This window comes from Leuciscus leuciscus (assembly GCF_965113295.1).
Source record: "Leuciscus leuciscus genome assembly, chromosome: 6".
NCBI classification, from domain to species: Eukaryota; Metazoa; Chordata; class Actinopteri; order Cypriniformes; family Leuciscidae; genus Leuciscus; species Leuciscus leuciscus.
In genome coordinates, this window is record NC_138730.1 from 38694669 (window position 1) to 38819430 (window position 124762).

The following is a 124762-nucleotide window of genomic DNA, read 5'->3' on the forward strand; positions in this document are numbered from 1 at the left end:
GAGGCAGCAGACTGTCTCCTGGCAATCTGTGTTTCTTTCTGAGCTCCCCTAAAGGGAGAAAGGGAAGGTCAGTTTGCAGACAGCATCACAAACATGTCATTACCTCACAGTGCTGACGGTCATTTCAGCTTGGGCGCTGAACAAACTCATTCGCTTGGACAGATCAGTTCACTGGTTCATCAGCATATCGGTGGAACATAATAAACGGTTATATAATTATCATCTTTGAATCATATATGTTATAGCACAATCAATATTTTTAGTTTACTTGATTTTCTTGTGATTCTCATGTTTCTTTGCAATGGTGTTTATTTATCAGCTACTTTATCATTGCAGCAACAGAAAATGGCTCATCTTTTAAGCAATTGGTTATTAGACTCAGACCCTGTTTACGCCATGGTATTAAGATGCGTTTTGGTCGATCGGATCACAAGTAGTCGAGGGAGACACATTCCCGTTTAACCTGGTATTTCTTTTATCCACTTTTAACCACTTCTCTCCTGATTTCTTCGAGGGGAGGGTCTATGGGCGGGTGTATATTTTTTTCAGATCTTTCAATCTAATGGACTAAATAAGCTCAAGTAATTTACATACGGATAGCAGCAGCTTTCGTTTCTGCTCTGACAGCCGCAAGTCCACTTTTGTGTCTGTTTGAATGCATCCATTCGACCACATGAGCGTCTTTTACACTACAAAAGCAATCCGGTCGAATGTGTTTTCGACTGCCTCTGGAAGTGGTTGAAAGTGATCAAGCTCAAAGCATTTAAGACCCCGTTTACACCTGTATTTACAGTAGTGTCGTCCACTTGTGATCCGACCAAAATGCATCTGAATACCAGATGTAAACAGGTCCTCAGTGTAGCATTGTGTATTAACCAGGTGCAATGTCATAAAGCAACAAGTGAGACTGTAAATTCTGTCTCCTCCATGTTAGTTTCTATCCAATCCTGCCGCAACTGAAAAAATTACAAGCAACATGGATTTGTCTTTCCATTTAGTTGACATCTCAGTGCAACAGAAGCATGCTCAGCATCACTGTATAAAAACATCACATATGTTCTGATTGGCTATGACTTCTATGACAAGTCGTGCAGCATTTTTGCTTTCACTTTGGGCTTTATTGGTCGTCGGAAACTTGCACCTAGTTAGAACATAGTGCAATGAGTAGCATATCTCTGCTGCATCCATGCTTCGCTTCTGTGATTTTCCAGCCTTCAATAAGGGCCCATCTGTTAAATTATTACTCAGCCTTTATTAAAGAGATGTTTTCAGTGTTTATGTTTGTTTATTCTCAGGCCGGAGTCTGCAGAGGGCTTTTTGTCACCGTGTCCATCAGTAAGTGGAAACGGGGAGAACTGGGAGCTCGAATCAACATCATCTGCAGCATCTAACACAGAATACACAGGTGGGCCGGTGACATGACAGTCCTGCAGTGTCACAATCTATATTCCAAAACTATTTCAACTTTTTTCATTATTATGCATGCATGCACTTTGTATGACTTGCTCATTCAGATACTACACCACTGCTGAAAACTTTGCCGTCAGTAAGATTTTGTCATTTTTTTCAATGCATTTATTTGATAAAAAAAACTGTAATATTGTGAAATTTTATTAATATTAAATATTATTACACTTTAAATGAACTTTTTTCTATTTTAAAACATTTTTAAATGTAATTTATTCCTGTAATGGGAAAGCCTCAGTTCAAGAAACATTTGGTGCTCAAGAAACATTTCTGCATTACTGACCCTAAAGTTTTGAACAGTAATATACAGTATATGTAGTGTTTGTACATTTTTAAATTCATTTGTTTTTGTTTTTAATGAACTGCAAAAACAAACGATTTACCGATTTAAAATGTTTGAATAATAACATTTAAACAAACATTTTGATGCAGAAGAAAGAACGTGTTTACTGTATTTTATCAGCTACAAATTTTATGCAGTAATATACCATTTACTCCAACATTAAACTGAATATACTGAACTTTGGTATTTAAAATGGATGGAATTACATATATACATATACTGACCCTTATAAATGGCATAACTTTGACCCTCAACAGTAGTCTGCTCACAAATGTTGATCGCTTCCTCTAATTCTGATTTCTCTTCCTCTCTAGGGCCAAAGTTGTACAAGGAGCCCAGTGCTAAATCAAACAAATACATCATCCAGAACGCACTGGCTCACTGCTGCCTCGCGGGCCGCGTCAATGAAGGACAGAAGAACAAAATCCTGGAGGTGAGGGGAAAAATGTTACAAAAAAAATGCAGTAGAAAACATTTTATTTCTATCTGTGTTTTGATCTGCGTGCAGTTTAATGCTAAAATAAAAACTGTAATCTTTTGAGGAGCTCAATTGTATTTTAGATTAATTGATGTAGTGAATTTTTATTTATTTATTATTTTTTACATGAAATTTAATTATATTTATTTAGTTATTTATTTTATTTTATTATAATATTTATTTATTTTATATTTTTTAATTATTTTATTTTTTTTTACCCTGGAACTGTGGAATATATAGAAATCACATCAGTCCGTTTTAATTAATTCTTGATTTACTTGGTATTGAGGTCTAGATTATCATTTTAAACCATATTTGTAAATATTTGTTTTATTTTTTCCCAGGAAATGGAGAAAACCGAAGCCAACAGCTTTCTAATTCTGTTCCGAGACTCTGGCTGCCAGTTTCGCTCTCTGTACTCGTATTATCCAGAAGCGGAGGAGATCAACAAGCTAGCTGGCATCGGGCCCAAGACCATCACGCCCAAAATGATCGAGAACCTTTACAAATACAGCTCGGATAAGAAACAGTTCAGCAAAATCCCCGCCAAGACCATGTCGGCTAGTGTGGATGCCATCACCATCTACAGCCACCTCTGGCAGAACAAGAAACAAATCACACCCAAAAAACTCCTCAAATAAGTTCACGGCTCACTGAGTGTTCCTGCCCGTCGGACATTATAATGCACATCCTGAATGTAACGAAAACTCTTTTGCAGGCTTTGTTGGATGGTCATTTGTGGCGAGTTTGAGACCCTCTGTTCTACAGTGTTTGCAGCACTGACGGATGCGCTTTTACCCAATTTTTATTTCAAACATGTTAAATTTTGTGGCCTTATGCTTGTCTTGTCGTGTCTTTTATGCAATGCTTAACGCACAGTGACTGAGTTTATGAACAAGTCATTTCATCGTACACAATCTGCTTCTTTTGTGTTTGTGGAAATGCAGGTGTAAACGAATATTAGGGACATACTACACTTGAAGCCTAACTTTTCAGAAGGTCATGCAGTTGAAGCATTTAATGTACTGGAACCTCAGAAACTGACATTTTTTGCTTTATTTAATGTCTGTGTTTTTATATTTTGGGTAGGATTCGTAATTCTTGTTGCACATCTGCTACTCCTGAAGAACTTGTGTAAAATTAGCTACAGTAAGAGTGGTTCGCTCAAGACTCTTCCTACAAAATGAACACACTCGTGTTGCTCTATATCTATCATGTAAAAGTAACGATGGGGTCTTTAACTGATCAAGTTAAGGACCAAAACTAAACATTGTAGCTTTAGAATTATACGTCCCTAGACATGTTGCTATCACTTGTGTCACGGCCCAGAGTATCTGTGTGCCATGTATGTTTAAAACATACATTTTAGAGAGACAGATCAGTTAACTGACTGAGTAGTGTAAAAATCCATATAAATAATACAGAGGAAAAACTGAAATATTGAATATCATATAATGAAGCTTTCAAAGAGATGGTGAGTATTAATGCTAAATGATGTTGTTACTCATTTTTAATTATGAAGTGCATTTTAAAGAGCTGGGATATTTGGTCAGGCTGTTGTCTAGTAAGACATTTTGTCTTCTGGTGCAAAAGAATCGAAAGATATTTGTTATTTTTACTAAGTGAAGTAAATCATCGTTTGAATTTATTGATGCTGTACAGATATAGTTTTACATACTAAGCATATTTTTTAAGCCATTGAATATTACTGATATTTTTCATATGAAAAAGATTATGTTTAACAGGTGCAAGTATGGGTCAGTGATAAAAAGTTGTTCTGAGAGATGTTCATTTCCACACACGCTGTCTAATCTTTTTTCAGGTCATGTCCGCTGTGTTTGTTCATCATATGCTTTGTCTGTTTGTATTTGAATGTTAACCTTAACATAAATACAGATTTACATCCAAAATATTGACCTATTTGACCCCTTTTTCCCTTGTGTTATGAATATTGTTGTCAACTGATTATAACATCATTCATGACTTTGTGAGTAAGTATGGGTATAGAAGTGAATCCAGAAAGTTATTTAGGCTATAAAAATTACTGAAAAGCATATTGTGTTTATTTAAGGTATGGAAATTCGATAATAACAGTTATATACAGGTACGTCTCGAATTTATTTGAAAGCGTTTGACTCGTGTTTGATTCACTAAAAAGAACCGGTTCATAAGAGTCATACGTTCAAGAGTCAGATTACAGTGACCGTGCTGTGTGCATTCAGGTTTTCTAAGAAATAAAGACTCACAAGAATGATTCATTAGGGAGTCGGACTACTTTAGATTCACTAAAAAGAAAGAAAGAAGTAAAACAATTATGGAACACATTTAAACATAACAAAATATCAAACTATGGTTTTGGAATCGTCATTGAACTTGGAATTAATTGTATAACATTACCACATAAAAAATGACAATGTTTAAACCCATGAACAATGCTTTTTTTAATTTATTTTTTTATAAAATATCGGTATTTTATATTGTGTTGTGTAACTTGTATTTTATTACTTTTTTATTTTTTGCGTGTTATTTCAGAGAGTTGTTCGTAATAATTTACAATTCTTTAGAAGAACAAAATAATCCTGACATCATACAAAGCCCAAACAGTCTCTAAAAACCGCTACTTTCTCGGCTTAGTATAGGTTTACACACATAGTATAATGCGTATATAATGCTGCTAATCACAAATCCGCATTAAGCCTCAGTTTGTTGAATAACACGCAGGCCGGTGCGGGCCGGGGCGGGTTTTGCGGGGGTTTGTGTGCGTGAGCGCGGATTGGTAGAGCGCGCAGAGGAAGCTTGTGCTTGACAACCAGCGAGCGCCAGAGACAACAAGAGCCTCTCTCTCCCCGAAATACGGAGGAAAAAACACCAGACAGCGCGTGTCGACACACCCTCGGTGGACCCACAGAGGATTTCTGCACTTCGCGTATATGTAGAGTTTATCAGGTGAGATTTAAATCGCTCTTCGCGACGCTTATAGCTGTTGTTTTGAGGATAGGCGAGGCCGGAGAGGCTGCTGCTCCTGCTCCTGCTCCGCCTGGATGACACACTCTCCCCCCGCAGCTTCAGAATAATGTATATATGGGTGGATGTCCCCTCTCACTGGGACTTGATAGGATGTAATGTGGCTTATCTAAGAAACAATTAATGTAAGCGGTCAGATAACGTTAAATACATTGCAATGATTGCATCCTGATCCAGCGGTGGGAAAGCATGAGAAAGCAAATCTGCGTTTCCCATAGTGCAAGGTTGGGGCCCGGTGGTGTGGCTTAGTGGTTCAAACTAAAGGGTTTAAAGTTCCCCAAAAAAGGGCAATTCGTGAGCTACTACCATTGTGCTTGTTGCAGAACTGTATTTTTCTTCTTCACATTTCCCTCATGTTTCTTATGTGTGTATTAGAGCATCCTCAAATTAATAATATTGTTGTTTAATATTATTATTGATTAATATTAATATAGTTTACTCATTTTTATGGTTGTCATTCCTTTAGCTTTCAGCAATAATGTGTCATTTTAAAGCATAAGTCTACGTGCTGTTTTTATTACAGTTATTTGAAATGATATAAAACAGGTTTGGATGTGGAAACATCTGCTGTGAAGAGAATAGTATTGAGGAACAGGCTGTTTTGTTTTGGGTGGAATGTCACTGTCACCTCCCATGCTTGTGTGTTTACATCTGCAATTTCTGGCATGATGACTCTTTGTCACAACATGGTTTGGTATTTTAATTAGAAGGTTGTTGTCACTTTTTCTTTCTTTTCTTTTTTTATACAGTTGCTACATCAAATGACTTTATATACTGAAATAATAAATAATTAGACTATATTGGTAACACTTTACAATATTTTTCAATTAGTCAGTGTTTATTAATGCAATGACTGACATTTACTAACAATAAGCAATACATTTGTTACAGTATTTATTAATCTTTGTTAACATTAGGTAATACAAATAGTTGTTAGCTCAGGTCCATTAAATAATATTAACATATACAAGTTTTGATATTAAATCATGCAATAGGCTAATAAATGTTCAAATTGACATAAGATAAATAAATGCTTTAGAAGTATTTTTTTTATTGTTCATGTTACAACAATAAAAAACAAAACAAAATATAATTATAAATAATTTAGTAATTAATTATTAATAATAGTATCCATGCCAAATGTTTTTTTTTTTCAATCAAAATGATTGCAAATGTATTTCCTTTGTTCATTTAATGTTCATTTGCATGTTATATATTATTATGAATAATTCATCCATGTGTTTAATGTTGTTGTTTTTTTGTAATATTTAATCATATATTCTCCAATCATTTAACCCATTGAAACTCCGCCCCTTTTTTAACAATTAACCACAAGCTTGCATTTAGATCTGCCTCCATCCAATCAACAACTGATGGATAGAACCAAGACCACACCCTACAGCTCTGATGTTGTCACAATACTGTATGTCACAATAAAGTTACAGTACTACTTCCGTTACATTGCGATTGCCATAAAAAGTGTTTCACGTCCCTTAGTAGTGGGTCCTGGTTTAAGCCCTACGAGGCCTGAGCACCTCTGGTCGCTTGAGCAAATGTGAACTATAACTGTTTTTGGATAAAACCATATTCTAAACGAAGTGTTCATTCTCTCATTCTTTCTGTGAAAGCTTGCCACCATGACGGCTGAGGAGATCATAAATGTAAAGGAAGTGGAGATCATCAAGGTGATGCTGGACTTCCTAAACTCACGCAAGCTGCACATTAGCATGTTGGCCCTGGAGAAGGAGAGCGGGATCATCAATGGCCTCTACTCAGATGACATGCTCTTCCTCAGGTATGATCTATACAGAATTCAAATCAAAAAGACCACTGGCATATATGGGACACCTAATGTGGCGTTAACATGAGCCAATAATATAATGCTTATATTTTTGCCAATTTACAGCAGTTTTACTCTGCATTGAAGCTAGAAAATCAAGCATTTGTTTTACTAGAGTGCTGTAGTGATGACACATGTTTGTAGGCCAACCCAGAAGTTAGCATCACACTGGTTTCATCGACACAAACCAATTTGGATTTTTCCATTGGCTTTTGGATTATTGCAGAAAATAAGCTCTGTGACCAGCAAAAGTTTATGATACTTACACGGTTTGTTCATCATGATTATATTCGCAAATTAACAAAAACTTTGTGGATTTGGTCCGATCGACCAAAACGCATCTTAATTCCAGGTCTAAACAGGGCCACAGTCTGACTGATAAGACAACTCCAGAGTTTTACCACCAAGAATTTGCATGTAGTTTGTCTCTAGTGATTATCACTATTTGAGACAGTGTAAAACAACATCAATTCAGATGGTAAAATTTTTTCCTTTAAATATAGTCTAAACTTGTTTATGTTCTTAGATTGAATGGTTGGTACTATTATTGTGCTAATATGAGTCAAATTGTCTAGGCTAGACGCACTCTTTTTCTCACTTTCTCATTCATTCTCCCCCCTGCAGGCAGCTCATTCTGGATGGACAGTGGGATGAAGTGTTACAGTTTATTCAGCCTCTTGAGTGTCTGGATAAATTTGACAGGAAAAGGTGAGAGATCAGCTCAGAATCTTTCCAGAATTGCAACCCAAATAATAGGAGCACATCTTTTACTCTTTAGAATTGTATCATTTTGTACATACAGTAAACACTGATTAGGGGTTCACTGAATATTACATTTAATGTAAATTATGTATATGAATATTTTAATCAAATCAGACACTGCTGGTGTAACTTCACATATATGTGCAATTTTCCATGGCCTCTCAGGTTCCGCTACATTGTTTTGAAACAGAAGTTTCTGGAAGCTTTGTGTGTGAACAACGCCATGTCTGCTGAGGATGAGCCACAGCATGTGAGTAACATCTATTCAGCAAAGAATCCTGTAAAAAAAAGTATCACAGTTTCCACTAAAATATGAAGCAGCACAACTGTTTTCATTATTGGTAATAAGAATAAATGTTTGTTTTTTTGTGTGTGTGTGTGCACCAAATCAGCATATTAGAATGATTTCTGAAGGATCATGTGACGCTGAAAATTCAGCTTTACTATCACAGGAAGAAATTACATTTTAACATATATTCAAACAGAAGACAGTTATTTTAAATTGTAGTAATATTTTACAATATTACTGTCTTTACAGTATTTTTCATTAAAGTTTTGAACTGACCTTAAAGTTTTGAACTGTAGTTTATGCATAATAATAATTTGTATAATAATCAACAGTAATGTGAACCAAACAATATTATATTATATTATATTATATTATATTATATTATATTATATTATATTATATTATATTATATTATATTATATTATATTATATTATATTATATTATATTATATTATATTATATAAATATATATCATATAATATATTATATAGAAGATAAAGGAACATGCATGTAAAGTCATTTTAGTTTTTGTTTCTGCTTTTACTGGCATGTAAATCTTGAGAGATTATCATGTCCAAAAAACTATGGTAACACCATGTGAGAAACTGCTTAGGGCTTGTTTTCAAATGGCTCTGACCAGCTTTCTTAAGCTTCTCTCTCTCATTCTATCTGTCTATGTTCAGTTGGAGCTAACCATGCAAGAGGCTGTGAAGTGTCTGCATGCTCTGGAAGAGTTTTGTCCAACTAAAGATGACTACAGCAAGCTTTGCCTTCTCCTGACGCTGCCCCGCCTCACCAACCATGCCGAGTTCAAGGACTGGAATCCGAGTACGGCGCGCGTGCAGTGTTTTGAGGAGGCCTGTGTCATGGTGGCGGAGTTTATTCCCGCTGACCGAAAGCTGAGCGAGGCGGGGTTCCGCGCAAGCGCCAACCGTCTATTCCAGCTTCTGATTAAAGGCGTGCTGTACGAATGCTGCGTGGAGTTCTGCCAGAGCAAAGCCACCGGAGAGGAGATCACAGAGAGTGAGGTTCTTCTGGGAATAGACATGCTGTGCGGGAACGGCTGCGATGATCTCGACCTGAGCTTGCTTTCTTGGCTCCAGAACCTGTCGCCCAACGTCTTCTCTTGCGCCTTTGAGCAGAAGATGCTCAATATCCACGTGGATCGGCTTGTTAAACCTGCCAAGGCCACCTACGCCGACCTCCTCACCCCGCTCATCAGCAAGCTCTCCCCGTATCCCGCTTCCCCTCTCCGGCGCCCGCAGTCTGCAGACACCTACATGACCCGCTCTCTGAACCCAGCACTGGACGGCCTGTCCTACGGTCTCTCTGGCCAAGAGAAGAGAGGTACGGGAACAGACGGAGGGAAAACCTCTCCCATGTCACACTCGTTTGCTAATTTTCAACACCTGAACCGCAGTGTGATGATGGAGAATTCAGGATGTCACAGCATCTTTGAGGAGTCACCAGAGAGGTAAACATCATCTGATATACACCTGTATATCTGCATTCGAGCTTGAGAAGCGTAACCCGTTTAAAACAAACTCCAGAACACTATAAACCGTACATATTTACCATGTGGTGAGCACTATCACAGATTGAATTAGCTGATTATTAGCAAATTACCTGTAATTATTAAAATGACAATGACTTAAATAAATAAAGATAAACATTTCTGATATATTTTAAAATATCAGATAGTTATAATAGAAAAGAGTTATTTTAAATTGTAATAATATTTCACAACATTACTGGTTTTACTGTATTTTTTATCAAATAAATGCAGCCTTGGTGAGCATAAGAGCATTATATGATCTTGATTATTCCAAATTGTTGTTATTGTTTAAAACACCCTGTGAAAAAAATGGCAATGTTTGTTGCATATTCAAGGCTTTTTCAATTCAGAGAAATTTTGATGGGTGTGGTAGAGAAGAATGACTTGAAAGCAGAATCTTTTCAGAACATAGTCATTACAAAGGTGTGTAAGGTGTGTGTCTGAAACAGTAATGTGGACTCTCTGGTCTTGCAGCTCCAGAACTGAAACTCCATCTGATAAAATGTTGAGCTCACCTGGTCCTCAAAACTCTCGCCCGGCCTCTGCCCCGGGTCAAGATGCTCCAGCACCTGGTTCTGCAGAGAAGAATGAGGTATTTTGTCAGTCAATATATCCATTGATATCTCCTGAAAATTAGATAAAACGATACTTGGCTACTTAACTAATAACTGGAAAAGCAACATGCCTAATAATTCAGTTATGTGAGTATAACTCCCACACACAAAAAAAATCTCATCTTCTCTAGCTTGCTTCCTAATCTAGTTTTCAAATAAACCTGGCATTGTATTTTACAAATATTGTTGGCTTGGCTCCTTGACAAATTGCTTTGTTCATCTAATTTAAGTCTCTTTGGATAAAGAATCTGCTAAATGCATAGATGTAAATGTTATAAGACTTTAATTTAGCATTCAAATTCAAGTTAATCTTTATTGACTTTCTGATCTATTAGCTCCAGCTGTTGTTATTAACATGCCTTGTAATTGTCTGTGAGCAGTAGAAGTTTGCATGTGCACCCTCTTCTCTCTCATAAACAGCCTGTAGCCCTGTGCAGGCAAGCTTAGTTACTGCTTGCAATTTATCACTGCATAGTTGCAGAGGGCTTGGATTGGCTGTTTCCAAGCTACAGTGGCTAGGCATGTGTTTGTGAGGGGACTGTATGAGCAAAAATTCTAGAATGTTCTAGAATGTTGACCTTTATAGATCTCTCTTTTGTGAAGGGTTCTAGATTGTTGACTGTCGGAGGTTGTGATGAAAAGAGTTCTAGATTGTTCACCATTAGTGGCTGTTGTCTGGAATGCTAAAATAAAAAACTGAACTGGAATGTCGTGCTATAGAACAGTGTTGTTTTAGTACCATTAATGGCTCGTTTCCACTGAGCAGTACGGTACGGTACAGTACGGTACGGTTCGGGTCTGTTAACCATGATCTGGCTAGCGTTTCCACTGCCAACAGTACCCTTACTTAATGGGCGTGGTGTTTCGATCGACGTCATTTTCGCGCGAAGAAGAACATAGTAAACTACAATGGATGACATATACAGCAGATCTTGTTCTTGCTCCTCGACATGTTTGTCACAAGAAGACAAGCGCCGACATTAGGCTTTTCTCAATATTAAGTACGCAAAGTTTGTACTTGCCATGTGCGACTCCTACATGCAAATGGTACAGCGCGTTCTTAAAAGGTCACTCAGCTCGCTCTGCTACTCCGGTTATCTCTGTTACTCTGTATGTACATTTTAAGCAACAATAAAACGAAATATGTTATAAAACACTACTCTGCCTCTTTTCGTTTTCATTTAAATAAATTAAACATTATAGGGACACAAATGTGGTTCATGCACAACGCATATTGATTATTCACTGCACGTTATAGGCCTACGTTATTCTATTTAACGTTATAACAAAACGAAATTTAAAACACAACCCTAACGTTACCTCTTTTCGTTTAAATAATAAAAAAAATTACACATATTACAGGCAATATATGCATTTGTACAAATGTTGCAATAAACATCAGTGATAATCTTGTAATAAGAAAATGACAAGAAACCATATTTCTTTTTGTAAAATTTCAGTTTTATCAATAATAGCCAATATAAAAGTTTAAGTAAAAGGTACAAGAAGCTATACAATAAGAAATAAAGCAAACAATTCAGTCAAATGTCCAAATGCTGCGCTCTAGTCTAACATTACAACAGTAAAGTTAAATACAAATAGCCTATAATATGAAACTAAACTTAGCCCTCGGCCAAAACGATTGACAGGGAACGAATTATATATTCACGAGACCAAAGATCGCCCGTTAGGTCTACACAAGACGAATTATATCTCATGTTTAACCACTACCGTCGGAGTCATCGGCGAACGTCAGAAGAACTAACTTAGCCGAGGAAAGGCTCATCCAGCCGGGAAACATGAGCGCCGAGCGCCCGCTGATCGCATGGATCTCACAACCGGGGAAAAACAAATCATCTTTATAAATAAACCACAGATTTGAGCTTTAAACAACTACATTCTCGCCTGAAAAACTCTTAAAATTACATTTCGTGACACAGTAACAGTAGTATTATATTAAACTGTATATTAAAAAATGGCGCTTCTTATGTTGTCATTCCCCTCGTAGCACGCGCAAGTGACGATTCTCTGTCAACCAATCAACGTCCTGCAGTGAGTCTAGCTCCACCTTTTAGTACCGTACCACTGTGCTAGGTACCCCAACGGAAGGGTACCCAAAAAGTGGTACGGTACGGTTCGGCTTTTTGGTACCATTCTCAACTTTTGGCAGTGGAAACGCAAATAAAAGGGTACCGACCCGTACCGTACCGTACTGTACCGCTCGGTGGAAACGCGCCATAAGAGACTGTTACACCGTGTCTACACAGGACCCGACCGTTGTCACATCGCACCGTGCCGTAACAGCTAGGAGATTTATTATCTAAAATAGTGCCGAAATACTGCTCAACACTCTCAACATCCATTCCATTTATAGCTGTTTGTTTATACTGAATCGATTGCTTCCAAGAGCTAAAGTCAATAATCATCTCTTTGGTTTAAAGAACATTAAGTTCTTTCCAAAAAAAAAAGCATCCTGACACCAGGTAAAGAAACCCTCAAACTCAGGTCCATGTGTTGTGTCCTCCTCACTGAATAAACTAAACCATTACAGAGTTGTCTGCAAACTTTATAATATGTCTATTTCTAAAATTCTTTACAATCATTTGTATACAAAATAAATAATAAAGGAGAGAGGACACATTCAGAAAGACAGCCATTTACTTTAACCTACTGTGTTCTCTGCACAAGGAAATCTGGGTGGTAGTGGCGCAATGGATAAGACACATGCCTTTGGTGTGAGAGACCCGGGTTCGAATCCACTGTGAGACACCAATGTGTCCCTGAGCAAGACACTTAACCCCTAGTTGCTCCAGAGGCGTGCGACCTCTGACATATATAGCAATTGTAAGTCGCTTTGAATAAAAGCGTCAGCTAAATGAATAAATGTAAATGTAAATGTAAATCTAAAACAAGATCAGAGCACATCTCCTCATGTCCTTCCAAGTTCCAAGTCCTTCGGCAAGACCGGTCTTTAGGAGAACGCAAGTCCGTTATTTTGCATTCTTAGAATTGAGAAACAGCCAATGTATTGATAGCTCTGATTGCAGAGGCTCTGAGCTCTGTGACAACAAACACAGTTTATTTCCTGTCTGGGTTTTTAATCTGTGCCTAGTAATCACTGGAGAGCTGTGATGTATTAAATCTGTTCACCAGACCAGAAAGTGTCTGTCTGCTCATAAGCTTTGAGGTTGAAATGGGAGTAACTTTTCAGCATTAGGCTTTAAAGTCAGAAATAGAAAATTGTGACAGTCTTTTCTCCCCTATTGTGATGTACTGTATATCCGAGTGAATGGGCTTCTTGAAAAAGAAAAAAATTTAGGGTGAGATATGATTGTCTCAAAAGACAAAATTGCTTTGCTATTGCTGAGATGTCATGTGAGTGACAGGTTTGTCCCGCCCTCTTGTCAGTAAACATGTCATCAGAGAAGAGATGTCGCTGCGAGAGGGAGGAGAAGTTATTTTGGTTAAAGATTACTATAGGGCATACAAATTAAACAAAAATAATGATGTCCACGAATAAATCATTTATAATAAACACTGTTATATTCCATAAAAAAAATAAGAATTGTCCATTTTGATTTCATGGTGACTTTAAGATTCTCTCTCTCATCTCATCTCATCTTTGTCCCCTCTGTTTCTGTGTAGTTGTGGGACTCCACGGAGCAGTTTCAGGAGTACTACCGCCAGCGTATGCGTGTCCAGCAACATCTGGAACAGAAGCAGCAGCAGCGTGAACTCTACCAGCAGATGCTGCGAGAGGGCGGAGTCCAGCAGCACGAGGCTCCGCCCACCGCCAAGCACAACCTCACAGAAGCCTTCCTTACCAGGTCAGCCAAGCTCCACATCTCCGCTAACATCACAACCAAAGGTCAGCGTTTGTGTCGAGAGCTGCACTGGTGTACAGCAAACCAGCTGAAGTTTACAAACTCAAAGACGCAAGGTGAAATCTAATGCTGCTAGAAGCAAGAGGGTGGGATGCAGAGAAAAAAGGCATGGCAGGTTCAATATGAAATGAAAGACTAATGAGATGTAGATGAGAATGACCTCAGGGTTTTACAGATGGTGCAGCGAGCAGCCACAGAACTCGAAGTGGGTGGAGAATTCCCTAAGGAATACAAACACATAAACACACACATGACCTGTTTTACATTTGTGTGCCTTCAACTCACATTTACATAGTGTTTTATTTAGTACCAGACAGGGTAGTAGCTTGTATTCATGGTTCCCAGGGCAAATTTAATAGGTGGCCCTGCTCCTCCAGTCTGACAAGTAGGCAATGCCATCCATGACACAACCTTTGTTTTTAGTTTTTTTCTTCTAATACCTGATAGTCAATATCTTCATTACAAATTTTATTGTCAGCATAAAAATCTGTTAAAAAATATAAAATATTTGAATTTTATATTTGGTTTGACTTCTTTTGCTTCATTGAAATTGTGACATTGAAGCTTTTTTTTTTTTTTTTTTATATTTTCTAGTTCCAGCTTTTAAGTGTTAGTTCTTCCCAAAATTGTTAATTCTGTTATTAATTACTCACCTTCATGTCGCTCCAAACATCTTTGAAACACAAATGAAAATATTTTTATGAAAACTGAAAGTCTTTTCACCCAAAATGTTCATAAAGAGATTGTAAAAGAAATCCATAGGAATTGAGCAGTTTAATCCAACTTTTCAAGTCTTGTTGTTGTTGCACATCAAACAAGTAGGCCTACAGTTGAGCTTCCATTTACCGTTTTTGATGTGCTCTATGTATGTTCGCTGATAAATGTTTATATGTGTAAAAAGGCCATCATATAAAGCGATCGTGTTTCTTCAGAACACTTGGATTAAACTGCGTGATTAATATGGCTTTATTTTACGATCTCTTTATAAATGGTTTGAAGCATCAGATTTTTGAATGAATATACTTTCAATGGAGGGACAGAAATCTCTCAGATTTCATTAAAAAGATCTTCATTTGTGTTTCAAAGATGAATGAAAGTCTTATGGGTTTGGAATGACATGAGGGTGAGTGAATGATGAAAGAATTTTCATTTATGGGTGAACTATCCTTTTAAGTTATATTTTGAATCCTCATTCCCCCCCCCCCCCCCCCCCCCCCCCATCAAGAGATGTGAGATTCATAAAGATTAAGAAGAGATGATAGACTAAACAGAATGATTTTAGATACATTTTTAAATAGATTTGAATAAATCACTCCCATTTTACAAAACCGACTCCAAATGTGTCAGTTATCCTCTCTCAGAGTCTGTAAATATGTTGAAGGATTTTTTTAGGAATTGTATTAATTATTTACTGCTGTTGCATGAGTCACTCAAATGACAGACCCCTCAAGAAACCCTACAGGAAAACTAGTTAAATGTAACGATTCAATCAGAGAGGGATCTGAGAAACACTGAAGTCATTTTAGAACCCTGTTCTCTTGTTTGGCTTTGATACCTCTTCTAGTTCTGTTGCTGTGGTTACGGCACAATTGTAACACAGAAACATAACAAAGGGAGGTTTTGGAACCGTGCCGTACCGTTCCACTGGTGATGTCATCATTAAAGGCCACAACCATAAATAATGCAGTGTGTCAGAGGGGAGGGCAGGGCAGAAGAAACATTCATTGTTCTGTCTACAGAAGCCGTGCTGGTCGCGAGTTATTAAAGAAATTTAGGATATTAATTGGAATATAAGTATAGCTATAAGTATACTAGCTATAACCATACTATAAGTATAGTATAGCTATATTAGGACGAATAAAAACCTATTCTGTTCACACTGGCCTCATGCCATCTGCTTCAGGGGATTTTGAGGGGGAAACCCCCCTTGACCACAGGGAAATGACCAACTGTGTTAATCGTGGTTTGTGTTTGGCAGAGATTAAGATGAATATCAAATGAAAGGCTAATGAGATGAACCTCAAGCTTCTACAGATGGTGGAACTTGAAGTGGGTGGAGAAATCCCCAAAGAAAACACTAATACATTTTATAAGCTATATGCACTTTGATGTGTGTGTTATTAAAAAAAGCAACTGTGATCATCAGTAATGTGAACTTAAAAATAAAAGTATTTTGAGCAAGCTCAAAGTTAGTCCCATTTAGCCAGGCATTTAACTATTAGTATTAGTTAATTCTGGTCACTTTGACAGGAAGCAACTGTATGAGCGACATGTAAAATGACCAGTGGTCATATTCACATACAGTTAACATATATCTCTACAGTGTAATTGTTAATGCAACCAGGGTTCACAGCACGTAAAAATAGTGCAAATACAGTTTAATAGCTTGTAAGACATATTTATGCATGGCAAATGTTCTCAGTGTACTCGCTAATTATGGTATAAAGTTCATTTTAAAATTCAGCAGACAAAATTATTTTGTTTGTTACTGACTTGCACAAACTCCATAAAGCCAAATTGGATTTTTGATTTAAATTTAAATAGGATCTTATGATTTTGATAAAGTCAGCGGGCAGTCTGTGGGCACCAAGTTGGCTCTAAAGCTTCATGTTTTTATGTATATATCAGGGTTCCCGCGGGGTCTTAAAAAGTCTTAAAAAGTCTAAAATTCTGAACTTTAAATTTAAGGCCTTAAAATGTCTTAAAAACAGCCAGATTTTGATCCGTGGTCTTAAATTTCATTTAGTCAGGTCTAAAAAAGGTCTCGCCAACAGGCCGTTCACATATCACATCTTTTGCGCGCTCAAGTTCGTTCAAATGTAGGCGCGCGCGTGCTCATAACTGAAGCGACGCACTCGTTTTTTTCCAGGCGCAGCGAGATCAAAAAAAATCTCAACTCTTCAGAATGCCGCAAACGCACCGCAGGTCATGTGACAAGAACCAACCAATCAGCTTCGCCCCTTTCCGTAACAACATTGAAAGCTCACTCAACTGGAAGGATGCGGGTGCACCCAAACACTACGGGTGTTTTTCTCTTCTCCGTAAATGAACCTTGTAGCAGAGCTACAGCAAGCGTGGCCGTGCATGGACGTGGTCGTGGCCAGCATTTACCCGGTATATCTCTATAGTTACCATAAACTTAGCAGCTTTAAAAAACCAATCATCATTCCTAATGCCGAAACCTGACAGCCAATCCGAGTCAGAGTAGGGCAGAATTGTTTTCAAAGTCTTTAACACCGCGAGTCTGATGACACACTGCCGAACAAAGAACCGCACGTCGGAAAGCAAGCCTGAGGTAAGTTAGCTTACAATGTTAACTGTCCTGTCAGATACAGACAGCGATGTTGCCAATGTCATTATTTTTAATTTTGACATAGAAGAGGGCGGGAAAATATCGCGAGCGGGCGCGGGCGCCGTGAGCGCTGAGCGAGCAGGAACGAGTAGTGAGTTGTCGTCGAAAAAGATGGATAATGCAAAAAAGCTGTCGGGGCTAAACCTAGAAAAAGAAAGAGGGGAAAGGAGATGGCATGTCAATTGATGCGACAGCAGCTAAATAAGTGGATGGTGAAAGGCTACAGGTAGGATTTTGTTTTGTGTGACGTCCAGGCATGTAGGCTAATGCCATCGGGACTACCGGGAGATTCCCGGTGGGCCGACGTGCTTTTTGGGCCGATACATCTCATACTTTTTTGTTTCGTTTTTTGTCTTAACGGCCCATAAAACTCGTGCATCGGCGGCCCATTCGTTTTGTTTTGCTTAATTGGCGGCGCTGGGTTAGTGCGTAATTAGTGTGTAATGCATTGGTCAATAAAAAGTCAGCGTTAGTTTTTTTTTTTTCTGACACCCCATGAAACGCGTAGATCAGCGGCCCATTTGGTTCTTTTCTTGATTGACATTGGGCTAGCCCAATCACACCTTTAATGTGAAGTATAGAAATATACTCTTTCAAGTATAGAAATTAGTACAAAACTAATTATGAAAGTTTCCTTTATTTTTCAGTGCATTTGTTTTACAATATATGGCTATTACTATCATGGGATTAATATTGTAACTATTATTATGTAGTAGTAATGTAGACAGACACTGTAACTAAAATAATTTTTCTTTGTTTAATTTGCACCAGATTGATGAATTTAACATTTAAAAAGCACTATATATATATATATATATATATAAGTTGATTGGATTGGATTTTTTGCTGCCGCATCCTTCTCACCTTTTTTACCCCTGACCTGTTTTCATGCATTGTGGAGAGCGCAGTGCATGGTTGCATTGCAACGACAGACGCCACGGGAAAATCCGACCGAATTTTAAGTGCATTGTAAATGTCAGTAATTTATCTTTTTATAAAAATGTATTTAAAGTCTGAAATATGTGAGGTTTATCTTTTTATAAAAACAACTTTTTTGTCTAAACTTTATTTGAACTTGTATGTTAGTATATAACATGTTGCAAGACACTTTTAAAATCTGGCTATCATTTTTAATGGTATTATTTTAATGTTTATGTAAACAAAAAGTGCATATTGATGCTAATTTTATTTGTTATTTGCTGGTTTTCGACATTGTGTAGTATTAGTACTTTTTGAACAGGATTCTGTGATAACCGTGGTCATTTTTGTCACTATAATCATTGAAATGAAATGTTCATGCCATTTCATCTCTAGTTATGATCAACTATGATCAACTAAAATCAACTAATTATGTGTTTTTTACAGTATAATATGCATAGTACAATTTGACACACGTTGTTGGGTGTGGAAGGTTACTAATCGTTTTATCTGTAAATTAAATTAATGTTTTTTCAATTACTTAATTCATTGAAATAAAATTAATTCTTTGATTTGAATTTTTTTTTTGGTAGGTCTTAAATTTCAAACTTTATGGTCGTAAAATGTCTTAAAAAGGTCTTAAATTTGACTTGCTGAAACCTGCAAGAACCCTGATATATGTATGCAGGTCTATTCAAAGACTGGAGGAGCTGAATGTGGGAATGGATGATTTGGGAGAAGAGGTGCAGGCTCTCTCTCAGCAGTGTAATGGAGGCAGTAACAACAACAGCGAGGCGATAGATGCCTCAGCCACGCCACAGACACAGGAAGGGGTTGAAGGAGCCAGCGATGTGGTCACCAGCACTCCTCAGAGGTCAGCAGGTCAAGCAGCCTTCCCTCCGCCCAGCCAGTCTCCTGTACTGCCCCAGAGGTGAGAAGACACCAGTTCTTTAACTCTTTCAAGTCACACTTAATCGATTCATCAAAATCATTCAAAGAGTTTCAAAAATAAATTATCCTAGTGAATCCTGAACGTAAGATTGTTTTTGAGAAAAATATGAGCTTTTTGTCATAGCAAACTTGTGTAATTTGCTTGGTAATGTTTTTAGTGATTTATCAATGTTTAGGGTTCTAAAAAGGTTTTGTTTTCACCTGCAGTGCCCAAACTGAAGACAAAACTGGACTGAATGACAGCAGTTTGACCCGCTCTAAAGGCCCAGAGGTACAGCGTCCCCTACAGCTCAACATAGTTAACCATATAAAGCCTACTGTGGCATATTTACAAATTTATAACCTTCTTCAAAAATATCAACATGATCAAAACATTGCTGAAAAACCTGTTTACATGCCTTCTCTCGTCTGATTGATAGTTCTTACTTTATAGCAAGTAAAAGGCCTTTTAATGTAATTCTAAAAATGTCCCCTTTCAGGTCGTGGTCCACGTTTGCTTTGAAAAATGATTTTTATAAAGTAAACTTAAATATTACTTTTATATTGTTAATAATATTTCAAGAACACTTATTCGACTGATGCAACTTTTTAGAAAAATCATGTTAAAATGTGAGCATCAAATATGGCATGTTAAGGAACTTTTACTTGTACATCTTTCAATCATCATTCTATTGCATTATATGATTTGCCCCAAAACAATTAAAACTAAAACTAATTGATCATAAAACTAATCATTTAAATATCATCTTACTAGAACCTATTATTGGGAGTTGTGGAGTGGCAACTGATATTTATAGGCATTTTATGTAAAGTAATTTGCTACACTGTTATAAAGAGCTCATTATTTACAAGCTATCAGAATGTCATTCTAATTTTTGGCCATATAAATAACAGCTGCACCAAATTGCATATTTTGAATTAAATTTGTTTCTCTCTTTGAGTATGAGCTCAAAAGTCTGATTTATCAAATTAGATACTCAACAAAAAACAAATATGCAAACAAATATGCCAAACAAATTCGTTTTTTTGGACTATTGTTTCTTATATCAGGCTTTACAGGGTTAACATTCACTGAATAAAACATTCTCCCTCTGAAGGCTTTAGTGTTGGTTTAATTACAGCTCTAAAACTTCTCAGATCAAAAACAGATTAGGGATTGTTCAGGGATTATTTGAGATTAAATGAACATAATCTTCAAATAACCCTTCTCACATGCAAAATGTGTGTTTATATGCGTGTATTGCAGAAAGAGACCACTAAAGCCAAGTTTGTGATGGTCAACACCCTGGAGGATACGCAGGCGGTCCGCGCCGTGGCCTTCCACCCCACAGGAACATTATATGCGGTCGGGTCCAACTCTAAAACTCTGCGTGTGTGTGCCTACCCCGACACACTGGACACGAGGTCAGCCGCCCACACACTGCATTAAAACCTGCTTAAAAGATCTGAATCAGATACATTATAGATGATGGGATACAAGCAAGGGCCTGAAATCCTCATTTCAGCCACCAAACTATAATAAAAAAAACTAGAAAATGAAAAACACTATTAGTTGTCTGAGAAACGAGCAAGAGTGCTGTTTTTGCCAAATGATTGAACGATTCAATGATCCATTCATAAAGACAGTCACTTGCTTTGTCCCTGAATTAATAAGCCGTTTGAATGAATGACTCAGTGACTCACAGTTACTTGCCGCCACCTACTGGCTGTTTTAGTTTCATGTGTAAAGTATTGCTTGTAAAGTATCAGAGTTGAACACTTAAAATATAACTTTTTAAACATTAATGCTTTATTAATGCAATCATAATTGCAGTGTAAATACATTTAATGCCGCTTTAGATGCAGCTTCTATGCCACTTCTGCAGTGCAAACATGGATTTTGTTGATACTGATTTCATTTGATTGGTAACAGCCTAAAGTGTCTTATTATTCTAACTTAATAATATCGTCTCGTTATCAACAAAACCCCAGAAAATAGAGACATTTTTTGTCAATATCGATCACCCAATTCAAGTCTTATTGTGAACGATTCATCAGTGCATGCTATTCCAAAGAAAAAAAAAAATTCATACAAATGTAACTTGTTCTGGCCGAATCAACAAAGTGCGACAGTTAATTTGTAGGGAACCAGAACCTTTATAAAGTTGTATTGTTGTTTCTCTCAGTGGCTCGGGCACGAGTAAACCTCCTGCAATCCGCTTCAAGAGGAACAAGCATCACAAAGGCTCCATATATTGTGTGGCCTGGAGCCCCTGCGGACAGTTACTGGCCACCGGCTCCAACGACAAATACGTCAAAGTGCTGCCCTTCAACCCTGAAACCTGCAATGCTACAGGTGAGGGGAGACCGGTTGCAAACCAACATTCATGAATCTTCATAGAGTAATTTAATGTAGTTTGGTTGAATGACTTGTACTTTATATAAATTCAGGTCCTGATCTGGAGTTCAGTATGCATGATGGGACTATCAGAGATCTGGCGTTTATGGAGGGTCCTGAGAGCGGAGGGGCCATTTTAATCAGTGCTGGAGCTGGAGACTGTAACATCTACACCACCGACTGCCAGAGAGGACAGGGACTGCATGCACTGAGCGGACACACAGGTACAACCCCCCCTTTATATTATATATACACGCAGATCCTCATAAATATTTTCGTTCTTATGTGATGTGTGTGTTTTCTCTCCGCAGGTCATATTCTGTCTCTGTACACATGGGGGGGCTGGATGATCGCGTCTGGCTCTCAGGATAAGACTGTGCGTTTCTGGGACCTGCGTGTTCCCAGCTGTGTGAGAGTGGTGGGGACGTCCTTCCAAGGCTCAGGTGGGCTTCACCTCCTTTACTACAGAAGCGCACTACAGTCGTTACATCCAGCTAACGTTAGCTAGCATTCCTCAGCGATATCAAAGTCGCGGCAGGTAAATACACTTGCGTCATGTGTGTACCGGCTCACTCGGTTGCCTAGGTAATCAATATCACTCCGCTGCTGCTGTAGACAAGGCTTATGATTACAGGGAACAAATTATAACTAATGCAATGTGATGAAAAGGTAAGTTTGATTTCTAACATTATTCTCTCAACGGACATTTGCATCAATAGTCTAGTGTTATAATTGATTTGCGTTTGGTGCACTGTGGAGTGGGTAAAACGTTTTTTAATGGCTGGCTAACATATACCATTGACTCGCGCTAGCCTAGCATCGGCTAACTATCCAAATATAAGGACTGGATAATTATTTTTTTTAAATGTCTCCACTGATGAATAACAACCAGGCTGACTTAAAAATGAGGTCCGATGTCAAAAATCCCGAACCACCCCTTTAAGCAATCATTGTTGCATTAGATGCCCATGTTGACTGTTCAAAACTGGGAAAAAGCACTTCTTGTGTTGAGTAAAATTCGACAATTTGAACACAATAGCGCCCCCTACCTTATTACAGTGAAAACACAGAAAGCCGGGAAATTCTGTCAATGGCGGGAAAAGAGATAATATTTTGGTTTAAAATTTAGGTCACGGAAGTTTCCAAAATGTTGTTGATTTGACACGAAATGACCCAGTAGTTTCTGATGGTCTTTAGTTTTACATGGTTTCTAGCTGGTCTACACTGGTAATTAGCTACTTCAAACTGGTCTAGATGGTTCATTAGATGCTGGTGGAGCTGAAATCTTCTTGGTAGACCATTTTGGTCAAGCTATTTAGAAATGGTAACAAAACAGCTACAGTATCACATAAAGAACAAAACACTTGAGCTGGTATGACCTGGTTTTTCCAGCACTGAAACTGTATATCTGACCTGATTCACTGGGAACATCGTGCCATATTACATACTAATGTGCTTCACAATTTTGGATATTATGTTACAAGATTTAATAAGTCACTTTCAGACCAGTGTTATTTTAGCATCATTGAGATTATATAGTTTTTATCAATATTTTGAATCAGTTTTTATTTTTATAATTTCTGTTTTTATTTAAGTTGAAGTGTTGGTAATTTTGTTGTGTGTTTTTTTTTTATTATTATTTTTTTTATTATTATTATTTTCTGAAATATGTTTCTATAGTTTTTATTACTTTTTATTTCTGGTTTGGTTATTGTAGTACATGAGGTTAAATTAAATGAAAATGAAATAAAATCAAATAAAAATGTTATTACAGTTAAAGGTTATTTTATTTTGAGTAATAAAGTTAGTTTTATTTAACTATAATAAACCCTCTATAAAAACCCTGTTTCAAAATTGTGTGTTGGACAATTAAAGCACACTACAGTGAAAATAATTACAACAGTGTATGACATTATATTGCCTCTCGAAATATTGTGAGAAGTTTTTGACTAAATAAAATGAATATAAATCTTGTCTCCACTCTAGGTTACAATCAGTTTTGGTCAGTGTTGTTGAATTGTAATGTTAAGTTTGTGATTGTTGATGTGGTGTATATCTGTTGTGTCTCAGGCAGTCCTGTGGCGTCGGTGGCGGTGGACCCGAGCGGGCGTCTGCTGGCAACAGGGCAGGAGGACAGTTCCTGTATGCTGTATGACATCAGAGGCGGGCGCATGGTTCAGACGTACCAACCGCACTCCAGCGATGTCCGATCGGTGCGCTTCTCCCCCGGGGCTCATTACCTGCTCACGGGATCCTACGACACCAAGGTCATCGTCACTGACCTACAAGGTGAGATCGCATATGCCCCTCAGTTTAGTGTCATTGAACTGAATACATCAAACATGATACGTTATTTTAGTATCATTGACATACTGTTATTAATATTTTGAATCAGTTTTAATTTTTTATGTCTGTATAGATTTATTTTATTTTAATTTCAATTTTATTTTAGTACATCAAGTTAAATGAAATGAAAATGAGAAATTCAAAATAAAAAGTTTATATTTTATATAAAATAATATTTTATTTTATTTCAGTTAAAAGTTCATTTTATTTCAAGTAACACATTTTTTATGGTTTTAGATTTAGTTAACTATAATAACCCTGCATTAAACTTACTTTTATATTCATTTTTTTACATTTTTATTTATTTTACTACATTTTTTCACATCCATAGACTGCAAGCCAGTTATCTACTACAGTATAGAAATTAATTTGAATGATTTAAATGATCAGTGTATTTAAATCCAGATTACATGTTGAGAGAGTGATTACTGTTGAGTGTTAAGAGTGCATAATGGAAAATATATATAGTGAATATATATTTTCCCAGTTATGCTGTTCTGTACAATATTTACAGTCAGTTTGTTCTTTGTGAGTTAAATCTCAATCAAATATATATATCTTTTTTTTTATCTGTAAAATATCCGATATCCGATAACTCAAAAACTAAAGAAGTTCATTGGTCAAAAGGTGTGGGAACCTGTTTTATAGGTTGTGGAAGTGTCAGCTACACTCCGGATGATGCAGTGTAAATATGTATTTTAACGTTTCTGAAACATTTAAAGCAATGAAGTGAGTTTTTGATCATTGTACTGTATGTGTGCACAGGTGACCTGACGAAGCCGCTGCCGTTGACTGTAGCGGGAGAGCATGCGGATAAGGTGATCCAGTGCAGGTGGCACACACACCACCTCTCCTTCTTGTCCTCCTCCGCTGACCGCACTGTCACACTCTGGACACAGGCCACGTAGAGCCAGCTCTGGCCACTAGAGGGAAACAACACATGCATTTATATATGTGTGGCGCTGTGCTGTCCCTTCTGTTTTATTGGTATGATTGTGTATTTATTTTGTTTCTGGACCTTGAGTTCTGATTCATAGTGTATGACTGAGATAAATGCAAACCCTTTTTATGTACATAGTAACTGTTTGACTGCCAGTGCCATGTGTCTGTGTGTCTCATGATCCTGAGCCATATTGGGATGTGATGCTTTGCTGTAGTGTGCTTGGCTACATATGCGCTTCCATTCAGTAACCTTTATCAAACACTGAACCACACCACACATAATTGGAAAAACGTGTCATTTGATCTATTCTGTGGCCTTCCTGAGATTTTATAGCATCTCTGTGTGTCCGCTTTCCACAATCACAGTGCGTCTGTACTTGCCTGTTTGAATCTAGCCTCTGGAAATAGATGCAGTTTTCTTTAAGTTATTTCTGATGTATCATTGCAAACTGCTGAGTGAAAACTGTAAGAGTGGAACATGTTCGAGTGAGATGTACATGCAGTCCAATGCTTGGCTGAAATATGGATATTTTTATGGCCTGCTGCAAATACTGTATCGAAATTCAGCTGCTCGTGCAAATATCAAAACCAAGTCAATGTAAACTGCCTTTGTAAAAGCTGTCAAGTAAGTCCGTCATTTAAAGTGGTTAATGTTTGAATTTCACTGTTTTTGCTTGAACGAGTTTGCAGCCCTTTTGAGTGCCTCTGAATTGATGGCATGGATCAAAGTATTGAGTTTTTAAATGTAGATTTATGAAGGGAATCTAAACTTCAGTCTAAATGTAGTGCTGAAAGAAACATTGGCATTGGCACATAGGCTTGTTAAACTTCAATTAACAAGTGAAATAGTTTGATACTATGATCTTGCACTTTTTTTTGTTTGGGTTGTTTATGTTGTATATTTTCTAATGATATAGATTTTATTATTTAATCTTATTAGATTTTTGTTATTAATGTTATTAATTTTAAATCGAAGCCAAACTAACCTTTTGACACGGTTATGCTAATAAGCAGCCCTCACTTGAAGTCATGTAGTGTAATATTGTGTTGTTCCTGTGTTCCTTTCTTAAATGATATTTGGACATCAGTGACTACATAAAGGCTCATGGGACAAGTCTGCTGCTGTTGTGTCTGAATAAATAACCCTATTCTCAGCTATGGCTCCGTTCATTTGCATTAAGCACTAGTGGGTCAAACACTTTTTCAGTTTCTTGATCTTGATTGATTCACTTTAACAGTGAAAATATTAGATTGTTTTGTCACACCACTGAGATCATTCATTTTAGAACCATCATTGGTCAACAGACCATATGGGATCAGAAGTCATAATGAGAGAATGCAGTTATAATAATAATGCAGTGATGTAAAGTGATGGAAGAAAAACAGTGGTAACAAGTGGAGGAAGACGGACGAAATGATTTTGGATGTCGTAATCGGAATGCAAAAAAGATGGTCTTCATTTATATAGAATACCGTCATCGAAGACGCCCTTGAAGCTAAACGAAGACTTTTATGGATGCAAGCTATTAAAGCAGGGCTCAGTAGTTTCGGGATTTCTTCGCTGTATTCTCGCTTTTTGCTCGCAGGTTTCTCTCTAGAGCTCCCCCCCACAGCTTCGGAATAGATATTTGACAACACTGTTGTAAAAACTCGTTGGTGATTCTCAGACACCAGAGGCTAGTAGATCAACGGCATCAAAGCAGATGGGACATTCTTTAAAACGTATTCTTCATTCGGGTTCGGACAGCGTGAGGGAGCGCAATAATGACAGCATTTTAGCAGATTTCTTTTGGCCGTAAAGCAATTGTTTACATCGCGAGACCTGATATCACGCGATACTTCCTGACGCGGCGGCCGGCGGCCCGCCGGCTCAAAGTTGCAAGTGCGGATTTTCCGCTCACGGGCACCAGGGGGGTGCGAAACGACCACCATTCAACCCGAAATAAGTAATATAACCATTCCAATGACTCCGAAGCTGTTCAGTTAAGGTAAAAAAAAGTTACTTAGAGCACCTTTAAACAGACTGACTAGACGATTACCCTACTATTAAAGCATGAATTTGATGAAAAAAGTTAGGTCTACATAATATTCACATATGCAGTTATACGGGACATACTCTATTAGCCCTACAGTTACAACATAAAATAATATTTCAACCAGTAACATTTTACATGTAACAGGAGTAAGGGGAGGCTGCAGACCTGGAGCCGGTAGATATACGCCCCAAGCAGTTTTACGCCCCTGCTGTTCCTGATGCGTCCAGTAGGGGGAGGCTGTACATTGACACGAATTGATTGAGGTATAATAAATAATCCGCTAAAGTTATTGTTGTTTAGCAATGATGCAACATTTATTATTTATAAACGAATAGCTTGATAGAGCTAGGTAGATATCAATTCATTTCTTTATATCAATGGATAGGTCTATCATTTATTTCGAGAGACAAAAAGTTCTGGACGGTCAGGTTGATGTTCTGTCTGGCTTAAATTTATAAGTTATAGCTTACCACGTGTAAGTTTAGCTGCCCCTAGTCTTCTCTACTCACTTTCAAAATTAATTTTCTTTTGAATTTTCTTTTGTTGCCCGTCTTTATCTTGCCTCTTCTGGTAAGACTCCTTTACTCCTTTCTGGTTTGAGTTGTTTCTTATAAAATGAGATCTAACTATCTCATTTATATCTAAATATAAATTTTTCTTAAAATAGCGTACTGATCTGGATTAAAATGTAGGCTGTGTGCACTTAAAGTGGGATTTTTCTATGCCAAGTAACTTGCATGATGCATCCCAGTGTGTTTGCTTTAGCTATGGAAATCTCTCTCTCTCTCTCTCTCTCTCTCTCTCTCTCTCTCTCTCTCTCGAAACTTTTATAAACTATAAACACCCATCTCTTTTTTAACTGCATTCCAAACCAATAGCTTCTCTAGTAAATAAATGACTTACAGAGACATACAAGGACATGTTTTTAATGTCATTTTTTTAATTTTCTCTGCACAGTCCATCATCAGTGGCCAAAAGAAATCAAAGTGTCTTGACACTTTTTCCAAAAGTGTTCCACCAACAAGTACCTGTGCCATTGTACTTTGAAGATCAGGAGCAAATTGATGCAATCCACACTCATCTGACATAAATTCTGGGCAACACACACACACACTGTGACTAGATCAAATTCACCATGGATGTCCTTTTTATATTTTTTTAAAGTTTAGCTTTTTTTAATGAAATACACACATGAAATGCAAATTAAAAAGGCAGTTTGTGTTCTCGTAACACTTTCTTTTATGTGGTCTGTGACTCATGGGGTCAGTGATTCTGCAGGGTCTCCAATAAGTATTATAGTTTATCTCAGTTGCTTTGGTGCATTTCTCAGATCACACCTGAAATCACATCATCTTTCACTTGTGCACATCATAAAAGCAATTTCTCATTTTATACAAATTGCAAATGCTTTGGTACATTCATGCAATTCATAATGTACAACTGTCTGCTGTTTCCTATTATCAACTCTTTATGTCATGTTGATCAAAATATAGGGCTATTATACTATTTCTCTGTTGAATTGTCATACTCCTCAAAACATCTAGGCATTAGTTCCTTGCATAAGTCATTAAATGCAAAATGGCTGACTAGTTGTCATAAACTGTTAAGCATGTTTTCAATACATTTCTATTACACTTTATTTTGTAAATGTGTCCTGAATTGATGAATTGCGGAGGTGTATTTAGAATTTCACTAATGAAGGAAAAAATGAATTGATATAATGAATAATGATGAAATGTACAAAAGCAACTGTGATAAAAAATTAAGGATTCAGGAATTTTATACAAAATTTAACAGTGAGTCCTGCTGCTTTTGAATTTGACAAAATAAAATTCACCATGGATGTCCTTTTTACATTTGTTTGTTTAATTTTATTTTAATTTTTTATCAGTGAGCAGAAGCACTTTGACAGGAGGATAGAAAAACAGTTAAAGCAGAGTGGCAAGCCATAGGGGAGTCATCATAATTCATAAATGGTGTTGATAAATAATGTTTTTGTGAACAAAAATATTGTCTCTTTCTTATAAATGGCCCTTGGAATTTTAGAAAAGGGATAAATTGTGTTTGTCTTCATAAAATGCCATGAAGGACACTGTTTTGTAGCTGTATGATGACTAAGTGAATAGTACAGCAGATATTTAATCCAGGATCCATATGATTACACGGTGCTGTATGTCTAATGGGCTAAATATGTTTAATATCTAATTGTAACTTTATATAAATTCACAACAACATATTTCACTCAGTCTCCTGTATAAAAACATACAGTGAATATTCTATTATTATTAATTAGTATTATTATTATTACTATTTATTCAATATTAATGTATTCAATATTCAATGAACTATTCTATAGTAGGTCATATATCATTACTTGTCATCTGATCCAACTATGTGTGTTATTTTTTAATTCATGAAAACAAATAGTCTTCTGTATAGGCTGAGTGAAGCCCAACCTAATATCTAGAGATATTTTAATCCATAGTGCAGTGCAGATTTATACTAAAACGTTTAATATTTAAATTAACAAAAACCACAAATTCGGGCAAAATCTATGAACTGGACGGTTATTATTGTGTAAGTTTTGAGCATCGATTTAATGTTGTTATTTCGCAGCATATCCCCCTACTGGACGCATCAGGAACAGCAGGGGCGTAAAACTGCCAGGGGCGTAAAACTGCTAGGGGCGTAGATCTACCGGCTCCAGGTCTGCAGCCTCCCCAGGGTAACAGAGGCAAGCAAGTAAGAGCTGTACGTGTAAACCTCACTCGCATGCCCTCAAGAGGCACACTAGCGACTTCACACTAGAGACTGCGCTCGATCTTTAGCACCCGCCATCCATGCCGGAGACACTGGTTCGAATCCCGCACGGAGCGGGTCGAGTAGGGCAGCTGTTACACATAGACTTATGGACGAGGTTGACAGAATCCACTTTTGTTCCAACAGAGGATGAAATGTGCCCTTTCAAGTGGACGCGTGGAAAAGACGTGAGACTGAAAGCACATTCACAAATGTGTACGCATTCTGCTTCACAGGAATGAGTTTGGACTGTCAGGTTGGCAGAGACCAAACCATATCCGGAATAGTTTTGTTGCTCGACTATCTGCTGCACGAGAACAATCAACAAGTTAAATTACAACTAGGCTACTCTTGTGATAGACAACAATTATACCGCGTCGAACACGTATGATAGCCTACGCTTTAATTAAGTATCCGTATCGGTCCAAAATTAACACTCTCCACGTCAAATGAGATAGGCTAGGCCTATTTTTTTGTTAAATTATTTTTTATTGCCTGTAGAAACGAAATAGGCCTATATAGCCTATGTTAATGAACATGTAATTTAAGGGCTGGTGAGTAGCCTAATAGTTTTTTATAAATGCAGACAGATGTTGCTACACAATACAGAAACTGCATATAGGCTATGGATGGAAATTATTAGTATAAAAAACGTTGTATTTAGACCAAACGCAAATCACCCAGTCTCTTATTTTATCGAATTGCATAGCTATACAGTGTAGCCTAAGCCTAACAGACGGGCTCTGCTACTAATAAGGGTGATTGACGTAATGTCATATAGGCTACGCCCAGCCCATGTTACGTATACTGTACATTGAAGTGCTTTCGTTTTTAAACACCGGAACTGCAACCCTTTCTTTACATCAAGTTCATTTGAAATAGACTTCATTTTGCCAACGCGTGTATAAGGCAAAGTATTTTTTATTTTTTTTAAGAGTTATAACCTAAGTAGCAGCCTACGGCATATTTTAATTCGCGGAAGGTTTGTTATTCAACAGGATGAGCAGCGGTAAGGGAGAGAAACGGCGCGATCTGATTAGTTGCCAAACTCAAAATAGTTTGAAACTAATCTAAATCTCTATTTTGTACAATTAGACGATTAACTGGTTTATTTTTTTATAACAATGAGTTACGAAAACTTTGAAATAATAGCCTTGTTTCAATGAGCCTAATTCATTATTTTATCCACAGAGACCCAGTTTGTGAATAGGAACCGTGCAGCTCTTATTCAAAGGGTTACATCAGTGATGCCAATAGCAGATGAGCTAATAAATAAAGGCATGATACATCCTGAAACATATGCAGAGATCAGAGCAGAAAAAATCAATCCAGAAAAAATGAGAAAGCTCTTTGAAGCACTAGAAGCCGGAGGAGACACAGTGAAACATCATTTTTATCATGCGCTGAAAACTCATGAAAAATTCCTCTTCAAAGACCTGGGTAAGAGAATCTACAGTTGCTATTATTTGAGATCAACTCAAACCTGTAGATAGTCTAATATGACCTGTCCTGTGGACACCCACAGGTGGTGTTACTGAAAACACATGTGAGCCGGACAACAGTGAGCGGAACCTGCCGGAGAGAATGCAGCTACAGTGAACTGAACAGTGAGTATATCAGTTGCATGTTATGTAGGCTACTGTATTAATATACATGTCAAACACTTATGCTCTGAAATCAAACAATAACCACCTTTGTTAGGAAAATTCTCACTGGAGAGCAAAGCAAACTTTAAATGTTATTTTTTCAGATTGCTGATATTCTTGATGCTCAACAGACAGCTGTGCAAGACTTTACAGACCTAATGTGAAAAAAAGAGAGAAGATGAAGCCACGTGAACATGAAAGAATGTTAAAAATGAAAGGAACAGTTCAACTTTGTCATGTAAAAAAAAAAATCGAATTGCCTTCATTTGATATACCAGAATTTGTAGGCTGTGTTTTACACATTTGAAATGTATGAAAGTAAAGTTTGACTTTTTTGGAAAATTTGACCTTGTGTTACATGGAAGAAAAGCTTTATTTTTTTAGGTGAACATTTTTAAGCCATTAATATTTTTATGCTGCTCTTTTAATACTATAAAGTCAACATTTTATACATCATCATCTATAGTTATTAGACTTGAATATATTCAGATTAAAGCCTTTATATTAATAAGAAAAAAAAAAGAAAAAAAAAGAAATAAGGAATGATTTTACAGGGCTTGCAAAGTAAATGAATTTGAGATTAATTTTTGAAAATCCTCCACTGATTTACCACAGTGATGATGTCACAATTTATTGTCATGTACTCGCCTTCATGTCATTAGAGCTGCCTTTATGTTTTTGATTGCCTTTACTGTTCATTTCCTTTCACAACACATTGAAATAATTATTGTGCATCCGTTTTTACATTCCAGAAGGATTCTCTTCTCCTTGATTAAGTGATAACTTTGTGAATTTGTTTACATTGTTCTTTTTATTTCTTCATTTTGTAAATGGCATTATTCTTACCTGACAAATAAATGACTAAATTTGATTATTCTAGACTCTGATTTATCTCTAGAAGGTTAAAAGGTGTCTGGTGTGTTATGGCTGATCGATGCCCAAGGTAAGAACATACATCTGAATGAAGCAGCGGGCTCTTCGTCTGGTATCTTTAGATTTCTGTCTTTCTCCTCACTTGCATGAATGTGCACAGCTAAGCAGAACGATCTTTTACTCATGGGCGAGTTTAACCTCAAGCTATGTGTGTAAATGTGTCTGAATGGTTGTAATCTTTTGCAGACGTGAATAAAACAAAAATACTGATGGCTTTAATATTGCTTCCTCTAGCTGGGACATTTAGTGATTCTATATTCCATTTAGCTTATCGGATAAATGTTGAAGTAAAAATAAGGGGTATTATTTTATTCTGAATTCTGACTAAATTCTTACTTTGAAATGTCTTTTTTGTACTTTTTAATGACTTTTTATAATTTTTTAAGAATAGTAAATAGTTTTGTCCAGCAGCACATGAGTAGTTGCCTAAATTTTACAGAATCTGTTAGTTATTTCTTAATACAATGTGTACAATGTACAGTGTTTAGCAAGACCTAAATAAATAAGTCATAATGACTTATGGTTACACTTGAAATTATTACAGAATAGATGTCTGAAATGATGAAACATGTACAGTTAATTGAACCCAGAATGTTACCTGAGAGATGTAGGAGACGGGGAAATAAAAAGAGGGGATTTGGAACAGAAAAACAAATGTCTTTGTTGATTTATAACCCTACAGCATGCCAATCTCTAAATTTTTTAGAGAAAAGAGGGAACGCTTTACAAAAAATTATTTAGACATTTTTTCCACATTGTTTTTACTAAATTAACTTAAGGAAGATTCTTTTTAGTGGAGACAGACAGCCTTCAGTGTTTCTCATAAAGTCTAATTCTTTTGCAGATAAATACTGATATTTGACTTTGTGATTTATATATTTTATCCATTTTTCTGTTTTGCCAGCATTGAGGAAGACAGCAACCATCGTCTCTCCTCAACTCTTAGTGTATTAGTTTACAATGATGAAACATGTACCGTACTTTATTTTGCCCTACACACAAATATTCTTAATGAGCCAATGAAATTCCAGATTTCCAGTAAAAAAAAATAAAAAAAAACATACTCAAGCACTACATCCAGTGTTTGGAATGCATTCTAAATGTTCTTCGAAAGAACTCATCGCTCAAATAACTATTTGCATTAACATTCATGTGTAAACTTTGTTTAGATATGAGGCATATGAGGGAAGTCTGAATTTCTCTCGAAAATCTCTCCCTTGTCCACGCTCAGCGTCAAGCAGCTCTGACTGGAAAATCCATCATTTTACATCATCTGTTTTCTTTCCTGCACTCTGTGTGTGGTTTGAAGAGTGTGGAGCTGATGATATTGAGTCTGAATCAGAGCTGGGCTCTCAGGATTCTCTCTCTCATCCAGACCTGCAGCAGTCTGCAAGAAATCCAGTAAGACTGAGACGTCAAACAAACCAGTCAATGTTGGATCACTCAGATTTGAGTGATTGGCTTGCCAGACTTGTTTCATAATTTCTACTTAATGTTTTGACAGTCTGTCTTTGGACAACACACTTTGATAATATGCTATGGTCAGGGCCGGGCTGTGACATGATAGTTGCCACACAAAAGGATTTTTATTTCATATCTAAAGCCTCTAACCTCCTTTATTACTGACATGTTTAAGTTTCGCAGTGCTTATGTGTTATGCTCTTGTCAATATGAAAACAATATTACTGTCCCCCAATATTTTGCATAGTATTGCATATATTCTTCTCTTTTTTTTTTTTTTGACTGGTTAACTGGGAGTTAACAATATATCGTGGTCTTACTTCCTCCTTTCTCTTCTCTAATTTGTCCAAAGCTCTGTACTCTTTCATCAAGATAGACACAAAAATATATAATTTATTCTTCGTTTAGATTTTGATGGAGGATGGTCATAAGAAGAATGATGTCAGATAACAGTAAGTGTTTATTTCAATTGCCCTTTATTGCTGAATATTCAACATGGTCAAATTTGTGTTTAGTTTGTTTATGGTTTCCATCAGGGCCGGCCCGAGGCATAAGCGAACTAAGCGGCTGCTTGGGGCCCCCTCGCCACCAGGGGGCCCCCAATCGAGTTTTTTTTTTTTTTTTACATATTAATTACCGGTAACTTAAACAAGTGACATAAATGAATGAAAGGATTAATAATTCAAGACAAGAAAATTCTGATTTCATGATCAATATACCTGCCTACAACTGCTGCTGTGTCTGCCAGTGTTTGAGTCATGCGCATAACCTCGCGTGCATAGACAATTTGTGCGCAAAGTCACAGTAATGTTAAGCCATGTCACAAAAATTTGATTTGATCAATGATTTATCCTTTAAATGTAATGATATTCAGAACAGAACAAGAATAAAGAAATAACTATAAACAAGCCAAAACGAAATAATTTAAAGAGAAAGTGAAAGTAAGCGGCGTTGGGCTCACGTATCTCTCTCATTAGAATCAAAATGTTTCAACATTCGCGATGGATTTGGATGGTAAACTATTCTTTATCATAGGCTTTGTACTTCACTCACGTTCCAATATCGACGGAAAAAATCATCCTCTTCACACGCGCAAAAATGTGCTAGGAAACATCACAGTGGAAGATTACAAAACTGGAATATGTTGTGTGTGTGTGTGTGTGTGTGTGTGTGTGTGTGTGTGTGTGTGTGTGAGAGAGAGAGAGTCGCGGGCGCGATCGAACAGTGGAAACATAAAAACATACTCCGTCATGTTCATACAAGACATCATTCAAACTGCAAAGTGTTGCAAAACGTTGGAAGATATTTTGCAAATATATATATATATTTTTTATATGTTTTGTGACAGTTTGTTTTCAGAAGTTTCCAAGAGTTAGTAAAAGAGTAAAGAAAAAGTTACAACTTTTTTAAGTATCTATTTTTTATTAAGTATTTATTTTGTATTAATACATGACCTCATTGTATTAATTTATAATGTAACATTATAGCGTGACATTGTGTCAATAATCGTCAAGCACAGGTGACTCTGCGTGGTGGGAGGGGGCCCCCAAATCAAATTCTGCTTAGGGCCCCCAAAAGGCTCGGGCCGGCACTGGTTTCCATTATATTTTGCCTTGTGGTTTAACATAAATGGCTGGTCAAATGTACCATATCAAAATAACCTAAAACCAAAGCAGAAAAAGAAATTTAGATTTCTCAGAAGAAAGATGATTTAGATTTACAAAGCTCATTATGCAAGGTCATATTGTCTGTTTGATGTATATAATTAGAAAATATTATGATTGAGAATAGTAATAAAAAACTAGCTTTGCACAATGTGTTTGAATAACAGTAAAACTTTCTTGGTTGCCTTTTTTGTTCATAACTTTTGATTACACATTGGATACTGCAGATATGTAGATTTTAGGTCTTTAGTATAAGAAGTTGGTTTGTAAGGAACAGGGATGTTGGACTGGGGGTAAAACCAGTACTGATTACCAGGGTGTTGTGCCTGTGTCATGTTTGAAATGATTAGCTATTGATTTGCCAGAGGCAGGGCCATAGCACAAGATCCCGGGCCCAATACATAGGCAGTCCTGATGGGCCCCCATGTTCCTCAACTTTCTTTGAGAAATACATTTCTACAGCAGAAGTAAGCGCTCCATCAGATGCTCAACAAACTAACATTTTACAAAATGCGTGCAGATGGACTAAACCATTTGGCGCATTAGCAAGGGGTGGGACCGTCAGACCTTAGTCTTTACTTTTTTGTATACAAAATGTAGTCAGTCAATCAACCAAGTTATTCAGCCAATACACTAACTTTACATTTCATCTGACATTCATTGGGAAATTTAATTAGGAAATGAAAATATCCAAGTAAAACTAAATATATTCCAGACTTTTCAAGGACCCTCTCTCCCCTTGGGGCCCATGTTGTGCCGAATTTCGACTCCCTGCCAGAATCTGACTCCCTGTCAGGAACTCTGGATGAAGTGTTTTTTAGTTCTCGTTATTAATGGTTGTTTTGCCCTGCTTTATTTTGTACTTTTCGTTCTTTTAAGTAGCCTATGTTATTTTTTTATTTTTTTACTTCTACGTTTGGGTTCACTAATCTCCATGTCAGTCTCTCTGTTCCCTCCACACATTTAAATGTAGGCTATGGATAGCTACAGTAGTTCGTTTGTGTGTGTATGTGAATTAAATAATATTAATATGAATTAATAAATAATAATTTCTTAATCAGTAAACATACTTCCATATAGTGCACCTGTCAAAAAAACAAAACAAACCTGTTTAGTCTCATGGCTGAGGAAGAAAAAAAGGTTTGAAAAACGTTGGGGGAAAAAACTCCCAACACCTTTTATGGAGATAACTTTTATGAGCTAGTGCAGCAGATCTCTTCTCTTGACTGCTTTCTCTTAAGGACAACTCCAAATGGTAGGCATACTGTTCAAAAAGAAAAAGCAAATATATATGAAAACCTTTGTCCCTTTTACGGATTAACAACAACATATTATAACATATGCATATAGCCTATGCAGTGACACACACATACAACCATTATAATGTTTAAACCCAGCACCTGCCGAAATTGTACTCTGTCAGCTTTGCAAGGTCTGAGACACATACAACTCATTCTGATGACAGCTTTCTCCATGAGGATCTCTGCAGAAAAGCACAGGCCTCTAGCTTCAGCGGGAAGCCTGTAATGTTGGGGAGTGTGATTTCAGCAGTGTGTATTCAGTCTTAATTCTAGGTGTCACTCGAGTGTTCAATCTGTGCTATTATAATTTACTCACAAATGATTTACTATGCCTTTATTTCTGTTCTGTTTTGGGTCAATTCAGCCACAGCAAAAACAGTTTAGAGAAATAAAACAATAAAAGCAATAATAAAATAAATTGCATAAATTCCACACAAAAAATTGAATATATGTAACCTTTTTATGTAACATTGTTGAATAATGTTATACAATTTTGTTTATAATCATTTAAAATTAGATATAATAAGACAGAGTCATATTGTATCAGCCTGAATGTTAAGTATTGTTTTGTCTTTTCCTGTCAGGACCATATCATGATGTATGGGGATCAGGAAACTAAAACACAAAGTAAATTACAATTCTATAGAACTCTGAAATCAAATTATGAATTGGAAGAATATCTCCAGAGTGTGAGAGACACAAAGCAGATCCTGAGCAAGTATGCTGTGTGTGTTTGTGTGTGTGTGTGTGTGTGTGTGTGTGTGTGTGTGTGTGTGTGTGTGTGTGTGTGTGTGTGTGTGTGTGTGTGTGTGTGTGTGTGTGTGTGTGTGTGTGTGTGTGTGTGTGTGCGTGTGTGTGTGTGTGTGTGTGACGTGAGTGAGTGATCCTGAGCAAGTACAGGCTGAGTGTTCTGTTCTGGGCTAGATCTCCCTGCACATCCAATTCAATCAATTTATGAACACATAATTTGAGAAATTAGTCTGATTCAAATGGGAATCAGAAACCAAACGCTGACTGGACAAGAGGAGGAGCTGGGGATGGAGGTTATTAGCTCCTGAGAAACACAATAACTTCTGATAATACTGAAGGACCTTATGGATTCTGTGATAGGTGTCGTATCCCTGAAGAGATCAGCTGATGCGAGCTTGAGATTACAGCTGATACACTGGCATTGAGAAACAATGTGCAGTTCATGATAGATCATTAGTTCTTAATAGAAATAAACATCATACGTAAATCATATGTCATATGTAAATCTAACAAGTGCATAGTGTTTACTGTGTAACTGACTTCCATCAGTGAGTGGTGAATGTGGTCAGCACATTAATGGTGAAGTAAAAATCTTTTAATCAGTACTCTTGGCCAATTCCCTAATACTTAGGCCTACTTTTAGGATAAAGGCCCCAGCATGTGCTGTCCTTTTCGTTTTGATGTGGCAGTGTGTCACTCGCCCATCTTGATAGGCTACATGAATGCATATTTGCATCATTCTTGAGTCTTCTTTTTGAACACTTTTTTTTTTTTTTTTACAAAATTTTTTACTAAATCCAGAGTTCCTGACATTACAAGTGTGGAAACTACCGGCGAAGAACATAAAAAAAAGACCGCCACGTCTACTGAAGTGACGCAATGCGCGTGCACGCGAAGGGAGTCAGATTCTGGCAGGGATGCAAGGGGGAACGAACTTGGAGAATGTACATATTTACATATTGATCTAATCGTCTCTCCGTCGCTCTCAGCAGTGTGTGCGGTGTCGGGATATTTGCTAACGCTGTCTGCTCTGGTATTTCGAACTTCGTTTCACTCCCAAGCGAAGAAAGAAAAAGAACTTCTCCGTGATTAAGCTATATTGGGGCATTCATTCCCGGATCAAGGTCTGTTGTCCGACACGATGAGCAGCTTTGGTAAGTGAGATGTGCGATCTGATTAACCTACTTGACAAACTCAGATAGGTTGAAACAAATACAAATCTCTGTTTTGTACAATTAAACAAACAATGCATTTGTTTAATTGTAAGATCAGTAGTTTAATTGTAGTTTGTTTAATTGTAAGATTGTTTGTAAGATCAGTAGTACATGTGTGGGTATAATTTATGATCTGTCGACATGTGGTTGATTTTAACAGGTCTTTACAGCAGGAAACAGAAGCCTCCTGATCCTGGTACCCAAGTAGCCAGACATAAAAGTGAGTTTACCCTGTTGTCTTGTCATCATTATCAATGTTCACTTCGTACACTTGAGCAAGCTTAAAGTAGCAACCAGCCAGTAAAGGAGTAACGGAATAGGCAAAAAAGAGCAAAAGTATCAGGGGTTATTCTTGGATTTTTGAAATTAAGATACAATTAATAAAAAAACGAAATTCACTTTAAAGAAAGGCTTTGTGCTTTCTGTTTGAGGTCTCTGTGAAAGTTTTAAAGTCGCTTTCAGAGCGGTCATGTCCGTAACGGAGAACTGTCACGTCCGTAACATTGTTTCTCTTACGAGAGGTCTCTCGTACTTGCGTAAGTATCTTACGCTAGGGGAAAACCTCTTTTCCTCGAGATATTGAAGCCAAAAATTATCCTTAATTTTGCAATAATGTAAAACGCATTGCAGCAGCATGCAGACATGGGCGAGACAGCTCTCGCGCCCATTGGCTGCTCTGCGGCAACTGCACCAGCCTATCGATAGAGGCCCCTCATGACGTCAGAACCAATGAGGGTGCTTCGCGCCCATTACGTCATGTCCCGCCGAAAGCGGGCTATACGGCCCAGAGGGGCTGGTTTGGTCAGTTTTTCATCTCTTCAGCGGGCCTACGAGGATCCTGAGAGGAAGCCGCGCCGTCTGATTCAAGCACCCAGCGGGATTAGTCTGCATCTGAAGCTGCCGGTCGACAACTTGCCGCCTTCAGTCGCCGTTCCTGCTCACGCTTTCCGGCGTACATATCCTTTTCTCTGCTACTGTGTTTTGTGTATGTGTGTGTTCGCCGCCGCGACACACACTCTCATTGCACTAAAATTGCACTTTCCTGAGGATGCGCAGCTCTCGCGCTCGCTGACGGCGACTGCCCTCACTGCGAGCTAGTTACTGCCTATGGTGACTCTGTGGACTCACCTGTGGACTCACCCCCCCCCCCCCCCCCCGCAAAGCTCGCCGGTGCGCCCGCTTGCCTTGCCTGCTTGGAGGATGATACCTGCTCTCCCTCTGTTCGAGCCGCGCAAACCGCGCCGTTCACAGGGGATGTCAGGAGCGGACGGTCACGGGGCTAGCTTTCTCTCTCCCTCTGTTCAAGCTGCGCAAACTGCGCCGTTCACAGGGGAGGCTGGAAGCGGACGGTCGGGGTTAGTTTTTCTTTACGTACAAGAAAGCTATACCCTGCCCCTGCGCCCCATTCACGCGTCACTCACCGGCGAAAGGAGAAAAGAGTGTTTATAGTCCCGCCGAAGCCGGACTGACCTGAATTTTCTCACACATTTCTCAGTTCCCTGATCAGTCGACTGGAAATATAAATATTGCAGCGCCTGCAAGCAAACGCCGAAGAAAACATGTTGACGCTCTTATATGCTCGTGCATCTGAAAGCCTTTGTGTTCCCCCCTGTGGCTCAGTGGCGGAATCTTTGGTTTTTCGCATGAGAGACTGGTGTTTGAATCCCGGTCTAACGGCAGATAAATTATGCCTCCAATGCTTCGCTCTGTCAGTTCCCTGAAAGGCGACTGCAGATGTGCATTTTGCAGCCAACGAGCGCGTTGTACAACCCGCTCGCCTGCACCCAAACACCGTTTCTATGGTTCCCGTGCGTCACTGGCGAAAGGAGAAAAGAGTGTTTATGTCCCGCTGCGGCCGGGCCGAATTCTATTTCTCATACATTTCTCATTCCCCTCTGAAGTTCAGGCGACTGGAAATGTCAATACTTCAGTGAGCGAGCCTGTTGTAATGCACGCACGCCTGCAAACAAACGTCAGCATGTTGACGCTCTCTGATAATACTCGCGCTAACTAAATGCCTATGTGTCTTCCCCTGTGGCCCAGTGGCAGATTCTCAGGATTTCGCGTGAGAGACCCGTGTTCGATCCCGGGTCTACCGGCAGATAAAATTATGCCGTCAATGCTCCCTCTGTCAGTTCCCTGAAAAGGCGACTGCAGATGTGTATTTTTGCAGCCAACGAGCGCGTTGTACAACCCGCTCGCCTGCACCCAAGCACCGTTTCTATGGTTTCCGTGCGTCACTGGCGAAAGGAGAAAAGAGAGTGTTCCTAGTCCAGCTGCGGCTGGATCTACCTCCATTCTCACACATTTCTCTGGAAATGTCAATATTGCAGTGGACGAGCCTATTGTACTACACGCACGCCTGCAAACAAACGCCAGCATGTTGACGCTCTCTGTTTCTATGGCAACTTCTTGCTCGTTCAGTTCCAGTAAATGCGACTGTTCCAGTGTATTCTGCAGTAAACAAGTCGGCGACACAGCCCGCTTGCCTGCACACAAACGCCGCTTTTACGGCTACCCAGATAAATCCCATAAGAGTGTATTTTCTGGTGTTCCGGCCACGGCCGATGATGTTATGAGTGTAGACAAAATGCCCACTGCCCAGTGTTCATTCCTACACAGAAACACAGCCCGTCACACAGGGCTCGCGCACATGAAATCGACCCAGATCGATTGCGCATTAAATGTGGTAAATGTGCCCACTGCCCAGTGCCCACAAACACTACGTTCTGCATGTCTCAAGGTTTCTGTAAAACGAAACCAACATGCATTCGCTCTGCTCAGGCGGACAATGCTCTCAGTGTCGTAAATGTGCCCGCTATCCCACGCCCACATTCACACATAGACATGACAGGTCTTACGGGACTCGCCCAGCCCTCCCCATCTCGGTTGACCACCGCAGAGGAGTCGAGCGCGGGCAATCTGCCCGCTGTTATCAGCGCGCCCCCTGCCTCAAATGTCATAAGCGCGACGCTTATGTTGCAGCACACTGAAGCCCCTCTGTCGCTGAGCGACCAGAGCGCGCTTCGCATTCAACCCCTAGCCATTCGTGCAAACGCATGGGCAAGGCTACCCAGGGTTTCGAAGTGGGTGCTAGACATTATAGAAAGAGGCTATTCGCTACAGTTCGGTCGACGCCCGCAACGCAAAGCGGCGCGAATCGATACTACGGTGAAAAAGGAAGTAGCACACCTACTTCGAGACGAAATAGCGAAGTTACTGAGCAAAGGGGCTATAGAACCCTTATCACAAGCTCAGAGCGAAGGGGGCATGTACAGCAGATATTTTCTGGGACCCAAAAAAAGACGGGGGTCTCAGACCCATTCTAGATCTAAGACGACTAAACAAAGCACTTCTGAAACGACGGTTCAGAATGCTCACGACCAAGAAAATCCTCTCGCAAATTTGCCAAGGGGACTGGTTTATGTCGATAGATCTGAAAGACGCGTATTTTCAAATACAAATAGCGTCACGTCACAGGCGATTTTTGAGATTCGCCTTTCGAGGGTCAGGCATATCAGTACACAGTCCTGCCATTTGGCCTATCCCTGGCACCTCGCGCATTCACGATGTGCATGGATGCAGCGCTCGTACCCCTTAGGCTCCGAGGCGTACGAGTGCTGAATTATTTGGATGATTGGCTGGTTCTAGCTCGATCACAGTCGGAGCTCATAGAACACAGGACCATATTACTCGATCACCTCGAGAATTTAGGTCTCACAGTCAATTGGGCGAAGAGTTCGCTGTCTCCCAGTCAGAAAATATCTTTTCTGGGCACAGATCTGGACTCGCTGTCTATGACAGCACAACTGTCGCCGCAACACAGACTAAGTATTCAGCGAATGAGATTTTTCGCCACAGCGCTTTAGTCCCGCTCAAAAAGTTTCAAAGGATGCTGGGTCTCATGGCTTCAGCATCCTCAGTGCTTCAGCTGGGTCTGCTTCAGCTGGGTCTGCTTCGCATGCGCCCGCTGCAGTATTGGTTGAAAGCGTGCGCCGCGCAGAGCTTGGACCTCCGGTCTCGCGTGCCTCAAGGTCGATCAGAAATGCGTCGCAGCTCTGAAACCTTGGACAGTGACCGACTGGTACCGGTCAGGAGTAAGCCTGGGGACTTCCTCGAGTGTGAAGGTGGTGTCTACGGACGCCTCAACCTCGGGATGGGGAGCGCTGCTCGAGGGCAGACCGTTATTCGGCCAGACCGTTATTTGGCCAGTGGTCGGAACGGGAGAAGCTTCTGCATATAAACTGTCGACAACGCGCTGAGGCGTTTTTTGTCCCCAGATAAAAGACACCACGTCTTGGTCCGTTCGGACAACATGTCAGTGGTGGCTTATATAAATCACCAAGGAGGTATCAGATCCAGAATCCTTCACAGGCTGACGGAACACCTCCTGGTCTGGGCTCAGCACAATCTGCACTCGCTCAGGGCAGCGTATGTGCCCGGCCATCTGAATGTGGGACCAGACAGACTGTCCAGAAACTATCTTCCGGCAGGAGAATGGTCTTTACACCCACAGACAGTCAAACTGCTATGGAGGACATTTGGCAGAGCGAAAATAGACCTATTTGCGTCTCAAGAGAACGCTCATTGTCAGGAATTTTTCTCCAAGAGCAGGGATGTGCTGGCTCATGTGGCCCCGCTGCCCGCTCTATGCGTTTCCCCCTGTCACGCTCCTACCCCAGGTGTTAGAGCGAATCAGGGAGAGCGGATGCCCGGTGCTACTCGTCGCCTCATTTTTGGACAAACCAAGTCTGGTTTCCAGTCCTGATGCAGCTGACGAGTACCGCCCCGTGGCCGATACCGGTAAGGAGGGATCTCCTCTCGCAGGCAAACGGCTCGATCTGGCATCCTTACCCAGAGCTTTGGTCCCTACATGTGTGGGCCATCAACGGGTACCCGTTAACCTCCCAGCGGGAGTGTTAAACACGATCACACAGGCTAGAGCTCCATCTACGAGGCGGCTCTATTCCTCAAAATGGTCTGTGTTCACTAGCTGGTGTACAGCGAGTGGCACTTCACCCTCACGCTGTGGGGTGCCGGAGGTTCTCTCCTTTATACAAGAGCTTCGTGTAAACGTGTATGGAGTTTGGGCCTAATGACTCGAGAGTCATACTCAAACCAAAGCACGGATATGTTCCTAAATCCCTCAATACACCGTTTAGGGCACAGGTTATCTCCCTGTAGGCCCTGCCGGTATCTGAAGAGGAAGGGGACGCAGGCTTCCTTTGCCCGGTCAGGGCGTTAAGAGCCTATGTGTCTCGCTCATCTGTTTTCAGACAGACGGAGCAGCTCTTTGTTTTGTTCAGCGGACGTTCTAAGGGACTAGCTGCATCAAAACAGAGTCTATCCAGATGGATAGTTGATGCTAAAGCGCTAGCTTACACATCCAAGGGCCTGCAATGCCCGATAGGTGTCAAAGCGCACTCCACAAGAGGCATGGCCTCGTCGTGGGCTTGGTCCAGTGGGATTGCCTCGCAAGATATCTGTATGGCGGCAGGCTGGGCCTCCCCGTCTACATTTATAAGGGTTTATAACCTCGAGGTTCCCGCTTTACAAGCTAGGTTGCTCTCGGTTTAATTTTTCAGTATTGCCCGCCCGATGCTATGGGCTCAGGATGCTGAAACTGCTAGAGCGTCGATCACTGATCGTCTGTATACTTCTGTGGGCAGTGCGTAAGTCCCCCATATTTACCGGTCCAGGCCAAGTTCGCCCTGGCTGTGTGGAACACTTGATATAACATGCTCTTATCAGAGCTCCATATTACTGGAATGATGCTATTCTAGCCCCTCTTCCCGGATTCTCTGTGAGTCCCTTGTGATTAGGCACTGTATGAGCCCCGGGCACCTGCCCTTGGGACTTTAGTGTTATGTCTCAAGCACGCACGGCGTTTTACATTGTGTTCCCCTAGCGTAAGATACTTACGCAAGTACGAGAGACCTCTCGTAAGAGAACGTACTCGGTTATTAACGTAACCTCGGTTCGAGTACTTGCGTATCTTGCCGTGCATGCGTCATGTTCTGATTCGCTTCAGCGATGAAAAACTGACCAAACCAGCCTCTCTGGGCCGTATTTATAGCCCTAGCCCCACCCGCTTTCGGCGGGACATGACGTAATGGGCGCGAAGCACCCTCATTGGTTCTGACGTCATGAGGGGCCTCTATCGATAGGCTGGTGCAGTTGCCGCAGAGCAGCCAATGGGCGCGCGAGCTGTCTCGCCCATGTCTGCATGCTGCTGCAATGCGTTTTACATTATTGCAAAATTAAGGATAATTTTTGGCTTCAATATCTCGAGGAAAAGAGGTTTTCCCCTAGCGTAAGATACTTACGCAAGTACTCGTTCCCTCTTCTAGAGAGAACCGAGGTTACGTTAGTAACCGAGTACGTTTTTTCCTCATAAATGTGAACACGAAAAATAAAATAAAAATAATATTTTATGCTCTGTGGAGGCCGACCCTTCTTCATCCAGTGGGTAGTATTACTTTTGTTTTGTGCAGTGTAATTCATAGAATTACTAAAAAATATTTTGCCACCTAAAAGTTAAAGATTTTTTTGTGTCATGTCACATGTGCATTTCCCTCATATTAAATATAAAACACATGTGTAGACACACAGATTTAGCTCTATTTCAAGTTGGTCACGTGAATTACCCGCTCTGAAGAATGGAAAGATGTTTGACTTCCGTGTGAGCTTAGCTTACATCACTACACTATTGACAATACACAATATACCTTTTTTCTCCACAAAACCATGCTAATGTGACAGCAGCTTAATACTGACTGTTTTGTGAGAATGTTATTTTAACCATTAATAACCATTGATAAGTCAATCATTTGTGTTTTTCTGTAGATTGGAGGGACATGATTCTTCAGTACAAGTCTTCAGTCATTGATAAATGTAGCTTTGTTCCTGAGTATAACCATCCATCTGATGAACGTGTGGAACTGGCCGCCCGTTACACTGAACCAGTGATCATTCAGAGAAGCAAAGAGCAGAATGAGAAATACTATCGTGAACATGTGAGGTCTGCTCACACTTCTGGTACAAAAACATCATCTCAACTGTTATCAAATGACAAGAATCACAGCATCAGAATAGACCAGCTGTTCAGTCCCGACAGTGATGGAAACACACCAAAAACTGTGATTCTCAGTGGTGATTCTGGAAGAGGTAAATCCTTCACGTTACAGAAGATCATGTTGGACTGGGCATCTGGAGAACTTTACTCTGAAAACTTTGATGTAGTTTTTTTGTTCAAGTGTGAAGAGCTGAAGTGTATTTATGAGGAGATGAGCTTGATTGAGCTCTTGAGCTGGAGTTGCAGTTTAAAATCAGATCAGATCTCACAGATACTAGAGTTAACACCAGAGAAGGTCCTCTTCCTCATTGATGGAATGGATGAGTATGCATTTCATCCACCCATTCATTTCATGTTACTTCACACTAATACATCCAATACAGTCCGACCTATGGACACTCTTAGGAACCTGTTGAGGGGAGTCTTGCTGCCTGAATCATTTGTGCTTGTAACTACGAGATCTATAGCTGATGATGCAGTGATGAATCTCCTCAAAGGACCTCAGCGTTTCACTGAGATTGTGGGCTTCTCTGAGAGAGGGGTGCAGGAGTACTTCCGCAAGTTCTTTCAGGATGAGCAACTCTTCAAGAAAACATATGAGAGTGTGAAAGCAAATGAAGGCCTCTTGACTACTTGCTCTGTGCCTTTGCTGTGTTGGATGGTCTGTTTTTGTCTGAAGAAGCACATTACAGATGGTGATCATGTGATGGCAGAACTAAAGACAACCACCTCCATATATGTTCACTTTGTGTCCACTCTACTGGAGCATCATGGCCAGAGTCAGTCTGTCCTCACCATGCTGAGGAGTCTGGGTCAGCGGGCAGAGGAAGGGACGAAAAAGCGAGAAGGAATTTTTTTAAAGAAGACTGTGACTGGCATAGATCCTGCTACTAGTCTTTTCTTATATAAAGATCATTTGAAAAGAAAAAACAGACGGGTGCCAGTGTTCAGGTTTATGCATCCAAGCTTTCAGGAGTTCTTCACTGCTCTTTATTTTGTTTTACTGGATGGAAAAGAGTCCTGGGGAAAAGTCAGGGCGCTGTTGAACTTAATGAAATCGAAGTCTATAATTGACAAGCCATCTCCCGAAAGAAGATCAAATCTTATTCCTTCAGTCATGATGTTTCTCTGTGGTCTCTTTAATGAGAAGGTGTGCAGCTCACTCTTTAAAAAAATCAAGTGGACTGTTCCTCACAACATGACACTGAAGAAAAGCCTGCAGGGAAGTATTCTTACAATGAGAAGACAGCATGGATTTGAACTTTTTGCTCTTCACTGTCTGTATGAGCTCCATGATGAGGTGTTCGTGAGAAGAGCTTTGGCAGATTGGGAATCCATGGACCTGTCAAACATTTCTCTGAGGAGCACAGACTGTTGGGCGCTGCTGTACTGTCTTCAGTTCTGTTCATACATCAGAAAACTGAACCTCATGTACTGTGATTTAACAGCTGATAAACTCAAGATTCTTCAGCCAGCACTCTGTATGTGTGAGACTCTGAGGTCAGTGTATTTGCATGGAGAAACACTTGTAGATTGAAACAAAGTGCCCCTATTATGCTATTTTAGAGGCTTCTGATTTTGTTTGGAGGTCTTCAACAGGTTTACATGCATCAAGGTCAAAAAACACTTTAATTTTCTCATAATATACATTGTACATCACATTTTTCAATGATTCTCAAATGACTGGATGAATCAGTCTCTCTAAATACCTCCTTTCCGCGAACCTACACTGCTCTGATTGGCCAGATGACTCAGCCTGTTGTGATTGGTCTACCACTTACAGCGCGTGTCGGAAGCTAAACGTCCATTACCATAAACTTGAGCTCCGGAGGCTTTAAGCTCAGCGATTGTACACACAGTAAAAGTGTAACGATGGCGTCGATTTTACCATATTAATCAGAGCGCAAGTCCGATGATGAAACATTGGAAGTACTATTCAACCCGAACCTCCATTGCAAGGACGACTCGAGCAGAATGTTTCTCAGTGATACACTACTCAGTTTGAGGTACATTATGAGTTGCAACTGTAACTCCTCACCATCAGTATTAACAAGTGTATGTCCATCAACAAACTGATGTGTATATTTCTAATTTATTGCAGTGCACATGCGGGAACTGGATTAATGACAAATTACTGATGTAACATAAATGTTTTAAAACAAATCTTGCTCCATCCTTTATCTTTACTCAAAGTAGTAAGAATGACAGACAATCTGCATTAATGGACACAGCAGCAGCAGGTAATAGTGAGCCTGCAGCTGATTTGCAGAACTATTTTAGGAAGACAGTAGTAATAACGTGAGTTAACCGGTTAGCCAGGAAACTTACACAATATAAAACACAAAACGACGTATTTAGAACACCTGGTAGAAAATATATACATAAATAATTAATCATACTTACAAGTTGTGATACTGAGGAGCAAGTTGGTCCTAATAAACTGAGTACTGACCCATCTTTCAAGAGCAACGAGATTTGAGAAGCAGTCGTCAGTAAAATGACGTGTTTGAGGGCGGAACAAGTTGTTCGCAGGTGGACAACGTACAACATAGGTGGGCATTATGCAAATGTCTTTTCTAGTGACGTAGAACCGTAAAGGAGGATTCAAATGAAAAACGGCTTGTATACTGTATGTGGTTCAGAGTCGATTCTTTCTTTTGGGAGACAGTAACTTTATTTATCGTGCACTTTGAAGAACATTTACATTCCGAAACAGCTATATTACGCACTGCACGAAAGGGAATATTCGAAAAACCATAATAGGGGCACTTTAATTTTTGATTGACACTTTAAAATACTATTACTAAATATTTCTACTTAAATTACTTGTACTTGCGAGTGTTTCTGTGGTATATAGGACAGTAATGTGACACATATACACATAATAAAAATAATAACATTTGAAAAATGTTCACCAAAAGTTTGCAAAGTCAAGTGGTGCAAACAACATGAAGAAAGTCATGTATTAACATGCAAAAAAATTATACGGGATATTTTATCACATAGAGAACCTCTACAGTACAGACCCTCTTGTCTGTGTGTCAAAAATAATAAGTCTCTTATTATATTAGAAAGATTTTTAACCCTGATGAAATGGAAAGGTTAGTTTGGATTGTAATTGTTTAAAAACTTTATGCTTATGAATTATATTTTGGTGATATTTTATATTTTTCTTTATAAAATAATATTTTTAAAAATTGAGGGAAACTTCAGTTATATACAGTAGACATATGACATTTTTGTGCACATGCATTTTAAACTTGATTTTTTAAAATATCTGTTGCTTCTCTTTATCCTGAACACTCGTATCTGTCATTGACCCATATATCATGTTTAGGTTGTCGGTGGAGCATCTGTCAGAAGTTGGAGATTTGATTCAGATTCTTGGTGAATCAATAGTCTTCAGAGAGCTGAAGTAATTTTAAAAAACAACTTCCTTCTTCAAATACATTAATATGAAATATCAAACCAGTAATTTGAACATAATAATGTATTAGTTGTTTAAATATGTTATCTGTTCTTCTGACATGGTAGAGTTCAAGAGGATGAATACAGCGCTGAGAGTCCCAGATGGACGCTTGATCTGTCAGTCACTCGTGGAGATGTCTTGTAAGAAACTATTGCACTTTCAGTGTAATTTCTCTTTTGAAGAATAATTAATAAAATAATTATATAATCTTATCAAGAATAATTAGGTTTCAGAACACAGCATATATCATTCGTAGCAGTGTACGGTGCTGTTATCAAATGTTCCTCTGTGTCTCTGTCTGTTTCAGGTTGTCTTTGAGTTCCTCAGAGAAGAATCCATCATTTCCAGCAGTCTTCAACATCAGTCTTACATGTTCACACTCAGAGATATCCAGCACTGACTGGACACTCTTCTTACAGACACTCAGCAAGGCAGGAAAATTATCAGAAGAGTAAGAAAATTATTAATTTAATATTGACTTTATTTATCTCATCAGTGGCTTTACTGTTATTTATACAAGTTGTGGTCAAATATATTTTTTGCAGCTCTTCAGCTCTTGATGAACATGTCAGTTTGCTTCTGTCTTCATTTCACTCTGTGGGTTTGAAGACATTGGATCTGAAGTTGTTCAGTCTAAATGAGAGCTTGGCTTCTGGGATCATTTCCCTCGTCCAGACCTGCACCAGTCTACAGGAGCTCAGGTACGAGGATTTTCTTTAGTTCATGAAAGTAATTTGTCATATCCAGATCATGGATACCAGGTACTGTGGCCCCATTGGATGCTTAAATCAAACTTAAACACATCTGAATTTCATTGCATTTGATAGAAAATATTAAATGCATCATTTACACATAAATCTGCAAAAAAGAAGAACTCATGAACACACATAGAGTTAGTATAACAGAAGGGACTAAGAATTGTGGTGAAACAAATACAGCCTTTAGTTTCTGTCTGTTCCTCACACTAAGGGGAAGCTAGAATCTCAAGTGAACCAAGGGTGAACTAACTCTATAAAACAATAGGCTGCAATTTTACATTATAGATTTGTTTATAATAAATAATAGTTTAAACGTGTGCTGCAGGCTGACTGAACAGTACAAAACACTTTTTGAAAGTATGTTATTGTGAAGACGTTTTGTGTATCAACAATATTGCAGTGTCTGTGCTGGATTGCTGTTGGAGGAGGGGCTCATGTCACTGAAGAAATCATTTACGGATCCCCACTGCACTGTGATTATTGAAGGGTGTGTACTGTATGCTCAATAGCTGTGCATTTGACATATATATCTAAAGATAAACATTGAGGATGCTTCTTTTATTTTAACTAAATTAAAACCACAAAACTGTAATGATGCAGCGCACGAGGAGGGATCCATTTGCAGCTTTATTTAGAGTGGTCAGACAGGCAGGGTAAAACAACAGCAGACAGAACAACGGAGAGAACACAGAGCAGATCGGGGTCACAGGCAGAAGTCAGGGCAGGCAGCAAAAGGCAAAGTCCAATTAACAATCCGGGTAAAGGCAGGCAGAGAACAATCAGGAGTCGAGATACACAGTCCAAGGTCAGTAAATGAGAACAGCAAACACAGGAATAAACGCTCGGAATTGAAAGCCAGGGCAATGCAATACTTCGCAGAGAAGTGGAGTGTGGAAGTGGCTTTTATGTGTGTGTGAATGAGGTGCAGGTGTGTGTAATCAGTGCAGTGCAGGTGTATGAAGTAATCAGTCCAGGTAGATGCAGGATGGGAATTGTAGTCTGTGAGTAAATATGATAGTCCGGTGTGGAGTGCCCTCTGGTGGCTCTCAAGGGCACTCCAGCTGGTGACCGTTACAAAAACAAATGAGCTGCTTGTACAATACAATAATATAAATTATGGAGCATAAATCTACAAAACTTCCATTAGGCCCAATGAAATTTCTGAACTGTTCAAGTTGATATTTAGCTAGTAAAGTGAGCCTTTAAAAAAAAAAAAAAATCAGAAATACCCCCTTGTTTTAGGCTAAAGGGATAGTTCACCTAAAAATGAAAATTCAGTCATCATTTACTCACCCTCAAGTTGTTCCAAACATGTATGAATATATTTCTTCTGCTGAACACAAAGAAGAATGTCGGTAACCAAACAGTTGATATGTGCCCCATTGACTTCCATAGCATTTTTTTTTTCTGTACATTGAAAGTCAATGGGGCCCATCATCTGTTTGGTTACCCATATTATTCAAAATATTATTCAAAATATCCTTTTTTGTGTTCAGCAGAAGAAATCAATGTATACAGGTTTGGAACAACTTGACTGTGATTAAATGATGACATCATTTTTGGGTGAACTATCCCTTTAAAGATTAGGTTCCACATACCAGATATTTAATAGTATGAATGTAGAGCTTTAGAGTAATTTAGAGAGGTGGTTTTGAAATTCTGTCACTGTATTCTTTTCATGTTTCTTTTTTATTTATTTTTTACATTTTTGCTGAGTGGCAGTATGGAAAAACCTACAAAAGCTTAAAGTGGAGTGGTGATATATTTAGCGTATTTGGTATCTTTATTTATTTTGGTTTCCTCCATGTTTATCAAGGAGGAAGTGCAGTAAACTCACTGACCAGTGCAGAGAACAGGACTGGAGTCGCAGCTGCAATGAGAAAGTGAAGATTCACTTCAAACCAATGGTTTTGGATAAACTGAAAGAGTGAGACCATCTTATAATTTTGTATGTTTCTGTTTTATACATTTATCATCTCATTTATCATAAACGCCTCTGTTCTCTAGGCTGAACGTCTCTGAACCGTCTGCACCGGATCTTCACCCGCTCCCAGTGTGTCAGTCTTGTGTTCACATTGTCGACTGTGATCAGTGGGTTCAGGTGGAGCCGTCAGTCTGTACAGATGAAGGAGGGTCAAAGTTCAGGATCAGCACTCAGGCGGGTCGATTCGAGTGCAGCAGGACCAGAATGCGATGGGTCTGTGCTGGTGACGTCACTCTCCAGTATCGTGCAGTGGATGGACGTTTCCTCAGTGAAGAGCTGGAGAGGCTTCAGTGTGAGCGAATTGGTCCAGTGATCGATGTGACCGTGATCTCAGGGAAACTGGAGGAGGCCCATCTGCCTCATTACGCCTGTTTAGCAGAGTCTGACCCCTCTCTCAAAGATGCTGTGAAGCTCCTCAGTGTTGAAAATGAGGAAAACTCTTTAAAATCAGTGGAGTTGACCCGTTTTCATGTCAAAATATTCCAACCATCCTTTTGGCCTTCCACAGTGATTAAAGAAAAAGATCTTCTTCTTGAACAGCATTTAGATCTTCTTATCTTCATAACGAATGAAGATCCTCTCATTCTCCATGTCTACTTTTTTCCACTGTTTGATACTTTTTCAAAGGAAAAAATTAAGCAGGAAGAAATGTCAAATAATCCTCATGTCCTTGAGATTGACCACCCCAGGTCTAACATGAAAATTCAAATGGAAACACCACACATTCTAAAAGTCTCCAGTGCCAGTGTACTTCCTGAAGAAGGGATTACATTTTCAAGTAATAATCACCCAAACCTCTTCAAGATCAAGCAAAATGTAGATGGGGATGTACAGATGAATCTCATCAGACAGCCGGATGAAATGTTAATGTGGAAAACAATAATTTGGAAAGACAAAATTAATCAGAAAAAAAAAGAAATGAGAGATTTAATGAGGTAGGTTAATCCTGATATTTTTGATAAACACTGACCAGCTTTTATTCAAAGGGTTACAATTTTGAAGACCACATCATATTGAATAATGAATAATAATTAATGAAAAGAACTTATATTTTTATTACTTATACTTATATTATATTTTTTCACTACATTTTTTCCCAAAATTGTGGTAACAAGGCTGCAAAGTATATATATGAATCTTTCTTGAATTTGTGGGTTTTGACAGGTTGTCCACAAAAAGGAGTGAGCTCGAACATAAAGGAGAAAAGCAGAAGCCAAAAAGTAGCCAGCACAACCATAAAGGAGAGAAGCAGAAGCCATGCAAAGGTAGGGAATTCTCTTGCCCCAAAAGCAATTTCAGCCAAGGGATATTTGTCATCCTAAAAATTCGACACACACAGAAACCATGCACTCTGAGTCTGACGCATATTAATCCGTTGTGAAAAAATTCGCTAAACAATACAAAATGGAGTCTTCAAGCAGTGAGGATGATTTAGTTGTCCTCTCTCTTCTTAAAAAGAGAAAAAGATAGAGGAAATATTGGGTCCATCATCCAATTCTGAGATTGCGTAGAGAGGAAGAAGAGTTCCACCTCCTTATCAAGGAGCTGCGGGATTATACAGAGCGATTCATAGTTTACTACAGGATGTCAGTGGCTCAGTTTGGTGCTTTGCTAGCGTTACATAATCAGATTAGTAACACATTAGTTTATAAATTTACACATTAATATTTGAGTTACTTTTTAAGTCTCAGGTAAAAAATGTAATGTAACATTACTTTCCATAAAAAGTAATTAAGTTACGTAGTTAGTTACTTTTTGGGATGTAATGATTTTGTAACGTGTTATGCCCAGGTATACTTAATTTTTCACATTCCACTCTGTCACTCGCACAGTTGAGTGCACGAGCCTTTCAAAGTATACTCTTTTGGCCGTGAGCATGTAAAGATGCGTTCAGTACATGCACACTATCTAGGGGACTTTACTTTCAAGCGCTCAAGTCACTTGCACATGCGCTGTAATTTAAAATAACAGTTTTATATACACTCACCTAAAGGATTATTAGGAACACCATACTAATACTGTGTTTGACCCCCTTTCGCCTTCATAACTGCCTTAATTCTACGTGGCATTGATTCAACAAGGTGCTGAAAGCATTCTTTAGAAATGTTGGCCCATATTGATAGGATAGCATCTTGCAGTTGATGGAGATTTGTGGGATGCACATCCAGGGCACGAAGCTCCCGTTCCACCACATCCCAAAGATGCTCTATTGGGTTGAGATCTGGTGACTGTGGGGGCCATTTTAGTACAGTGAACTCATTGTCATGTTCAAGAAACCAATTTGAAATGATTCGAGCTTTGTGACATGGTGCATTATCCTGCTGGAAGTAGCCATCAGAGGATGGGTACATGGTGGTCATTAAGGGATGGACATGGTCAGAAACAATGCTCAGGTAGGCTGTGGCATTTAAACGATGCCCAATTGGCATTAAGGGGCCTAAAGTGTGCCAAGAAAACATCCCCCACACCATTACACCACCACCAGCCTGCACAGTGGTAACAAGGCATGATGGATCCATGTTCTCATTCTGTTTACGCCAAATTCTGACTCTACCATCTGAATGTCTCAACAGAAATCGAGACTCATCAGACCAGGCAACATTTTTCCAGTCTTCAACTGTCCAATTTTGGTGAGCTCGTGCAAATTGTAGCCTCTTTTTCCTATTTGTAGTGGAGATGAGTTGTACCCGGTGTGGTCTTCTGCTGTTGTAGCCCATCCGCCTCAAGGTTGTGCGTGTTGTGGCTTCACAAATACTTTGCTGCATACCTCGGTTGTAACGAGTGGTTATTTCAGTTAAAGTTGCTCTTCTATCAGCTTGAATCAGTCGGCCCATTCTCCTTTGACCTCTAGCATCAACAAGGCATTTTCGCCCACAGGACTGCCGCATACTGGATGTTTTTCCCTTTTCACACCATTCTTTGTAAACCCTAGAAATGGTTGTGCGTGAAATTCCCAGTAACTGAGCAGATTGTGAAATACTCAGATCGGCCCGTCTGGCACCAACAACCATGCCACGCTCAAAATTGCTTAAATCACCTTTCTTTCCCATTCTGACATTCAGTTTGGAGTTCAGGAGATTGTCTTGACCAGGACCACACCCCTAAATGCATTGAAGCAACTGCCATGTGATTGGTTGATTAGATAATTGCATTAATGAGAAATTGAACAGGTGTTCCTAATAATCCTTTAGGTGAGTGTGTGTATATATATATATATATATATATATATATAGGCTATTAGGGCTGTCAATAGATTCAAATTTTTAATCGCGATTAATTGCACCCTTATCATGAAATTAAGCATACATCATTTATATTGTTTATTTAACATTCATTTTGTCATCATTTGCTATATCCAGCAAAGTAAACCATCAGATTGAAGGCTGATTCTTACAAAACTGTATTTTCTGCATGCTTCTTTCAAGGTAAATTTAGGTGTCTTTCCAAAAAAGAACACCAAATAATCAAATGATGTATTTATTTTATTTATTGTTTTTGTAGATCGGAGTGACATGATGCTTCATTATAAGTCTTCAGTCATTTCCAGATGTAAGTTTGTGACAGAGTGTGAACTGGCCACCCTTTACACTGAACCAGTGATAATTCAGAAGAGCAAAGAGCAGACTGAGAAATACTATCGTGAACATGTGAGGTCTGTGGATGCTTTATCACAACTGCTATCAAATGACAAGAATCACAGCGTTAGAATAGACCAGCTGTTCAGTCCTAACAGTGATGGAAACACACCGAAAACTGTGATTCTCAGTGGTGATTCTGGAAGAGGTAAATCCTTCACGTTACAGAAGATCATGTTGGACTGGGCATCTGGAGAACTTTACTCTGAAAACTTTAATGTAATTTTTCTGTTGAAGTGTGAAGAGCTGAAGTGTATTTCTGAGGAGATGAGCTTGTTTGAGCTCTTGAGCTGGAGTTGCAGTTTAACATCAGATCAGATCTCACAGATACTAGAGTTAACACCAGAGAAGGTCCTCTTCCTCATTGATGGATTGGATGATTATGTATATAATTCACCCATTCATTTCACACTACACACTAATCCATCCAAGAGAGCACCACCTATGGACACTCTTAGGAACCTGTTGAGGGGATTCTTGCTGCCTGAATCATTCATGCTTGTAACTATGAGATCTATAGCTGATGGTGCAGAGATGAATCTCCTCAAAGGACCTCAGCGTTTCACTGAGATTGTGGGCTTCTCTGAGAGAGGGGTGCAGGAGTACTTCCGCAAGTTCTTTCAGGATGAGCAACTCTTCAAGAAAACATATGAGAGTGTGAAAGCAAATGAAGGCCTCCTGATCACTTGCTCTGTGCCTTTGCTGTGTTGGATGGTCTGTTTTTGTCTGAAGAAGCACATTACAGATGGTGATCAAGTGATGGCAGAACTAAAGACAACCACCTCCATATATGTTCACTTTGTGTCCACTCTACTGGAGCATCATGGCCAGAGTCAGTCTGTCCTCACCATGCTGAGGAGTCTGGGTCAGCTGGCAGAGAGAGGAATACAAAATCAGCAAGTCTTTTTTGATGAAAAGAGTGTGGCAGCGACTGGCCAAGGTCCTGCTACTAGTCTGTTCTTGACTGAAGATCGTTTGAAAAGGAAAATCAAATTTATGCATTTCAGCTTTCAGGAGTTCTTCACTGCTCTTTATTATGTTTTACTGAATAAAAAAAAGTCCTACCGGATAATCAGGGCGCTGTTAAACTTACTGAATTCGGAGAATAGAATTGGCAGACCATCTCCCGAAAGATCAAATCCCACTCCTTCAGTCATGATTTTTCTCTGTGGTCTCTTTAATGAGAAGGTGTGCAGCCAACTCTTTGAAAAGATCAAGTGGACTGTTCCTCACAACATGACACTGAAGAAAAGCCTGCAGGAAAGTATTCTTACAATGAGAAGACAGCATGGTTATGAGCTGCTTGTCCTCGCCTGTCTGTATGAGCTCCATGATGAGGTGTTTGTGAGGAGAGCTTTGGCAGATTGGGAATCCATGGATCTGTCTAACATTTCCCTGAGGAGCACAGACTGTTGGGCGCTGCTGTACTGTCTTCAGTTCTGTCCACACATCAGAGACCTGAACCTCATGTACTGTGATTTAACAGCTGATAAACTCAAGATTCTTCAGCCAGCACTCTGTATGTGTGAAACTCTGAGGTCAGTGTGTTTATGTAGAGAAACACTTGTAGAATGAAATGTAATTATTTATCGAAACTGTCAGTGACATAATAATAAAACCGTAAATGATAGCAGCAGCAGCATGTCTTACATGCTCACAGCAATGTCTGTGAATTTATTGGAAGAAGCAAGTCTTGGTACTTGCTCTGCAGCAGCAGCAGTGTAGCAGATCTATTCCGCCAAGTCCAAATACATTAACATTACAATATTTACCATTACCATGCCAATCTCTCTGAGAGTTGTCGTGACAGAAGTAGAAAGATGAGATCTCTATGCCCCGAAGTTTAAGTGAAGTTATTAACGTAATTTCGGGAGGAGTACGCCCATCTAATCTTCTTATTAATACCACGGTATAAAAACCAGCCTCTTACCACTTCTCGTCATTAGTTCTTTCGGCATCCCTCCTCCTTCCCTTCTCCTCCTTTTGTACCATATTTTGCCTGTGTAATAGGGGGCAATCGGAGCTTGAGTAGAATATCCTCTCTGAGCCCCTCTATAGCAGACAGGAAGCCAAATCCGTTTACCACTTGCGCTAAGATTATATGGGCACACAAACTCGTGAAACTAGATTTTAAAGAGATTTCTCCTTTCCTTTATCTTGGACATGCTTATTTGACATTGACCCAAATATTATATTTATGTCATGTCTGAAATGTTCTTTTCAGTAAAACATTTAATTTTTAAATGATTTGTTTTTGACTCAAGGTTGTCAGTGAAACACCTTTCAGAAGTTGGAGATTTGATCCAGATTCTTGGTGAATCAAAAATCTTGAAAATACTGAAGTAATTTTGACAAACATCCTTCTTCCAATAAAGCTATTTGAAATATTTAGACAACTAATAAATGATTGCATTCAAAATAAATGTTTGAAAAGTTATCTGGTCCTATGACTTGGTAGAGTTCAAGAGGATGAATACAGCGCTGAGAGTCCCAGATGGACGCTTGATCTGTCAGTCATTCCTGGAGAAATCTTGTAAGAAACTATTGCACATACTGTAATCTTTCTTATCAAGAATAATTTGTAGCATAATTATATATTTTTATATAGAAGAATTTATGTTTCAGAACACAGCAGATATCATTCATAGCAGTGTACGGTGCTGTTATCAAATGTTCCTCTGTGTCTCTGTCTGTTTCAGGTTGTCTTTGAGTTCCTCAGAGAAGAATCCATCATTTCCAGCAGTCTTCAACATCAGTCTTACATGTTCACACTCAGAGATATCCAGCACTGACTGGACACTCTTCTTACAGACACTCAGCAAGGCAGGAAAATTATCAGAAGAGTAAGAAAATTATTAATTTAATATTGACTTTATTTATCTCATCAGTGGCTTTACTGTTATTTATACATGTTGTGGTCAAATATATTTTTTGCAGCTCTTCATCTCTTGATGAACATGTCAGTTTGCTTCTGTCTTCATTTCTCTCTGTGGGTTTGAAGACATTGGATCTGAAGGTGTTCAGTCTGAATGAGAGCTGGGCTTCTGGGATCATTTCTCTCGTCCAGACCTGCACCAGTCTACAGCAGCTCAGGTACGAGGATTTGCTGTTATTTATGAAATTGATTTCTGTCATGTCCTCTGATACCAGGTACAGTAGCCCTACAAAGTTATTGAATGCTTAAGTCACACTTTAGTGGACAGCTGTGTTTGCATTTAATATCAAACCAAGGCATCTTCACATAGCAAACTTTCATGAGCTCACCAAGTCCTGGTGCAGATGTTCAAGTGAGGGCTTTAGTTTATAGGGCTTAAATCTATCGTATGACTTCAGATGACTTGCAATATAGGGGCCAAATAATATGGACAAAATTTTATGATGATTTTATGGTATTTTTGCATCATACTTAAGAATCTCCAGTCTTCTTTTATTGTAATATAACCAGTAACTATTTTCTTCAGTACATGTTCTTTTAGTTCAAGGAAAGTCAGAAACATCTGAAACTACGAATCAATATGCCACAAATCCAAATTATGTATTTGTTTATCATAATTAATAGTTTAAACTCTCTCTGCCTGTTAAATGTGTGCTACAGGCAAACTATGCTCACTTATTATAAATAATTAATTTTTTTGCTATGAAAGCAGTGCAAAACGCATTTTAATAGCATAATATTATGATGTTTTTTTGCTTATTGATGTTTGTGTAACAAATATTGTAGTGTCCGAGTCACTGGATTGCTGCTTGAGGAGGGATTGAAGTTACTGAACAAATCACTGGTGGATCCACACTGCACTGTGATTATTGAAGGGTATGTGTGCTCAGCGTGCATTTTTTGTGTAATGCCTGGTTTAGATGCATTTTAATTAGATTCAAACCACAAAAATATTAAATTACTTAGTAAGGATGGTAATTAAAAAATCTACATAACTTTTATCAATTGAAAATATCTGAAATCATTTCTGAAATGTTATTACATTAGTGGGTATTGAGCTAATTAAATATTGTTTTCATTTAGTTTGTACATTTTCCTGATGTTATAGGTTAAGGATGAGGTTACACACACCACCAGTGATTTATTAGCTCTAATGTAAATGGAGTCTCCATTTTAGGGTCTCCAATTGCATATTTTGAAATACAATCACCATATTGGACAATATCATGGTTTCTTACAAAGGATTCACTAGCATATAGGTTATCATTTTTATTTATTCTGGTTTCCCCATGTCTATCAAGGAGGAAGTGCAGTAAACTCACTGACCAGTGCAGAGAACAGGACTGGAGTCGCAGCTGCAATGAAAATGTGAAGATTCACTTCAAACCAAAGGTTTTGGAAGAGCTGGAAGAGTGAGATCATTTTAGTTTATAAAAAAGTTTTTTATATATATATCTCTTTCATGCATTCATCATCTCATTTTATCATAAGATCTCTGTTCTCTAGGCTGAACGTCTCTGAACCGTCTGCACCGGATCTTCACCCGCTCCCAGTGTGTCAGTCTTGTGTTCACATTGTCGACTGTGATCAGTGGGTTCAGGTGGAGCCGTCAGTCTGTACAGATGAAGGAGGGTCAAAGTTCAGGATCAGCACTCAGGCGGGTCGATTCGAGTGCAGCAGGACCAGAATGCGATGGGTCTGTGCTGGTGACGTCACTCTCCAGTATCATGCAGTGGATGGACGTTTCCTCAGTGAAGAGCTGGAGAGGCTTCAGTGTGAGCGAATTGGTCCAGTGATCGATGTGACCGTGATCTCAGGGAAACTGGAGGAGGCCCATCTGCCTCATTACGCCTGTTTAGCAGAGTCTGACCCCTCTCTCAAAAATGCTGTGAAGCTCCTCAGTGTTGAAAATGAGGGAATAACCTTGGAATCAGTGGAGTTGACCCGTTTTCATGCCAGAATACTCCAACCATATTTTTCTCCTAAAACAGTGCTTATGAAACTAGGGATTGCAGTGAAAGTGCACTGTGATCTACTTATCTTCATGACAAAAAAGAACCCCATTATTCTCCATGTGTATTTTTTTCCATCAGATTCTGTTTTTGCAAAAAAAATTAAAACAGAGGAAAAGCCAAGTCATCAAATTAAGTGTTCAAGACCTGAAACCCCACTGCAAATGATGAAAAAACACAGTCTTGAAGTTCCTGGTGCTTCTGTCCAACCAAAAGAGATCAAGCTAAGAGGTGACATCGAGCCAAACTTCTTTCAGGTCAAACAAACTCTGGTCGATGACATCAATATGACTCTCAGCCGAGTGGATGATCAGAAACCGGTATGGACTGCAACAATTTGGAAAGAATTAACCAACATCGATCAAAACAAAGCTGAGTCTAGGTTTCAAAATATACAACAATATAAGACTCTACAAGTGCCTGTGAACTTTGATAAAGCTACATTTTTTGATAGAAATTGGAGTGGTCTTATCAAAAGCGTTAAGAATGTGAAAGGCATTGCAGACGAACTGCTTCAGAAGCAAATCATCCATGAGGAAATATATTCTGAAATCACACATCCGACTTCAACCGAAGAAGAAAGCATGAGAAGGATCTGCAGCATTGTGCGTAAAGGCAGTGTTGCTGTGAAGGACATTTTAATCTCTGTTCTTCTGGAAGAAAATCCCAACCTTTTAAATCATCTGCCTTTATCGGACTCTTAAACTCATTTTCTAGATGACTGTACATGTAGTATTTTACATGATTTGTGAAATGACAATCACAAATGACACCAAAACTACAGGTGATGAACTGGAGAAATTACTACAGAGTATTTGACTATTTTAGTCAAAACATGTCCATTGTTGGAATTAAAGAAAATGCTAATTGTCTGCTTGCCTGTAAAAATGAGATAAAAAACAAATCACTAAGACTGCTGCAATATATATTCTTGTCTGATAAGAACATTTAATAAGGTGAATGAATGCAACAAAAAAATAAATAATTCTGTACAGGTTTTATTTCTATACATTTGTGTTGTAAATTCATCTTAATGTATCATACTTTGACATTTTAGGTAAATTTTTTGTTTAACCACTTCTTTAATAAACTAAATGTGACTACAAAAAATAATACAGTAATATTTGTGTCATAATTACACATCTCATACTGACTGGAAGGTAACTACTAGTAGAAACTATGTTAATTCAATAAATACAAACAAACCTTAAATCAAAAGATACATTTGTGTGATTCACTATGGTGATCATAATCAAAGCAATACATCCTAAACTAAAACAAATGCAAATGTACAAAGAGTTTGAATCTAGTAAAAAATGTAAATGTTATTTACAACAAAAGTATTTTTTTTGCGCATTACAGCTGTACACGGAATGCCATCCATAATCATTTAGCAGACAGGACGCAGTTCAGACTGATGGCATGTAACCTGACCATCATTGTGTATTACCAGTGTGAGGTTTGTAGCACTCATGTGCATGAAAATGAGCTCATTTCTGCATATGAAGTTCAGAAGAGGGATTGCATGTTTGATCAGCGGCAGGAGGGCAGAGGAGGGGCACACCGCTGATCATCCAGACGGGACCCCTGAGAGAGACAGAAAGAGATAATGAGATGAATGGATTAACTGAGCCAGTGGACTTTCCTACAGCTGCCATTTTTCCCCAATTATTTTGCTACGAGAAGCCCATCTCTGGTTAATACAAACACATCTTCTCACCTGACACTTGACGAGCATGTCAAAGAACTGGTCGTCGGGTTCGGTGGCGTCTGTGCTGGCCATGGCTGAGGATCATCCGTCTGCTGCTAGTGCTGCTGTGTTCGGATAGGGTGCGCAGGCCGGGCAAACTGTTTCCTGTCCCTGACTTTTACAGTAAGTTACTGTATCATTTTAACAGTAAATAATTGTGACAGCTGTATACTGTGACTTATGCCGTTGTATTACTGTGATTTAGCATAAGCTGCTGTAGAATTACTGTATTTAACTGAATGTCTATATATTACTGTGATTTAGCAAAAATGATGGACCAAACAAAACTGATAAAAACAGTGGTTCAACTTTTATTTTTTAGAAGAAAAATATAATTTAATAACAGGAATAAACACTGGGTAACAGGAATGTGTATGCATGTGTTTACTATGTGATAATGGTACTTGAAAAATACAATTTAATAACAGGAATGAACACTGGGTAACAGGAATGTGTGTCAATAGGTGTGTGCATGTGTTTACTATGTGATAATGGTACTTCACAACGTAGGAGGTGAAAAGAGAAAGAAGGAGAGAGAGAAGAGAGAGAGGGAAGAAAAGACAAAAAGGTGGGAAAAGAGAGGGTTGCAGGTGTCTCGCTCCTAAACATTTTTATGCTGCTCTTTTAATGCTATAAAGACAGCATTTTATACATCATCATCTATAGTTATTTGACTTAAATATATTCAAAGTAAATCCTTTATATTACTAAAATAATAATAAAAAAGAAATAAGGAATGATTTTACAGGGCTTGCATGCAAACTAAATGATTTTGACATTACATTTTGAAAATCCTCCATTGACTTACATCAGTGATGATGTCACAATTTAATGTCATAAGGCTTGTTTGAGATTAGCAAAATCTGCGCAGAACCGATCACCGGTGATCAGCGCGAGATGCATGCCGGTTAGAAATGTGTCCGGGTGCGGTCCGCCTTGCTCTGATGTCATGCTGATGTATGTCAAAAAACTCTTGCGAGTGCAAGGCGGACGTGTCAGATTCTGCAGTCGAGCGCAGTTGCTCTCCACCGACTGCGCTAATCAAAAGCATGATGGGAAACAACACAGCTTGATGATAATTGGCTTAAACAACCATGATGAATTGTTCTCTTTTAAAACTCTGATATCATGTTTTATGTGTATACGTTATGTGTGAATATTCCCAAACTATCTGACAGTGCGATCTCTATAGGGTTATGAATTGTAATTTTTATTTTAAAAGAAAACACATAGGCCTATGTCTGTATTAAAGGAAAAATTATTGATAAACATGTATTTGGAATGGAATTCAATAAGTACTTTGGGTGTCTTGTTCATTATATTTATTTTCATATAAAAGCAACAGAACTTAAATTACATCCAGTTTTTTTTAGCAACACTGTGCAAGAGCGTGAATCCCGCGATATCCATCTTTGATCTCACAGGTGTCTGATCCACTGCGAGAAGAGAGAACTGTCCGGCTTGCCTGCGCTTTTTTCACTCCTCCTCTCACTGCAGCCGCCTACTCTCAACTACATTTCAGGCGAGGCAAGGCGCATCTCAAACAAGCCTATACTTGCCTTCATGTAGCCTGGATGCCAGCCGAACTTAGCCCCGCGCCCCCGCCCACAAATTTTTGGTGTCGGGAAGTTCGGTCTGGACTTGATCCGTTGAGGAGCTATTAGGCTTGTTTGAGAATAGCTAAATCTGCGCAGAACCGATCATCGGTGATCAGCGCGAGATGCATGCCCGGTTAGAAATGTGTCCGAGTGCGGTCCGCCTTGCTCTGATGTCATGCTGACGTATGTCAAAACACTCTCGCGAGCGCAAGGCGGACGTGTCGGATTCTTATGGAAGGCGAACGGGGCCAAAAGTCTTTAAAAGAAACGTGTGAATTTTGACCGCGTCAACACGCACTGTTTGTCCGCGTTAATGCGGCAATTTTTTACGTGTTTCTTTTGTACGTGTAGACACGCACATTCTGGTCGTGTTAAGGCGTCAGTTATGGTCGCGTTACTTTAGTACGTGTAAAGACGCACAGTATCGCTGCGTCCCAATTCGCCTACTTATACTACGCCCTAAAAGTATGTACTTTTTTTGTGAAGAAAAAGTACATACTTTTGAGTGTGTAGCAAAAGAGTAGGCAAGCTTTGGGACATACTATTTCGTCATCTTAACGGACAGCTCTGTCGCGTGCGTCCTGTCACTGTAAACTGCCCTGTCAATCATCTTGTCACAGTTAAAATCCTCCACTCAATCTAATTTAATTTCCTACCGTTTCGGAGAGAAATGTATTTGCACGTTTATCTGCCAGTCGTGGGTCTTTCATGCGGAGACTCTCCTCATGTGTTTGCAATTTGAATATAATGATGCATTTAAAAGTTAATGGCTAAACGTATCTTTACAAAAGTTCACAATGCATCTGCAGATGCAATATAATGTTGACAACATTGAATACAATTTTTTTCGTCAGGTGAGATACTGATAATTAATCACTCAAACCCCTTTATCTAAACCTGTCTACATAACCGCCAGACTCGCGCGTCCTCCATGTCTGTAGTTTTTTAACACTTTTCACTCGTGTTTGTAGTTCTAACCGAATCCTCGTCCAACGCGCGATGGGTTGTGGGCAATATTGGCCGTTAGAGTGTGCATCGATCTGCACTTCGGATTCTGACCGGAAATAGTAGACCATCCGGGTATCTTTGGAATACTCATTTCAACATACTACGATTTGGGATGTACTAATTATATTTTCGAATACTATTTAGGACGGATAGTATGCGAATTGGGACGCACCATATCTCTCCACCGACTGCGCTGATTAAAAGCATGATGGGAAAAGACTTGCTGACAACACAGCTTAATGCTCATTGGTTTAAACAACCGTGATGTATTGTTCTCTTTTAAAATGTTTGATTTTAAAACTCTGATATCGTTTTATGTGTGAATATTCCCAAACTATCTGACAGTGCGATCTCTATGGGTTATGCAATGTAATTTTTATTTAAAAAAATAAATAAAAAAACATGTTTTACACAGAAAAAATGATTGATGTATTTGGAATGGAATTAAAATAGTACTTTGGGTGTCTTGTTCATTATATTTATTTTCATATAAAAGCAACAGAACTTAAATTACATCCAGTTTATTAACAACACTGTGCAAGAGCGTGAATCTCGCGATATCCATCTGTGATCTCACAGGTGTCTGATCCACTGCGAGAAGAGAGAACTGTCCGGCTTGCCTGCACTTTTTTCACTCCTCTCACTGCAGCCGCCTACTCTCAACTACATTTAAGGTGAGGCAAGGCACATCTCAAACAAGCCTAAACCGTTTTGCGGTTTGATATTCTTTATTCTTTTGGCTACGGTCTCGCCGTGCGGTGTCGTAGACATGCAAATAATATCTAATTTCGTTATTCATGATTTGTGAATTCGTGTGACGCGGTCCTCCGGTCCGAAATTACGGATTAATTTAACAATTAAATTAACCATTCTGATTTGTGAAACCTTTCACAAATCAGAAAGGGACATCTAAACACTCAGGGAAGGGTTAACTGACCCAAACTTAACTGTGGAACCTTTCACAAATCAGAATGGGCCATTTAAACACTCAGGGAAGGGTTAACTGACCCAAACTGAACTGTGGAACCTTTCACAAATCATGGTTAATTTAAACACTCAGGGAAGGGTTAACTGGCCCAAACTGAACTGTGGAACCGGTAGTGTAGGCCTATAGTAGGCTGTGTTATGTATCCTGATTTACTTTATGATTAGTTAAATCTGTTTTGCGGTGTAGGCCTATAGTTGATCATCTGATGGACAGATGATCAACAATAACGTAATCATCCACGTCACCAAAGAGCGCTTGGGTTGAATTTGTTTACAACAAAGATGACTGCCGCTGGAGAATTGAGATTTCACACTTACAAATAAGTCAGATAGAATAAATGCATATTTGGCGTGCTGTCCGAGGAGAGGGCTCCGGGCTCGGTATTCGGCCCGAACCCAAAGTACTCCAGGCTGTGGAAGAACAAGCCGAGAGTGAGTGGAGGGATGCTGAAAACTGTCAAGGATTGTTAGGTGAGTTGACAGATTGAATATATGCTTCCTCTCTGATAGGGTAGACGCCGGTAATTGTTTGATGACAAGTTGATTGGATTGATTATTTGAACGTGCTCCTCCCGAACTTCGTTTATAAAACATCATGTGTAGATTCCGCCATCGCGTCTGTTATAGAAGATATCGACAGCCCATTCATTTTAAAAGAGGAACAGAGAACCGCGATCAAGGCATTTGTCGATCGGAAACATGAATGAAAAACATACGTCACTTACTCCGTTGCTCTGATTGGTTGTAGGTCTATCCAATTGAGTGCAGAGGCATAAGGTGTGTTCGACATCGGCTGCGGCTGGATGTAACCGATCGGCGAGAGTATAGCCGCGTGCAGGCGGGGAGGAGCTGCAAACGGAGACGTGAAAGCCGGACACTTTTTGGTTCCCCTAGTGACCGCTCACGTGGTGTTTGCATACTTTTCCACAGTTGCAGTGAAATAAATGCAATATTTGCCAAATAATACACAGATGTTTCAGAGACATTTTCATTCAATACTTTACTGCTTCATACAGCATCTGTTTGAACAAGAATAAAGTTCAACATAAGCTACTATCAATGAAGTGGAGTCTACGTTTTTTAAGCAGCTTTAATTTGATAAACATGACACAATATAACATGACACGGTATAACCGTATAATATAACGGTGAATCCGGCCAATCGTGGAACAGCTGTGTCGTCATCAGCCCACGTGCAGCCCAGTGCAGCCGCTCTTGAGAAGCTGCGCTGGCTGAGTTCTCCGGCTACTCTCGAATTGCTCTCGCGGTACTTTGATGGCATACGTCACAGTCACGTGGCGTCGGCGCTGTATCAAGTCGGACAAAATTTCTAACCGGCATGCACTGCTTTAAGTCAGCCACCGATCGGTCTGCGCAGAGCTGCATGAAGTCGAACAAGCCTATTTACTTTCCTGGTTCGGTTGAAACACGCCCCATAATCACAGCCCAATGAAGCAGTATCAGACTCACTTACTACACTGACTAGAATCTGAGTATGACGACGTCAGGCTAGCCTTCATGTCATTTAGAGCTGCCTTTAAATGCCTTTGATTGCCTTGACTGTTCATTTCCTTTCACAACACATTGAAATAATTATTGTGCATCTGTTTTTACATTCCAGTTGGAAGGATTCTCTTCTCCTTGATAAATTTATTACTTTGTGAATTGGTTTACATTGTTCTTTTCATTTCTTAATTTTGTATTATCCTTACCTGACAAATAAATGACTAAATTTGATTATTCTAGGCTCTGATTTATCTCTAGAAGGTTTAAAAGGTGTCTGGTGACCATTTTTCTCCCACAGGTGACTTCGCAGGCTGATTATTTGATATCAAATAATCAGATATCAAATGAAACCTTACCTCAGTGGTGACACGCAGCGATCTTCTCAGAAGGTTGGAGTAAGAACGGCGAGCCAATCAGGGATGAGTTCCCTTATGATTATTCATGAGTCTTCCCCTACCACCCTGCAAAGAGAAAATTCGTTCCTGGCTTCCGTACGTTCGAAACGAAAGCGGAAATTCTGCATCTCTCTCCCTCTCCCTTGCAAAATCCTGCTACTCTTTCTTTAGTCGTGAAGGTTAAACTAGTTCGGTTAGTCGGTTAATCCAATGGTGCGGCTTTGGTAAGTGAGAGAAGAGGCGATTACTTGAAACAAATCTACATCTCTCCAATAAAAAAGAAATAAAAAAACAGTATGTTTATTTGCATAATGACCGATTTGACCAACTTGGACAAAATGAGAAAGCTGTTTGAAGCACTAGATTCTGGAGGAGACAAAGTGAAAACTGCCTTTTATTATGCACTGAGACATGAACCAGTCCTCTTCAAAAAGCTGGGTAAGAGAATCTCCAACGTTTTTTCTTTAAAAACGTTTGTAAGCTCAGTAGCCTACCTATGGAGCCCCTAAACGGACGTGGTGGTGGAAAAAAATTAGGATGGGAGAATATATATTTTTTCAAATATTTTGTGTTCCCTCGAGAAACTTTGCTTTCCTTCCCAAAGATATTTGCGTTCCCACGCAAAACCTGTTGTGAGCTCGGACAGACACTTCCTGTTTAATGTCCCAGCAGAGCTCCGTACGTTAATGGAGCGTTTCATAGTGTTTGAACTTGGACTCAAATATAAAGAAATGTGGTCAGTGCTTAAAGGGATAGTTCACCCAAAAATGAAAATTCTGTCATTTACTCACCCTCAAGTTGTTTCAAACCTGGCTGTATGAATTTATTTTTTCTGCTGAACACAAAAGAAGATATTTAGAAAAATGTCTGTAACCAAACAGTTGATGGACCCCATTGACTTCCATAGTATTTTTTTTTCCTACTAGGGATTGGGAAGTCAATGGGGTCCATTAACTGTTTGGTTACCGACATTTTTCTAAATATCTTCTTTTGTGTTCAGCAGAAAAAAGAAATTCATACAGGTTTGACACAACTTGAGGGTGAGTAAATGATGACAGAGTTTTCAGTTTTGGGTGAACTATCCCTTTAACTGTTAACTCAAGGAGTTACATAGGTTTTTCGAAGTTCCCGGATATTCGTGAGCTAAATGTTGTTACAGTAAAACACAAACGACACGTATTTACAATCACAGTAACCTAGACAACGACCTACAACCCAATTTTCCTCAAAACGAGCTTTATAATATAAATTTGTCTCTATACGATTGAGAGACAAGTCAGAATATAAGGGGCCGTCTGCAAAGTGCAAATGCCAAAACCCTTCTGCACATTTTATATTATTAAACATATTCAATAGCTTCACTGTGGCACACTGTAGGCTACTGTCACTAAATTCAGTTCACACAGCACTGCTCTCCTGTTGGTTATACTACAATACTTAGTTTGATTTAAAAAATGCATAATTTATGAAACAAAATCAACAACTTCACCCTTTTTAGAAAAAAATATTCAATAACTTCACTGTTTATACAGTGTAATACCATCAAATTCAGTTAGCAAATATAATGCAAAAGCTATGGTTGTAACTATGTTAGCTGCGTACGGTACCAAAATAATTTGTGTAAAGAATTTTTTCTTTGCACACTAGAGTTGTAACATTAAAGTTAATGACTATTTTTTGTAGTCACGTTCTTTGGGTTATTGCACTTTGCAGACGGTCCCTTTGGACTTCAGCCACCTGCTCATAGAGATCCATTTAGCCTATATTATAAAGCTCTATTTGAGGGAAATTTGGTTGTAGCTCTACGTTACTGTGATTGTAAATAAGTATAATTTGTGTTTTAACAACGTTTAGCTCACAAGTTATTTATCCGAGAAGTTTGAATCTGTGAATATAACTCAGTCCTTGAGTTAAGCACTTAAAAATTAAAATTTTGAAATATGAAATGTGGCTCTTACAATCACCCTGCATTGCCTTATCAAATTAAATTTAGAATTTTTAGTAATATTGGTTGTCCATGGGTAATATAATGGACTGTTTTTTGGTCGGTGGATCGGTAGATTCCTGAAATGATGTGGATGAGGCAGAGAGTGATATCAATCCATAAGCAGAGACTTTTATTGTGGATTAACTAAGCAGCCAAAAGAGTAACAGAACAAGCAGCAGAAAAGAGCAAAAGTATCAATGGGACCATTTATCAGTGGACCAATATGGTGCTGCAAGGCGGTTAACAATCTGGCAGGGGGTCGGAATTGGGGACAAAACTGGAAAGCCAAACAATAACTAACAACATTTAGAATTGTTCTCCAAAAATGACTCGAGCTCTGAGACTTCCGGCTATACAGAAAATAAAAAGGGAATCAGTGTCACTATTCAGGTAGTCACTGCAGTCTCTCACAATTGACCCTTTTCACATTTCTTCTTGTGTTCTCAGTAGTGGAAGACATCATACAGTAGATTGGTAAGCTTTTATAGTGGTGAATGGTTTTGCATTCCCAATAGCAAAAGAAAAAATCCACAATACCATTTCCATGACTTTCCAAAAGAGATTGATTTAAGGTGGTCAGAAGAGCTCATATATATATAGTAATCTTTCCTCTGTCTGATTCGTAGCTGGTGAAAATAACCGTCATTTTAAATCTTTCACTTGAACTTTGTGCTAACATCAATGACAACCAACATCAAAACTGCAACAATGCCAGCTTTTAACTGGCATGTTGTCGTAAACATGTTTGGCAGGAAAATCTACTGCTAGGTGTGCATTACATGATTTTAATGCACTTCTGCTTTTTGTCAGGAGATTTTTTGCCTTAAAATCGTGTATTGCACACCTAGCTATGGATTACCTGCCATACATATTTAAGTTCATTCTTGTATACTGTTGAGGTGACGGGTACTGCGGGATAGGGAGTTTCGCGTGAGGGTATACAACTTCATTTTCAATTTGGTCACGTGAATTCCCTGCACTGAAAAACATAAAGATTTTGAATAATTTTGTATTGAAAGTGACTTCTTTGTGAGCTATACATTGCTACACTATTGACAATAGACAATTTGGACCTTTTTGCCCACAAAATCACGCTAATGTGACAGCTGCTTAATAGGGACTGTTTTGTGAGTGTGTTGTTTTTATACCATTAAAGTCAATAATTTGTGTTTTTCTGTAGATCGGAGTGACATGATTCTTCAGTATAAAACATCAGTCATTGATAAATGTAGGTTTGTGCATAAGGGATGTGCATGTAGGGATGATAAGCTTTCATCCGATGAACGTGTGGAACTGGCCGCCCGTTACACTGAACCAGTGATCATTCAGAGGAGCAAAGAGCAGAATGAGAAATACTATCGTGATCATGTGAGGTCTGCTCACGCTTCTGGAATAAAAACTTCATCTCAACTGTTAGCAAATGACAAGAATCAGAGCATCAGAATAGACCAGCTGTTCAGTCCCGACAGTGACGGAAACACACCGAAAACTGTGATTCTCAGTGGTGATTCTGGAAGAGGTAAATCCTTCACGTTACAGAAGATCATGTTGGACTGGGCATCTGGAAAACTTTACTCTGAAAACTTTGATGTAGTTTTTCTGTTGAAGTGTGACGAGCTGAAGTGTATTTCTGAGGAGATGAGCTTGTTTGAGCTCTTGAGCTGGAGTTGCAGTTTAACATCAGATCAGATCTCACAGATACTAGAGTTAACACCAGAGAAAGTCCTCTTCCTCATTGATGGATCGGATGAGTATGTATATAATTCACCCATTCATTTCACACTACACACTAATCCATCCAAGAGAGCGCCACCTATGGTTATTCTTAGGAACCTGTTGAGGGGAGTCTTGCTGCCTGAATCATTCATGCTTGTAACTATGAGATCTATAGCTGATGATGCAGTGATGAATCTCCTCAAAGGACCTCAGCGTTTCACTGAGATTGTGGGCTTCTCTGAGAGAGGGGTGCAGGAGTACTTCCACAAGTTCTTTCAGGATGAGCAACTCTTCAAGAAAACATATGAGAGTGTGAAAGCAAATGAAACCCTCTTGACTACTTGCTCTGTGCCTTTGCTGTGTTGGATGGTCTGTTTTTGTCTAATGAAACACTCAACTGATGGTGAGGTTATGTTGAAAAAACTAAAGACAACCACCTCCATATATGTTCACTTTGTGTCCACTCTTCTGGAGCATCATGGCCAGAGTCAGTCTGTCCTCACCATGCTGAGGAGTCTGGGTCAGCTGGCAGAGAGAGGAATACAAAATCAGCAAGTCTTTTTTGATGAAAAGAGTGTGGCCGAGACTGGCTTAGATGCCGCCACGTGTCTGTTCTTGTATGAAGATGATCTTAATGGAAAACAGAAACGGGAACCAGTGTTCAAGTTCATGCACTTCAGCTTTCAATGGTTCTTTGCTGCTCTTTATTGTATCTTGCTTGGTGAAGAAGAGTCCTGGTTGAAAGTCGGTGATCTGTTGAACTTGATGGGCTCAGCTATAGTTGAAAGGCTATCTCTAGAAAGAAGATCAAATCCCATCCCATCAGCTCTGCTGTTCTTCTATGGTCTCTCAAATGAGGAAGTGATCACCTCACTCTTTAAAAAAATCAAATTAACTTTTTCTCACATCATAAAACTGATGAAAACACTGAAGCAAAGAATTTTTACAATGGCAACATGGCATGGATGTGAGCTATATGTTTTCCACTGTCTGTATGAGCTCCAGGATGAGGAGTTTGTCAGGAAAGCGCTGGAAACTCACAGCTTCATGGATCTGTCAAACATTTCTCTGAGGAGCACAGACTGTTGGGCGCTGCTGTACTGTCTTCAGTTCTGTCCACACATCAGAGAACTGAACCTCATGTACTGTGATTTAACAGCTGATAAACTCAAGATTCTTCAGCCAGCACTCTGTATGTGTGAGACTCTGAGGTCAGTGTCATGCATGATTGTTTTTGTTGTTGTTGTTAAATGGATAAATTGTTTAATTTTATAGCATTTTCAAGTAACGATTAGGATTCCAGTGTATACACACTTGTATTCAAGAAAATTATTTTTTTTACTTGACATTTTTAAGGATAATTAATTAATTCAGACAAATTGATGCAAAAACATATGAAATAAACATGATTAGAGTGATGACATTTCTATGCACATGCATTTTTAACCAGATTTTATAAAACATTTTTACGGAGCCCTGCACATGACATGCAAGAATAAAAAGTAAATTGTGTGCATGAATTAGCCTACAATTTTTTTTCCTGCATGTCATGTGCGGGGCTCCGTAATTTTTCCTTTTCTTCATGGACACTTTTAATTGTCATATATTCGCCATACTTTTATGTGACCCATATATCACGAATATGTCATGGCTTACTTTAACAAAACATTCAGTAACACATTTAACATAAATGATTTTTGTTTTTGACTTAAGGTTTTCAGTGGAGCATTTGTCAGAAGTTGGAGATTTGATCCAGATTCTCGGGGAATCAAAAATCTTGATAGAACTGAAGTAAATTACTTTCATAATCATTGCCATTTTAAATTACTAGTTGTTTAAACAAGTTATCTGTTCTTCTGACTTGGTAGAGTTCAAGAGGATGAATACAGTGCTGAGAGTCTCAGATGGACGCTTGATCTGTCAGTCACTCGTGGAGATGTCTTGTAAGAATCTATTGCACATACTGTAATCTTTCTCATCAAGATGGTATAATTTATATTTCAGAGTATATTCATGGTGAGTGTATGATGCTGTTATCAAATGTTCCTCTGTGTCTCTGTCTGTTTCAGGTTGTCTTTGAGTTCCTCAGAGAAGAATCCATCATTTCCAGCAGTCTTCAACATCAGTCTTACATGTTCACACTCAGAGATATCCAGCACTGACTGGACACTCTTCTTACAGACACTCAGCAAGGCAGGAAAATTGGCACAAGAGTAAGAAAAATATTCCTTTTGCCATTTACTCTATATATCTCATCAGTAGCTTTACTGTTATTCAAACATGTTGTGGTCAAATATATTTTTGCAGCTCTTCAGCTCTTGATGAACATGTCAGTTTGCTTCTGTCTTCATTTCACTCTGTGGGTTTGAAGAAGTTGGATCTGAAGTTGTTCAGTCTGAATGAGAGCTGGGCTTCTGGGATCATCTCCCTCGTCCAGACCTGCACCAGTCTACAGGAGCTCAGGTACGAGGATTTGCATGAGCAAATGATAACTGACAGAACAGAATGTTAATTATTTGACAAACTCTAAATCTATTTAGCCATTATAGATTTGTTCATCATAAATAATATTTTAAACTCTCCTGCATAAATAATACTTTAAAAAGTCACTAACTAAATTATAGCATGTATTGCATGTATTATGAAGAACTTTTGCTTATTACTGTTTGTGTTACTGCAATATTGCAGTGTCAGTGTCACTGGATTGCTGTTGGAGGAGGGACTCGTATTACTGAAGAAATCACTGATGGATCCACACTGCACTGTGACCATTGAAGGGTTTGTGCATTTGACTTTATCCAATGATGAATAAGGAAGCTCACTTTATTTCATTTTAATCACAAAAAAGGTGAATTGCTTATAAGTAGATCGATTAATAATTGAGTATAAAATCTACAAAACTTCCATTACTGAGAATATCTGATATTAAATTTTTTTAATGTATTTCCATTTAAAGGGATAGTTCACTTTGAAATTAATTTTTGGTATGTTTTAGCTTACCTCAAGGGCATCCAAGATGTAGGTGTCTTTTTTTCCGCAGTAGTTTCAATTTTGATATTTTTAGGTCAAACCGTTCTTGTCTGTCAGTCATATAATGCAGGTCTATGGTCACGGTCTCAAAACACAAGCACAGAGTCCAAATTAAAACAATTCCCCGTCGTCCAAATTAAACAATTCCCCATCGTAAGTACACATTGATGGCCTAAGACACGAAACGAGCGGTTTGTGTGAGAAAACGAACAGTATTTATATCGTTTTTACCTCTTATACGCAGACATGTCCAAGTGATCTGATCTGACGTGTACGCAGACTGGTGCATAGATATATACACTAGATGTCGCCTTAAAGACATTCGTTCCAATGAACTGCCGTAGACAAGGCGACATCTAGTGTATATATCTATGCACCACTCTGCGTACACGTCAGATCAGATCACTCGGACATGTCTGCGTATAAGAGGTAAAAACGATATAAATACTGTTCGTTTTCTCACACAAACCGCTCGTTTCGTGTCTTAGGCCATCAATGTGTACTTACGATGGGGAATTGTTTAATTTGGACGACGGGGAATTGTTTTAATTTGGACTCTGTGCTTGTGTTTTGAGACCGTGACCATAGACCTGCATTATATGACTGACAGACAAGAACGGTTTGACCTAAAAATATCAAAATTGAAACTACTGCGGAAAAAAAGACACCTACATCTTGGATGCCCTTGAGGTAAGCTAAAACATACCAAAAATGAATTTCAAAGTGAACTATCCCTTTAATAGGTGTGCCTAATTAAATAGTACAATATTACAGTATTTCATATTTGTAATTTATTTAGCATCTTTTCATTTATTCTGGTTTCCTCAATGTTTGTCAAGGAGGAAGTGCAGAAAACTCACTGACCAGTGCAGAGAAGAGGACTGGAGTCACAGCTGCAATGAGAAAGTGAAGATTCACTTCAAACCAAGGGTTTTGGAAGAGCTGGAAGAGTGAGATCATTATTATTTTATACAAAAAAAGTTTTTTGTATGTCGATCTTTCATACATTGGTCAATTCATTTATCATTATCATCTCTGTTCTCTAGGCTGAACATCTCTGCGCCTGAACCTTCTGAAATGAATCTTCACTGTCAGTCTTGTGTTCACATTGTCGACTGTGATCAGTGGGTTCAGGTGGAGCCGTCAGTCTGTACAGATGAAGGAGGGTCAAAGTTCAGGATCAGCACTCAGGTGGGTCGATTCGAGTGCAGCAGGACCAGAATGCGATGGGTCTGTGCTGGTGACGTCACTCTCCAGTATCGTGCAGTGGATGGACGTTTCCTCAGTGAAGAGCTGGAGAGGCTTCAGTGTGAGCGAATTGGTCCAGTGATCGATGTGACCGTGATCTCAGGGAAACTGGAGGAGGCCCATCTGCCTCATTACGCCTGTTTAGCAGAGTCTGACCCCTCTCTCAAAGATGCTGTGAAGCTCCTCAGCAAAAGAGATGAAGGAATATCTTTCCAATCTGTAGAGTTGACCCGTTATCATGCCAAAATACTCCAACCATCCTTCTCTCTTACAACTCTAATTATAAGCTGGTTCACGCAGTGGGAAGAACACTGTAACCTTCTTCTCTACATGCGCTGTAAAGATCCTCTCATTCTTCACGTCTACTTTTTCCCAGCGAATGACACTTGTTCAAAAGAGAAAGTTGAGCAGAATGAAAAATCAAGTCATCCGATCAGCCATCCCAGACCTAACAGACCATTTCGGATGAAAACGCCGCACCTTCTTGAGGTTCCTGGTGCTTCTGTTCATCCTGTTGAGGGGATTTCATTTAGAACAGATATCGATCCAAACTTCTTTGAGATCATGCAACATCAGCATGGTGACGTACAGATGAATCTTGTCAGAGAAGAGGACAAGAAATCTGTGTGGACTGCCACAATATGGAAAGCCAAACTTGCACAGTTAGAACAAAGGCAAGTCCAAGATGAGCCGCAACTGAATTCTGAGATTGAGAAAGATCAGTTTTTTGATCAACACAGATCGGCTCTCATTCAAAGGGTTAAAAATGTGAAGAGCATTGCAGATAAACTGCGTGAGCAGAGAATAATTCATGAGGAACTATATTCTGAAATCACACATACTAATTTAACCAGTCAGGATAGTGTGAGAAAGATCTGTTACACAGTGCATTCAAGTGGTGTGATTGCAAAAGTTAAATTCGTTGAGATTCTTCAGGAAGAAGAGCCTTACCTCTTTAAAGAACTGGTGCTTTCCGATTCTTAATGATCTCTATATATTATGGTTTAGTTTGGCACATGCATAAATGGACAGCCGGGATCTACTAAATTATAAAATCATGTAACTGTTTAATGCTGGAATCTAAGATAAATTGATTTCTGCACTGAACAGAAAAACTGATTAATTGAAAAATACATGACCAAATTAACTGCAGATTACAAATTTAGTAATAGTATATTTGCAAAGACAACACTCAAGATGGTCCACTTAAAGGAACACTATGTAGCTTTTCAACCTTCATAATATATTTCCAAGACTCTTGTGATGGTACATCGACTTACAATAGGTTGAATGACACGTCTGCCATCCGATTGTTAAGTCTGACGTCACGCGTGACGTTTAGCCTTTTCCGGGTCCAAGCGCTCCTCTCGTCCAGAAATAACAATGGTGGAACCTGTAAATTTATTTACGATCACGTCCTTCTTAGTGAGGCACCCTTGGCGGTCAAAAAGGGTTTAAATTCCTTTAACACCAACAGAGTGGTTAGTGTAGCTCATCACTCAGGTGGCATAATTAAGGGTAGAGTCCAGGCATCAATGAAAAAGAAGATTTACGAGGTTGAAGTGAGTTAGCTTGGGACACGGGACACAGCACTGCGGCATTGTAAAAACACTCAATAATAACCAAAACACTAGCGAAAGGTAGGTAGGTAGAGAGGACCTGGACTTTGGACCCGGAAAAAGTATTATCGGAGAGTGGTTACGTCACGACTTAACAACCGAATAGCCTGACGGGGTCTGTATCGCTTTTACTGGCACTACGTAACTTCGGGGTTCGGGTAGTAACCCTAGCACAAATAGAACTACAAAATTTCGACTGCTTTACGGCATACCTCACTTCCCCCACCACTTCCTCAAATTTGGACGTGAGCGTTTATATACTGTCTATGGACGTGAGAGGCTAACCAGCATTTGTTTTCGGCTTTCGTGCGTATGTTTTTGTCATGGGAGCTGTTTACACCTGGCCACTTCATGCGTTTTCTCAGATCGGATAGCTATCTGATTGTGAAAAGACCAGGTGTAAATGTCCTCCGAAACGCATTCAAGACGGATTTGAATCCGATCGCTCAAACCACTTCAGGAGGAGGTCTGAGACGCATTCCAGACGAAACTGGACAAGTGTGCATCTGGTTGTTGAAACCACATATGTTATTGTACTCCTCCCAAAATTTTTTAAAACAAATAAATAAATAAACATGTGAGAGCGTGTTATAGTCTATATGTTATTGCCAGATATGACGACGCTACTGGAACACGCATTACCGCAGCTGAGCATCGATTCATCAAGCCAACGTGCAAACTATCGCAAATCAAAGTGAAAGTAAGTCGCAGACGCTTATCACACAATCATCATCATTAAAAGTAAAGAAACGAAATGATCTTACCAGGGCTGTTACTGCTCTCTCTTATTGCGGTCTTTGATTTTGAAATTTTAGCTGGTGATCAATAAAATGCAGCTCATATCTGTTGCTTTCGGTGACGTGCACTCCATTAAATCTGCATATAGCGCGGGAATTGAAGATCGGATTTAAATCCGTTTCACAAAAACACATTTATGTGACCAGGTGTAAATGGAATCGTTTTGATAAATCAGAAATCCGATCTGAGAAAACGCATTTAGTGGCCAGTAAATAAATCAATTATTTGTAAACTTGTTTGCATTCTATGTTGTATGTTGTTGCGCTTGCTTGCAGTATGTCATTTTTTTACGATGCTGTTCATTCATCCATTGCTGATAATTAGACCAGTCCAATAATTTCCACATATATGTCTAGCTAGCTTTCGATTATCAGAGCTGTTAACAGACTTGCTAACAAACACTCGTTTCTCTTACGTGTTTTTTGCGTTGTTTTATTGCCTAGCTTGCCTCACGAACTAGTTTGCCAGCTGAACTCAGGTGTTGTGAGGTGTATTTATCACGTAGTCCTGAGGGATATCAGACGACGCTGTTGACGTTGATTCTTGCGATTATCATGAGTTTTCAATATCTCACATAAATATCAAGACATAAATAAGTCTAACGTAGAGGTTGGGGGGTGGAGGGGTATTTACGACAGTGCAAGTATTCCACAGCGACTCTAGGGGTCGCTGTTTGACAAAAACACAATTTCTCCACAGTGTGCCTTTTAACTATAAAAACGCACAAAGCATCTAGACTGCTGAAATTTATTTTGTTGTCTGATAAGTTTATTGAATAAGTTGAATGAATATTTTTGTACTTTACAGGTTTTATTTCTATACGTTCTTGTTCTAAATTAATTTTGCTGTATCAAAATGCCTATAACCAATAATCACTTCTTTTGTAAACTGAATTTTGACATTGCAAATAAATACATAAATAATAATATCTCTATTACTATATTATATATAGTGTATAGGCTGTTATAAAATAGTAGTAATAATAATAATAACAAAGCTATTTTTTATTTACACATGTCTCAAATTATGCTATCAAGGCTGCAACAAACAGAAAATGAGCAGACATTTAAACAGCACGTATAATCGGCTATTTAGCTGAACATCTTGAGGCTGACTGTAAAATTACAGACAGTGTGTTGAAAAAATGTAATTGCACCATGTTTATGGAAACTTTTAATACTATAGATTATCATCGTGATATTTAATCCTGGATAAAACACACAGCCTAAATGAACATGGCTGTTCTGTCCTTTATCCCTTACAAAAAATAAGTATCCTTCAAGTTCATTTTATTAAGTATACTTTATACTAAAGTTCAAGTATATTTTTAAGTACAGTATACTTGATATACTAATATCTAGTATACTAGTAAGTGTACTATTTCAACGCTTTCAATACTTCATATTAAATTAGCCCACTTTTTAGTGTATCAAAGTATACTTTAAAGTAAACTTTAAGTGTAACAGTAGTAAATACAACTAGTTGACAACTATGTTTTCATTTTTACTGTAACTATATAAAAAGTACACTTTTAGTGGTTTTATACTACAAATATACTTGTAAGATTTCTTTATGTGAATTTAACATCAAACATAGTTTACCATTTATATAGTATTTTTGCACTAAGTATACTACTATGTTCCTATTTAGGTGGGTATTAATTTTTATACTTAAAATATATCTTTTAACTATTTCCTGGAAAATTGCTGGAAAATTCCAATAATTCTGTCAATGGCTGGGAAAGAGATAAGTAGATTTGAAGTAAATTGTACCAGTGGACAACACAAAAATTCACATACTCAGAATTAGGGAAATGTTTTCTTTATAAATCAATATTTTCAAACTTATTAGACAATATGTAAAACTGTAATTTTTTTTAAAAGGCTACTCAAAACATTTAACACAACTACAATACAACTTTGAATACATAATTATACTTTTAAGTATATCGCTAAAGATTTTGTCAATATACTATAAGTCAAGTATACTTGCATGCAATTTTAAGTATATTTCTGAGAATTACATAAAGCAGGGGAGAGCGGGGCACCTAACACTTTTTGACTTTCTCAGTTTGTGTAAATTCATTTGAGGTTCAGAGTATTTTTTTTCCCCCACATTAATTTCACACATGTCTAGTACAATCCAGACTCTTGTGAAGATTCAGATGCCTCAACACTTGTGAAGAGAGGACTCCAACTCCTGCGAGGACTTCAGATGAAGCAAACTCTGAATCAACATGCACCAATGCTACATTTTCTATATATCCTAATCATTTTGTTAACAACATGTATTCATTACTTCAATGAGCTCATTGTTTCTGCCTTAAATTAATAAATTGTTTAAGGTGAGACAATACAGGCAAAAACACAGTTTTTTTTCATGCACCTGACGATTTATGAGATTTTGCACTTTTTGGCTTTTCATAGTGTTTTTTTTCGGACTGCTGGAAAGAAAACATCCAAAATACACTTTATATATTTGCGTCTGTAGATTTGAATTACAGTAGGCTACATATTTTTAATGGCTACGGAAGCCCTGAACCGCAACGTAAAAAACAAACAAAAAACACGACGCCTATAAGGTGATGGGTGAATTTGCTGGTGTCAGAAATGAAGTTGGAAAAGAAGAGATTATGTGAATAAAAGCAATTTTAACCATTAGAATTTTGACTATTAGTAATCATCACTAATGAATATTTTTTTAGGAAGACACAGTGCACATTTTTTGCAGAAGGCTGCCGGGCAAAGGCAAAACAACAGAGGAGACCAGAGAAGTGCAGAACTGGTACAGGTAACGGCACATTCAGTGTGATCTGTGGTCTTTTCTATTTTTACATTTTTTATCCTCACATACTGTTGAAGCTTTACAGCAAATATCTTCCTGATTAAAATACAGTAGGCCTAAATGTATTTCTCAAGTATTAACTGCATCCATGTACATTCTGTTTTAAGGAAAGTTACTGTAAGTCATGATGTTTAAAAAATAGTGTTTAGAAAATAGTTTCAGTAATTTTTGTTCATTTTAAATGCCCAATAGTCGCCAGATGTTGCCCTGGGAGAAATGTTGCTTCTTGTGGTCCTTGAGGTGGGTGATCCTGCTTTTGTAAACTTGGGTCTTATATGTTCGCATTTAGAAACTCTGGTGGGAACAGACCCTTGGACATGCCTTTTTTGCACACTTCTCTCAAATACAGAACCAGGAAGATATTTGAATTTCTCAGCAGAAAGAGAAACCGAAACCTGTGTTTTGTATGTGTATCTCAGTTTTTGAGGCAGGGTCTTGAAATCCAGTCTGATACAATGGCTGGAAATATCCAGTGACCACTTCCAGAGGACACACTTTTTATGTGGAATGTAGGAGCTTCACTTTATCTAAAAATGCTTTTGGATGGATTGGTCGACTGTTACACTGAATTTGTGCTGGAGATGTGTTTGATTTAGGCTGTTCTGCTGTGTGTATTTGTCTTTGTCTTTGCAGGAAAATGGCAGAAGCCAGTAGCTGAGGCTGAGGATCAGGCCTGTCAAATCTGTCTGGATCTACTGAAGGAACCAGTGACCATTCCCTGTGGACACAGTTACTGTATGAGCTGTATTACAGAATCAGTTGCGTTCTGATTCTTTATGATTCTCTTACTGAATATATTGCTTTAGAACAACACTTGCATATGGACAGCAAAATAACTAACTAAATTATAAAATCATTTAACTGTTTAATGCTAGAATGCAAGATAAAGTGATTTATACTAAATCTGCGCATCGAATAAGATAGTGCTTTACATTTGGTGTAATTTAAAATTAACTTTATTATTGTATGTGTATTGTTTTTATAGGCTATCAACAACACGACATACAGAGAAGCACAAGACTGCCTCATCTAAAGAGTATTTGTACATCATGAGATTTCTATTACTGACAAGCTATTTAACTGACTTTATACAAGCATTAATATAAAGAAAATGTGTTAGACCAATGCTAGTGAGGTGAGGTAAGATTTGTAAACCGCGATGGATAGGTTTAGGGGCGGGGTCAGGGGTAGGTCATCTATACGAATTAGCCACCTCGTAAAATACGTACAAATTACTATAAAAATGATAACAAAATGTCTTAATCACTTTCTGGTTGTCAAAATTTGTGAAACATGTTCATGTTTAGCCTGTCAACTTTGATAAAGTTAGATTTTTTGATAGAAATTGGTGTGGTTTAAAATTGGTAAAACTTTAAGAATGTGAACGCCATTGCAGACAAACTGCTTCAGAAGCAAATTATTAATGAAGAAATATATTCTGAAATCACACATCCAACTTCAACCAAAGAGAAAGATCTGCAGCGTCGTGCGTGAAGGCAGTGTTGCTGTGAAAAACCTCTTAATCTCTATTCTTCAGGAAGAGGAGCCCGATCTTTTAAATGATTTGCATGTATCCAACTCTAAGCTTTAATCTCTAGTTAAATGTGATTTAAACCCACAAGTGCAGAGAGAAATGCATATATATATATATATTTCATTATATAATGCTGAAAAGATCAGAAGTTGATGTACATTGTAAGAATGTTTATGTGAAGAGTGGGATACAATGTACGTCACACACACACACACACGTATTCAAAATCATCAATTGTCAATAGAGAAAGAATGGAGTTACGGCATCTACCAGAGACAATCTTCTGAAATTAACATGTCAACCCTTCAGTCACTGGACACACCTATTTTTCCCAGGTCTTAAGAAATTCATTTCTGGAAACACAGTGATTGAACACGTTTTGCAGGGAGTGTCTTGCTGGAACTTTTACTTTATTTAAGAATAAAGTGTTAGCTGGAATGGTTGACTGTTACGCTGTTTAGGCTGTTGTTGTTCTGTTGTGTGCAATTGTGTTTGCAGGAAAATGGCAGAAGACCGTTTTTCATGGGTTGAGGAGGATCAGGTCATCTGTCCAATCTGTCTGGATCTACTGAAGGAACCAGTGACCATTCCCTGTGAACACAGTTACTGTATGAGCTGTATTACAGACTACTGGAATAAAGAAGATCAGACGGGAGTCTACAGCTGCCCTCAGTGCAGACACGCCTTCACTCCAAGACGTTTAGGTAAAAACACCAAGCTGGCTAAAGTGCTGGAGAAACTCAAGACGACAAAACTACAAGTTACTCGTACTGTTTGGTGTGAGTGTGACGTCTGTACTGGGGACAAAAACAAAGCCATCAAGTCTTGTCTGGAGTGTCGGATATCTTTTTGCCAAAATCACCTCAAAGGACATGACAGTTTATTTCAAGATAGACACTTTATGACAGATGTCACAGGACGACTGCAGGAGATGATCTGCTCTCAACATAATAAACTGCTGGAATATTTCTGTCGGACTGACCAGCTGTATATCTGTTACCTGTGTATAATGGACAAGCACAAAAACCATGTGATTGTATCAGCTGAAGCAGAGAGGAGTGCGAAACTGGTATGTGGACCTGAACACCTGAACATGATGTTTGACATTATTTTTGATGACTTTTATTAAAACTATGATCGTCTATCATATTTCTAGAAAGTAAAAACCAACTGTTATCTGTGGCTGAATTCTTTTGCTCACTATTCATAAATTTGGGCAATTTTGTCATAGCTGATTAAAATCTACATTGTTCCACACAGAGAAAATTCCATGAGGAAATCGAGGACAAAAGGACGGGGCGGTGTCGTTTAAGAGGAGCTTCTTCTGACATGGTGAGTTTTGAAAGGAGCTGAAAGAAGAGTTGCAGAACTACTTCAGCCCGTCAGAGGTACTGGAAAGATCTAAGTGAAATTATAATTAAATTTTATTTATTTTTAATTTTTTTATGTTTAATATAATGATATTCCAAAATAATGATATGTATTAATGTATCTCTGAAGCAGATTGTCACTGTGAATTATTTTGTCTTCATGTAGAGTGTCCAGCCTCTCTTTTTCCCTTCTGGACCAGACTCACCCAGCATCACTGTCAGTTATCCCCTCTCTTTTGATGCACAAAGATCTGCCTCTCAGCTGAAAGAGAAACAAGATAGATGGCAAAAAGAGAAGATTTATGGAAAGGGTAAAGTTGTTATTGTTTATTTACATTTAGAAAGGAGTTTTGATTTGTACAATACTATGTTAAAACACACAATAAGGCTTCACAGTTAACAAATAATTCAGCATAACTACACAAATAACTAGTCATGAAAGTGTCAGTTACAGTGTTTATTTTTTATTTTTGTTGCATCATATTTTTCTATTTACAAAGTATGTTTAGGATTGTTGCATGGAAAGGGATTGTGCAACATATGCACTCAACAATTTCCTTGTTCTACTTATTACGCCTCAGGGGTAACAGCGTTCAGCACACCTATTTTCCCAGTTGTATTATTTTCATGTAGATTGGAGCAGCATGAATCTTCGGTACAGGACAACAGTCATTGACAGATGCAAGTTTGTGACAGAGTATAACCCTCTAAATGATGAATGTGTGGAACTGGCCGCCCGTTACACTGAACCAGTGATCATTCAGAGGAGCAAAGAGCAGACTGAGAAATACTATCGTGGACGTTTGAGGTCTCCTCACGTTTCTGGAATAAAAACATCATCTCAACTGTTATCAAATGACAAGAATCACAGCGTTAGAATAGACCAGCTGTTCAGTCCTGACAGTGATGGAAACACACCGAAAACTGTGATTCTCAGTGGTGATTCTGGAAGAGGTAAATCCTTCACGTTACAGAAGATCATGTTGGACTGGGCATCTGGAGAACTTTACTCTGAAAACTTTGATGTGGTTTTTCTGTTGAAGAGTGACGAGCTGAAGTGTATTTCTGAGGAGATGAGCTTGATTGAGCTCTTGAGCTGGAGTTGCAGTTTAACATCAGATCAGATCTCACAGATACTAGAGTTAACACCAGAGAAAGTCCTCTTCCTCATTGATGGATCGGATGAGTATGTATCTCATCCTCCCATTCATTTCATGTTACTGCACACTAATCCATCCAAGAGAGCGCCACCTATGGTTATTCTTAGGAACCTGTTGAGTGGAGTCTTGCTGCCTGAATCATTCATGCTTGTAACTATGAGATCTATAGCTGATGATGCAGTGATGAATCTCTTCAAAGGACCTCAGCGTTTCACTGAGATTGTGGGCTTCTCTGAGAGAGGGGTGCAGGAGTACTTCCACAAGTTCTTTCAGGATGAGCAACACTTCAAGAAAACATATGAGAGTGTGAAAGCAAATAAAGCCCTCTTGACTACTTGCTCTGTGCCTTTGCTGTGTTGGATGGTCTGTTTTTGTCTAAAGAAACACTCAACTGATGGTGAGGTTATGTTGAAAAAACTAAAGACAACCACCTCCATATATGTTCACTTTGTGTCCACTCTACTGAAGCATCATGGCCAGAGTCAGTCTGTCCTCACCATGCTGAGGAGTCTGGGTCAGCTGGCAGAGAGAGGAATACAAAATCAGCAAGTCTTTTTTGATGAAAAGAGTGTGGCCGAGACTGGCTTAGATGCCGCCACGTGTCTGTTCTTGTATGAAGATGATCTTAATGGAAAACAGAAACGGGAACCAGTGTTCAAGTTCATGCACTTCAGCTTTCAATGGTTCTTTGCTGCTCTTTATTGCATCTTGCTTGGTGAAGAAGAGTCCTGGTTGAAAGTCGGTGATCTGTTGAAGTTGATGGGCTCAGCTATAGTTGAATGGCTATCTCTAGAAAGAAGATCAAATCCCATCCCATCATTTCTGCTGTTCTTCTATGGTCTTTCAAATGAGGAAGTGATCAGCTCACTCTTTAAAAAAATCAAATTAACTGTTTCTCACATCATAAAACTGAGGAAAAGAAAACTGAAGAAAACACTGAAGCAAAGAATTCTTACAATGGCAACATGGCATGGATGTGAGCTATATGTTTTCCACTGTCTGTATGAGCTCCAGGATGAGGAGTTTGTCAGGAAAGCGCTGGAAACTCACAGCTTCATGGATCTGTCTAACATTTCTCTGAGGAGCACAGACTGTTGGGCGCTGCTGTACTGTCTTCAGTTCTGTCCACACATCAGAGAACTGAACCTCATGTACTGTGATTTAACAGCTGATAAACTCAAGATTCTTCAGCCAGCACTCTGTATGTGTGAGACTCTGAGGTCAGTGTGATGCATGGAGAAAGGCTTGAAACGTAATTCATGACTGATTGAAACTCTTCTAAAAATACAAATAATTAATATTTTTTACCTAAATAACTTGTACTTGCAAATGTGTCTGTGGTATATGGGTCAGTGACATAACAACAACAATAATAAAACAAGAAATATCATTTACTTTTTTTATACATTAAATCAGAAGATTTGCTGAAATTTTCCAACTCATATGAAATCAACAAATAATGAGATCTCTAAACAGAGGTATTTTAAAATAGATTTGAAGAGATTTCTCCTTTATCTTGGACATGCTTATTTGACATTGACCCAAATATCATATTTATGTCATGGCTTAAATGTTTTATTCAGCAAAACATTTTATTTCTAAATGACTTTTGTTTTTGACTCAAGTTTGTCAGTGAAAACCCTTCCAGAAGCTGGAGATTTGATCCAGATTCTTGGTGGATCAAAAATCTTGAAAGTGCTGAAGTAATTTTAACAAAAACACCTACTTCCAATACAGCCATATGAAAAGTTTAAACAACTAATAAATTATTGAATTTAAATAAATAGTTTGAAAAGTTATCTTCTCCTGTGACTAGAGTTCAAGAGGATGAATACAGCGCTGAGAGTCCAAGATGCACGCTTGATCTGTCAGGAACTCCTGGAGAAATCTTGTGAGAAACTTTTTTTTTTGTCTAATGCCTCATTTTGTAAAGCAGATTAAAACCGCAAAACAAATGATAAATTACTTAATGAGTAATGAGGATATAAATAAAAAATGTACAGAACTTTTATTGCTGAAAATATCGGAAAAAATTCTGATCTGTTATTTCATTAAGTGGGTACTGAGTCTTTTTTAAATTTAGTTTATAAATGTGACATTCCATCTCATTTTATCATAAGATCTCTGTTCTCTAGGCTGAACGTCTCTGAACCTTCTGCACTGGATCTTCACCCGCTCCCAGTGTGTCAGTCTTGTGTTCACATTGTCGACTGTGATCAGTGGGTTCAGGTGGAGCCGTCAGTCTGTACAGATGAAGAAGGGTCAAAGTTCAGGATCAGCTCTCAGGCGGGTCGATTCGAGTGCAGCAGGACCAGAATGCGATGGGTCTGTGCTGGTGACGTCACTCTCCAGTATCGTGCAGTGGATGGACGTTTCCTCAGTGAAGAGCTGGAGAGGCTTCAGTGTGAGCGAATTGGTCCAGTGATCGATGTGACGGTGATCTCAGGGAAACTGGAGGAGGCCCATCTGCCTCATTACGCCTGTTTAGCAGAGTCTGACCCCTCTCTCAAAGATGCTGTGAAGCTCCTCAGTGTTGAAAATGAGGGAATAACCTTGGAATCAGTGGAGTTGACCCGTTTTCATGCCAGAATACTCCAACCATATTTTTCTCTTAAAACAGTGCTTATGAAACTAGGGATTGCAGTGAAAGTGCACTGTGATCTACTTATCTTCATGACAAAAAAGAACCCCATTATTCTCCATGTGTATTTTTTTCCATCAGATTCTGTTTTTGCAAAAAAAATTAAAACAGAGGAAAAGCCAAGTCATCAAATCAAGTGTTCAAGACCTGAAACCACACTGCAAATTATGAAAAAACACAGTCTTGAGGTTCCTGGTGCTTCTGTCCAACCGAAAGAGATCAAGCTAAGAGGTAACATCAAGCCAAACTTCTTTCAGGTTAAACAATCTCTGGTCGATGACATCAATATGACTCTCAGCCGAGTGGATGATCAGAAACCGGTATGGACTGCAACAATTTGGAAAGAATTAACCAACATCGATCCAAACAAAGCTGAGTCTAGTTGGTTTCAAAATATACAACAACATAAGACTCCACAAGTGGCTGTCAACTTTGATAAAGCTCAGTTTTTTGATAAAAATTGGAGTGGTCTTATCAAAAGCGTTAAGAATGTGAAAGGCATTGCAGACGAACTGCTTCAGAAGCAAATCATCCATGAGGAAATATATTCTGAAATCACACATCCGACTTCAACCGAAGAAGAAAGCATGAGAAGGATCTGCAGCATTGTGCGTAAAGGCAGTGTTGCTGTGAAGGACATTTTAATCTCTTTTCTTCTGGAAGAAAATCCCAACCTTTTAAATCATCTGCCTTTATCAGACTCTTAAACTCTTTTTCTAGATGACTGTACATGTAGTATTTTACATGATTTGTGAAATGACATGAAAACTACAGGTGATGAACTGGAGAAATTACTAACAGAGTATTTGACTATTTTAGTCAAAACATGTTCATTGTTGGAATTAAAGAAAATGCAAATGGTCTGCTTGCCTGTAAAAATGAGATAAACAGATTAATGCAATATATATAATTGTCTGATAAGAACAATGAATAAGGAGAATGAATGCAAATAAAAATGTTTCTGTACAGGTTTTATTTCTATACAGTTAGTAAATTAATCTTACTGTATTATACTTTGACATTTTATTTACATTTTTAATTTAACCACTTCTTTAATAAACTAAATGTAACTACAAAAAATAATACAGTAATATTTGTGTCATAATTACACACATCTCATACTGACTGGAAGGTAACTACTAGTAGAAACAATGTTAATTCAATAAATACAAACAAACCTGCAGTCTTGTATCAAAAGATACATTTGTGTGATTCACTATGGTGATCATAATAATAATCCTAAACTAAAGCAAATGTACAAAGAGTTTAAATCTAGTAAAAAATTTAAATGTGTTATTTACAACAAAAGTATTTTTTTGCGCATTACAGCTGTACATGAAATGCCATCCATAATCATTTAGCAGACAGGACGCAGTTCAGACTGATGGCATGTAACCTGACCATCATTGTGTATTACCAGTGTGAGGTTTGTAGCACTCAAGTGCATGAAAATGAGCTAATTTCTGCATATGAAGTTCAGAAGAGGGATTGCATGTTTGATCAGCGGCAGGAGGGCAGCGTGACTCTCTGCTCGTCCATCCTCTTGGCCTGTGAGCGCATGATGAGGCTGAAGAAGTCTTCATCCGGGACGGTGGGGCCACGGGTGGAGGGCAGAGGAGGGGCACACCGCTGATCATCCAGACGGGACCCCTGAGAGAGACAGAAAGAGATAATGAGATGAATGGATTAACTGAACCAAAGGACTATTTTGCTACGAGAAGCCCATCTCTGGTTAAAACAAACACATCGTCTCACCTGACACTTGACGACCATGTCAAAGAACTGGTCGTCGGGTTCGGTGGCGTATGTGCTGACCATGACCTGGCTGAGGATCATCCGTCTGCTGCTAGTGCTGCTGTTTTCTGATAGCAGGCCGGGCAAACTGTGTCCTGTTCCTGCCCTCTACTCGTCCAGCCTCCTGCCCTTAGCACTCGCCAACAGTCTGAGAAACGGCTCCTGACCTGGAGTTGCAGCTGACTCTGAGAATGCTACCGAGAGACAGAGACAATTTACATTTTATTGCCACTTGATTGTCAAATTAAAGAAAATAATGTTAAAAGAGAGTGCCTAACATTTCCTGATGGTTGTGGGAGGGGTGGTGGGTGGGGAGGAGGAGCTAAAATTGACAGACAGATGGCTCCTCCCATCCTGTATGGCACACTGCTGGTCATCCATCCTGTTGCTCTGGAAACGACTAAGTAAGTTGTCTGTTCCTCCATGCTGAGGGCAGAAAGGTCAAAGGTTAAAGAAAACTCAACATCAACCTCTCAGTCCTAACTGAAGAAATTAAATCTTTAGCGTAAGTTCTGCCAGGAAGACTTAATCGTTACGTCACTTATTACCTTCACATCTAACCAATCATTTGCTAATACTTGCAGTATAAAAGATCAATACTTTCACATGTCTGAGTTCTCAGATGCTGACGCAAACAATTACCTCCATCCTCCCCACCACCACCAGGATGGTCCCCTCCCATACCTCCCGGGGGTCGGCTGCGCCCTTGCCTTCGTCTTCAGGCAGTAAATGCAGATTCCGCTACCCTCAGATTGCGAGTTACGGACCTACTACGCCAAATAACTTTATAAATATTTGCTTGCTGGACTGTTAATAAATATATGCTTTTGTTACATCATTTTAACTCCCGAATCTTTCTGGTAGAACTGAGAACACGTGCGCAATTTTGTAACCAGTACTTTCGATTTATGAACAAGAGTGCTACACAACTCCTTGTCCAAGCGCTTGTTCTATCCAGATTGGACTATTGTAATGCTCTCCTGGCTGGTCTTCCAGCTTGCTCTGTCAAACCTCTGCAACTGATCCAGAATGCTGCAGCTAGAGTGGTCTTTAACGAGCCGAAGAGAGCACACGTCACTCTTCTCCTCACAAAATTGCACTGGTTGCCAGTTGCCACTCGCATCAAATTCAAGTCTCTGACATTTGCCTACAGAACAACCACTGGCTGTGCTCCCTTTTACCTAAACTCATAACTTCAGAATTACGTGCCATCCAGAAACTTGCGCTCTGCAAGCGAACGTCGTCTTGTGGTGCCATCTCAAAGAGGCAAAAAATCTCTTTCTCTGACCTTTATCATGACTGTTCCCTGCTGGTGGAATGATCAGGGGTGCGTTTCCCGAAAGCATCGTTAGCCAACTATGGTCGCAAGTTCTGTCGTTATCAGCATAGTTCAACAAATTGGTGTTTCCCGAAACCAAACTATGCTTCTAACCACAGGTCGATAGCTGTCGTTCAAACGAACATTCGCAAACAGCATCACAAAGTTGTGTGGTTGGAACGACAGCTCTCGACCTGTGGTTAGATAGTTTCTAGATTGCATGACATGTGGACTTAATAAATCCTTATCTTGAGCAAAATAAGCAAGCTGACATTCAGTACAACCTGTGTCTTTTATTTAGAATACATACAAATGTAATTTACGTCTTTGAGTTTGTCAAGAGATTTAAAGCACTGTTTTTGAAGACTGTGCATGTGCAATTGAATCTGGAAATATAGTGAAATAACTGAGAAAAATTAGAAATAGTCATCAGATGTAATTTATATCAAAACATCTAGCATTAATTCGATCTCAAGCAGATTCATTAAAAGAAGTTATTACTCCATCACGTGCATGACGTCATAAACCAACGTGGTTGAACTATCACTTTGTGACAATATGGTTTCGGGAAACAGTCGTGACTAGCTAGTTGATTTCTTCAACGACGCATCGTACTATGGTAGTGAAGCATTGAGTTACGTCGTTGTACGGGAAACGCACCCCTGCCTAACTCAACCAGAAGTGCGTTTCCGTACAACGGCGTAAAGCCGCCTTTCCACTGCACACGACAAACGACAGCCGTCGGACCGGAAGTCATTCATTTCCAATGGAGAGTCGTACGAGTCGTACCTTTCTTTAATGAATCTGTTTGAGATCTAATTAATGCTAGATGTTTTGCAATACATTACGAACATAGCATCTGATGACTATTTCAATTTTTCCTCTCATTTTGCTTTATTTCCAGATTCTCGTAGGTTTTAAGGATTAAATGTTAAAACGGCTTGCCATACTGGGTCTAATTAAATACTAGACACTATATTGGAATAAAAACTATAGTATCTAATGAATAAGTATATAGTATCTTTAAAAAGGTAGGCTACTAGTAGGCTACCTAAAGAACATGCAAGTACCTAAAAAAATAAGCACTATAGCTAATGAATAAGTAGGCTACTAGTACTTAATGGAATAGATAGCTAAAAAATAAGTAGGCCTGCAGTAGCATGACAATAGATACTAGTAGGTTTTAAGGATTAAATGTTAACTAGGCTTGCCATAAACGTGATGATATTTGGTACAGGGTGATGGACGTAATTTCTTATACGCCCAGCCCATGTTATTTAGATTGAAAACTGCTTTCGTTTTTACACCTCCTGGCTGCAAGTTGCAAAGCTTTCTTTACGGCAAACTACTAGTTTAGTTGAAATATACAGTATTTTGCCAACGCGTGTAGCCTATACGTCAGATTAAAAAAGTAAATTCAAAGAGTTAAAGAGTTATAATTTATCGGATCGGCATATTCGCGGAAGGTTTGATATTCAACAGGATGAGCAGCTTTGGTAAGTGAGAGAAACGGCGCGATCTGATTAGTTGCCAAACTCAAATAGTTTGAAACAAATCTAAATCTCTATTTTGTACTATTAGACAATAAACCTGTTTATTTATTTATTTTATTTAGTTACGAAAACTTTGAAATATTGCCTTTCTATGCCTAATTCATTTTTTTTTATGCCCAGAGGCCCAGTTTGTGAAACAGAACGAATCAGTTCTTATTCAAAGGGTTATATCAGTGATGCCAATAGCAGATGAGCTAAAAAAATAAAGGCATGATACATCCTGAAACATATGAAGATATCAAAGCAGAAATAACCAACCGGAAAAAAATGAGAAAGCTCTATGAAGCGCTAGAAGCCGGAGGAGACAGAGTGAGAATTGACTTTTATTATGCGCTGAAAAACCATGAACCATTCCTCTTCAAAGAGCTGGGTAAGATAATCTACAGTTGCTATTATTTGAAATAAACTCAAACCTGTAGATAGTCTAATATGACCTGTCCTGTGGTTGATGGTAACAGGTGGTGTTACTGAAAACACATGTGAGCCGGACGGGACAACAGTGAGCGGGACCTGCCGGAGAGAATGCAGCTACAGTGAACTGAACAGTGAGTATACCAATTGCATGTTATGTAGGCTACTGTATTAATATACATGTCAAACATTTATGCTCTGAAATCAAACAATAACCATCTTTGTTAGGAATTTTCTCACTGGAGAGCAAAGCAAACTTTTAATTTTATTTTTTACAGATTGCTGATATTCTGTCCTTGATGCTCAACAGATAACTGTGCAAGACTTTACAGACCTAATGTGAAAAAAAGAGAGAAGATGAAGCCACGTGAACATGAAAGAATAAATGAAAGGAACAGTTAAACTTTGTCAAGTAAAAAAATAAAATAAAAAAATGCAAATTTTCTTAATGTAATATACCAGAATTTGTAGGCTGTGATACACATTTGAAATGTATGAAAGTAAAGTTTGACTTTTTTGGAACATTTGACCTTGTGTTACATGGAAGAAAAGCTTTATTTTTTTTAGGTGAACATTTTAAAGCCATAAAACATTTTATGCTGCTCTTTTAATGCTATAAAGACAGCATTTTATACATCATCATCTATAGTTATTCGACTTATATTCAAATTAAAGTGTTTATATTAATAAAGTTATTTTAAAAAAAAGAAATAAGGAATGATTTTACAGGGCTTGCAAAGTAAATGAATTTGAGATTAATTTTTGAAAATCCTCCATTGACTTAGCCTACATCAGTGATGATGTCACAATTTAGTGTCATGTACTCACCTTCATGTCATTAGAGCTGCCTTTATGGCTTTTATTGCCTTTACTGTTCATTTCCTTTCACAACACATTGAAATAATTATTGTGCATCCGTTTTTACATTCCAGAAGGATTCTCTTCTCCTTGATAAAGTGATAACTTTGTGAATTGGTTTACATTGTTCTTTTTATTTCTTCATTTTGTAAATGGCATTATTCTTACCTGACAAATAAATGACTAAATTTGATTATTCTAGACTCTGGTTTATCTCTAGAAGGTTGAAAGGTGTCTGGTGTGTTCAGAAAAATGTTAAAGTTAAAAATAAGGGGTATTATTTTATTATGAATTCTGACAAAATTTTTACTTTGAAATATATTTTTTGTACTTTTTAGTGACTTTTTTATATTTGGATTTAAAGAAGAATAAATAGTTTTGTCCAGCAACACATGAGTAGTAGCCTATATTTGACAGAATCTGTCAGTTATCTCAATACAATGTGTATAATGTACAGTGTTTGGCAAGACCTAAAGACATAAGTCATAATGACTTATGGTTACACTTGAAATTATTACAGAATAGATATCTGAAATGATGAAACATGTGCAGTTAATTGAATGTTACCTGAGAGATGGAGGAGACGGGGAAATAAAAAGAGGGGATTTGGACATTTTTTCCACACTACTAAATTAACTTGAGGAAGATTCTTTTTAGTGGAGACAGACAGCCTTCAGTGTTTCTCATAAAGTCTAATTCTTTTGCAGATAAATACTGATATTTGACTTTGCGATTTATATATTTTATCCTTTATTCTGTTTTGCCAGCATTGAGGAAGACAGCAACCATCGTCACTCCTCAACTCTTAGTGTATTAGTTTACGATGATGAAACATGTACCGTACTTTATTTTGCCCTACACACACAAATATTCTTAATGAGCCAATGAAATTCCAGATTTCCAGTAAAAAAAATTTAAATAAATAAAAAACATACTCAAGCACTACACATCCAGTGTTTGGAATGCATTCTAAATGTTCTTCGAATGAACTCATCGCTCAAATAACTATTTGCATTAACATTCATGTGTAAACTTTGTTTTTCTGAATTTCTCTCGAAAATCTCTCTCCCTTGTCCACGCTCAGCGTCAAGCAGCTCTGACTGGAAAATCCATCATTTTACATCATTTTACATTGAACATGTACCCTTTACTATTAATTTATTTCAGTTTAAAACTTTTGTTGAGTGGAAAATAATTACTTTATGCACTTTTAAGGCAAGTGTTAAATGCCCAGATTAGTGTTTTGGTTTGTAGTGATTTGTTATATGAATGTTTTTCTCTTGCGGTTCTCCAGAGTGTAATGAGCACACGAATGGTCTGTTTTCTTTCCTGCACTCTGTGTGTGGTTTGAAGAGTGTGGAGCTGATGATATTGAGTCTGAATCAGAGCTGGGCTCTCAGGATTCTCTCTCTCATCCAGACCTGCAGCAGTCTGCAAGAAATGAAGACATCAAACAAACCAGTCAATGTTGGATCACTCAGATTTGAGTAATTGGCTTGCCAAACTTGTTTCATAATTTCTACTTAATGTTTTGATAGTCTGTCTTTGGACAACACACTTTGATAATATGCTATGGTCAGGGCCGTGCTGTGACATGATAGTCACCTTTTGACATGACAGGATTTTTATTTCATATCTAATGTGCCACTAACCTCCCTTATTACTGACATGTTTAAGTTTCGCAGTGCTTATGTGTTAAAGAAAATCATTGTCAATATGAAAACAATATTACTGTCCCCCAATATTTTGCATAGTATTGCATATATTCCTTCTTTTTTTTTTTTCTTTTTTTTTTGACTGGTTAACTGGGAGTTAACAATAAATCGTGGTCTTACTTCCTCCTTTCTCTTCTCTAATTTGTCCAAAGCTCTGTACTCTTTCATCAAGATAGACACAATAAATATATAATTTATTCTTCTTTTAGATTTTGATGGAGGATGATCATAAGAAGAATGATGTCAGATAACTGTAAGTGTTTATTTCAATTGCCCTTTATTGCTGAATATTCAACATGGTCAAATTTGTGTTTAGTTTGTTTATGGTTTCCATTATATTTTGCCTTGTGGTTTAACATAAATGGCTGGACAGGTCAAATGTACCATATCAAAATAACCTAGTTGGTTTGTAATGTAGGACTGAGGGTAAAACTAGTACTGATTACCAGGGCCCCAAGGGGAGAGAGGGCCCTCGAAAAGTCTAGAATATATTTAGTTTTACTTGGATATTTTCATTTCCTAATTCATTTCCTAATTAAATTTCCTAATGAATGTCAGATGAAATGTAAAGTTAGTGTATTGGCTTAATAACTTGGTTGATTGATTGACTACATTTTGTATACAAAAAAGTAAAGACTAAGGTCTGACGGTCCCACCCCTTGCTAATGCGCCAAATGGTTTAGTCCATCTGCACGCATTTTGTTTATGTTAGTTTGTTGAGCGCATACTTCTACTGTAGAAATGTATTTCTCAAAGAAAGTTGAGGAACATGGGGGCCCATCAGGACTGCCTATGCATTGGGCCCGGGATGTTGTGCTACGGCCCTGCCTCTTGCAAATCAATAGCTAATCATTTCAAACATGACACAGGCACAGCACACTTCACGTCATTTAGGCCAGTGGTTCCCAACCTTTTTTTGTCTGAGACCCCCTTTTTCCCAAGAAAATATTTTAGGGCCCCCCTTCACATTTAATGATATTATCGCTCTTGTAAGCTTGCAGCAAGGATGACAGAATATGTTGTTTTCAAGCAAACGGTATGTTTACTATAACCAGATATGTTTATGCACAAATAATAGCCTATAATATTGAAAATACCATAACAAAAACATCAGTAGGCCCTTTGTAATTTAAAAACGTAAGCCTAGGAGACAGTAGCCTATAAATTGGCCCTATTTGAAATGCAATAACAAAAATATTCACACTGGTGTGTAGGTAAAAAAAAAAAAAAAAAAAGTATATAGGCTATTACTAAATGACTGCTGTCTGGGACCTCAATACTTGCATGTTATTTGTGAGGCTTTATCAATGTGAGGCTTTATTTTTGACGCTTTTGGCACTATAGCGAGCGACAATAAACTTGCGTTTATTAACAGAATAATGCGTCTTTCGGAAGAACATTGTAGCCGGAACTACTTCTCTCTACGTCTATGACGAGTCACGCAGGTACTGGGCTACTCCGCAGCGGCAGCGATCCGAACCAGTGTGAAATAGTCCCAATGTAAACACTTATTATAGGTGTACCATAGTGGTTTAGGATAAGACAAAAACACGGATTGGAAAATGGATTCATGATGAACTCACTCATTATATAAATTTAGTAAATTTTGAACAGAAAAAAGTTAAGGACTTTTATTTAATGCTCATTGCTCAAAACTATTCAAAATATGACGCGACCCCCCACAGAGCTCGCTGAGGCCCCCTTGTGGGCCGCGACCCCCCTGTTGGGAACCAATGATTTAGGCTACAGGCTACAATGAAAAAAAACGTACTCGGTTACTAACGTAACCTCGGTTCTCTCTAGAAGAGGGAACGAGTACTTGCGTAAGTATCTTACGCTAGGGGAAAACCTCTTTTCCTCGAGATATTGAAGCCAAAAATTATCCTTAATTTTGCAATAATGTAAAACGCATTGCAGCAGCATGCAGACATGGGCGGGACAGCTCGCGCGCCCATAGGCTGCTCTGCGGCAACTGCACCAGCCTATCGATAGAGGCCCCTCATGACGTCAGGACCAATGAGGGTGCTTCGCGCCCAATACGTCATGTCCCGCCGAAAGCGGGTGGGGCTAGGGCTATAAATACGGCCCAGAGAGGCTGGTTTGGTCAGTTTTTTCATCGCTGAAGCGAATCAGAACGTGACGCATGCACGGCAAGATACGCAAGTACTCGTTCCCTCTTCTAGAGAGAACCGAGGTTACGTTAGTAACCGAGTACGTTCTCTTACGAGAGGTTCTCTCGTACTTGCGTAAGTATCTTACGCTAGGGGAACACAGTGTAAAACGCTGTGCGTGCTTGAGACATAACACTAAAGTCCCAAGGGCAGGTGCCCGGGGCTCATACAGTGCCTAATCACAAGGGACTCACAGAGAATCCGGGAAGAGGGGCTAGAATAGCATCATTCCTGTACTATAGAGCTCTGATAAGAGCATATTATATCAAGTGTTCCACACAGCCAGGGCGAACACGGCCTGGACTGATAGATATGGGGGACTTACGCACTGCCCACAGAAGTATATATACGATCAGTGATCGACGCTCTAGCGGTTTCAGCATCCTGAGCCGATAGGATTCGGGCGGGCAATACTGAAAATTTAAACCGAGAGCAACCTAGCTTGTAAAGCGGGAACCTCGAGGTTAAAACTCCATACACGTCGTGCTCACTGAGAGCGCTTGCAAATCCCCTATGCGCTTCACTGAAGCGAGAGCCAGAAGAAACACTGTTTTGAAAGACAAGAGTTTCAGGTCTATTGACTGTATTGGCTCGAATGGGGCACCTTTCATGGCTTCCAGAACCGTGGAAAGGTCCCAAACGGGAACTGAGGGTGGTCTGGGAGGGTTCAGCCTCTTAGCTCCTCTAAGGAAGCGAATGACCAGATCGTTCCTTCCTAATGACTGGCCAAGCGGTGGTTCAGCGAACGCTGCTATGGCCGCCACATAAACTTTGAGCGTGGATGGGGTTCTGCCCTTATCCAGAAGCTCTTGTAAAAAGGAGAGAACCTCCGGCACCCCACAGCGTGAGGGTGAAGTGCCACTCGCTGTACACCAGCTAGTGAACACAGACCATTTTGAGGAATAGAGCCGCCTCGTAGATGGAGCTCTAGCCTGCGTGATCGTGTTTAACACTCCCGCTGGGAGGTTAACGGGTACCCGTTGATGGCCCACACATGTAGGGACCAAAGCTCCGGGCGAGGATGCCAGATCGAGCTGTTCGCCTGCGAGAGGAGATCCCTCCTCACCGGTATCGGGCGGTACTCGTCAGCTGCATCAGGACTGGAAACCAGACTTGGTTTGTCCAAAATGAGGCGACGAGTAGCACTGGGCATCCGCTCTCCCTGATTCGCTCTAACACCTGGGGTAGGAGCGTGACAGGGGGAAACGCATAGAGCGGGCAGCGGGGCCAGACGTGAGCCAGCGCATCCCTGCTCTTGGAGAAGAATTCCTGACAATGAGCGTTCTCTTGAGACGCAAATAGGTCTATTTCCGCTCTGCCAAATGTCCTCCATAGCATTTTGACTGTCTGTGGATGTAAAGACCATTCTCCTGTCGGCAGATTGTTTCTGGACAGTCTGTCTGGTCCCACATTCAGATGGCCGGGCACATGCGCTGCCCTGAGCGAGCGCAGATTGTGCTGAGCCCAGACCAGGAGGCGTTCCGTCAGCCTGTGAAGGATTCTGGATCTGATACCTCCTTGGTGATTTATATAAGCCACCACTGACATGTTGTCCGAACGGACCAAGACGTGGTGTCTTTTTATCTGGGGACAAAAGCGCCTCAGCGCGTTGTCGACTGCCATCATTTCCAGGCAGTTTATATGCAGAAGCTTTTCCCGTTCCGACCACTGGCCGAATAACGGTCTGCCCTCGAGCAGCGCTCCCCATCCCGAGGTTGAGGCGTCCATAGACACCACCTTCACACTCGAGGAAGTCCCCAGGCTTACACCTGACCGGTACCAGTCGGTCACTGTCCAAGGTTTCAGAGCTGCAACGCATTTCTGATCGACCTTGAGGCGCGCGAGACCGGAGGTCCAAGCTCTGCGCGGCGCGCGCTTTCAACCAATACTGCAGCGGGCGCATGCGAAGCAGACCCAGCTGAAGCACTGAGGATGCTGAAGCCATGAGACCCAGCATCCTTTGCAACTTTTGAGCGGGACTAAAGCGCCGTGGCGAAAAATCTCTGTCATGCGCTGAATACTTAGTCTGCGCTGCGGCAACAGCTGTGCTGTCATAGACAGCGAGTCCAGATCTGTGCCCAGAAAAGATATTTTCTGACTGGGAGACAGTGAACTCTTTGCCCAATTGACTGTGAGACCTAAATTCTCGAGGTGATCGAGTAATATGGTCCTGTGTTCTATGAGCTCCGACTGTGATCGAGCTAGAACCAGCCAATCGTCCAAATAATTCAGCACTCGTATGCCTCGGAGCCTGAGGGGTGCGAGCTCTGCATCCATGCACATCGTGAATACGCGAGGTGCCAGGGATAGGCCAAATGGCAGGACTGTGTACTGATATGCCTGGCCCTCGAAGGCGAATCTCAAAAATCGCCTGTGACGTGACGCTATTTGTATTTGAAAATAAGCGTCTTTCAGATCTATCGACATGAACCAGTCCCCTTGGCAAATTTGCGAGAGGATTTTCTTGGTCGTGAGCATTCTGAACCGTCGTTTCAGAAGTGCTTTGTTTAGTCGTCTTAGATCTAAAATGGGTCTGAGACCTCCGTCTTTTTTGGGTACCAGAAAATATCTGCTGTACATGCCCCCTTCGCTCTGAGCTTGTGATAGGGGTTCTATAGCCCCTTTGCTCAGTAACTTCGCTATTTCATCCCGAAGTAGGTGTGCTACTTCCTTTTTCACCGTAGTATCGATTCGCGCCGCTTTGCATTGCGGGCGTCGACCGAACTGTAGCGAATAGCCTCTTTCTATAATGTCTAGCACCCACTTCGAAACCCCAGGTAGCCTTGCCCATGCGTTTGCACGAATGGCTAGGGGTTGAATGTGAAGCGCGCTCTGGTCGCTCAGCGACAGAGGGGCTTCAGTGTGCTGCAACATAAGCGTCGCCCTTATGACCTTTGAGGCAGGGGGCGCGCTGATAACAGCGGGCAGATTGCCCGCGCTCGACTCCTCTGCGGTGGTCAACCGAGAGCGGGAGGGCTGGGCGAGTCCCGTAAGACCTGTCATGTCTATGTGTGAATGTGGGCGTGGGATAGCGGGCACATTTACAACACTGAGAGCATTGTCTGCCTGAGCAGAGCGAATGCATGTTGGTTTCGTTTTACAGAAACCTTGAGACATGCAGAACGTAGTGTTTGTGGACACTGGGCAGTGGGCACATTTACCACATTTAATGCGCAATCGATCTGGGTCGATTTCATGTGCACGAGCCCTGTGCGACGGACTGTGTTTCTGTGTAGGAATGAGCACTGGGCAGTGGGCATTTTGTCTACACTCATAACACCATCGGCCGTGGCCGGAACACCAGAAAATACACTCTATGGGATTTATCTGGGTAGCCGTAAAGCGGCGTTTGTGTGCAGGCAAGCGGGCTGTGTCGCCGACTTGTTTACTGCAGAATACACTGGAACAGTCGCATTTACTGGAACTGAACGAGCGAGAAGTTGCCATAGAAACAGAGAGCGTCAACATGCTGGCGTTTGTTTGCAGGCGTGCGTGCATTACAACAGGCTCGCTCACTGCAGTATGACATTTCCAGTCGCCTGAACCTCAGAGGGGAATGAGAAATGTGTGAGAAATAGAATTCGGCCCGGCCGCAGCGGGACATTATCACTCTTTTCTCCTTTCGCCAGTGACGCACGGGAACCATAGAAACGGTGTTTGGGTGCAGGCGAGCGGGTTGTACAACGCGCTCGTTGGCTGCAAAATGCACATCTGCAGTCGCCTTTCAGGGAACTGACAGAGCGAAGCATTGGAGGCATAATTAATCTGCCGTTAGACCGAGATTCGAACACCGGTCTCTCGTGTGAAAAAAACAAAGATTCCGCCACTGAGCCACAGGGGGGAACACAAAGGCTTTCAGATGCACGAGCATATAAGAGCGTCAACATGTTTTCTTCGGCGTTTGCTTGCCGGCGCTGCAATATTTATATTTCCAGTCGCCTGATCAGGGAACTGAGAAATGTGTGAGAAAATTCAGGTCAGTCCAGCCTCGGCGGGACTAAAACGCTATTTTCTCCTTTCGCTGGTGATTGACGCGTGAATGGGGCGCAGAGGCAGGGTAGCTTTCTTGTACGTAAAGAAAAACTAACCCCGACCGTCCGCTTCCAACCTCCCCTGTGAACGGCGCATTTTGCGCGGCTCGAACAGAGGGAGAGAGAAAGCTAGCCCCGTGACCGTCCGCTCCTGACATCCCCTGTGAACGGCGCGGTTTGCGCGGCTCGAACAGAGGGAGAGCAGGTATCATCCTCCAAGCAGGCAAGGCAAGCGGGCGCACCGGCGAGCTTTGCGGGTTGGGGGGGAAAGGGGCGTCTTGAAAAAGACGCCCGGCTCTTTTAGTGCAATGAGAGTGTGTGTCGCCACGGCGAACACACACATACACAAAACACAGTAACAGAGAAAAGGATATGTACGCCGGAAAGCGTCAGCAGGAACGGCGACTGAAGGCGGCGAGTTGTCGACCGGCAGCTTCAGATGCAGATAAATCCCGCTGGGTGCTTGAGTCAGACGGCGCGGCTTCCTCTCAGGATCCAGCGATGCGTAGCTCGCTGAAGAGATAAAAAACTGACCAAACCAGCCTCTCTGGGCCGTATTTATAGCCCTAGCCCCACCCGCTTTCGGCGGGACATGACGTATTGGGCGCGAAGCACCCTCACTGGTCATGAGGGGCCTATATCGATAGGCTGGTGCAGTTGCCGCAGAGCAGCCTATGGGCGCGCGAGCTGTCTCGCCCATGTCTGCATGCTGCTGCAATGCGTTTTACATTATTGCAAAATTAAGGATAATTTTTGGCTTCAATATCTCGAGGAAAAGAGGTTTTCCCCTAGCGTAAGATACTTACGCAAGTACGAGAGAACCTCTCGTAAGAGAACTGCTTTCGTTTTCGAGGGCGGAAATGCAAGGGGGAACGAACTTGGAGAGCTGCTTAATAGTAGAATATGACGTTGTAGCCTACTTCTGATGAAACGAGACACTGACACTGTTTTTCATGTTTAATAAGGTAAAGCTGCTTAATTTAAAGAGATCTTTTGTATAAAGTGATATAGCCTACGTACAACTACGTGACACAACTTTACTATAGTGCAGAATTGCAGACCTTTTGCAAACATATCCACTGTGATCATATGCCTTTATTATGCTTTATTAAAAATAAAGTTCGCCGATTTCTCGATTTTGTTGTGTAGGTATTCATATTATTACTGAGAGGAAAGCGCACAGCACATATTTACATATTGATCTATCGTCTCTCCGTCACTCTCAGCAGTGTGTGCGGTGTCGGGATATTTGCTAACGCTGTCTGCTCTGGTATTTCGAAATTCGTTTCACCCCCAAGCGAAGAAAGAAAAAGAACTTCGCCGTGATTAAGCTATTGGGGCATTAATTCCCGGATCAAGGTCTGTTGTCCCGACACGATGAGCAGCTTTGGTAAGTGAGATGTGCGATCTGATTAACCTACTTGACAAACTCAAATAGGTTGAAACAAATACAAATCTCTATTTTGTACAATTAAACAAACAATGCATTTGATCAGTAGTTTAATTGTAGTTTGTTCAATTGTAAGATCGTTTTAAGATCAGTAGCCTAGTAGGCTATATGTGTGGGCATAATTATGATCTGTGGACATGTGGTTGATTTTAACAGGTCTTTACAGCAGGAAACAGAAGCCTCCTGATCCTGGTACCCAAGTAGCCAGACATAAAAGTGAGTTTACCCTGTTGTCATCATTATCAATGTTCACTTCGTAGACTTGAGCAAGCTTAAAGTAGCAACCAAGCAGCCAGTAAAGGAGTAACAGAATAGGCAAAAAAGAGCAAAAGTATGAGGGGTTATTCTTGGATTTTTTTCAACTGGGGTGCACAAAAGGGCACGTAGCGATAAGCAGTGACATGACGTCTAAAGGCCTATTTATACTTCTGCGTCGAACTGCCGCCGTAGCTACGTCGTAGGCTGTGTGTAGCGCGCGTACCCTTCGGCGTACCCTGACGTGCACCTCTCCAAAAATGTAACAACGCGTCAATTCTACGCGGACGCAAGCGCTGTGATTGGTCTGCCAGAACCCCTCCCTCGGGGTTTCACATGCTCCCTAGGTGCGTCAACGCGGACAACAACGCAGAAGTATAAATTAAAACCAACACGTTGCCTACGGCGTATAGGCTCCGGCGTAGGTCCGACGCAGAAGTATAATGAGGCCTTTAAGCCCAATTTATACTTCTGCGTCGAACTCACGCCGTAGCTACGTCGTAGGCTGTGTGTAGCGCGCGTACCCTTCGGCGTACCCTGACGTGCACCTCTCCAAAATGTAACAACGCGTCAACTCTACGCGGACGCAAGCGCTGTGATTGGTCTGCCAGAACCCCTCCCTCGGGGTGTCACATGCTCCCTAGGTGCGCGTCAACGCGGACAACAACGCAGAAGTATAAATGAAAACCAACGCGTTGCATACAGCGTAGAGGCGTAGAGGTAGAATTTTGTTCAAATGTTCAAATGTTGTGCTGAAATCGTTTTTTTTCTTGTGTGGTTTGAAGGGCAGAACAGTTCTGAATTGATATACATGTATGTAGTAGGCCTATGTAGTGTTTACTCCTTATGTGAAGGTGTTGGGTGCCAGGTGTACATTTGGAGTCTCCAAATTGCATTTTGGAAAGGACGCCTATACTTTTCTTGAATAAAAGCTTACAGAAACTACATTTTTGGGAGTATCATCCTCAAATTTGAATCTAAACATGGTCAGACATTCAGTTTTATCTTTATGGTGTTTTCAGGCCCTTAACATAAAAGTCTGATACATTTTTCCCTAAGTGAAGTTAATTCAAAGAAATCGTGAGTCACTTTCATGTAAATTTGACCTTGTTTTATTCTGTTCCTATACTACTTTGAGTTATAATGACTCTTGGGTAACTAAGTTTCAAGTGTCTAGATTAAAAAAAGATCAGAGTTATGAATGTGGACCATAGGGTTTAAGAGCTACAGACATTTGTATTTGGGTATGTCATTTTCTGAAAATTCTCAAAAATAGGGGCGCTGGTTAGGAGGTTAAAGGTATAGTGGAGGATTTTCCCGAATTTTACAAAAGAACCGCCCTCTCCACTTTTTGAAAAAATGCACATGCGCAACACTCTACCTGCTCCCGAGAGGGAACGCCTATTAAACGTGTGCATTTGTGTAAAATACTATGGTGAACACATTGGAATTATCAAAAATGAACACACAAGGTTTTAGAACATTTCAGCGTGATACCTTTTACCATTTGGTCATAAGGCTACTTTAGACAAATTGAGATGTTTACCGTGTCTGCGCGGTGCGTTACTTGTGCCAGGGCTAGCATCGCTAATCATAGCTTACATTAACTTTTACTAGCAGTGATTTTCAATGGATTTCTCCAAATAGCATGCCAAACTTTACCTGTCGAGTAGAAACTTCGCGACTGAGGCATCAGTGGGAAGCCCAACCTGTGCTTTTAGCGCACGCCAGCGTGTGAAATATTCTCCCAAAAGCACTCTGGTCTTGTTTCTTTCTTCAGAGGCCTTTCTCTTCTTGTCATACAATTCGTAGACACTTTTTCTCTTGCGATCCTCAGACATTTTGAAAAAACCCGGTGAGAACGGCGAGCTTCAATGAATGGCTGAAACCGTAGCTCACCACACATATACACCTGAAAGTGCGCATGCGCAGAAAGCGAAAACTACCTAGGGACGAGCACGTACGACGGCCTTACGTAAACATATCACCAGAATGATTGACAATTAGGAGGACCAATAGTCTTGATGATCCACCCGGAAAAAGAAAATACTCCACTATACCTTTAATTTTATATACAGAATGTGTATTTGTGTGGACACCACTTAAATATAATTTGTGTGCTGCTTACATGAACAATTTTGCCATCATGAACAAAAAAGGGAAGACCCGAGGACCCAAGAAAGGGAAGACCCGAGGACCCAAGAAAGGGAAGACCCGAGGACCCAAGAAAGGGAAGACCCGAGGACCCAAGAAAGGGAAGACCCGAGGACCCAAGTAAGTGCAGTACCCAAGAAAGTGAAGCAACAAATTATTATCTGTTTGATAACAGTCAAGTCAAAGGCTAATCATATAAATTAGCGTTATGTGTCCGACATTGTAGAGAGCGATACATAAAACACATTACCATTCTGATACATCGAGTGGATCTCTGAGCTGGTGTGAGTGAGTGGAGGCAGGAACAATTTGCAAATGGATCTGCGTATACTAAATGAACCAAGGGTGTAGTTACATTCAAGCTATTTTAAGGCATGAAGAAATTATTTTCACAGGGAATTTTTTTTTTTAAATATGTCATTTTGATGAACAAAGATATAAGCTTTAAGGGATCAAATTATTGACTACATGGGACTTTAATTAATAAAACAACCAGTGCACAGAAGAGGACTGGAGTCACAGCTGTAACGAGAATGTGAAGATTCACTTCAAACCAAAGGTTTTGGAAGAGCTGAAAGAGTGAGATCATTTAATACTAAAATATTTCTCTTTTATACATCTATCATCTCATTTATCATTACCCTTTCTTTTTTCTTTTCTTTTCTCTAGGCTGAACGTCCCTGCGCCTGAACCTTCTGAAATGAATCTTCACTGTCAGTCTTGTGTTCACATTGTCGACTGTGATCAGTGGGTTCAGGTGGAGCCGTCAGTCTGTACAGATGAAGGAGGGTCAAAGTTCAGGATCAGCACTCAGGCGGGTCGATTCGAGTGCAGCAGGACCAGAATGCGATGGGTCTGTGCTGGTGACGTCACTCTCCAGTATCATGCAGTGGATGGACGTTTCCTCAGTAAAGAGCTGGAGAGGCTTCAGTGTGAGCGAATTGGTCCAGTGATCGATGTGACCATGATCTCAGGGAAACTGGAGGAGGCCCATCTGCCTCATTACGCCTGTTTAGCAGAGTCTGACCCCTCTCTCAAAGATGCTGTGAAGCTGCTCAGCAAAAGAGATGAAGGAATATCTTTACAATCTGTAGAGTTGACCCGTTATCATGCCAAAATACTCCAACCATCCTTCTCTCTTACAACTCTAATTATAAGCTGGTTCACGCAGTGGGAAGAACACTGTAACCTTCTTCTCTACATGCGCTGTAAAGATCCTCTCATTCTTCACGTCTACTTTTTCCCAGCGAATGACACTTGTTCAAAAGAGAAAGTTGAGCAGAATGAAAAATCAAGTCATCCGATCAGCCATCCCAGACCTAACAGACCATTTCGGATGAAAACGCCGCACCTTCTTGAGGTTCCTGGTGCTTCTGTTCATCCTGTAGAGGGGATTTCATTTAGAACAGATATTGATCCAAACTTCTTTGAGATCATGCAACATCAGGATGGTGACGTACAGATGAATCTTGTCAGAGAAGAGGACAAGAAATCTGTGTGGACTGCCACAATATGGAAAGCCAAACTTGCACAGTTAGAACAAAGGCAAGTCCAAGATGAGCCGCAACTGAATTCTGAGATTGAGAAAGCTCAGTTTTTTGATAAACACAGATCGGCTCTCATTCAAAGGGTTAAAAATGTGAAGAGCATTGCAGATAAACTGCGTGAGCAGAGAATAATTCATGAGGAACTATATTCTGAAATCACACATACTAATTTAACCAGTCAGGATAGTGTGAGAAAGATCTGTGACACAGTGCATTCAAGTGGTGTGAATGCAAAAGTTAAATTTGTTGTGATTCTTCAGAAACAGGAGCCTTACCTCTTTGAAGAACTGGTGCGTTCTGATTCTTAATGATTCTCTTAGAGAATATATTGCTTTAGAACAACACCTGCATATGGACAGCAAAATAACTAACTAAATTATATAATCATTAAACTGTTTAATGCTAGAATGCAAGATAAACTCATTTGTAAACTGAAAAGAAATATTAAAGACCCCCTCAAAATGAAACCCCCTCAAGTTTTTAATGTTGTTATATGTGTATGGTGTTTTTAATATGCTTTAAGACAAAGCATGTGCAACCAATCACCAGTCACGTCAACTTGTGGGCGGGCTTTAACACATCACTAACTGCAAAGCAGGGGAGTCTCAAGAGAAGCAAAGTTATCCCGGTATATTTTTCACTTGATATGAAAAATCAGGTAGCCTACATTTAGTAATATATAGCCGGTGAATTATGTATATGATGTATATTACGATGTTATAATGAACTAGCCTATGCTTCTCCACTGACATTCTAAGTTGTTCAAAGTGTTTCTAAGGTTGCTGATTTTTAGAGAGCAGCTGTCTGACTCTGAGATGGTGAACGGGAACATAGTTTGTGTAATAATTTTCAAAATTATTCACATGTTAATGTTATAAATGCAGCCAGATATATTCATACTGTTTGTGATAAATGTACTTTTTGTAACACATCATTTGAAGATGAACAGTTATTTTTTATGACACTTTCCTATTTATTTTTGGATTGATTTTAAAATAGACATGACAAAAAATTAAGGTTAAAATAAGGTTCTTAATTTAGAACCTTATGACATTTTACATTGTTTTCAAAAAACATATTTTTCAGAAAATGTTCATTATTAATCTTTTAATTATTTTGGTAAGTTGACAAAAATAAAACTCAAAAGAAACCCTCATAAATTAATTTTGTAATCCCACATATACTTTGAAACCCTTTCAAACATGAGATCACAGAACAAAAAGCTTATAAAAACAATACAAAATGTAAAGCTTTTCATAATTATGTAACTGCCCTAATATTATATAGCACTTTTGTATCCCTGTTAATTTTTCTTTTAGTTGCTGTTATTCTCTATTCAATACAGAACCTACTTTTAGCACTGTACTTGTCTGTGATTATTTAATAAATAAATAAATAATGTAAAATATGTAAAAAAATAATGAGTTTTATTGAACAATCAAGAATGAAAACCTATTCTAGTAGCCTACACTCCAAAAACAAAATCATGACTTCATAAAAGTGCATTACTAGGACCCCTTTAAAGTGACAACTGAACTGCAAAACAGACGAGCGGAGCGCGCCGAATAATACAGTAGATAGCGCTTTACATGTGGTGTAATTTAAAATGAACTTTATTATTGTAAGTCGCTAATGGCCTAATAGTTAACGCAAAATGAAACGTTAAACAACTGATAATTTACAACAATCCGTTTACATTCATATGCCTGCGATCTCTCTCATTGTTTTTTTCCGGGAATCTCACTCTCGGATTGAGGAAATAAGCTAAAGAGGTTGAAAAACATCTATCCCTGTTATAAAACGCCCCAAAATTGTGAAACGCCTTTTTTGTTCGACAGCCTCATATAGGCTACTCCCGCGGCGGGAATACATGGACCAATCATATTGTCTTTTACCTTAAACCACTTTCGTTTTATTCGACTAAACCCAACTTCATTTCCGTGGAACAACGAAACTTTGAAACGCTCTCGAGAGGTTTTCAAATTAACCTAGCCCTAGATTATCATCTGAATTCGTGTTTTTGGGGTTATTATCCACAAAGATGAGCGAGACCAACCTTGAAGGAGAGGACTGCAAAGGTAGCTCTATCTATTAAGATAAACTAAAGATAAACCAAAATGTAAATTGACATATTTGTTTGTTGTTGTTTTTTTTGAAGAACTTCGACAACAAACAAAAACTATTGGTTAATGGAAGTTTGTATAATGCTTTAGGATTGCTGGAGAACAAGGTATTTTGATATGGGGAAGAAAATTTGGAGACATCAACATGTAGACACCAGCCTCATGCTGCATTTTCCTCCAATTTACTAGAATTGTGAAACTTTAGTTTCACTAAACACAGGCTACTTCACTCTGATGTCCTGTCCTTTTAGTCCTGAGGTGACTGATCTGAACAAAAGAGTATTTGCATAAAAGAGATTTAAATAGAAGAGCCAGTGTGGGAGAGAGCTGTCCTGTACATGTCCTGGGTATTTTTGTGATCTCAGTCATTTTTTTTAGATTATCAACTGTATGTTTGGAATTCTATATGTATACAGTTAGACAGTGTTTTACATTTTATCATTAATTGTAACATTAACTTTTACTATCATTTTCATTAAACACGTAAAAACAACAACAAAGAACTGCACGTTTACATGTCAGCAAAGGTTGCAGTGTAATACATTTTATTCATTTGTCCCCAGAGGCCAAGTTTGTGGATGATAACTCTGCAGAGCTTATTCAAAGGGTTACTTCCGTCATGGCAATAGCAGATGAATTAAAAAGTAAGAGAATGTTACATGGAGAGAAATATGATGAGATCAAAGCTGGAGAAACCGATCAGGATAAAATGAGAAAGCTTTTTGATTCTTTAAAATCCGGAGACGAAGTCAAAATTGCCATTTATCATTTGCTGGAAAAGCATGAACCACTCCTCTTCGAAGACCTGGGTAAGAGAACAATAATTTATGAAAGAGATTTATGAGCTCAATAAACAGCTACAGGTGTAATCTATGACCTGTGCTGTGGTTGATTTTAACAGGTGGTGTCAGCAGGAAACGCAAGCTGGCTGATCCTGAATCACCAGTTCCATGTAAAAGTGAGTTTACCTTGTTATTGGTAGAGACATTTTCTTCCTCCACTTTTATTTTTGAATAAATTGTTAAACTGTGCCAGTTGTAATTACTTTTACAGGATGTCTTTTTGCTAGTATGATGAGAAAATATGTGGTAATATACAGTTCCATGTTGACTGTACTGATAGTGGGACAACGTATATCTGCCGCAACTGTGAAAATAATTAAGCGTATAAAGTAAAAAAAAAAAAAAAAAAAAAACAATCTAATAAATATGCATACTTTAAAAATATTGGAAAACAATCAGTATAAAATGTGTCTGGATGTAGGCCTAATATCGTATTTAGCACATTCAAAATGAGTGTTACTTGCCTGGGCTAGTGTTACATGGGGACAACATTTGTATTAGTACCAACTAATAAAAACTAAAGTATTTATTCTCTATCAACTTTCAATGCTTACACATGTAAATCAATTACCTTGGGAACAATATTCAAACATCAGAATTTTTTGAAAGGCTAGAGAACAAGGCAAACATTATTAGACTCCATTTATGGTTCTGTCTTAAGCTATATATTTGTTGACAGTTTTTTTTTTTTACTTGACAGTTATCACATTGTATAAGTCCAACAGAATTCATATTTGCATTCATAATACCTTAATATGTACAACATGAATGCTTACTTTTATAGTTATAGTAGTCAGTTTATTTATCCCTGCAGGGAAAGTAAGTTTGCAGCATACTCACACGGACATGTAAAAGACAATCACAGTTGGTATATACTGTATAAACAATAATTTAATACAAATAAATCTAATTTAAATAACCAGACAAGCTGACCATCAATTAACACCAGAAGAAGAATTTAAAAATGTAATTGCTTGGGGGATAAAAGATAGTTTGGACCTGTTTTTCATGCATCGGGGAACACAATACCGTCGGCCAGATGGCAACAATTGAAAGGCGTAGGATAAGGGATGCCTCTTATCATCCACAATAATGTTAGCTTTATTCAGCACTCTCTCTTTATTTATACTCTCTATACTTGGTAACGTAATACCCAACGTAATTTATGAACTGTACATAAGCTTATATAATGTATAGTGTAATGTATAAACAGTATTTTTATGTGCAAGGATGCCAAAATCAATAACTGTTCATATGTCTTTGTCACAGGACTCAATACTGAGAGTAATGAACAGAATAACCCTCATTTTAACAGTGCTAGTACTTCAGCACCAAGACTAGCACCAATAAACATTGTGACCAACATAGTTAATGGTAAGTTGGGATTTTGCATCATCTGCATGTACTTTATTTTGTTTAGTACATTCATTTTGTTGTCATAATTGATCTTGATAAATTAGAAAAATAATAATAGTCTAATGTCATTTATATGCAATTTTATATTCACAATGTGTATGTATTTGTGGACACCACTTAAATATAATTTGTGTGCTTTATGTTGCTGATGATAGAAAAAACACCTTCTGTTAACATGAACAATATTGCCATCATGAACAAAATGGAATGGAAGACTCCAGCACCGAAGAAAGTGAACAAGACCCCAGAACCCAAGAAAGTGAACAAGACCCCAGAACCCAAGAAAGTGAAGACCCCAGCATCCAAGAAAGTGAACAAGACCCCAGCACCCAAGAATGTGAAGACCCCAACACCCAAGAAAGTTAAGACCCCAGCATCCAAGAAAGTGAACAAGACCCCAGCACCCAAGAATGTGAAGACCCCAACACCCAAGAAAGTGAACAAGACCCCAACACCCAAGAAAGTTAAGACCCCAGCATCCAAGAAAGTGAACAAGACCCCAGCACCCAAGAAAGTTAAGACCCCAAAACCCAAGAAAGTGAAGACCCCAGCACCCAAGAAAGTGAAGACCCCAAAACCTAAGAAAGTGAAGACCCCAGCAGCCAAGAAAGTGAAAAAGGCAGCTGCTCGAAAATGAGGGAATACTAAAAATTATGAAAAAACAAAAATTTGTTAAGCAATTTTTTTTAACGATTTTTTTTTTAAGTCCCCCTGTGGTGAAAATCAAGTTTTTAATGTTGTTTATATGTTTATGTGGTGTTTCTAATATGCTTTAAGAAATGCATAAGTCATCACCATTGTTGAGTATTTTCTCCTTAAAACTGCAGTGAACCAAAGACAGTCTCAAAAACGCTGATAGAAGTCGCCCCTGTTCTCTACGTCACAAATATCCAACGTGCGGACGGGCTTTCGCATATCATTAACTATGCTGTAAAGCTAGAGGGTCTCAAAAGAAGCCAGGTTATCCCAGTATATTTTTCTGTTGATATGAAAAATCAGGTACATTTAGCAATATAGCGGGTGAATTATGTATATGATGTATATTACGATGTTATGATGACTAGCCAATGCTTTATCCACTGACAATCTAAGTTGTTCAAAGTGTTTCTAAGGTTGCTGATTTTTAGAGAGCAGCTGTCTGACTCTGAGATGGCGAACGGGAACATAGTTTCTGTAACATTAGCAACAAATTATTATCTGTTTGATAACAGTCAAGTCAAAGGCTAATCATATCAATTAGCGTTATGTGTTCGACATTGTAGAGAGTGATACATAAAACACATTACCATTCTGATACATCGAGTGGATCTCTGAGCTGGTGTGAGTGAGTGGAGGCAGGAATAATTTGCATATGGATCTGCGTATACTAAATGAACCAAGGGAAATATGTAATTTTGGTGATCAAAGATAAGCATATAAATAAAATGATTGACTACGGGGGACTTTAATAAAACAACTAAAACAATAAAAACCCATAGAATAAGCAAAAAATATTTGAAAGTGTGTTTTAAAAGCTCAGATACAAAATTATCATGAATGCAAAGAATTCTATGTGTTATATGTTGCTATGCTTCGAATAGTCATGCTGTTCTTACTGAACTTTACCTCTTGTTAGTTTTACTAATGCTTTCTGTCCATGTTACTCAACAATGTAACTGTCAAATGTGTATTAAGCAAAGCGAATTCAGCTGAAAAGAGTAATTTTCTCTATCAAAACATTTTTGCAATTATTTGCAATAATGATACATTTTTTATTTTTCAACTCTCACTGTTACTTTTCTTGTTATAGTTGTGCCACAAAACTTAGTGATCAGGCAGGAATTGAGTATTGTTTTGTGCTTCTTTTTTCTTCTTTAATTTTTTTATTTTTATGTAAAGCACATTGAATTAACAATGTGTATGAAATGTTCTAAATAAATAAACTTTACTTGCCTTGTTTAACCATTGCTTACACATTACATCTGCACCCACCTCACTAATTTAAGAAGTACACTCGATAATTTGATTCTGGAAACGGGTCTGTTGGCTCGGTAAGTTTCGTTTGTATCCCAGCCAACATTTTTTGTTTTCCAAACGTTCACTTTGGGTTATGGAAACGTAAAAAGTAAAACTTAATTTTTGCTTGGAACGTTGATTTGTAACATTCCAACATTACAATGAACATCATTTGAAGGCTAGTGTCACAAATTGCTCTAGACACGAAGGTTGAAAAGGGAAAATCCAAGGACAGGCAGAGATCAAAACCAAGAAACGGGAATAACAGACAGAACGCTCAGAATTGCAGTACAAACACTAAACAAGACTTCACAGTGAATGAATGAGAAAACCAGGCTTATTTGAGGTGAGCTAAACAAGGTAATGACAGGTGGATGTGATCATGGCTGATTAGTCTGGGCAAAGGATTATGGGGAATGGAGTCAGTGAGGGAATGATAATAGTCTGATGTGGAGTGCCCTCTGCTGGCTCTCACGGGCACTCCAGCTGGTGACTGTGACAGTTAGTATGATTTTCCTGAAACATTTGAACACCAGCTGTTAACAAGCAGAATCACTGAAGGAAAGAGAAACAGCAAGACCGGGAATAACTGACTTCCAGACACAGCCTTGATGATGAAATCAACTGAAGATAAAAGAAAACATTAAATCTCTCAAGGTCTCAACAGAGGATGATTAAACATCTCCACAAATAGTTTTACCAGTTTCACTTATTGCAAACCAGCTGACTTTATTTATTTCAAACGTACAAATATTCTTACTGAGATAAAGGTTTTCGTTAGAAGTCACCATGATAATCAGTGTTTGCTTTTGTTGGGCCTCTTGATCCTTCATTTGAGTGTTTAAAGCAAACATTTATGTATTGCTTGAGAAAGTTTAAAAAAGCAGACTGATATGTCAAATTACTGCTTTTGTTTTATGACTGGTTTAAATAATTGAAGTTGAAGCATTAATGAATAAAAAAGGTGTTGTGATAGAAAGAGCACTTGTAGCACTGAAGAGATCTGTGTGAAATCTTCCAAAAACACTACAACCTTCTTGTGTAAATGTTGAGACACACTTAGACAATCACTCATCATGCAAACCTCAACACTGGTGACCCAGCAAAAATTATTCATGTCTAAATAGTAAAATAATTCAGCTACATAATGTATTCATGCTGCAATGCATGCTGGGAGCCATGAATGAGTTTGGTGTGCTGGCATTGTTGTCTTTCATATGCTGATTGTTGATGTCTGTGAGTGTCTAAATAACACACCAATTTATAACTTCATGCTCACAATATAGTTTCAGAATTTTTCAGAATGTCTGATTATCATAGTATCACAGCAGCACAATATTTAAACAAATGAATAACATAACTCACTTATCAGTGAGACCTGATATAAACAATGAATCAGACCACTTCACAATGACATTAATTAACAGACAACATCACCAGATGTTATTCTGTCTCAGATTCCTCTGACACAGTAAATGTGTTTTCTGAACACATTAAAGCAGCCAGAGAAAAACTAACAAAACAATCAAGATGCAAGAGCCCGAAACACTGATCATGGTGAATGAGCAAGAAATGGGCGTTTGGAATTTGCCCTTTGCCCACATCTCAAGAACCAAGAAACAATTTCAACTTCTCAGTAGATAGAGAAACTAGAGAAACAGTGTCGTTGAGCTGTTGTTTGTCTCTCTCTGTGTAAAATGTGAAATGGGCAGGAGCAGGTATTTCTTAAGATCCAGTCTGCCTGACCTTACTGGGACTTTCACTTTATTTAAGAATAAAGCATGTTAGCTGGAATGGTTGACTGTTAAGCTGTTTAGGCTGTTGTGTGTATTCGTGTTTGCGGGAAAAAACGTCAGAAGCCAGTATTTCTGTGGCTGAGGATCAGGTCATCTGTCCAATCTGTCTGGATCTACTGAAGGAACCAGTGACCATTCCCTGTGGACACAGTTACTGTATGCGCTGTATTACAGACTACTGGAATAAAGAAGATCAGACGGGAGTCTACAGCTGCCCTCAGTGCAGACAGACCTTCACTCCAAGACCTGCTTTAGGGGAAAACACCATGCAAGTGCTGGAGAAACTCAAGACGACAAAACTACAAGCTACTCGTACTGTTTGGTGTGAGTGTGACGTCTGTACTGGGTACAAAAACAAAGCCATCAAGTCTTGTCTGGTGTGTCTGGAATCTTACTGTCAAATTCACCTCAAAGAACATGACTGTTTCTTTCAAGATGAGACACGAAATAACAGATGCCAATGAACATCTGCAGGAGATGATCTGCCCTCAACATAATAAACCGCTGGAATATTTCTGTCTGACTGACCTGCAGTATATCTGTTACCTGTGTATAATGGACAAGCACAAAACCCACAAGACTGTATCAGCTGAAGCAGAGAGGGGTGAGAACCAGGTAAGTTGGGGTTATGCTAATGCTAACAGTAACGCCTACATTTACATTTACATTTATTCATTTAGCTGACGCTTTTATCCAAAGCGACTTACAATTTCTATATATGTCAGAGGTCGCACGCCTCTGGAGCAACTAGGGGTTAAGTGTCTTGCTCAGGGACACATTGGTGTCTCACAGTGGATTCGAACCCGGGTCTCTCACACCAAAGGCATGTGTTATCCATTGCGCCACCACCACCCCTCGTCAAAACACGCGCCTAAACACAAAACAACAAGAAACATGTTTTGTATGTGTACATTATAAACATCAAACACTGAACAAAAACTGATACTTTAATTTTATTGACAAAGTAAAAAGCATATTTCAGACCAGAAGCATATTATGTGAATCTTAATATTAGCCTAAATAATATTAGCATTGCTTCCTCCTTTTTGAATCAAAATTCCAATTATTATTTTTTACTTTTTATGTTTTATCATGTGATTAACAATTATTTGTTCATTTCAGTCGGCACTGAATATTTTAAACGGATTCAGTGTTGCTGAGGTTTGTGTACAGAATTGAAGTAATTTCAAAATTGCAGTGTGAATGTGGACTATTTGAATTCTATTGTATGAAAATAACTTTTTATATTTTTTAACAAACTCGTGCACCACTTAAAATATATTGGTATTGGGTATTAGGTTGGAGCGACAATCTTGAAAAACTATGTTGAGCTCAAGTGTGGTGTTTCTGGCAAGGTGAGTTTTAAAACCTTCTAATGAAAGAGTTGCTGCAGACTAAACTCCAGTCAATCAGTGAAAAAACGTATTCTTATGGTTAATTGATTATTAATTTGAGCCACTAGACTCGAGGAATATGTCCCCTAAGACTCCAAATGAGAGCTTTTCAGTGTTGTTAGGAATGTTGTAAGACGATGCTGAGTATTGTGCTGCTCTTATAAGATAATGGTGAATCTCACTGCATGTAAACAGACACAGTAAATGTGCTCTTTATGAACCATCCCAAGCTCTGTTTTTAATCTGTCCACAGTCAGCAACAATATTGAAGGGCGCTCGGCAGCAATTTATATCACAGAGTGGACCTGTGTTTCACTTCGATGGTAACTAAAAAAAAAAATCAAGCTGCGATTTTTCACGATGGATATCCTCGCGCGATCGAGTGTAGATTCTGTTAAACACGATAAGCACAAAAAATTCTGCGTTTATTCCTTAAAACAGTCGGTATTTCCCACATTGCTTCTGCTTTGCAGCTGCTATTGGCGCACGTCACGATTATAAGCGCCTCCTATTGGCGTAGGTAATGTTTACCTCACGATGATCAAGTATGTAAGGCGAACGAAACGAAACAGTCAAATTAACAATAAATTAACATGGTGAGTAACATTTTATAAACAATAATGTCAATATTGTTTGTTTTCCCTCTATTTTGCTGACGAGAATTTCAAAATAAAGCCCTACCAGAGTCTCAATGCAACAACAGACAGCGATTGAACCCTGAATTTTGTGAAAAGTTACATAATCCTATATAATTATAAATTCAATTGTTATAAGACTTTACAATATTACTGTTTGTTGTTGTATTTTTCAAAACTTGAAACTTGTGTGTGTGTGTGTGTGTGTGTGTGTCAGGTGGATTTTTTTCATGTTTTTGAAATAAGTCTCTTGCTGCTCCCCCAGCCTGCATTTATTTGATGCAATTGTAAATACAGTGAAAATATATGAATGCCAGATCTGATGCCGCTTCTGTGTATGCACTGGAAAGATGGATTTTCCTTTAATGATTTAATTTGACTGGTGTTACATCCCAGGACGAATGCATTTGTGTTTTATAATGTGCAAGTGTCATTCATTGATTTATTGAGTGTGTGTGCTGCCGATGGACCCAACGGCCTGCTGGGAGTTGTAGTTTTGTTGTATGTTTTGTCCAATTTTCTTGTGCTCCTCCCTGTCCTCATCTAGGTGATGGGACCTACCAGCTGTTCCTCATCAATGGCAAGAGGATCCAGTATTTAAGCAGAGCCGGGGAGAGAGAGAGAGAGAGAGAGAGAGAGAGAGAGAGAGAGAGAGAGAGAGAGAGAGAGAGAGAGAGAGAGAGAGAGAGAGAGAGAGAGAGAGAGAGAGAGAGAGAGAGAGAGAGAGAGAGAGAGAGAGAGAGAGAGAGAGAGAGAGAGAGGATTAAACAACTTTTATTTAGACATCATTTATATCTCATTCACAATAATAATAATAATAATAATAATAAAATGTAATATTCAAAAAATAAAAATAAAAATACTTTTTTTTTTTTAAAACCCTAAGACCAATTGATCATCATGTACAACACATAGAACCTCATTGATACACCAGATTTCACAAAAAGCAGGTACATTATTTGTGAGACTGTAATATGTAAATTCCATTCTCAATCTTGCTGCCACCAGACTCATACACATTACTCTAGAATTTGTTGCTGCCAACTCTAGGCCCTTGTTTTTTCTTGTTTTCCATATGGCCAATTTTGCTGTCCCTATTAAATAATTCAATAAACATACTCTCCTTCTTAATAAAAATCTATATTTCAACCCTCCTATAAATTTTTTGTCTGAAAATTCTTCTGCAAACCCCTGAAACCAAGCTGCAAGTAATTCAAACAAATCATTTAATCTATTACATTTTAAAAACAGATGCTCTAGATCTTCACCCTCACCACAAAACCTACACTGTCCCCCCACTGCTGGGTTCAGGTGCGCCACATGCCTGTCCGTAGCTATCGCCCCGTGTATGATCCTCCACTGCAGATCACCAGTTCGCTTTTCTACAGGGAGTTTGTACAGGGTCCTCCACCTGTCTCTAACAAGGAAGTCTGGTCCCAACAACTCTAGCCATCTGGAAGCTTTTTGTCTCTTCAGTGACCTCTGGTGTATCACCTTAACTGCTGTGTGGTAAAGTGCCTTCTTCGAAGCACAATCCAGATACTCCAGTTGAGGTGTCTGTAAATTCAAGATAGAATCGGCAACCTCCCCTTCATTCTCATCACACATTAGTGACGAAATCTTGATCCTTGGAAAAACTTTCATGTCATTCTGATTTGACATTTGTCCTGTTGCTATACTTTCTCCATAAGTTCTTTGTACTGCCAGAGAGATTTCCTCCATCATTTTTAAAACAAGTCTCTGTGATCGTAAACCAGTCACTTCCTTAATATTTTCGACAGATTTCCATCCATCTTTATCCATTAGATGACCCAGCTTCACGATACCATTCCTGAGCAGACATGCTCGCACATTTACTGAGGACAAAAGTCTGGTCTGGATCATGTTGTTAAAAAACAATGGTTCCTCAGGAGCCCAGTGAATAGAACTGCTTCCATCTCTGTCCACCTTTAAAACATTTCTCCACACATGAAACATTGTCCGATAAAAAGGAGTAATTTCGGACAAATTCATATCCTCCAGTTTCATTAAAAACAGGTGTTTATCAAGACCAAGCCCACCTGCCCTCTGCAAGATGGCACATGCTGTAGGAGTCCATAACAAGTCTTTTTGATAAAGAAATCTTTTTGCTGCTTGTAATCTGAACGCGTGGATACGACTCTTAACGTCCACCAGGCCATGTCCTCCTTCGCAAACTGGCAAAAAGATCACTGATGCTCGGACCCAGTGCTCGCCACTCCAGAAAAAATTGACCAATTTCCTCTGAATTTCACATATAATGTCCTCAGGTGGATCCATGACTACACACCTGTGCCATAGTGTAGACGCTGCCAGGTTATTGGCGACCAGAACTCTCCCTCTATAAGACAACTGTGGTAATAGCCATTCCCACTTAGACAATCGGGCAGACACCTTATCCAGCATACCCTCCCAATTCTTCATTTGATATTGTCTATTGCCTATAAAAACTCCCAACACTTTTAAACCTTCCCTTCCCCATCTCAAGCCACCTGGAAGTTGTGGATATCCTACCTCGTCCCACTGACCCATAATATAACCCTCACTTTTCTCCCAATTTACTTTGGCAGTGGACGCTTTTTCATAAAGCTTAATATTCTCATTTAAACTCCTAATATCCTCTTGCCTCGTGATAAACACCGTAATATCATCTGCATAAGCAGACAAAACTAATTTAACACTTTCACTTCCATTTTGAAATAACACACCTTGTAAATGTTTTTTAAGTCTATGTAAGAGAGGTTCAATCATTAGGCTATACAGCTGCCCAGACAATGGACAGCCTTGTCTGATCCCTCTACCAAGAGGTACTGGAGCACTAAGACCCCCACCAGCCTTTACCATGATAAACACATCGGAGTATAACAATTTTACATATGATAAAAAATTTTCACCAAAACCAAAATGTTTTAAAACATTAAACAGATACCCATGATCCACCCTGTCAAATGCCTTTTCTTGGTCTAATGATACAATTCCAAGATCACTATTATTAAGGTGGCTAAAGTCAACTAAATCTCGTAACACAAATATATTGTCTATAATAGATCTCTCTGGAACACAATACGTTTGATCTTTATCAATCAAAACCTCTAAACTAGGGATGGGGCCGATCCGATCCAGTATCGGTATCGGGACCGATACCAGCGTAATTCACGTATCGGATTTTCCCGATCCAACCTGCGGAGATATCCGATATCCTTGAGTCATGTCTGCGCTTTAACGTTGTCTGCTGAAATGACTCCAAAAGTGATTCCCGCCGGCTAGTCTGCTAGCTGGCTGCAAACTGCGGAATGGATTTCCTGAACGGAGGCGCGGCTCAATGAGACACAGAGTTATGAGACACGCCACCGCTCAGGAAATCCATTCCGCAGTTTGCGGCCGCTGTGTGGAAATTCTTCACACTGGAAACACCGCAGAGCAAGACAGCAAAATGCAATGTTTGCAAAGCCGTAATTCAGAGCTCGTTGAAGCTCCCTCGCGTCGTACAACACAACGAATGCAATCAAACATTTAAAAAAGCACACGTTACTGTGCGTTCACACCAAATGCGAATAGCGCGTCAAATTCGCGTCTGCCGCGTCTAGTTGGACGCTTGAATATTTTGAATCCATTCGCGCGCCCAGAGCGAAATTGACGCTCGTAAAAAGCAAAAGTTTGAAGCGAAATTGACGCGCGTCTGAGGCGAAATTGACGCGCGTCTGAGGCGAAATCCGCTTGTCTGTTTGCACATGGCTGATGTTGATCGAGCATTCATCGAGAGAGTTACAGCATCGGAGCGAGGATCACCCTTTAGATAGTGTGTGTGTGTGTAAGATGTTTACACTTGCACTTTTCTTATATTTCAAGACTCAAGTATTTGACATTTTGGGAATGTAATAAATATTGACATGACCTACAGTTGCATATTTGTTTTCAGAATGGGATTTTTCCTGTTAACAGGATTTACTGTTTTTCTGACTTCCTTTTCTGACCTTATACTTACCATACATGCATAAATATGTAGGCCTACATATCATACTTGCCTGTTGAGAGGAGTTTATTTCAGCATCATATAAAATAAACAATATTGATAATAATAATATTAAAGCAAACACAGCTCTGGTATCGGAATAGTATCGGTATCGGCCGATATCCAAATTCAGGTATCGGGATCGGATCGGAAGTGAAAAAATGTGGATCGGTGCATCCCTACTCTAAACAATGCTTAATTCTATTAGCCAGACATTTTGACAGTATCTTATAATCCAGACATAGTAGGGACACTGGTCTCCAATTTTTCAATAAACATAAATCCCCTTTTTTTGGTAGCAGTGAGAGGACTGCACGTCGACAACTTAAGGGGAGTGATTTTTCTTTAAAACAATTTAAAAACACTTCATACAAATCCACTCCAACTAGATTCCAAAATTGCTTATAAAATTCAACTGGCAATCCGTCTATTCCTGGAGACCCGACCTGAAGACAGTTGCTGCATTGCCTCTGTGAGTTCCTTAAAAGTAATTTCATTATCCAGCAATTTCTTATGTCCATCTTAGGGATGCACCGATCCACATTTTTTCACTTCCGATCCGATCCCGATACCTGAATTTGGATATCGGCCGATACCGATACTATTCCGATACCAGAGCTGTGTTTGCTTTAATATTATTATTATCATTATTGTTTATTTTATATGATGCTGAAATAAACTCCTCTCAACAGGCAAGTATGATATGTAGGCCTACATATTTATGCATGTATGGTAAGTATAAGGTCAGAAAAGGAAGTCAGAAAAACAGTAAATCCTGTTAACAGGAAAAATCCCATTCTGAAAACAAATATGCAACTGTAGGTCATGTCAATATTTATTACATTCCCAAAATGTCAAATACTTGAGTCTTGAAATATAAGAAAAGTGCAAGTGTAAACATCTTACACACACACACACTATCTAAAGGGTGATCCTCGCTCCGATGCTGTAACTCTCTCGATGAATGCTCGATCAACATCAGCCATGTGCAAACAGACAAGCGGATTTCGCCTCAGACGCGCGTCAATTTCGCCTCAGACGCGCGTCAATTTCGCTTCAAACTTTTGCTTTTTACGAGCGTCAATTTCGCTCTGGGCGCGCGAATGGATTCAAAATATTCAAGCGTCCAACTAGACGCGGCAGACGCGAATTTGACGCGCTATTCGTGTTTGGTGTGAACGCACAGTAACGTGGTGCTTTTTTAAATGTTTGATTGCATTCGTTGTGTTGTACGACGCGAGGGAGCTTCAACGAGCTCTGAATTACGGCTTTGCAAACATTGCATTTTGCTGTCTTGCTCTGCGGTGTTTCCAGTGTGAAGAATTTCCACACAGCGGCCGCAAACTGCGGAATGGATTTCCTGAGCGGTGGCGTGTCTCATAACTCTGTGTCTCATTGAGCCGCGCCTCCGTTCAGGAAATCCATTCCGCAGTTTGCAGCCAGCTAGCAGACTAGCCGGCGGGAATCACTTTTGGAGTCATTTCAGCAGACAACGTTAAAGCGCAGACATGACTCAAGGATATCGGATATCTCCGCAGGTTGGATCGGGAAAATCCGATACGTGAATTACGCTGGTATCGGTCCCGATACCGATACTGGATCGGATCGGCCCCATCCCTAGTCCATCTGGTAACTTTGGTAAATCAAACAGTAATTCCTCAGTACTTTTAGAGTCACATGATTCTTTACTATATAATGACGCATAAAAATTCACTGCCATTTTTCTGATTTCCACCGGATCAGAGGTTATAGTTCCATTTGCGCGACGAAGATTATACATCTGTTTCTGTTGAACATTTTTCTTTTCCAGGTTAAAAAAATAAGAACTAGGAGCATCCATATCTTTAATCGAGCAAAACCTTGCTCTAATCAGTGCTCCCTTAGTCCGTTCCTGTAAAAAAGATCCAAGTTCCATTCTCTTCTTTTCCAAAAAGTCTTTCTGCACAGTTCCAGGATTATCCATAATTTCTTTTTCTAACTGCACAATGACCTTTTCCAGTTTTTGTACTGTTACTTTAATTTGAGAGGAAGAATGCAAGGTATAATTCTGACAAAAAACTCTTATTTGGGCTTTTCCCACTTCCCACCACTGGCTAATATTTTCAAAAAAACTCTTTTTCATTTTCCACTCATTCCAAAACATTGTAAATCTTTCACAAAACAAAACATCTTGTAACAGTTTAACATTAAAATGCCAATAATATGTACGTCTTGACAATTCTTTCATGTTAAGATCTAAACCAACCATATGATGATCTGAAAAGGCATTTGGTGAATGAAAAACGTTCATTATTCTGTTGTTCCATATTTTTCCAAGATAAAACCGGTCCAATCTAGCCCCACAAACAATATTATCAGTCACTTTAACCCATGTGTACTGTCTTTCCATTCCATTCCTTACTCTCCATATATCTATCAAACCTCTTTTTCCCATTATTTTGGATAGTACTAAACTAGATTGATTATGAGGTTCTTCACCATTTCTATCAACAGTGAAATCTGTTGTACAGTTCCAGTCTCCCCCTACAATAATACACACACCATCATCAATTTTCTTAAGAGATTCATTCAGTTTCATAAAAAACCTCACCCTTTCTGACCCATTATTCGGGGCATATACATTTACAAAAGCAAACAGAAAACCCTCAAACTCTATTTTTGTTATTATAATCCTCCCCTTTTCAATTTCCTCAACATTTAAAATATTAACATTCATATTCTTTGAAAATAAAATAGCAACTCCAGCACTATTATTTGACCCATGACTTAAGACGAGCTTTCCACCCCACCACATACCCCATTCTATTTCATTATTATTATCAGTATGTGTTTCCTGTAAAAATGCAACATTAATCTGTTTTATTTTCAAAAATTCTGAAACCATTGCCAATTTCTTCCTGTCCCTACCCCCATTTATATTTAAGGAACCAACCCTCAAACACTCCATAGATAGATGAAAGGATAGAAGGGATAGAAAAAGAAACCATTGTAAGAGAGACACCCTGTGCAACTTAATCATTGCTTTAATAATTTGAAGCACGAGATTAACCCTGACGTAATTTCGTTAAGAGTTTCTTCAAACGAAATCTCTTCTTCTTACTTAGTTCGTCATGGGTTACCGTTCTCTGTAGCATAATTACTGAAGCAATAAACTTATCCACATCTGGGAAGAAGTCATTTACTTCAACTATCTTACCAAAAGTTACATCCAAGAAATCATTTATTTCCTGCAATGTATACAATTCTCCCATAACTTGGGAACCAAATTC

At 39.1% G+C, this 124762-nt stretch overlaps 6 protein-coding genes and 4 long non-coding RNA genes across 26 annotated transcripts in view; 9 read left to right on the plus strand and 1 right to left on the minus strand.

Moving 5' to 3' along the window:
* Window positions 1-4204, plus strand: part of camsap2b (calmodulin regulated spectrin-associated protein family, member 2b) — a 48090-nt gene extending 43886 nt beyond the window's left edge. For both annotated transcript variants that reach the window (XM_082173440.1, XM_082173439.1), the window contains exons 16-18: window positions 1296-1405; window positions 2125-2243; window positions 2633-4204. In XM_082173440.1, the coding sequence (XP_082029566.1) occupies window positions 1296-1405; window positions 2125-2243; window positions 2633-2929 (526 nt within the window). In that variant the 3' untranslated portion in view covers window positions 2930-4204. The remainder of the gene's footprint in view (window positions 1-1295; window positions 1406-2124; window positions 2244-2632) is intronic.
* Window positions 4205-5049: 845 nt separating this feature from the next.
* wdr47a (WD repeat domain 47a) lies at window positions 5050-26296 on the plus strand. Its single transcript, XM_082173503.1, has 15 exons — window positions 5050-5234; window positions 6941-7107; window positions 7777-7860; window positions 8080-8164; window positions 8887-9677; window positions 10233-10350; window positions 14018-14199; window positions 19215-19457; window positions 19685-19748; window positions 20724-20881; window positions 21643-21812; window positions 21908-22078; window positions 22166-22297; window positions 23925-24143; window positions 24966-26296. The coding sequence occupies exons 2-15, from the start codon at window positions 6950-6952 to the stop codon at window positions 25106-25108; spliced, it is 2718 nt and encodes a 905-aa protein (XP_082029629.1). The 5' UTR covers window positions 5050-5234; window positions 6941-6949; the 3' UTR covers window positions 25109-26296.
* LOC309501585 lies at window positions 11058-13406 on the plus strand. The gene is made up of 3 exons (XR_014206938.1): window positions 11058-11096; window positions 12617-13075; window positions 13286-13406. It is a non-coding gene; the product is annotated as an uncharacterized lncRNA (long non-coding RNA).
* Window positions 26297-30786: 4490 nt separating the features above from the next.
* Window positions 30787-32494, plus strand: LOC309501558. The gene is made up of 4 exons (XR_014206899.1): window positions 30787-30986; window positions 31169-31417; window positions 31503-31584; window positions 31728-32494. It is a non-coding gene; the product is annotated as an uncharacterized lncRNA (long non-coding RNA).
* A 6134-nt stretch (window positions 32495-38628) lies between these two features.
* Window positions 38629-79382, plus strand: LOC309501374 (uncharacterized protein). 6 transcript variants are annotated; one of them, XM_082173424.1, is made up of 19 exons: window positions 38629-38886; window positions 39107-39166; window positions 45793-47521; window positions 49359-49436; window positions 49556-49630; window positions 49798-49941; window positions 50036-50191; window positions 50649-50735; window positions 52065-52175; window positions 52256-53167; window positions 53397-53497; window positions 55734-57405; window positions 58132-58209; window positions 58326-58400; window positions 58567-58710; window positions 58805-58960; window positions 59589-59678; window positions 60104-60214; window positions 75838-79382. In XM_082173424.1, exons 1-19 carry the CDS (start codon window positions 38874-38876, stop codon window positions 77021-77023), a joined length of 6978 nt encoding a protein of 2325 aa, XP_082029550.1. In that variant the 5' UTR covers window positions 38629-38873; the 3' UTR covers window positions 77024-79382. The 6 variants fall into 6 exon arrangements, with proteins under 6 accessions (XP_082029550.1, XP_082029549.1, XP_082029546.1 ...); XM_082173423.1 differs by lacking the exons at window positions 59589-59678; window positions 60104-60214 and adding exons at window positions 74450-74539; window positions 75631-75741; XM_082173420.1 differs by lacking the exon at window positions 75838-79382 and adding an exon at window positions 60294-61927.
* LOC309501581 lies at window positions 61794-64165 on the minus strand. The gene is made up of 2 exons (XR_014206934.1): window positions 62535-64165; window positions 61794-62401 (listed from the first exon to the last, which is right to left on the minus strand). It is a non-coding gene; the product is annotated as an uncharacterized lncRNA (long non-coding RNA).
* On the plus strand, window positions 68047-73903 carry LOC309501435 (NACHT, LRR and PYD domains-containing protein 1 homolog). Its single transcript, XM_082173543.1, has 4 exons — window positions 68047-68496; window positions 71226-72972; window positions 73475-73704; window positions 73831-73903. Exons 1-3 carry the CDS (start codon window positions 68355-68357, stop codon window positions 73554-73556), a joined length of 1971 nt encoding a protein of 656 aa, XP_082029669.1. The 5' UTR covers window positions 68047-68354; the 3' UTR covers window positions 73557-73704; window positions 73831-73903.
* A 3644-nt stretch (window positions 79383-83026) lies between the features above and the next one.
* LOC309501390 (NACHT, LRR and PYD domains-containing protein 1 homolog) lies at window positions 83027-88893 on the plus strand. 4 transcript variants are annotated; one of them, XM_082173457.1, is made up of 7 exons: window positions 83027-83903; window positions 84095-84166; window positions 84371-84515; window positions 84838-86584; window positions 86990-87067; window positions 87181-87255; window positions 87485-88893. In XM_082173457.1, exons 1-7 carry the CDS (start codon window positions 83337-83339, stop codon window positions 88710-88712), a joined length of 3912 nt encoding a protein of 1303 aa, XP_082029583.1. In that variant the 5' UTR covers window positions 83027-83336; the 3' UTR covers window positions 88713-88893. The 4 variants fall into 4 exon arrangements, with proteins under 4 accessions (XP_082029583.1, XP_082029585.1, XP_082029584.1 ...); XM_082173458.1 differs by having other exon boundaries at window positions 83028-83903; window positions 87500-88893; XM_082173459.1 differs by lacking the exon at window positions 86990-87067.
* A 3481-nt stretch (window positions 88894-92374) lies between these two features.
* On the plus strand, window positions 92375-94132 carry LOC309501561. Its single transcript, XR_014206902.1, has 4 exons — window positions 92375-92613; window positions 92791-93040; window positions 93129-93215; window positions 93360-94132. It is a non-coding gene; the product is annotated as an uncharacterized lncRNA (long non-coding RNA).
* An 8555-nt stretch (window positions 94133-102687) lies between these two features.
* On the plus strand, window positions 102688-113584 carry LOC309501475 (uncharacterized protein). Of its 8 annotated transcripts, XM_082173600.1 has the most exons (7): window positions 102688-102821; window positions 103083-103246; window positions 103463-103522; window positions 109949-110194; window positions 110287-110343; window positions 111497-111601; window positions 111799-113584. In XM_082173600.1, the coding sequence occupies exons 2-7, from the start codon at window positions 103234-103236 to the stop codon at window positions 112278-112280; spliced, it is 963 nt and encodes a 320-aa protein (XP_082029726.1). In that variant the 5' UTR covers window positions 102688-102821; window positions 103083-103233; the 3' UTR covers window positions 112281-113584. The 8 variants fall into 8 exon arrangements, 5 of the variants coding, with proteins under 5 accessions (XP_082029726.1, XP_082029729.1, XP_082029727.1 ...); XR_014206883.1 differs by lacking the exons at window positions 109949-110194; window positions 110287-110343; window positions 111497-111601 and adding exons at window positions 105721-105835; window positions 106385-107881 and having other exon boundaries at window positions 112604-113584; XR_014206884.1 differs by lacking the exons at window positions 109949-110194; window positions 110287-110343; window positions 111497-111601 and adding exons at window positions 105721-105835; window positions 106385-107881 and having other exon boundaries at window positions 103086-103246; window positions 112604-113584.
* Window positions 113585-124762: the final 11178 nt, after the last annotated feature.

Excerpts from the sequence above, each read along its gene's own strand:
- wdr47a (XM_082173503.1), top strand. The coding sequence starts at position 6,950 with ATGACGGCTGAGGAGATCATAAATGTAAAGGAAGTGGAGATCATCAAG. Across the intron at positions 9,678-10,232 it reads TTTGAGGAGTCACCAGAGAG|CTCCAGAACTGAAACTCCAT; the intron begins GTAAACATCATC and ends CTGGTCTTGCAG. Across the intron at positions 10,351-14,017 it reads GTTCTGCAGAGAAGAATGAG|TTGTGGGACTCCACGGAGCA; the intron begins GTATTTTGTCAG and ends GTTTCTGTGTAG.
- LOC309501374 (XM_082173420.1), top strand. Across the intron at positions 53,168-53,396 it reads GAAATGAGAGATTTAATGAG|GTTGTCCACAAAAAGGAGTG; the intron begins GTAGGTTAATCC and ends GGGTTTTGACAG. Across the intron at positions 59,679-60,103 it reads TGCACTGTGATTATTGAAGG|GAGGAAGTGCAGTAAACTCA; the intron begins GTATGTGTGCTC and ends ATGTCTATCAAG.
- LOC309501435 (XM_082173543.1), top strand. The coding sequence starts at position 68,355 with ATGTTTATTTGCATAATGACCGATTTGACCAACTTGGACAAAATGAGA. Across the intron at positions 68,497-71,225 it reads AGTCCTCTTCAAAAAGCTGG|ATCGGAGTGACATGATTCTT; the intron begins GTAAGAGAATCT and ends GTTTTTCTGTAG. Across the intron at positions 72,973-73,474 it reads TGTATGTGTGAGACTCTGAG|GTTTTCAGTGGAGCATTTGT; the intron begins GTCAGTGTCATG and ends TTTTGACTTAAG.
- LOC309501390 (XM_082173457.1), top strand. The coding sequence starts at position 83,337 with ATGGCAGAAGACCGTTTTTCATGGGTTGAGGAGGATCAGGTCATCTGT. Across the intron at positions 83,904-84,094 it reads CAGAGAGGAGTGCGAAACTG|AGAAAATTCCATGAGGAAAT; the intron begins GTATGTGGACCT and ends TGTTCCACACAG. Across the intron at positions 87,256-87,484 it reads GGAACTCCTGGAGAAATCTT|ATCTCTGTTCTCTAGGCTGA; the intron begins GTGAGAAACTTT and ends TTTTATCATAAG.
- LOC309501475 (XM_082173600.1), top strand. Across the intron at positions 103,523-109,948 it reads CCAAGTAGCCAGACATAAAA|AGGCCAAGTTTGTGGATGAT; the intron begins GTGAGTTTACCC and ends ATTTGTCCCCAG. Across the intron at positions 110,195-110,286 it reads ACTCCTCTTCGAAGACCTGG|GTGGTGTCAGCAGGAAACGC; the intron begins GTAAGAGAACAA and ends TGATTTTAACAG.